General features: G+C 43.7%; 4 protein-coding genes across 5 annotated transcripts in view; 2 read left to right on the top strand and 2 right to left on the bottom strand.

Annotated features, from left to right (window-relative positions):
* LOC311234290 (heterogeneous nuclear ribonucleoprotein L-like) overlaps positions 1 to 16,148 on the top strand; it is a gene marked incomplete at its 5' end in the record, with an annotated part of 108,602 nt that extends 92,454 nt beyond the window's left edge. Inside the window, 7 exons of the mRNA XM_084321426.1 lie at positions 991 to 1,062; positions 8,023 to 8,237; positions 8,594 to 8,715; positions 9,231 to 9,432; positions 10,511 to 10,568; positions 13,251 to 13,349; positions 14,896 to 16,148. Of these exons, the coding sequence (XP_084177552.1) occupies positions 991 to 1,062; positions 8,023 to 8,237; positions 8,594 to 8,715; positions 9,231 to 9,432; positions 10,511 to 10,568; positions 13,251 to 13,349; positions 14,896 to 14,951 (824 nt within the window). The 3' untranslated portion in view covers positions 14,952 to 16,148. The remainder of the gene's footprint in view (positions 1 to 990; positions 1,063 to 8,022; positions 8,238 to 8,593; positions 8,716 to 9,230; positions 9,433 to 10,510; positions 10,569 to 13,250; positions 13,350 to 14,895) is intronic.
* A 13,831-nt stretch (positions 16,149 to 29,979) lies between these two features.
* On the bottom strand, positions 29,980 to 92,856 carry LOC311234967 (ubiquitin thioesterase ZRANB1-like). Its single transcript, XM_084322271.1, has 10 exons — positions 92,571 to 92,856; positions 89,661 to 90,704; positions 51,859 to 52,046; positions 48,239 to 48,392; positions 41,097 to 41,168; positions 38,524 to 38,722; positions 37,695 to 37,815; positions 37,132 to 37,261; positions 32,849 to 33,078; positions 29,980 to 31,835 (listed from the first exon to the last, which is right to left on the bottom strand). Exons 2-10 carry the CDS (start codon positions 90,604 to 90,606, stop codon positions 31,617 to 31,619), a joined length of 2,259 nt encoding a protein of 752 aa, XP_084178397.1. The 5' UTR covers positions 90,607 to 90,704; positions 92,571 to 92,856; the 3' UTR covers positions 29,980 to 31,616.
* Positions 92,857 to 97,567: 4,711 nt separating this feature from the next.
* On the bottom strand, positions 97,568 to 119,909 carry abraxas2 (abraxas 2, BRISC complex subunit). 2 transcript variants are annotated; one of them, XM_084321161.1, is made up of 9 exons: positions 119,796 to 119,909; positions 118,829 to 118,919; positions 113,145 to 113,181; positions 112,777 to 112,843; positions 106,857 to 107,047; positions 102,181 to 102,303; positions 101,427 to 101,511; positions 101,176 to 101,293; positions 97,568 to 100,874 (listed from the first exon to the last, which is right to left on the bottom strand). In XM_084321161.1, exons 1-9 carry the CDS (start codon positions 119,865 to 119,867, stop codon positions 100,327 to 100,329), a joined length of 1,332 nt encoding a protein of 443 aa, XP_084177287.1. In that variant the 5' UTR covers positions 119,868 to 119,909; the 3' UTR covers positions 97,568 to 100,326. The 2 variants fall into 2 exon arrangements, with proteins under 2 accessions (XP_084177287.1, XP_084177288.1); XM_084321162.1 differs by having other exon boundaries at positions 102,181 to 102,300.
* Positions 119,910 to 132,931: 13,022 nt separating this feature from the next.
* Positions 132,932 to 144,179, top strand: part of LOC311234196 (EEF1A lysine methyltransferase 2-like) — a 12,008-nt gene continuing 760 nt past the window's right edge. The window contains exons 1-5 of the mRNA XM_084321319.1: positions 132,932 to 133,054; positions 133,272 to 133,337; positions 139,750 to 139,864; positions 139,961 to 140,068; positions 143,902 to 144,118. Coding sequence (XP_084177445.1) covers positions 132,942 to 133,054; positions 133,272 to 133,337; positions 139,750 to 139,864; positions 139,961 to 140,068; positions 143,902 to 144,118 — 619 coding nt within the window. The 5' untranslated portion in view covers positions 132,932 to 132,941. The remainder of the gene's footprint in view (positions 133,055 to 133,271; positions 133,338 to 139,749; positions 139,865 to 139,960; positions 140,069 to 143,901; positions 144,119 to 144,179) is intronic.

The following is a 144,179-nucleotide window of genomic DNA, read 5'->3' as shown; positions in this document are numbered from 1 at the left end:
TTAGTTTTTCCCCAGAAAGGTTTCTCTATTGTGCCTTAAAAGTAAAAGGAATTCTTCCTCAGATACTGTATTGTATCACAATCAGAAAACAAGTGACACATAAGATGTTAGCATTTTCAGATACACTGGAAGCCAATGGTAGTGGTAAATTGGCTACCATTATTTGTCAGTAACAGTAAAAAATGTATTTGTCATTTCTATGTAATTTAAAAGTTTTTTTGTAACATGTTTGTATCAAGGCAAGAATTATTTGGAAATCACATGTCAAAAAGACTGGTATATATAAATATGCTCTGTACATAGCTTTACTTACCAATTCCATTTATGTTGATTCCACAGACATAATAAGCCTAGTCCTACACTAAACACCTTTACGAAACCCACGAATTAAAGGTGCTATAGATAACATTCAGCCACTAGTTGTTGCACTAGAGCACCAGAATTTCATTTATCCAATCAGGTGCATTCCATGTGGGGAAATGGGAAGTAGGGGGGATACATACCTGCAAAACAACAACATTAATTTTGGACCCGCCAAAGTTCTTTTAAATGATAAATGAATGAATGAATCATTTCTAAAAGCTCTGTGGATGTATTATAATAATTTTTTTTTAAAGATTACTCTACATGAACAGTTTATCTATAGCACCTTTAACATCACTCTCTGAAATGCATTTTAGTTGCTCAATGATGAAATACATCATTTAATTTAGCCAAACATTTCAAATCTTGATATAATCTACACTCGATCAATGGCTGTGAAACCAGCCCATAAAGTAGTTGAAGAAATGCACATGTACCTGGACACAGTCTAACAATGTTTCTGTGTATGTTTTTGTGTGTGTGTGTGTGTGTGTGTGTTTGTGTGTGTGTGTGTACATGCATGTGCGTATGCGCATGTGTTTGTGTGTCTGCATGTTTGTGTGTGCGTGTGTGTGTGTGTGTGTGTGTGCGTGTGTGTGTGTGTGTGTGTGTGTGTGTGCCTTTTAGAGCGTGGGAGAGGCAGGCAGAGACAGGCCATCTTAGGAGAACACCCGTCATCGTACAGTGATAATGGCTACGGTAAGAAAACACACACGCGCCAGTACACACCATCACTTAAACTGGTAACCATACCCGCTAACTCACACAAGACTGCTACTTAATCTATACTGCCTATACCTACCAGGTGAAACATGAACCTCAACACACACTCACACACACACACACACACACACACACACACACACACACACACACACACACACACACACACACACACACACACACACACACACACACACACACACACACGCATGCACACATACACACACGCACGCACAAACTACCAGGATTGGGTTTTCCAAAAGCACCCCAAGAGTAAGATCATTATAAGTGATTAATCAGTGTTGTGTGGAAGACGATATACCCTGGTATGGAGAGAAATATATTGATGAGTTTAGTTCACAAATTAAATATGAATAGTTTTAAACATTAAAGGTGAATGTCACCCATTTTAAGAATTCACATATGTTCTTCCTGTGCCCCAGGACAGTTCAGTCAGTATTTGTGAACACACACCACTCTCTCCTGAAGCTAGAAACCAAACAGAACCCTCCAATCTGTGTGAGGTCACTGGGATGTCTAATCTGGGGCTGCTCCATAGACAATTAATGGGACTTTGTGAGACCATAACACACACACACACACACACATTTAGAATCTTTATTTATGTCCACATAAAGACAATGTTTAAAGGACACAAATATTATCAGTGCACTTGTACATTGTGGGTTATTCTGATACAGTCGTGCCCAAATTGACAATGGCAACCAAAGTTACGCACACACATGGATGATGAACCTGACAATCAACACACAGCTCATGGGTACAGATAGCAGCGTCTTCTCCAAATTGCCCGGCTGCCAATAATTGCTGACACTGAGCAATATCTTGCTAATTGTTTGGCTCTTCTCTTCGGAAGACCGGCCATCTGAAGGCCTCTAACACCCAACTTATGGACATGACCCAGGCTTCCAAATATGAAGACTGAAAGTTTACAGTTGTAGCCGAGTTGTGATATGGTATGGTCTAACAGTTGATATTTTAACATTTTGGTTGTAAAGGCTTCCTCTAGACTGTAGTCAAACGTGCAGCCAACTTCTAGGATGAGAACCTCTCTGTTATTCTCATTAACAATAACAACATCTGCAGTGTTTGCTGAAATATCAGAGAACAATGAATTGTCCCTACACAGATTGAGCATATATGGCTTCACACTGGTGTGCTTATACAGCTTATATGTTGCAGGTGACCCGAGTGTGGAACTGACACTGTCTGCAATCAGATCCACGATCCTATCATGCCTACAAATGTAGAGCCCTTTGTATGTATGACAGCCATTGAGTATGTGAGACAATTCTGTTGTCTGTTCGTGACCATGGTGTATGCAGTATGGGCTATGACTGCCAGGGAACCAGATGGAAAGGTTGAGCATTGATGGTAAAACCTGTAGCCTAGCTTTTAAAATAAAAATGATGATGCTCTCATCTATAGCTAAATTTTTTAAAACTGCGTGCGAGACAGAGTGGTCAGCGGCAGGGAGACAGGCAAGCTTCCCTTGCAGTTTAAGCTCAGTCCAGTGTTGACGTTGGCGTTGTTGTTGTGCCGACATGAGATGGCCACGGGCATTGGTAAGTGGCAGTTCCTGCCACGTTCCACAGATGTCAATGGTTGCCTTCACAGAGATGGTAGGGTCAGAGATGATCTCCTCAGAAACATTAACAGCGTCTGAGTCCGGCCCCACCCATTCCAGGGCCACGTTGGACCAGCCGCATAGGTCATTCAGGTCTGGCCAGTCAGACCAGACCCCAAATCCGGGGGCGCGGCTGTCCAGCTTTCCACTTGCTTTCTTCTTGTAACCCAGGAAGTTTGGATCCGACCCACACGCCAGGGGGACCTTGCGTCTCTGCAGGTCTAAGAACAGAGAGGCTCTGGCCTGCTCTCTGACGTGCTGGTCGTCACTGTTCAGCATGTTGAGAAGATGAGTCTCGTGGCAATGTACGTCCATTCAAAGTTGGGAACACCCAGGCCGCCCCTCCGCATGGTATGGAATATGATGTCCCGTGTTGAGTGAGTGTTCAGTCCAGTCCATTGTCTCACCATCTGTACGGTTTTATTGTTCATCTCACAAAGGAATTTGCGAGGAATATGTACATTTGAGAATAGGTGCTGAACTTTGACCAGGGCTATCTGTCTGACTGCTTCAAGCTTCATGATGAGTGGCAGGGGCGATGAATCAATTAAATCTAATCTGGTTGAGTAATCAGAGATAATTTCACTCACTTGTTGTTCCCATTCACCTGCCACATAAAATGTATGACCCAGATAGGTATATGTTTCATGACGTGCGTAGACTCTCAGTGGCTTGTTATCAACTGTAAATTGACACACACACACACACACACACACACACACACACACACACACACACACACACACGCACTGATGTAAGGTGTAGATTCCCTGCCACTCCACTGTATCCTGAAGCCTGTCAGTCAACACTTGGCCCTATTCCTTACTCCTCAGTGAGAGTTGTAAATGTAGACCTTACTCTTCTATTCACCGCATCAAATGGGCGCTGGGCTAAAAGAGGCCAACGCTGTGGTTTGACGTCAGTCGGACCCCACTGTGCAATATGGCACCCAGCACTCCTGCTTCACTTCTCTGTTATATCTGGCAGTGAACACTAGCTAAAGTTGCCATACAGATACACATTTAATTGGAGCTCTTTAGTACAAGCTTTATGGACTGTTTGAAATGCCCCTTTAACTTTGGGGAAAACATGGGCATTGGCAGCACACACATAACACACACAAATCAAATGTATTTGTAAAGCCCGAAATCACAATAACAATTGCCCCCAAAAGTGGTAATTTTAGTTTTAGTTTTTGAGGACTGCATAGCTTTTTTGCAAACCAAGATATTATACTTTATACTTATAGCACATGCATGAGCCTGGTCTCGTTTGAAAGATGACATTCTGAAGTTTATAATACAATAAAGAAGATTCACTTTTAGTGCTAATGAAATAGAGTAAAATAGGTCTGAACTTGAGTTGTAGAAAAACCTGTTACTTGTGTTTTTCTGTAGTAGTTAGTAGTCCAGAAGTAGTATTTCCCCATAAATTGGTATGGCTGCACTCTGGGTCCATAGCCTGAAGTCTTGTGTAGTACATGTCCAAATTTCAGAAATGAATGATTAGAAGCGATTTTGGTAAACTGTGTAGCGTTCCTGGTTTCCTTTTCCTCATAGACTTCAATTTATTCAGCGTTTTTTTCTCTTCCTGTTTTGGCTCGTGACATTTCACCTAGATCCCTGATTTGTACATCCCCACGTGGCGTATCATTGGAAAGCCACACTCATTGGCTACAACTCTGTCCAAAAAATTTCGAGATCACCAAATGATTGACGGAGCTAGAGCCCCGGGAGTCGGGAGTGGTATTTCACATATTGGCTTGTAAAAAATCCGCTGAACGGATTTTGTCACCTGAAATGGCTATCGACAGGCAACAAACAGGGCTTTAATACGATATATATATTGTATTAAAGACTATGCACACCCGAGTCACTAGAGGTCGCCAAAGTGCCAGTGGGGAAATCGTCCTCAAGAGGGCCCATATGTGGGCCGTTGCAGGTTAAGAGGATTTATTTTAATGTCCCCATGGGCCTGACAAGTCTTCTTTAAACAAGTCAAGAAGAAACATCACAACAAATCAAGAACAAAAAATCACCATGAAATCCAAAATAAATCTAAAATAAATAAATGCAACACTCCCAGACATACCCCAGCGAAGATAAGGAAAAACTCACTAAAAACCTAGCATTAGGGAAAAAAGCACCACAGGCAATGTGGAGGAGAGAAACCTTTCTATTGAACATGCCAAACATTACCCTGCTGGGTACAGAAGGGCACCCTTCATTCCTATTTAATTAGAATTAAAACAACTCAATTACCTCTCAGAAGAGATGACTGTAGACTGATGGTTGTCTATTGCATGGACGCAAACAGCACACAAAACAATCCATAGCAATGGAACAACAGAATGATAAAACCACTGAGATATTCTTCTTGTTGTGTCCACAAGACAGTCAATTACAAGTCTTGGCTAGATGTGGTTCAACCACAGCTGAACACATTGCTGTCCCTTCTCATTGAACTCTGCCAAGAATAGAATAAAATATACAGTAAATAAATACAGTAAAAATATACTGAAGTCTACAGTAGGTGTAATATTGCAGTGTTGTTTCAAAAGTAAGAGTCCAGGAAGATGGTAACTGTCACTCTGTGCTCAGTGATGCAGTGAGGCACAGTGATGCATTGTATAGTCTGATGGCTGTCGGAATGAAGGACTTCCTGTGCCATTCATTGCTGCATTTAGGTAGTGTAAGCCTAGCACTGAACATGCTCCTCCTGTCAGCCAAGTCTGTGTATAGTGGGTGGGAGGGGTTTTCCCTGTGGCCTGGAGCTTAGCAAGGCTCCTCCTCTCCGCCACCCTCGCTAGAGAGTCCAGCTCCACCCCAACCACGCTACTGGCCTTCCTGACCAGCTTATCCAGCCTGTTTGTGTCCCCTGCTCTCAGTCCGCTGCCCCAGCAGGTCACAGCGTACAAGAAGGCGCCCGCCACCACCGACTCATAGAACATCCTCAACATCCTTGTACAGACATTGAAGGATCTCAGCCTTCTGAGGAAGTAGAGTCGGCTCTGGCCCTTCTTGTACAGTGCCTCTGCGTGTTTTGACCCGTTCAATTTGTTGTCGATGTGCACACCGAGGTATTTGTACTCTTCAACCATGTCCACATCGACTCCCCTGATGGAAACGGGGGTCACAGGTGCACTCCTCCTCCTCCCCAGCTCCACCACCAGTTCCCTGGTCTTCGCCACATTTAGCTGCAGGTGGTTTTTATCGCACCATGTGACGAAGTCCACTACCAGTTCCCGGTATTCCCTCTCATCACCGTCCTTTATACATCCCACTATCGCAGAGTCATCAGAAAACTTCTGAAAGTTGCAGGACTCTGTTCGATAGTGGAAGTCGTTGGTGTAGACGGTGAAGAGGAAGGGAGAGAGGACTGGTCCTGCGGGGCCCCGGTGTTGCTGACCAGTCTGTCTGACACACAGCTCCGTAGGCGCATGTACTGTGGTCTTCCCGTCAGATAGTCAACAACCCAGGACACCAGGGGGGCCTCTACCTGCATCGCCTCCAACTTCTCACCAAGCAGCCCAGGCCTTATGGTATCAAAAGCACTGTAGAAGTCAAAGAACATGACTCTCACAGTGCTCCCCGGCTTGTCTAGGTGAGTGTAGGCTCGGTTCAGCAGGTAGATGACAGCATCCACTGGAGTGGGCCTAGGTGGGGTTTTATCACCGGGCGGAGTTGCTCCAGGACTAACCTCTCCATGGTCTTTATTATATGAGAGGTTAGAGCCACCGGGAGGGGGTTGCTCGAGTTGAAGGGCTGAGAGGTGTGGGGGTGGGCAGGGCAACTGGAGTAGTGTGGTGGGGGGGGGGGGGGGGGGGCAGACTAGCCGGGGCTGCCGTATAGTACGACCACCCCTAGGCATGGTCTAATTCTCACAACCCACTCCTGCGCGTGATGTAATGCTTTAATAGACTGCTGTTGGCGCTCTTTCTTGCTTGCTGCATTTCGTCGTATCTCTGGTGGGGCTATGTGAGATGGATATACTGTGAGATGGAACATCCTCATCTTCACTTCTAGCTGGTATGAACCATTTAGAAATGATCGAAGCTCTGCAAGAACTCACTTCCACATTGTTGTTTTGAAGCTCCAGGGCACCTGTGTGAAATACTATATTATGGCGCCACCTAGTGGATAGAGAGAGAGAGAATCTCTGTAAACAATAGTGTGTGTGTGTGTGTGTGTGTGTGTGTGTGTGTGTGTGTGTGTGTGTGTGTGTGTGTGTGTGTGTGTGTGTGTGTGTGTGTGTGTGTGTGTGTGTGTGTGTGTGTGTGTGTGTGTGTGTGTGTGTGTGTGTGTGTGTGTGTGTGTGTGTGTGTGTGTGTGTGTGTGTGTGTGTGTGTGTGTGTGTGTGTCTGTGTGTGAGTGAGTGAGTGAGAGTATGAGAGAGAGAGAGCGAGAGAGAGAGACTACGGAAACTTAATGATGTCAGTGTTTCATAGAAATATCCAAAGGTATTATGCAGGAACAAAAACTAGAAAGCTCAGAATAGTTTTGAGTTCATGTATTAAAGATGACATCACACACAATCTCCCTCTCTCTTTCTCACTCACTCTTGTTTATATATCTTGTTTATATATATATGATGGAAACGAGGGGATAGTTAGACATGCAACATCTGGCAATAGAACAGGTAACAAAAAATGGTTATTGTTCCATAGAATGTTGCAGACTGATGTTTTACCGCTAAACTAGGCCAGCATTTCTCAAACCGGAGACCAGTGATTCCCTGAGTGGTCCCAGTGAAGGTTATGTAGCACCTCTGCCACTAGTTTGAATGTAGGTCCAATGTAGGTCCTGAGGATGGTTGCGCCGTTATTTAGTGGTTCCAGAAATAAACAGGACAACGATTAATCTGCACAACAACAACTGTCCTGTCACCCTGATACGTTCATTCATTCATTCAATCTTTATTTATACTCGATAAATACACAGAGTAGTTAAACTCATTTACAGTACCGTCGAGATGTTACATTCACAAGTGTCACAGTGCGTTCATAATATATAAAGACATCAGACAATCATACATGCATATTGTTATCTCCCAAGAAAAACTAAAGAGTTAGAGAAACGCTGACCTTGAGTGTCCTGGTGGCTCAGCAGCTCAGTACAGCCTGTGTGCTTGGGCCAGTGTGCTCACTCCACGTCATGTCTCCTGCTGCTCCCCCTCTTCATATCTCTCTGTCCTCTCCATGCTGTCAAATAAAGAAGAAATGCCGTTAGAATACAGACAAGGACACGTCGTGACCGTGACCGAGGCCTCTGTCTCTCTATCTCCCCCAGGCTCTCCCTGCCCTCTGCTTCCTCTGCCCGGCAACAGCAGGTATAAACAGAGCTCATTGGACGTCCCAGAGGTGGTGTCTTACCCGCTGCCCCAATCATCTTCCTACGGCAGCCACGCCCCCAGTTCTGTGGCTATGGCCAGCGGACTGCACCCGTCCAAGATGAACTGCGCACGCATCTTTAACCTCTTCTGCCTCTATGGCAACATCCAGAAGGTCAGTGGCAGGGGGCTCGTAGCGTGGTTGAAGGTACACCAGTATGGTGGGCCAGCATACGTAAGTGTGTGTGTGTGTGTGTGTGTGTGTGTGTGTGTGTGTGTGTGTGTGTGTGTGCATGTGCGTGTGTGTGTGTGTGAGTGTGTGTGCATGCGTGTGTGTGTGCGTGTGTGTGTAAGTCATCGCTGCTCTGTGTGTGCTCTCTGTATACGTGTGATCTACCGGTGTGTGTGCATCTGTTTGATCTGTGTCGTGTGTGTGTGTGTGTGTGTGTGTGTGTGTGTGTGTGTGTGTGTGTGTGTGTGTGTGTGTGTGTGTGTGTGTGTGTGTGTGTGTGTGTGTGTGTGTTATTCCAGGTGAAGTTCATGAAGAGTGTTCCCGGCACAGCGTTGGTGGAGATGGGAGATGAGTACGCTGTAGACAGAGCGATCACACACCTCAACAGCATCAAACTGTTCGGCAAGAGACTCAACGTTTGGTGAGCAATAAACACGCACACACACACACACACACACACACACACACACACACACATCATACATACCTGCATCTGCACACACATCAAATTATTTAGATACACTATCTACATAAGAAACAAGGGTTCTGGTTGATTTTGGCCTACAGCTGCACAAGTATCATACATGCACACATGTACAGTAGTACTTATTCAGTGACATTGAGAGATATAATGATCGATGTTGTGGAAACATGATTTAAAAAGAATCTCTTCCTCTATCTCACCCACCTCACAACACACGCACACACTCCTTCACGTCTCATTAGGCTGATAACAATGACTCCATTGTGATAACATGAATACAAAAATCGTGAATTGTGATTGTATAATAATTAATAACACCAATTGTGATTGTAAGTAACCCAATACAACACGTCTCCAGTTCTGCCCTTGATTAATAATTCAATCTACTATGAATGGGGCTGCTGGTGGTCAATAACGCAGACTGTGGTCGACTCCCTTCCTTCGGCCCACAGTGTCTCTAAGCAGCACGCAGTGATTCCCAGCCAGGTGTTTGAGTTGGAGGACGGCAGCAGCAGCTACAAGGACTTCGCCATGACCAGGAACAACCGCTTCAGCAGCGCGGGACAGGCGTCCAAGAACATCATCCAGCCGCCCTCCGCCGTGCTCCACTACTACAACGTGCCGCCCTGCGTCTCCCAGGATCACCTGCTCAAGGTAGAGCTCGCTCCTCTCCTCTCGTGCCCCGCCGGCCCTCCGCTCCGCTCTCTATTGACCGTATTCACACACGGCAGCCGTTATGCTCTTATGGATATATATTAGGGATGCTCGATATTGGCTTTTTTACCGATACCGATATTCCGATATTGTCCAACTCTTAATTTCCGATACCGATATCAACCGATACCGATATATGCAGGGTTTCCCCGTCCAAAAAACGGAATAATTTCAGGTAACTAATAATTTCACTGGATATATATATAACAAATATTGTTATTGTTTTTTTTTGTTTTTAAACCGATACAGATATTTTCCGATATCACATTTTACTGCCGATATCGGCCGATAATATCGGTCGGCCGATAATATCGGACATCCCTAATATATATATATATATCCATGATCCAGACCTGAGCACGACTGTGTAAAAAGAACACTTAAGGTGTGGCTGGGTAGCGCAGAGACTCTGGGATCCAATCCAGCTGACAGCGGTGCCTCTGGCTTGGTCAGTCGTCCCTACTAACACAATTGGCAGTGTTAGCGGGTGGGAAGCCGGTGAGGTGTGTGTGTCCTGGTCGTTGTAGACTGCAACTCCTACTGGTCGGTCGGGGCGCCTGTTCGACAGGGAGGGGATCTGGGGGGTAATAGCGTGAACCTCCGCACGCGTTACGTTCCCCCAGTGAAACTCCTCGCTGTCAGGTGAAAAGAAGCGGCTGGCTGACTCCACATGTATCGGAGGAGACATGTGGTCGTTTTACACCCTCCCCAGGCCGACAATGGGGCAATGTGCGCAACGACTAGGAAGGGAATTGGCATAACGACTAAATTGGGATGGGTGAAAAACACAGAAAAGCCCCAAAAAAATATATATACAGGTGCAGCTCGATGAATTAGAATATCGTGAAAAAGTTATTTTATTTCAGTAATTCAATTCAAAAAGCGAAACTCTCGTAGATTATAGATTCATTACTTTCTGACTACAACTAAAACACAGATAGTAAGCAGCACCACTATTGTCCTATTAAAACGCAGCTCTGGTTTGTTTCATTAACCATCTCCTGTGTGTATCTCACAGCTGTGCACGGAGCATGATGTGCCTGGCTTTGTCAAGTTCAAGGTGTTCGATGCAAAGCGTAAGTTTGGTGTACATTTTCTTCTTGTTGAGTTACACCTGATGGGGGGGGGCTTAATTAATTGTATCTTGTTTAAAATGAATTGTCTACTTTTGAGAAAAATCAAGTGGATTTCAACTCGTTCAATTGTTTGAAATTGCAATTGTCCATTTTTTGGTCAGAATCTTTTTTTCTTGAAGTTTAGTATAAGATACTTTCTAAAGCAGTGTTGTCGCCCCCTGCCTGTAGCATGAAATACCACATCTCAAGTTTCAAGTTCAAGTTTGTTTATTAGTTGTCACAATAAAATAGTACATGTACTTTACGGTGAAATGCTTGGTTCTGTATGAGCCCCTGAGAGTGTGCGTCATACAAAGTAAGTAAAAAAGTAAGTAAAAGAGGAATATACAATATACAATACAATATACAATCTAAAGTACAGCCTAAGTACAATCTAAGTACAGTGAGTAAAAATTAGTAAACAGTGAGGTACAAATGCAGACAATGAGGTACAAAACTTTAAGGTAAGGTGCCAATGCAAATGAGGTATGAATGTAGTGCAAATCTCTTTAATAAATAGGTACATATAATGTAGTGTTAAAGTGTCTAAGTGAGTGTTAATAAGGTGACTGTTTGTTTAAAAGTGAGTGTGTGCTGATGCTGATGGATGGATGTGTGCAATGAGTGTAGATGATGGGTTGTTACATAGAGTCATTGAGCATCCTGATGGTCTGGGGATAGAAGCTCCTTCTGAGTCTCTCTGTACTGGCCATGAGACTCCGGTAGCGCTTGCCTGACCACAGCAGTGTGAAGAGGCAGTTGTTTGGGTGACTAGAGTCTTTGGTTATTCTCTTAGCCGTGGCCCTGCAACGCTTGTTATAAATGTCCTGGAGAGTGGGAAGCCCAGCTCCAATTGTGCGTTCGGCTGAACGTGCCACTCTCTGTAGTCTGCTGCGGTCGTGTGTGGTGCTATTCCCAAACCAGGAGGTGATGTTACCAGTCAGGATGCTCTCTATTGTGCATGAGTAGAAGTTCTTAAGGATCTTCTGACTCACTTTGAACTTCCTTAGGCGCCTAAGGAAGTAGAGGCGTTGCCGTGCCTTCTTCACTACACTGTCAATGTGTGTGGTCCATGTCAAGTCCTCGGATATGTGGACTCCGAGGTACTTAAAACTGTTCACTCTCTCGACCGGTGCCCCGTCGATGCTGAGGGGGCTGTAGTCCCTGAACCCCGACCTCCTGAAGTCCACGATCATCTCTTTCGTTTTGCTGACGTTCAGGGAGAACAGCATCTCCTTCTGTCTTCCTTGGTGTGATGGCAGAAGTCCGAGTTTCTGTCACAGGTCGAGGCAACCGACTTGGACGGACAATAGTAGGTTCCCAGACAGAATTAAACAGTGAAAGCAGGACATTTAATTTTTTTTGCGGCTGGGTGAGAGCAGTCAATCGTCTGCCTCGCTGGATAGGAGGTGTCGGGGGCCCTCTGGCGGATAGGCCGGCAGTAGTGCGAGGGAAAGGGGCAACATCCTGGCTTACCTAGCAAATCACGCTCACTACTTGGGCAGCGTTTACACCAGCCAGAACGTCACAAGGCGGAACACTGAAAACACTCACCATTCTGCTCGGCACACAGTAGGTCACACTTGTACAAGGTTAAGGCTCATCAGAGAGCTAGTTCTGATGCCACACAGCGAACTAGGCTTGCAACACCCAATTACTCCATATGTTCACCGTTCAAACATGCAAAAAAGAATAGTACATACTACACACTTAGTAAGCTGCCTGGGGTTAGGGGAATTACCGCCATGGCCAGGAGGACTCCCCTAAACCAACCATTAGCTTAAAAACAACAAATTTGGGGGGAAAGGAAAGGTTTAGCCCCAGTTAGCCCAGCAAAACGTGTCATCACTACGGAACTGAGGGGTGTGCAACAACAAAAAGCCACCGAAGGAAATCTTGTTTGGATATAGTTGGGATTTCAGTCCACTTATCAAAGCCAATACCAACATATAAGCAGGACAAAATGCTACTTAGCTTGAGAGGGATGTAATAGAGTGGGTACCAAGTTAAGGCATCGCTGGTTCTGCTGTAGCATAGTTGCGTCATTGCCGTGAGACGCCCTCGTGGGACCAGTCAGCCCATATCTCTTTCCTGATTTTAAACCCCAGGTGTCATGATGTCATCATGAGGTTCCCATGATGTCATCTTAATCCTATAGGGAAGCTCAAAGGACAGCCAAGGGAGGGTAGAGAGGCCGGCACAAGAACACACAAACCAATGTGGAAACATACAGTGGGAGTTCCCACTCTTGCTGTCCCATGTTAACATAATCACAGTCAATGTCAATGTTTTCTCTGGGCCTGCGCACAACCTGGGGCAAAAGGAGGTCACAAAAACAACAGTCAATAGCAGGAAGGTCCTGTCAACCTGTGACATTTACACCCACGGTCTAATCAGGCCCATTTCATAGATTTGTATCTAACCTCTCTCTCTCTCTCTTTCCCCCCCCCCGTTCTCTTCCTTGCTCATGATCATTTGATCTTTTCCCCTTATCTTCTCTCTCTCCCTGCCTCCTCTCTCCCTCCATCATCTCTCTGTCTCTCTGTCTCTCTGTCTCTCTCTCTCTCTCTCTCTCTCTCTCTCTCTCTCTCTCTCTCTCTCTCTCTCTCTCTCTCTCTCTCTCTCTCTCTCTCTCTCTCTCAGCCTCCTCTAAGACTATCTCTGGTTTGCTAGAGTTTGACAGTAAGACTCAGGCTGTCGAGGTGCTCACCGTCCTCAACCACTACCAGATCAGAATACCAAGTAAGCGTGCATGTGTGCATGTAAATGTGTATACGCTTGCGTGTATTTATGTGCCTTGTCTGCCCTGTGTGTGTGTGTGTGTGTGTGTGTGTGTGTGTGTGTGTGTGTGTGTGTGTGTGTGTGTGTGTGTGTGTGTGTGTGTGTGTGTGTGTGTGTGTGTGTGTGCATGCGTGCGTGCGTGTGACAAAAAACGGAAAGACCTGAATAAATGAGTGATGAATGATGCAATTAAGCATCCACTTGTTCCTTAGAGGGAAGTACGAGCCTCTTCCAGGATGACAACACGTCCACCCACAGGGCACTAACCATAACCCTAATCCATCACTGAATGGTTTGATGAGTATGAAAAGGATGTGAATCATAATGTGAATTTTAAATTCTCCCCTGCTTCAACTCTAGATCCCATCACTTGCAATCAAACGTCCTCCTTCCTATTCAGACTCCGCCTTTCCCCTGTGTAATAGGAAGGAAATCGCTTGCCTTTGGGATCTTTTTCAAAACAATACTTTTTCTACCTTTGAGTCCCTATCGAGCAAACATGATCTATTGCATTCAACTTTACTATAGTCACTAATCGTCAGGTATGGAATTTTGTAAGGACTCAGTTTTCTCCATTCCCTTCGCCATCAGCTTTACTGCCATGGGAGGAACTGTTCAAACTTAAAGCTGATCGGAAGTCACTCACCTCTCAGATCTATCGTTCCCTCGTGTTAATGATACGGTTTCTCATAAAGCTAGTTCTACTTGCAAGGAGGAAATGGGTGTTGAATGTTCAGATGACTGATACGATCAGCTCGACTACTTCATGTGCAAGATTGGGTCTCATACAATTTAAGGTACTACATAGGCTCCATTATTCCAAAGCCAGGCTAGCGGAGATTTACACCAATGTAAAGAACAGATGTGATCTCTGTAGCCACACCCCTACCAATCTTAGTCATTATGTTTTATTTCTGTCCCAAACTGATCATTCCCCCCCCCATCCGACATCCTGGAATCAGATCTGCAACCATGTCCCCTGACGGCGGCCATCTTTGGAGTTCCTGAAATCGTTCAGAATTTTGCGCTCTAGCGCCAATTGAATTTTATTGCATTTTCCTCTCTCATAACACGGAGGATCCTTTCACTTGGAAATGACCTGGTCCTCCATCTCCATCTTCTTTAGTTGGAAGACGTGATGTTCTTTATTAAGTTAAGAGAAGATCAGGTTCACACGCAGAGAAGTTCCCTGCCAGATGGTAGCCCTGCCCTTCATCACTCCTTTATCTTGGGGTTGGTGTGGGAGGGTGTTGGGGTTGTACTGCTGTTGTTTGTGATGCGTTGTTGTATGTTATATGTTTATCTGTTGGGTTATACAGTAACTGAAAATAAAAGTATATATTTGCAAAGACTTGTAGAATATTATGCTGAGGCGCATTGAAGCTGTTCTGGTGCTCATGGTGGCCCAACACCTTACTAAGGCACTATGGTTTTTTTTTGTTACCCGTCTGTATATTCAGTACATCCTGTGCCTAAATGTATGTTTGTGTTGTCTCCTGTTCTCCAGACGGCTCCAATCCCTACACCCTGAAGCTCTGTTTCTCCACCTCCTCCCACCTCTAAAACCCCTCTGGAGCTCACGATACTACCAGAGGACTGGACCGTGGACTGAAGAGAGAGAGGGAGAGAGGGGGGGGGGGGGGGGGGGAGCGAGGGAAGAGGGGAGAAGGGAGAGAAACTGATCAAGCGTGATAGAGAGGAATTGGGGTGATAAAGAAATAGAGAAGAACAAGAAAATGAAGGAGAAGAAGACGAAGATCATTTGAGAAGATTAGGAATTAAGATACAGAGTGAAAAAATAGAACAGGGAGTGAAAGAGAGGGAGAGATAGGATTGGAAGAGGATGCAAACTATAAGCATTGACAAAGAAAGGGAAGAGGACCATCACCCACTTCATCATATTGTAGAGCAAAAAAGAAACACTGAAAACCAACATGTGTCAAACACTGGATAACTTTTTTTCTGTTTGTTTTGTTATTTGTGATTCTGAGCACCAATCCCGAAGGGTTTAAGAGATCTGAGAGCCAATCAGAATCACGGACATAAACACCTTCTCCCTTACCGACATCCAAGGATATCACCGCGTCATAGACATGTGACTCTTGTAGAAAAGCCTTTTATTGGACAGAAATGTGTCTGTATTTATGTGTTTTGTGGTGAATAGTAGTCTGGATCACCAGTGGACGCTCAAAATGACGGCACCGATAATGTGTACGTCCAAAATGTGTACTGCAGTAATGTCCTGCCTGACCACTTGGGGGCGCCAAGGACTTAGATAGCACTTGAGATGGACAACAACTATGTAAGTAAGATGTAAATGTGTATAGAAGTTGAGATAGAATTTTGCTGGGGGGGGCGGGGGTAATTTGAGCAGGAACAGAATGGTTTCTGTTCTGCGGATTTTTTGGCTAAATTATTTTGTTGACAGGGTCAGACCTTGTATTATGTAACACAAATATAATGTTAATGCATCTCCTTTGTTAGATACAGATTATTTTAGGGGTAAAGTCAAAGGAAATTCTCCACCACGCTCCTTAATACTGTAGTTGCCATTGTAGAAGTCTCCCAACCCTGCATCAATGCCGCAGCATGGTCTGAACAGTTCCTCTCAGAGGGGGACAACAGTGAAGCAGCAATAGGGAGGTGTAGTGGTTACGTCATTTTCATTTTTTCCTGTTCCACCCTCTGTTCCACTGAATGTATTTCCCCATTGCCCATTTCTAAAACGGTTCGTTTAAAACAAATAAAGCATGGACATTGGCATGGTGTACCTTTCTGTGCGTATTCATCCACAATCTATAGCTCAACATGAAAATATTCGCAATTAATCGTAAAGGTAGCAAAATAACAACGTTTATGTTTTCGTTCGCTGGGAAACTACACTGCTATTTGGCGCTGCTGACTGACGTCACCACAGCGTAGACGCCTGGCTTTAGTCACAGACCTAGGATCAGATTTTCCTTACATTTGATAAGCTTAACAATTTGTACAATGGGAAAATAACTGACCCTGAATCTGTTGCTAGTATCTGTTTCACCCAACACCAGTTTATAGCCATCCACCATTTTTTTAGATATATTTGTATTTATCATTTAAATCGTATAACGTTATTTCGCTGCATATTAAATCACTAAATATTAATGTAAATCATTGTACATTGTGTATAGTTTATAACATTTATAAACTTTCGTTTATAACGTTATTGTTTTTTACATAACGTTAGTAGCTAGCTTGCTAGCCATTCCCGAAACTCCTCCACATGCCCCGATTTAAAATGGTTCTCTCCTCACAAACAGTATTCTGCCAGGGAACTTATGGACACGACAGTAGTAGTTATAAGGTTTTTGAGCTTGTAACGTTAACGTTAGTTAGCTATCGTGGTATCAGCAGGTTGTGACGTGTAGCTAACTAGCTTGCTAGCCGGCATGATGCGTGTGCAGTGCTTGCCCCACAGGTCTGAGAAGAGGACCTGCACATTTTACTCGTTCCCGAAACTCCTCTACATGCCCCAATTTAAAATGGTTCACGACAGTAGACATTGCTAATGTCTAGTACGTTTAGCGGGGTAACATTAACGTTAGCTAGCTTGTTAGCTAGCTTGTTTACGACAAATTAAAAACATTATACTACCTTTATTTCAACCAAAAATGCTTAAACAGTAATGTTAGTGGTAGAAGGGAACTCATTTTGTGCAAAAATGGAAGCTTGTCGATTTCCATGCGGCAGAATTGTTACAATAGCCGATAATCCATTTTCCCAATGATGAATCCCTATATGGGTGGAACAACCAATGACGTCAGACTACACCTCCCTATAAAGCAAATGTGTAAAAAATTAATCAACAAATAAAAGTGTCTTCTACGATGGCAACATCTGTGCTTGATAAATATGAACAAATTGCCCACCGCTGAGCTAGTGTATATGGCAGGTAGGATAAAGTCATGAATATAGCTTACAACTTGGTCATTTACCATGCTGTGCTGCCATGACAACGGTAGATGTTTACACATGACGAGTCAGGGGGTGTGTGTGTGTTTGCGTGCGTGCATTTTGTGGTACATTGTATTTGTGTGTTCGTTCTGGGTAAAGTCATGTGGTAATTAAGTCTCTGTAAAGTGACAGCTACAGAAAGTGTAGCTCATGTCAACCACTGAGCTGGGTCGGAAGAAACGCGTCTGGTGTCGTTCACTTCGCTTTGGCCTCAGATTTGAACTTTCAAGGGTGCGTTCACGAGAGCACATGTTTTAACAGTGAATGGACCATACAAAACAAAACATTGCACCCATAAACAGTGCAAGTCTCTTCATACACTGCTATTGTACAGACAGTGACATGGCCTGTTTACTATGTTTAAATGCAGCCTCAAATTCTGTTAATTGCAATAAAATACTCTTGTTCTAAATTACCTTGTGTCACATACCTAGTATCTTAAAGGGGAACTATCTTATAAATGGCCTTTTTCAGTGTTTAGCATTGTTTCCTAGATATGTGGACTTATATTAATAGGATCTATGTCTCTAATTCTCATATTGGCGCATTCTTCCAATTCTCCTCTCACAATATTCACCCTCACTGAACTGAGTCATCTGAAAATGTGCATCTGTGATGTCAGAGATTTCTCAGCTGCATAATAATGTGGCAGTTAGTGTGGCAGTTGCCACCAGGCCACACAGTGGTTGGAGCCCAGCCTCAAAACGGCTTAAGATCTTGAGGTAGAAAAAGGCTATTTTTGAGTACTTGATTAGAAATACAAAACAATGAATTTCTTTGGAAAAAAAACCTTACAGAGGTGTTCCATAGACTCACAGGAATTGTGTAAAAGTGCCCAAATTGTGAAAGAAATAGTAAAATAGTTCCCCTTTAACTGGAGCTGGAGCAGAATAGCTTATGAGGCCTCTATTTTAAACTGAAACTTCAACATGCCTATGGTTTTCTTTATGCATTGAAGTCCCAGTACAGTTTGTTAACTTTTTAGTCTGGTTGGGTATTGGTAATATTATAATCATTATCACGGCTTTAGGGCACTTCCCATGTGTTCTGTATAGTTGTTTTAGGATGCATCTCAATAATACAGAGTTGCTTCCTTTGCTCACCACTACTGTCGGGCCATGTCAAGTCAAATGTATTTGTAGAGCTTAAAATCCCATTACATGTCTCATCAGGCTTCACAAGCCAACAGTGGAACAACACCCCCTGACTTTAACTCCCAATGAAGATCAGGAAAAACTCCCACAAAAACGTAATCGGAAAAAATGGAAGAAACCTCAGAAGGGCAATTCAATGAGAGATGCCTCCAACAAGGAGGAGGGTCAGGCATGTGGTAGGGGTTGAGGTGGGCAATAATGTATTAAAGGAAAGGAATAATTATAATAATAATCATAATACAAGGAATATCATAGATGCATAAGCAGAGGCAACAGGGTATAACCTACATCCAGAGATGGCATCGTGTACATCTTTGCCATCTAAGGCACCGCGATACGCATGACTGGTAGTGGTACCTGGGCAACTTTTTGAGACAACGATGGGCAATGTGTGTGTTCATCAGATATGAAATAAAGTAGGCTCATCAACACTCAAAGTGGTGCCAATATTGATGAAAGTCCTGCATCTCCACAAGTCAGTTTTCTAGAGGATAAAAATAGCAACCTTGTTTTTTCTGACTATAATGACCATTCTTTTTATTTATTTTATTCCAGAATGAGTCGCTTGAGGGCGTGAAAGTTTCAAGCAAAGGACCATGAATATACTTCAAGCTAAAAGCAAAAAGAAAAAAAATCAACCATGTTTTCAGGGGACGGCAGTCCTATGTATCATCATTTAGGTTACATTATTAATTTAACTGTAAACAATAGGTCGTAATTAACTTGTTCTAGTGTCTTGATTTACTGTCTGAAAGTGCATTAAGTTGATCATGTCTGGATAAATACATTCTAAAATAAAGACCCATTTATAGTGGCAGTTCCTTTTTCCATTCTGTGGTAAGAAATCACATGCTTTGGTGTCTATGTGCTTGTCTAGCCAATGTGTTTGTGAATTTATTTTCTTAAATACATTCCAATATATTTTCTCAAATGTATGAAATTATAAAGATAAATTAAATTGTATTTATTATCAACATGGCTTTATTGACTTCCAAATGTCTGCTACAGTGAAGAGCAGTATTCAGGGCTGGACTGGGACCAAAAATCGGCCCTGGCATTTTTGGCCCAGACCGGCCCACCATAATTGGTCGGACACCACCCACCAGTACACCATCCTTGCGGCCCCCTTAAATATGCGTACCTACTGTACTATTCCCCCAAACCACTACAAAGCTGGGTAGTAAATGCCATGGACAAGTGTACCAGTGCAAGTGGGTGTACTCACTCACTCTTGGCTGAATCTTGTTTTGGGTGGTGATGTAAAAACATCTGCATCATAGCAGGCTCAGGATGGGCAAAGTAGTCTACAGCCTGTTCATCCCTGTCTCTCTCCTCCACAACCTGGCTTGACTAGACATAAGGAGAGAGATGATTACAATTAACTGGTAGATTCAGGTCCAGAATTGTTGGAATTCCCTGACAAAGATGTGCAAAAAGCTGTACAATTTAAACAATACCATACTGGTAATGAGCAAATAGTTGTTTATTTAATGAATGCATGGAGCTGTTCCATCTTATTTCATTTGATACTAACTACTCAGTTCATACAGATTTCAAGTATTCAAATATCAATGATGAATATTGCACAAGGTTTACACAGTTAATAGATCACCTTCTTGTTTTATATTCATGTTCAGAGAGGAGTAATAGTTAGATCTTTGTATGTGATTGATATGGCAATTAAATCAATGGTGTGCTTGTTTGTTTGGGGAGTTTGACCTACAGTTAATGTGCCTACCACGTGAAGGTGCATGCTCAATGGACAGCACAAAAACAATTTGTGTAGGGGGAGACTAGAGCTACCACAGATAGTAATAAGTTATAAAAGTAAGTAATCCATACCATATATATCCTAATAGTTACCTTGGCCCAGATATGGGCCCAGATCGACACTAGAAGCTACACAGAGTTTTGTGTGAGATTAACAGTAATGTGGGATTTCATAATGGATGACAAGCTGTTTATTGACCGGCTGAGCGGACCAGAGAACTGGGCAACTGGAAGTTTCAGATGGAGAACTTGCTAAAAGCTAAAGGACTATGGGGTATGCTAATGGAGACAGATACATTAGCTGCAGATGCTAATGCTCAAGCACGGGCTGAGTTTGATAAATGGAGAGATATATACAATATACAGTAAATAAATACAGTAAAAAAGTTCTACAGTAGGTGTAATATTGCACAGTGCTGTTTCAAAACTAAGAGTCCAGGAAGATGGTAACTGTCACTCTATGCTCAGTGATGCAGTGAGGCACAGTGATGCATTGTATAGTCTGATGGCTGTTGGAATGAAGGACTTCCTGTGCCGTTCAGTGCTGCATTTGGGTAGTGTGAGCCTGGCACTGAACATGCTCCTCCTGTCAGCCAAGTCTGTGTATGTGGGTGGAAGGGGTTTTCCCTGGAGCTTAGCAAGGCTCCTCCTCTCCACCACCCTCGCTAGGGAGTCCAGCTCCACCCCAACCACGCTACTGGCCTTCCTGACCAGCTTATCCAGCCTGTTTGTGTCCCCTGCTCTGTAACTAACCAGCATTATGCATTATTATTAATTTGAGGCATATATACATATCTTCTGTATATTGCTATACAGGCATGTATAGCAACCTATAATTGACTCTTTGATGTCCGGCTCTGACCTTTTTTGATTGATTGATTGAAAACTTTATTAACAGATTGCAGAATGAGTACAATACAGTACGGCTCAATACACACAATTGTTAAGGGGATGCAGACCAGAGAAAGACTTTCGTCTTGTTTACATCAGGGTCCCCCATTTTCAATTCATAATGACATTTATGACATACACGACAACATACAGATATATATCATGACATTTATGACATACGTCTACATGACATAGATATACAATACTGTTACATTTGTGACATACAAGATATGCAAATATACAGTACTGTTAAATAGAGATCCTAACAGAAAATATATACATATGAGGGGGAGGAAACTGTACATTAATTCGGAGGGGGGGTTTAGACATTTACGGGGGCCAGGTGCTCTTTGTCTTTCTTTGAGAGCAGTTTTGAAGGTGGGATTACATTTTTGGGATGGGTTAAGCGCAGAGACTAATCGCATCGGCGATCCTACAAAGACAATGCATGCGTGTGTGTTCCAGTGTGTGTGTGCTAACCGTGTGTGCTAATTGCTAACCGCTAAAACATTGAGGATAATTGCATGCCAATTAAAGACCTCTGAACAGGTCCTGCATTATTATTATTATTATTATTATTATTATTATTATTATTTAGCTGACGCTTTTATCCAAAGCGACAAGTCATCAGGAAGGGCACAACTCTATCAGCTGAGTAACAATGTTCATCAAAGTGTTGAGTGCTACAGTGTAGGTTAGTATATTAGGACAAGTGCATGATGACAGTAAGGTTATAGGGTTATATTCTTTTATAATTTATTTAAAAAAAAAAAAAAAAAAAAAAGGGGTGGCACCTCAGGGGCACCTGAGATTTCAGGGGGGGCACGTGCCCCTGGTGCCCCAGTGGTAAAATCGCCACTGCTCCCCAGCATCTTCCTGGCCAACGTGTTTCACTGAATCCTGGTTTAAACACTTCAACATAGGAAACTATAATGGACTGATTATGTTACTAGTTCTGTCCACAAGAGGGCAGTCTGCTGCAAGGTTTCAGCTTAGGTCAGCTGAGGTGCCTTATCAGAGAGTATGCCAAACCCATGAGCCATTTAATTGTGTGCCAATTAGCACTAAGAGGTGTTACCTTTCCCCCAGGCTTGGACCTCTCTTTTGGCCGATGGACAAGCATAGGTTGGTCCATCTCGTTGATGGTGATCCTGTAATTGTTGCTGCTCAGATAGTAAGCCAATTTTCAGTGGAAAAAGATCTTAGAAATGTGGGAACATAGGGCTGTGGGACCATTGGGCTGTGGGAACATAGGCATGCTAGTGTAACAGAGGTCCGTGAGTATATCCACAGTCATGATGGACTTCATGTGTTGTGAAGTGACTGTGGCACATAGCGATACTGCAAATAAACTCACTCCCCTTAAAAAGGCATCCAGACCCATTACTTAGAAGTGAATACTCTTGGTATTCTCGAAGTCAACTTCCTGTCTGTTGTTGCTAGGCATTAGGCAACTGCAGCGTGGGGGGAAACTGCCCCGCCTGGTACATTGTGTACGGTTCGCCTGTAACTGTTCCGCAACAGTAAGTGACTTCCGGGGTAGGCCTGATTGGCCCCGACAGGCACGTGACGCGGCAAACTCAGGACGCGCAACGAGGCTGCTGAGAGCTGTCGTGCGGAAATAGGCTGTCTATTGCCATTCTCTAACACAAACTCTAACCTTAACCAGCTCCTTAACGTACGGCCTATTTAGTGCAGAAACTGATCGTTAAAGCGTCAAATTAAAGTCTATCAAGCGGAATTTTCTTCAGTCCTTCACAATGCCAAAGAGCTGCTGTGTTACGCGTTGTACTAATGACAAAAACAGAAATCCAAATCGCAAGTTTTATACCATCACAGAGGAAAAAGTGGCTGGTGGCTAACGTTCGGCTAACTCGCTCTGTGTTGTGGTCGTGGTAGCTACATGCTAAGCTAACGTTAATCACATCATATCGAACCGATAGGAGCTTATCTTATCTAATCTTACGTGGATGTTTGATCGGGTAGTGGCACACGTGGTACCACCACGTAAGATTATATAAGATAAGCTCCTATCGGTTCGATATTATATTAACGTTAGCTTAGCATGTAGCTACCACGACCACAACACCAGAGCTAGTTAGCCGAACGTTAGCCGCCAGCCACTTTTTGATGGTATAAAACTTGCGATTTGGATTTCTGTGTTTGTTTTGTTATTAGTACAAAACGTAACATAGCAGCTTCAATTTGGGTATTCGAGAGATGGCCATGTCAAGTCAATCAGGGGGAGATCTTTGACTCATATCTCGCCTTAGAATCACCAGAAAGGCTTTCGAAATAGTGAAATGCCATGTTGGCCTCAATATTTTCAAAACAAATCGTATGAAAATGTTATGAAATGAACAAGAATGTGATAAAACATGTAATAAAAACGGACCTCAACACATGCATTTGATGGTAGAAATCCGTATGGTCCCCCTATACCAAGATGGCGGCGGTCTCGTGACATCAGAGTGTCTTCGAGATCGACCGCGGTGCGCGAGACCGGGGTTCGACTCCCACTCAGGGCATGTCAAATGAGACCGGTTTCACTCCCGCTATCCCAACATTTTCAAAATGGAGTTATATGGTTCTTCAGTGAAAGGATTCAATTATACAGGACGGTCTCTTTTAGTAGATTGTTTATTAACACATTGACCGCCAGCAGCGGGGGCGCTGATCCCCCTTCAGCACCAGGTCTTTATTCAATGGATATAGTTTTAGAATGGCAAACTTGCGAGTCCTAAAACTATATTTTATATTATAGCTATGGATCTAATAACGCTGTCGACTGTCAGTGAGTTGCTTCTGGTCAACATGCAAGAAACAGATTGTTTTTTCATCGGTACATTTCCGTTTTATACCATTTTGAATACGAGAATGGTTTGGGTGATTCTGAGTAATTCCAGGAAAAGACGAGAAAAAGGCATTTTAGTGTAATCCAGTCATCACGTTGTAATTTTTCGGCTGATTATCTAATCATCCTGAAATCAACGCTAGATTATCATTATTATATCTCCTCGTGCATACATGAAATGGCCCTCGTAGCGCGGCCCCCCCCACCGCAGCCAACGGTAATAAGCACATACACATACACACAGATAGCTTTGATCGCGGTAGAAAGAAATATCAGATCAACGCAAGATTTTATATATAGAGTCCTTACCTGGTCTCTGATGTAATGCAAAAAAAAATCCTGTCCTGTCCGATCCTGTCCCCGGACTCCCCGACATTACCGAGCGTTACACATGAATGGGCGGGCGGGGTAAAGGCCTGGCTCGCCTGAGTATTTAAACCCCCACGGCTCAGATCGGCTCAGAAAACACACCAGACCATTTCCACTTGAGTGCAATAGCTCCGCAAGGCAGTAGAGGGTGGTGTTGACCGTCTGCCAGCTCAGACAGGGTCTGAAGGGTCTGCAGAGGCTGCAGACATGAATTATGAATAGATATAGCGAATAAATGAAATAACGATCCCAAAAATGAGTTAACTCGTTGTTGGCGATGAACGCATGGCGGGCAATAACGAGTTAACTCGTTCTTGGCGCAGATTGTGTTAAAGACCAAAGCATATTTATTAGGGATGCACGATATATCGTATCATCTAACAGTGATTTTTTTCATATATCGGTATTGGTCCGATGAGCAAAATTGGGTCAACTGATTATGTCTCTGTCTAGCTGCCATTGTGTGTGTGTGTGTTTTTTTTTTTTTGGCTATGCAGAGTTTGTTTGGGTACCGTTATTTGCATGCAACAATGACACAGTACAGGAATGTGTGCTAACATTGTTTCACTGTGTACAAATTTCGATTATCATAGAATTTGTGTTTATTATACAGATCATATTGACAATGGTAACATTGTGATGCCAGAGATGTGTTTATCACTTTATAATTCATTATTCATTCAGCATCAACTGGACCACAACAATCGTTTAGCCGACTAAGAGGTCTGCTCGATCACTTCCCAGATGAGCTGGACATGCTTCTAAGCTCCTTACCGGAAGATGGTACCCCAATCCTTCTATTGGGCGACTTCAACCTGCCTGACTCATCTCAGTCAGCCACAGTGGTCTCCCTCCTACAATCCTTTGACCTGACTCCCACTGCCATGCCTCCCACCCCACAGAGCTGGCTATACCTGTAGTAGTCTACACTGAATGTGAGGCCCCACAGAGCTGGGCTACCTGTAGTAGTCTACACTGATAGGTGTTTGACCCCGGAGGGAGAGAGGAAGACCAAGAACCACCCGGAGAAGAATCACAGAAGAGGAGATGAAGGCAAAATAGCTATCATGGCAACAACTGGATCAGAGTGCACAGGACTGGAGAGGATGGAGGGATGGAGGGATTTCATCAATTTTATTGCACTGTAAAAAATGTGATTTTATATGTCTGCACTTTATGTGCTCATTTTATGTCTATTCTATTCTACTACTTATATTTTGCACTATTGCACTATCTTATTCTTTTTATTATTGTCTATTTTAAAAACTTAATCAAACCATAAACAAAGTGGCCAGTTGGGCTGTTGTTGAAAAATGTGAAAAACTGTGATTTTATATGTCTGCACTTTATGTGCTCATTTTATGCCTGTCTTTTTTCTGTTGTGAAGCACTTTGCGCAGCAATTTCTGTATGAAAGGTGCTATACAAATAAAGTTTATTATTATTATTATTATTATTATTATTATTAATGGCCTATGTTCATTATAGGAAATTCAAAGGCCTAAGTAAAGTAAGTAAGTGTTTCACTCCCATGCAATTTGACAATTTATAATATTGAATTTTTTTTGATCCACTTTTTCTCCCATTTTTCTATATTTTTTCTCCCATCCCAATTTCGTATCATCCAATTCAACCCTCCCCTGTCACGAACGCTGTTTCTTGCCTCCCACAAGCCGGCTGCAATGTGGACTAAGTCATACATAGCACAAGTCCCCTCCGGTACTTGAGGTAACAGCAGTCGCATCTTTTCACCTGCGCAGCTCGATCTCTCAGTGGCGAGGAGTAACGCGTGGGAGGCTCACGCTGCCCCCGACACTTCCTGATTCTACTGCGCAGGCGCACCAACCGACCTGTAGGAGTCGCTGTCCACAACGCCCGATCCCCACCCATCAGTTTCCCACCCCCTAATACGGCCAATGTGTATTAGTATGAACGACCAGCTAAACTGAAAGCAATGTGGAGCGCTGGGCTCGAACAGGCGAGCCCAGCGTCTCCGCATTCGTGGCGAGCGCCTTGCCCACTACGCCACGTAGCCGCCCTAATATTGAATATTTTTATTGCACCTGGAATTCAATCGGGCTGCCGTAATACGATTAATGTAATGTATCATGCGTATTTCTTTGAGTTTCAACATCTGTTTGACAAAATATTCTCAACATTCAGATCGTATGAGGGGTTGATTGATTGATCGATTGAAAACGTGGGGTTGGGTAGGCGGGGTGGGGGAAACTGTACAACTGTACAAGCAAAACTGTACATTGGAATATCGACGACACCTTACTTGGTCCCAAGAAGAGGGTCTCGTGTATTATTGGGTTAGGACATTTACTGTACATTTACAGGGGCCAGTTTCGAATTGCAGTAACCCACTTTGAGAGTGGTTTTGAAAGTGGGTAGTGATTCACATTCCTTTACAGCTTTGGGTAGTGCGTTCCACATTGATGTGGCATAATTGCGAAACATGTTTAGTCCCTTGTTTGAGCCGAATCTGGGTTTAACATGATTTGTGGAACTCCCTCTGGTGTTGTGGTCGTGGACTTCACTGACCTTTGGGAAGTATTTTGACATGTACATGGGTACTTTGTGTGTGTTTATGTGCTTAACCCGTGCGTACGACCATTTATAAGCAAAGTGTGGGATTTATCAATTTGAATGTGGACTTGACTTTGTGCTTATATCTACGCACAGCTCGGAGCATGCGTAGCTGACGCCCCGTGGTAGAATATCGTTACTGCATACAGACGGCATATGCGCTCCTCAGTTCATGCATCAGTTTCAACGCGTAAATAAGCTTTTGTGCATTACTCCCGACACTGGCGCGTGTTCTGTATGAACCGTAATTCATTATAGTTCATTGTGAAATAGCGACAGTAGTGTAATTATAACGGGCTCATGCGCGAACAAGAGGTTGGCTTGCTTGTTTGGCACGGGGGGGCAGACGCAGAACACCCACCTCCAAACGCGATTAAATATTGTTTCAAATAAAAAGCGACATACTATTATTTTGTGTCATGTTTCCAAATAAGATTGGCCACAACGAAATGCTTTCTACTAGCAGGGCTGAGTCGTCCGCGAACAAGAACAAGTTGCAGTCACAAGCTGATGACATGTTATTTGCATAAATTAGGAACAGTAGCGGTCCTAGTATGCTTCCTTGTGGAACACCACAGCTCACTGTGAGGGGGGGGGGGGGGGATAGGGTACCGTTTACCTCCACCATCTGTTCTCTCCCCTCAAGGTAGGATTGCATCCAGCTCACTGATAGACTATCAAAACCAATTGCTTTTAGCTTGTCAATCAGAATGGAGTGATTGACAGTGTCGAAGGCCTTTTGTAGGTCCAGCATGACCATGCCGCAGTATTTGCCCGCGTCCACCTCTTGTTTGATGTGGTCGTTCAAATAGAGAAGGCATGTGTCAGTGGAGTGGGATGTTCTGAAGCCAGATTGGAATTCGTAGATTAGGTTTTTCTCCGTTAGGTACTTTTCGACCTGTTCGTAGACTATTTTTTCCATGACTTTCGAGATGGAGGTAAGAATAGAAACAGGGCGGTAGTTGCCTGGGTATAATTTGCTGCCCTTTTTGTGCAGGGGGTCACTCTCATAATTTTGAAGTCCTTGGGGACGTGTCCCTGTTTTATAGAGAGGTTTATTATGTGTGTGATGACTGGGGTGATGGCGGAATTTGAGGAATTTGGAGGGGATGTTGTCATGGCCAGTGGCCTTGTTAGGTTGGAGGGCGCTCAGTTTTGAGTACCTCATCTGTTGTTACCATTTCCAGTTTGAAGTCGTCTTTGCGGACCCCTAGGTTTTGTAGTATGCTACTATGTGTTCTACCCCATAATGCCCTGAGTGGGAGGGTAGTTTATTAACCAGTGTTGTGGCTATGTTTGTAAAGAATATGTTTAGGTATTTGGCCACATCTAGTTTGTCTGTGATGAGTGTTTTCTGTCTTTATGTTTATGTTTGTAAATCTGGTTTTTAGTTTTTTGCTGCAGCCTAGTTGGTTGTTGAGTAATTTCCAAAGTTTGCGGGGTTTGTTTTTGTTTTCCTCAGTTTTGTCATTGATGACATTTTTTGCGGTTTTGATCATGGTGTTTACATCATTTCTTTTTTGTTTTGATAGGGCTTGGCTATAAACCAAATAATGCACTATTACCAACATAATGAATCTCTTATCGACCTAATTTTATAACAATATGTTGAGTAAATGCATATGACGTTTCATTTTGTGCCCATTGGACTGCATTTATATAGTGCTTTTATCCAAAGCGTTTTACAATTTATGTTCACCCATTCACACACTGACGGCAGAGGCAACCATGCCAGGCCCCTTTCATTCAGCTGAATGTACAAGTGCCAATCACATGTTGAAAGAGGACCAAGACCGTGGAGAATGTGGTATTTTTTCACTTGTGTTCGATTATTAAATGTAATTGCTTCATTATCCGTTACAGAGGTAGATGTGATAATGTGCCGTGATATGGATTGCAGCAGGTGGTATTGCCCAGCCCTAGATTTTGAGTCATGTGTTTGACAGGTTGAGTCATGTGGTGTAAGTGAACCGAAGGTTTATGGTGAGCAGCTGACGTTTTATGGTTCTTCACACAGAGGTTGTTGCACAATGTAATATTTTCATCTAAAGTCTACTGTACACACAGCACCTCTACCACCACTCTGATAATGACTGGGTAATCTGTACGATGTACGGGCATCGTTATTGGCAGAAATTGCGCCCTTGTGAGTGCCTGCCTTGTGTACACGTCCTGTAAGTCTGGTAAGGACATTTTAGTAGTAGCAATATATCACAATATTTTGCATGCCGATATATTGATATAAACACTAATATTATACGATTTTTTAAAAAATTTTGGCGTTTTATCGCTTTATTTCTACTGGGCAGTCCAGTAGAGAGAGACAGAGGAGGTATGGGAGACAGAGTGGGGGGAAGACATTCGGCAAATAACGACGGGTTCGGGAGTCGAACCCGGGTCGGCCGTGTCGCGGCTGAGCGCGCTATGTGGTTCGCCACTGGGGCGCCCCAAACACTAATATTATAAATATAAAAAAAATTAAATTAGCTTAAGAATCCCATTTTACTGCAATAAAAATGATTAGATTGAGGTGAACATACTGATGTTATCTTATTAGATAAAACATGATGTGTATATATTTTTATTGCAGATGTTAACATTTTCTGTTGGGGATATTTGCAGTTGGAAAAAGGTAATATATAACGCAATATTGTGACTCTAGAATAGTGATATCATGGGGCCTATGGTGATTCCCACCCCTAATGGACAGTCTATATAAGTGTAACCTGACACAACAATGATGTGGTTAGGCCGATTTCACAGGTAACAATCCAACTGACCACTGCCATAGAGAATGGGTGCACTGTATAGGGTCTATCATCCTAAACATATGAAACTAACTACACTGTTGTTTCCAAGGAGAAGCAGAAGCGAGACTACATAGCTGGACATTCAAAAAGGTTTTCCTTTATTTTTTTCCTTATTTCGCCTGTCCTTGCAATACACTTTGTATAGTGAGGTCAGGCCTAAATCCACAAACCATCATAGTTACAGCTGCAACTATTGCATAAATACAAAGCAACATACAGGTGATGCTCGAAATTGTGTGTACAACTAGAATGAAATACACACACACAAAAAAAGGTTACAGTACTCAATGGCAAAGGAAAAACCAATGAAAACATCATTCACTGCAAATAAGTATCGACAACTTGTGTTTTTCTTTTTCCAACTTTGGTTTTATATGTTGCAGTCTCTCACAAGGACCTTAAATCAAAACTCAAAAGATGGTTTCACGTTAAGGACAAGAAACAGGCATTGCAGAGGAAGAGAACAGACACACGTGTACCATGATGAGGCTGAACTGGACAACATAGGAATAACAGGACAATGATGAGGCTGAACTGGACAACATAGGAATAACAGGACAGAGGAGCCAGAGATTAACGGCAAAAGAGACAAAGTGTGATACTGGTTTGTGTTGTGTCGACAAAGAATGTGTCTCACTCTCACTCTCCTCCTCCCAAAGAAAGCACCAGATTTTAAACATCCAAATGAGGTACTATTATCACACGTAAAGTAAATAAGTAAACTTTGACCCGATGGTCGCGGTAGTCACAGCAAAGAATGTTACTGTGCAACATAAAATGTCTTCATCATGATTGAAAGGATAAATGAGACACACAAAAAAAGAGATTCAAAGCTCTCGTCAGCTCAAATAAGTTCCCAAACTAAATAAATATGTAGAAGAAGTTTGGAGAAGGAGGAAAAAACACACGCACAACCTTCTCATTTCAGCCAGTCTGGAAAAGGGTAAACTAAAGATCACACGAATGATCTGTATGCTAAACCTTAGTGACTCTAGCTTTTGACTTGAGAAGGGACAGACTCCCTTTTCAAGAGCTTCATAAATGACCTTTATTCAAGCAGTTATATTTATATATAAATTTTGTTTTTCAATAAATGTGCAGTGCTTAGTATTAAGAATTTTATTCATATTTATTACACAATCTCTCTGGTTTTCCAATGGGTCTTCTGACCCAAATATATGATATTGGCTTTATCCCTGCCCATTAAAAACAAAAAAACAAAACAAGCCAACTCTATAACAACTGGAGAAACACCAAAAAAGGACAGTAATTTGGAAGTGTGCTTTTGCCAGTGCCCATAATAAACCAATATAAAGTGTTGATTTCAATTGATGCTGGTATATTTCCTTCCTTTTTTTGTGTTAACAACCACATGCATTTACGGATAAAGATTATTTTCTCTTTTTTTTCTTACATTTCAAAAACCAAAAATCAATAAAGATCAATAGCATTCGTAAACTATTGATCCTCTATTTTCCATCATCTCCAGGTCTGTTTTTGCAGCAGTGGAGTTACTTCGTCCGTCTCGGGTTTGTCCAGGTAATTGAGTGTGTGTGTGTGTGTGTGTGTGTGTGTGTGTGTGTGTGTGTGTGTGTGTGTGTGTGTGTGTGTCAACGTGTCAGCAATGTCTTCTGCCAGGAAGTGGGGATGGGGCGTGGTTCCCTGCCCTCTCTTGAAGGCGTTTCACAGTTTGTCCGTGTCAGGAAAAAAACAACTAAAAAGAAGAAAGAGTTAAACTAAGGTGGGAGAGGGGGAAGAGTCCCGCCCCCCTGCGGACTACCTCCCCCGCTCCAGTGTTGTCACTGGTCGTCCTCGTCCTCGTCCTCCTCCCCGTCGGAGAGGGAGGCGCAGGGTCGGATCTGCCGGTAGCCGTCCAGCCACTTCTCCACCATCTGGGTGACCAGCGGGTGGTTGCGGCGGCGCGAGCTCTTCTGGAGCGCCACCAGGACCCCGCCCTCCGTCACGCAGCAGTCCAGCCACTCCCTCAACAGCTTCTCCTGCTGCTCCTCGTTCCCCATCTGAAGGAGAGAGAGAGAGAGAGAGAGAGGGAGAGAGAAATACAGATGGGAGAAAAAGATAAGAGGGTTAAAGGAACCGCTTAAATCTCTTAGATATGACCGCCAGCAGAGAAAGCAATATCACTAGTCTCTGCAACTGTTGAGCAACTCCCAAAACAAGTAGATTCTACATTATTACATTAACAAATCCTACCTCGACATTTGCTGGTTCCCGATTGAAGAGACTCTTTCCGTTTACTGGGTGCTGCTGAATCGAAAGAGACTTTTTGCGTTCTAAATCAGACTCTCTAAAATGTTGAGAAGCTGGACCATTTAAAAAAACTTTGGGGTAAGTGTTCGACAAGTACGTAGCCTGGATTGTATGCTTAGGTGATATAAAATCAAATAAAATCACATGACGTATCGTTGCCCGGGAGATCTAAAGTTAATTTCAGTTGAATTATTTCTGTTAAATTGCCCGGCTGTGATATGAAGCAAGCAAGGCGTAGATTTACAATCACAGGCGTTGATTTAGGATTTGACAGACATGTTTATTTTGAGCCGACAATCCATCATCGATTCCTACAATCTTGTCTCGGTGCAAATGGCTCTGGCCGAGAAAATAAACCACTTGGTCAAGAAGTCCAGACTTGCATGAATGACATTGGTGCTACATTTTCTTTCCTTTTACTTCAATGACAAAAAACAATAAACTATGGCTTCACAGGTGGGGAAAAAACAACACAAATAACCTTAGTGACCCCGCTAATAACCTTAACTACACTTCAATTCAAAGTATTCGATCGCAGACATCTTGGTCGCACCAACAATAGATGACTATAATCAAATAGCAGGTGATTATCATTAAAGGACAACCACAGCTGTAGCATTGCAGCATGCCGGTTGGCAAACCACGTCACGATGAGAACACTGGGAGTAGTGAAGCCAGGAGGGAGAGAACTAGACAGTGAGAAGATTTTCACAGTGCACAGAGAAAGCCTGACAATCGCCAGAGAGACGGCAGGGTTCCTTACTTCCTGTGCCGAAAGGAAGTGGATGTGGAGCAGCTTCCTCTCGCTGTCGACCAGCGGCAGGAAGGTGACGGTGACGTCGTCGTCCGTGTTGAGGTTGGCGCCCGCGCCGCGATTGTCGAAGCCGTCGTTCTCCATGGCCACCAGCGCAGAGAAGTGTCCCCGCGTGTAACCCAGGGCGATGGGGCTCTTCCAGCAAAAACTCTGCTCCCACAACAGGGGCAGGTACACACCTAGAGAGAGAGAGAGAGAGAGAGAGAGAGAGAGAGAGAGAGAGAGAGAGAGAGAGAGAGAGAGAGAGAGAGAGAGAGACAAAGGAGGGAGAAAATAAGACTGAGGAGGGAAAGAGAACGTTGTGCAGAAATGACGGGTGAGGGTGATGGGAATCATGGGATCATGAAAAATGTCAAGAACAGGTCAACAAGCCTAAAATGAGAACATTGACAATGTTCAAAACAATGTGCCAAACACAAACAGTTTGGCCTCTTTCTTAAGCTTCATGATTCCCAAAACAAACCAAAATGAGGGCCCAACTTCACCTCATGACTACCATTGTAATTGAAACCACATCTGGGCGGTGTCTACCACAGCTACTCTCCTTTCCGGTCTCTCACTCTCTCTCTCTCTCTCTCGTAACAGTCTACCATTGTGTGTGTTTTTACTGGGTTCGCCTGGCGTCCATTTGACTAAGCGCTCTCTCTCCCCTCCTTCCATAGGACCGCGTATGCACGTCTTCCTCTCTGCAGCCCCTGGCAAGACAAACACTAAATCATTCTTCCATCAGGCCAGCGTTACCGAGAGCACCCGGCCCTTTTACAGAGCGCTTTCATCATCCCCTACACACAGGCCCGCTCGGCCGGCAAATTAAAGCCAGACTGTTTTTACTACAGGCCACGGAGGTGGGCCCCGCCCCTCTGTCCTTATTGGATTGGATGACAGCTCCCCCCGCCCCCCACTAACTTACTCTCTCTGCTTGTGATGGGTTACATATGTTCAGACGTGTGTATGTGTGTATGTGGGGAACATGGTCCTGCATCACAATGAACTGCGAGATATGCTCATGCGTACAGGGGGTGGGGGAGGGGGGTTGTCTAGCGGTGTTGTTTGGCTGTTTTTAGGCAACTGTCGCGATACGATGAAGTCCCTGGACTGATTCATGTTGATGCAATTACTGCCTGATCAGCTTCAGTAAGAATGAGGGAGACAAGTTATGTGAGCTATGTGAGCTATGCAGCTATTTCACAATGGTAGTCAAGTATTCCTAGGCACCGCGGACTTGCAGAAGCTGTAGCTAACGTCGGTGCAGATAGTTACTGTAGCCAACCTCAGACACACACAGTGAACAACGTTTGACGATAAGCAAATTAGGCTCAACGACCCCACTACAAAAATAAGTGTCAAAATAAATAAACATGTCTCCAGATCATAGAACTTGAATTTACAGAATAGCCATTCCCCATTCAAATCTAGATTCATGGAAGTCATTTGGCAGGTACACCTTAAAGTGGCTATCATTGACCATATTCACACGGCAGCCATTTTACGCTTATGTCATGCTCAGGTTGGGATTCCTTTCCACTCTGTTCCCACCTTGGATGGAAAGGAATCCCAACCTGAATGAAAATGTGAAAATGTGAATATGGTCAATGTTTGAGAATGTTGTCATGGAGGTTAGGGATGGTCTGGTGCATGATGGCGGGATACCATGGCAAAAGCTTGGATGAACCTTCCAGTGGCTGAACATTGCAACTTGTAAGACGTCCCTAAGAACACAAAACCGGTGGGGGATTAGTCCTAGTCGTTGCAACAGTGACTCCTACTGGCCGGTTGGGGCACCTGTTCAGCAGGGAGGGGATCTGGGGGAGATAGCGTAAACCTCTGTTCGCATTACACTCTCCCAGAGAAACTCCTCACAGTCAGGTGAAAAGAAGCGGCTGGTGACTCCACATGTATCGGAGGAGGCGTGTGGTCGTCTACAACCTCCCCAGACTAACAGTAGGGCGGCTCAATGACCAGGAAGGGAATTGGCATAATGACATACAATTGGGAGATGGGAGAAAAGAAAAACCTATGGCAACTTTAACCTGCAACTTGGGTCCGTGCAACTGAGTTGCATCTGAATTGCATGGTATAAAACACCTCATGCAACTGACAAGCTCTGTAACTTGAGAAAACAAACTAAATGGCATGTGTAGTAGCATGTCTAGTTGTCTGTGTCATGTCCTCTAAGGCAACTATCTCAGGTTGTTTGTACCCAAGGAGATCACCATGATGCATGCCGTCATGGGCAGAACACATTGATACCATAGTGAAGAAGATGGGGAGTGGTATCTCCATGGTGAGGAAATGTCTTTCTTATGTCCCTATACATACATTGTGGGACAGGTGGCGAAATCTTAAATTTTAGGTCACCTGGATTATTGTGCACCAGTATGGTCCTCTGCATCCAAAGGTCAACTAAAGAAATTGCAAAGTGCCCAGAACAGAGCTGCAAGGTTAGTCTTACATTGTTCCATGAGAACAAACACTATCAGTATGCACCGGCAACTCTCATGGTTAACGGTAGAGAATAGGCTGGTTTTCAACACGGTTACCTTTTTCAGGAACACTGTCTTTTCGTCTCAACCTGTTTTCTTATACAAACAAATTGTCAGATGCAGTCAGGTTCATTCTTATTTGACTAGGTCAGCCGATGATGGACAGATTATGTTACCACGTCCAAAATCAAATGCTTTAAAGAGGACGGTTGTTTATCGTGCCATCAATCATTGGAATAACTGCCCACTGGACATAAGTAAATTGAATAGCAAAGTGTGTTTCAAGTACCACCTAAGAATGCACTACTTAAATATGTGAGCAAATACTGTTCATGTTTGGGAGTGGAAATACCCACTGTAGGAATGTAATAAATTAATGAAATATTTACACATGAATGTAATAAACTTTTCTGAAAATATTCATGTCAAACCATGAATGTAATAACCTTTTCTGAAAATATTCTGATGGTTATAAAGATGTCTACAATGTTTTACCGTTTTTAGATTATCATTGTTAATTAAGTGAATTGTGATTGTCATAGTGATGCCACAGATTACTTGTAAAAAATTATCTGATTACTGATTACTCCTTTAAAAAGTAATCTAGTTACTTTACTGATTACTTGATTATCAAAGTAACTTAGTTACTTTGAAAGTAACTAGGTTACGAAGTCCCCCCCCCCCCCTGCTGCTGCCACAACATAAGAATGACAACAGGTTTTTTTTTTTTTTTGCTTTATTGAAAGTGCATAATGTCATAAATCATGATTGGCTGCTCAGACAGGTCATCATGAGACGTCATCAGCCATCAGGCCATATAAGGTCACAGCTGTCCACTGCTCAGGCACTCTAGGACAGTGGTTCCTAAACTAAATAAAATAGAAAATGTATATAATATAATTTTCATTAAAAATAAAATTGTAAAACCGTTGTGTAAATAATATATATGTCCCATCTCCGGTCTAGTTGACTGTACCCCTGGCTCTCTTATCATCAGCATTATGAGATAGTAACTAAATAGTAACGCACAGCCACTTGGAAAAGCTTGTAAAAAGTAACAAGTTAGATTACTATTTACTGAAAAAAGTAATCAGATTAGAGTAACTAGTTACTGGCATCACTCATATGTATCTCATGTATTGTTATGTTTTGTGTCGTCTTTCTGTGTGGACCCCAGGAAGACTAGCTCGCCACTTAGGTGGCAGCTAATGGGGATCCTTTTAAACAATAAACAATACAGCGGGAAGGGGCGGCTAGGTGGTGTAGTGGGCAAGGCACTCGCCACCAGTGTGGAGACGCTAGGATTCGCGTGTTCGAATCCAGCTCTCCACATTGTTTTCAGTTTAGCTGGTCGTCCGCAGTAATACACATTGGCCGTATTACGGGGAGGGAAACTGAAGGGTGGGGATCGGGCGTTGTGAACAAGCGACTCCTACAAGTCGGTTGGTGCGCCTGCGCAGAAGTGTCGGGGGCAGCGTGAGCCTCCCACGCGTTACTCCTCGACACTGAGAGATCGAGCTGCGCAGGTGAAAAGATGCGACTGCTGTTACCTCAAGTACCGGAGGGGACTTGTGCTATGTATGACTTAGTCCACATTGCAGCCGGCTTGTGGGAGGCAAGAAACAGCGTTCGTGACAGGGGAGGGTTGAATTGGATGATACGAAATTGGGATGGGAGAAAATATAGAAAAATGGGAGAAAAAGTGGATAAAAAAAAAAACAATACAGCGGGAAGGGCCTCTGCGCTCACCTTGAAAGCGGGTGTACCCCAGTGTTTCTCCACGGAAACTCTTGTAATACTTCACTCCGTAGACTATGATTGGCCTACGAAGTATGTGTGCAAGAACAAAAATGTGGGTCTGCTCCAAGCTGGCCCCCGGCTGCAAGAGAAGATACAGAGAGAACAGGCACGGTTAGAAACCCACCCAACGGTCGGTGAGAAGCACAAAGAGAGTAATTAGACAAGATGCTTAAACACTGTGTATTCCTTCTGCAAGGCCACAACAAGAGACAAACCACATACTATGTCTTTGAAGCCGCACAAGGCTTGAAATTAGTCCATTATGTTACCAGTAGGTGTGGTGATTGACTGTGAGAGTTGGAAGTGCTGTTGGAAGTGCTGATGATAGACAGGAAGCTTACATGCACTTTCAAAAGGGAATTACTGTCTTTTCCTACAGCAGAGTGGCTTATTGCATTATTTACGTGTCATTAGTGCATCACATTCTAACATGTTACATTGGTTCTGGCTGCCCTACCAGAGTGGCTTGAGGGAGTGTGTATGCATGCATGCGTGTGTGTGTGTGCGTGTACCTGACTGGCCAGAGAAAGGATAAATGCCCAGTCTTCCTGCCACTGCTCCTCTCTCAGTGAGAAGTGCAGGCCGAAACTCTGGGAATACCATGACTCCCACTCCTTCCAGCGTGTGTAGAACCTGCAGATGACAGACACAAACACAGACACACAGTCAGTGACATTATGTGGTCTCTCAATACTCACCCTGGGTTAAGGTGCATGAGCAATTATCCAAGGAATCAAAACTGTAATTTGCTTACTTAAACACCAGTCTCCTGAGACCAGACTAGAGTCAGACTAGGCCATCACTTATGTAATTAACCTCAGGGCTTTATGCTGTGTGGGTGCTTCCAACTTCAAACTGGAATAGGAGTTTGTGTAAATCCACTCTGAACCCTGTCTTCTTAAACCAGCCTAATGCCCCAGTCTGAGCCTCCCACCCAGTCAGTCTACAGTAAGCCTGCTGCTCCGACGTAGTCAGGCGACCGTAAGCCTGCTGCTCCGACGTAGTCGGGCGACTCCAAACGAAAGCTAAAGACGAGTTGAAACTCTGTCGTGTCAAACCTGGTTTATAAAGGAATAAACAAGGAGGACAATTTGGTCCCTAGAGTCTGAACCGTGTGTCTAAGATTTGCGTTGTACCGCCAGCTCAGGCTCTCATGTGTCTCAATGAGAGCATGGCACCATCACTCTGCCAGGGCTAGGAGTCCCACCTCCTAGCCATGATGAAAATGTATGCACTCATGGTACCATACAGCACTTTGGACAGAAGTGTCCACCGAGGAGCGGTCTTCTTCAGTGCACTACCAATATCACACCCATCCCGGGCCCAAGCTGGTGGTCTCACCAGTGGGAGCAGTCGTGCAGGCTGTCGTGGAGGGTCTTGCGGAGCACCGAGTCCTTATCGTAAATGCCCCAGGTGGCCTGCAGCACGGAGTCCAGCAGGCAATCCCCAGCCGTGCGGTTCCACAGAGCGTACAGCCGGCTATCTAACCTCGTCCCCAGCTCCAGAGACCAGTTGATGATGGGAGATTCCTCTTCAAGTTCTGAGAGAAAGAGAGAAAGAAAGAAAGAGGAGGGGGATTGTGACTAGGGTTGGCGATTTTGGCACCAGAATGGAAAAACTGGTTCATGCAAGGTCACCGGCTGCATCGGTAATGCCAGCAGAAATGGACTGAACTGTTTGAGGGAAGTGGATGAAAGGTCAGTGTTTAGTTATGTCACTACTAGACATGGGACGGCCGTATCCACACCTATCCAAACGGCTCCACTGGTAACAGAATAGCTATGAAGGGGACTTAAGGTCACACCTATCCCTCCTTATCACAACATTACCTGCTTAATCTTGCCCTGCAGCAAACCTTCAGAAGGTGAGGGGGAAACATTTAAAAAAGATCAGAAGACAAAAACCACTGAGAAAGTGTCTCAATGTGGTATGGAAAAACACCAGCATCTTAACTCATTCCGCGCCAGACCCGATGATAGTCGGGCTAACTCGCCGAACGTTCAGCGCCAGACCCGAGTATAGTCAGGTTTTGGCAGTTTTTTCTTTTATTCGATATTTCCATTCATTATCCATCCAGGGAGCCTGGTGTTATCATAGGGAATGAGTCTGAGATCCCAAAAGTGTAATACTGGCCGCATCGAGCACCCTTTGAAACTGTCTTGGGCTGTGCATTGATTATATTGGTCCGGGCAGACTTTTCCATGTCGGGCAAGGGGAGCGGTTGTCCCGATCGGCTTGAGGAGCATCAAATGCTCCAGATGGATGATGTATGGCGGATTATGTTGGCGACGCGATCGACACCAATACTGGGACTCGCGATTAGATAATTGGAATATTCTTATTGGGGCACATCCTAGTCAAGGTAAGGGCTATATGATATCAATCTTGCGTTGATCAAAGCATGCTTTCATTGCGATCCGAGCGTATGTGTGTAACGCTAGTCCATGATGTATTCCGTTAGTGACGATCAAAGCATAACCCCCCCCCCCCCTTTCATGCATTCATGATGGAACAGAATACATATGCATTTGATTTTTTTATTGTAGCGTGTGTAAGGGCGGAACGCCAATTCATTCAGTATAATACACGTTGGGGGCTATTACCAGCCTCCCATGAATTACCCTAGACCGCTCTAAAACCATACTTATATTCACCACGGTATAAAACGGGAATGTATGGATGAAAAAATTATTTCTTTTTCACATATTGAACGATAGACACTCGATGTCAAATAGGCAATAGTATTGTATCCATAGCTATAATATATAATATAGCCCTGCAAACACCGCCACGTATTCCTATACTTTAGAACGCTGGCCTTTTAACCACACATTACACAGCACCCTCTGGCGCTGATCGAGTTAATTTGTGCTTATGTTTGTGTGGGTGTGTGGGTGTGTGTGTGTGTGTGTGTGTGTGTGTGTGTGTGTGTGTGTGTGTGTGTGTGTGTGTGTGAAGGGAAGTGCAGTGCAGTCATTCAGCAGAGAGGATCAGAGAAATCCTAAAACTCAATTAGCCTGATTAGCGTTGGGCGCAAGAGACACACATGATAAGGACAGACTGGCAGAGTGACGAGAGGGCAGGCGGAGAGCACCGTGTTGGCCAAGGAGAGACAGAGCGGTAACACAACACTGCCTGCGCGTCGGGCAGCCTTTCCCATTACAGTGCGCGTGAGGCGGGAAACCATCTGACTGCCAAACCGGCAGACCACTGTTGTGGCCTCGCATAGGGGACTGGTTTCCTTATATCTGAGGACAGCGTCACAGTAGTTGATGCATCGGCCTGAAGAGATATCATACAAGACTATTTTGTTTGCTTACCATCTTTTATTCATTGTGTTACAATTACTGGTACATTCTGGACACATTTTATTCCTAATAATACGATCTGATCTTAAAGAATGTTTGTAGTAGTAGTAGTAATTTTTTGTAGTCAACGGTCTTTGATTTTGGCTGTGACTGAAAAGGTACAGGCTGAAGCATAATGATTTTATATAAGCCTGTCCTATATTCTTATCAGATTAAATAAAACAAAAACAAAAAAATATGCTTAAATATATTAAATATATATTTATCTGGATATTGCCATTAATGTGCAATTGTTGAAGTAGTGTTCAGTTATGTTAGCACTGCTCTTTGCTGGTACACTACAGGGGTGTTTGACTCTGGACAGGTGCGTTTTTAATTGTGCTGTGCCACAAACACAGGATCTTCTTTCTAGCTGGCTGGCTTGTTTTCAGACGTGGAGTGATACCGAATTGTGCAAAGGAATTAAGATGCCATAGCCGTGGTATGTGAACCAATCAGATCGCTTGATTTGAGCTACCCGTTTTATAACGAGGGTCGTCTTATATTCGAGGGGTCGTCTTATATTCGAGCCAATACGGTGTGTTGAGAAATATAGAAGTATTTCACCTTTCTGTACATCTCGGTCCAGCACTTCGTCAAACAGTTTTTCTTGAACTGTTGGGGGCAAGTCCTCGATGTCTGCAAATAACAGAATAAAAACATGTATGATTGACTGGAAGAGGTACAGGACACAACAGAGCTCCACGCGGCCAGAGAGGTCCTCCAGACAATTAAATCATCCCGAGTCCATGACCTCTTGGTCTGCACACACACACCATGCCAGGCTGAAGTGATTAGGTTTATGGTCGCAGTGCTCTCTACGTTTTACTGCCGGTAAGAGTAGCTATAGAGGGCCTACATGGCTAACTAGGAAGTAGGAACAGCTTCTGTCCCCGGTCGACGTCGACTCAAGGCGCTCCGTTTTGTTTTGTTCTTTTCACAATAGCTACAGGCCTACTCTGTGTGGTTGACAACAGTAGCGTATTCTTTAGCTAAAATAAATGAATGCATTGACTTTGTGGAACTGAATAGAAAGGTTTTCTATGGTGGCCGGAAGCCAAGGTCCGCATTGTCCAGAATACTCTGCAACAACAGAAACCCCTCTGCTGCTTAGCTACCACCAACACCACAATAGCTACTCCTTACAGTGAGATTCAACAGGAATAGCGCTGTACAAACATACACAATATCTCTCATTTCGAAGGGAGATCAAATGAAAAATTTCATATAGCTTTGGGGCGAGAGGCAGGCTGGTATACGGCGTATGCAACAACAATAGCCAAACAAGGAGCCAAAGACGGCCTCCAGCTCCTGACAGATGGGAACAAACAACTGCACCATTATGTCTCTTCGACGTCCCGTCCCCCACCCCAAGTAATTTCATACCCAAGAAGTAAACAAAACGAGCATTCTACTACCACACACTTCACATCACAATGGAACCAGAGCGGCTCGTTCTGTACAGCAGACAGATAAGCAACAGTGATGCAACTTGGAGAAACTAGACTTGAAAACAAGACGAATTGGCCGTTGATAACATGGCATGATGACAGTGATGTTCCAGAGTCAAGCTGCCTGGGAGTCAAAGCCGGTTTGCTTCACATGTTATAACTTCATTATATAAATACCTCTTCATAAAGCAAAATAATAAAAAACAATAGGCAGAACACGTTATTACAAACCCAGGACCCCCCCCCCCCCCCCGACTGTGGTTTTGTGATAGATTTCAAATCATTGTTGTTGCCGCTGTTATCATTGTTTTTGTTTAATAGGCTTCACGCCTAATACGCTGCTCGTGACATGCCGTCATGACCAATAATCTAAATATTCACCTGCATGTCAAGAGTCGCGTGGTTTTAGCTACCAAAATTATTTCCACTCGTCATCTTAACACTTTGATCGCCATGGGTTAAATTCATAATTTACCATCCCTCGCCAGCTCTATTTGTCTATGGAGAAGTTCCCCTTCTTTGCAGGGCTATAACTTTTTAAATTCTATTGCTACATTGCCATTATTATGGCCCATTCAATGTCCTATATGTATTGTTCAGGGTGTAGCAACGTTAAACTTTTTCATTCACATATTCATACTAAAATATGGTATAAAGTATACCGGTAAGTATGTTTTTATCGTTTTCTGCAGCTTTCTTCAGAACGTGATTTATAGCCCTAAATGCATTATATTGATGATGAAATACAGTTTGGTAGCGACCGGCGCGAGATGAAAAATTTCAACTGGACGTACTTCTAGAATGATCTACGTATGATCTGATGATGACCGGATGGGCGGGGGATCGTTTATAATTCCGTGGGCAACGTTAGATGATTCATCCAGAGTGGGTCATATGTTCATCATAGCAGTTTATATTGAACATGTTAGAATATAACGCTGAATCTTACCGTATGTTCCTCGCGCCGTTGGACGATCAGCGTGGAGTAGACCGTTTTCGATTATGGGATGTAGAAATGCCCGATCCATTTCCAGGTTGTATAATAGTATATACGTCCAAGTAACGTTGTTTATTGAGTTAGGGCGAGCTATCTATTATCCAGTGTTTCAAGATGGAGTCGCGGGAGCTATAGAGAGTGGCCGGACCACATTTGCATGAGTACTACTGGTTCAAAGGTTAATATCCGGTTGGCGATCTGCCGATCGGCCACCAGATGGTGCTCTTGAACAGCTAGAGAGTTGAGAGGAGATCACACTTGTGTCTCAGGGCCCCGGAAAGGAAATATGATTTCGATGACAGATTTTTGAAATATTGACATCAAAGACGAGTTAAGGCGTCCTCGGCGGAATGAGCATGGCGGGGAATGACGTTTTCGGCGGTTAAAGTGTTAATCATTTTGATACTCGTTTATGTTTGAATTGAGTTCTTCGGATTCACAACCTAGGAGTGAACGTTATTCTCAAGAGCACTTCTTGATGCGCCCACCCCGGTGTTTTTGTTACTTAGGGCGGCGGCAGGTGAATAAGTCGGATTGTTTTATTTTTTCCAGTTGATGCCAGAGGAGGTTCATCTGATGATAAGATCGTATGATGCATCACATGACACCAGGACCTCCTAGGTAACGTCTCAGGGGGGGCTTTCTTCTTAGTGGCCTCTTTTGTTACAGCTCACACAAAAAAATTATTAAACGAGAAGGGCGAGCGTGCCTTGCTTTTGTTTTTTGTGTGGAAAAGGTCGGGCAGAGAGAGATCCAAGACAATTATCTAGGACTGACTGTGTTGATATAAAGCCTGAAACTCACATGTAATATCTTCAGTGGTAATGGTAGACCCATGCAGGTCTTTATTTTTATCCTCTTTTTCTCCACCTGATTTTTCTATTTTTCTCCCCATCCCAATTTGAGTCGTTATGCCAATTCCCCCCCTCCCCTACCTGGTTGTTGTGCGCATGTTCCTCCTACTGGTCGGTACAAGGGAACCCTGAAGTCTACCACATGCTTCCTCCGACACATTTTCACCTGGCAGCGAGGACTCTCATTGGTGAAGCCTAACGCGTGGGAGGTCACGCTGCCTTCACCATTTCCTGCCTTTCGCTGAGCAGGCGCCCAGACCACCACCCACAACTTCCCACCCCCTAACTCAGCCAAACGAGTTAGTATGACGACCGGCCCAAGCCGCAGGGCAATGCTGACTCCCCATGCAGGTCTTTAAAGGCAGACACGGATATTGATGAATTGAAACTGCCAAGAGTGACAATTTTCAATACCTTTACATTTGAAAAATTAGGATACATTACTGCCTTTAAATTAATAATTCATTTAGCTTTTGATTTATTTAACAAGAAAATAAAGGAAATGTAAATTATACATTTATAATATATATTGGTCAATTCAATGAATATACTTGCTACATTGTGGTACAATATTTAACCGCTTTCCCGGTAAGCTTGCATGGCATGGTTGGTATTTGTGACTTGGTATCTATCGCCTAAATGTTTTGTATCACTCAGCAATTAGGTTTGCTACAAATAGCCCTATTCAACACAGCATTGTGACTTATACACATCTGTAAATTGGCCGTGGTTACACTCTCAACGAGAAATTCATTGGCTTACACTAATTTACAAAACCCTCCTTGGTCTGACTCCTCCTTATTTAATACACCTGTTAAAAGTGTCATCTACTCCCTATAACACCAGAGCTGCTCACCATATCTCGCTAGATGTTCCCTGTGTTAACACTTCCTTTGGTCAATACTCCTTCCAATTTGCTGCTCCCAGCAGTTGGAACGAGATGCAAAGGACATGACCAGATGGACAAATTGATCTCGCTCACTACTTTTAAAGACTCTTATCGCAGAGTCGTTTACACACACCTGCAACTGTGACCCAGCCTTTTAAGACATTGTCTGCCACGCAGTTGCCCATCTTATACCACTCTCTGCCAGTGCTGTAACCCTATAGAGTCGCTCACCTTCTTTGCAGGGCTATAACTTTTTAAATATTATAGCTATATCGACATTACTATGGCCCATTCAACATCGGGTATCTATCGTTCCGGATGTGGGAACGTTATATTTTTCCATTCATACATTGTCGTGTTAGTAGCGTTGTGAATATAAGTATGTTTTTAGAGTGTAGAGCAGTAATTCCTAGAACGCGAGTTATAGGCCCCGACACATATTATACATAATCGATTGGCGTATCGTTCCTACACGCTATATTAAAAAATTCAAATGCATATGCTCGGTATACATTATGCTCCATCATGCGTGAAGGAAAGGGGGGGGGGGGGGGGGGGGTCGTTTAGTATGACATCATACGTTGATCAGTTGGATTGCAATGAAATAAATGGACAATCGAGCTGGAATTAACGTTAGATTCCTCTTACCTGTGGCCGATGAGTCTGGAGAAAAAAGATTCCAATTATTTGATTTCGATCTGCTAGATGCATTTTCCGTTTGTATGGCGCAATAAACGCCGAAAGAATATTGATTCTTGTGTCTCGAAAGCGATCCAATGCACTTGAGTGTTTGTCTTGATCAACATAACAAGATAGCTCTGCCGGAGCTTTTTCCCCGATGCACAGAGCGCCACATCCGGTTTAGAGTGCAGTGCAACTCGCCCGAAATCCACCAGGCGGCGGTATTGAGGTGTTGAAATATCAGACAGGGTCCAGCTGGCTCCCGGAGCCTTCCTGGATGAATTATGAATGCCAATAGCGAATAAAGGAAATAACAATCATAAAAACTAGTAAACTCGTTGTTGGCGTTATTAGATTGGCGGGCAATAACGAGTAAACTCGTTTTTTGGCACAGGATGTGTTAACCGACAGGTACATTTTCTCTTCCATTTCATGTATAACATACCTTGTAACTTTATTTGGTTGTTTTGTTTGGTGTGTGTTTTAATAATTCCCCTTACCTCTGTGATGTATGTATCGTCTGTGTTAAATAGTCTTTTTGGTTTATTTATTTTAAATTAATAAATACATTTTCTATTTCTTTTAGTCTGCTTTTCCCCATTACCCTTCGAGAGGTTCATATGTCCTCCCGCCAGGCCATCATTGTAAATAAGAATTTGTTCTTAACCCATCTTTCACCAATGACGGATTCAGACGTCATTCCTCGCCATGCTTAATCTGCCAATGACGGATTACGACGTCATCGAGATCAATATTTCAAAAATCTGTCATGGCATTCATATTTCACCGACGGATCATCTTTGACGGGTGCTGGGGATCTCCACTCAACTCTCCAACGGTTCAATATCGCAACCTGGTGGCCGATCGCCAAACCGGAAGTGGGGAAGTGGGGCCGGAAGTGCTTGGTGTCCCCCCTATTCCGTCCGCCGCTCGCGGGACTCCATCTTGACACACTGGATAATCGATCGGTTGCCATAACTCAATAAACAACGTTATTTGGATGTATACATTATTATACAACCCGGAAATGGTTCGTCTAGATCAACATCCCATAATAGCGATCTCTCTGCTCCACGCTGATCACCCAAAGGTCAGAGGAAGCTGCGGTGAGTTTCAGCGTGTTTGATTATTATTATCCATACAAACTGCTATGATCAACATATCACCCATACTACATGATTAATTTAACGTCGGTCATTGCATTATAAACGACCCCCCCCCCCCCTCCGGTCACCAGCAGATGATGAGTCATGACGTTTAGGACCTTGTACAATTGAAATTTTTAATCTGACGTCAATCGCTAGCAAACTGCATTTGATGATGTAATATATGCATAAATAGCTATATCTCACGTTCTATGAATTACTGCAGAAAACGATAAAAACATATTTATACTCTAGACAGTATTTTTATATGAATGTGTGAATGAAAAAGTAAAACGTTCCTACACCCTGAACAACAGCTAATCGATGTTGAATGGGCCATAGTAATGTCAATTTAGCAATACAATTTAAAAAGTTATAGCCCTGCAAAGTAGGTGAACATATCCATAGACAAATAGAGCTGGCAGAGAAGGGATTAGGACGAATCAAAGTGGTGGCGGAGAATGGGTTAACACTTTGAGTGCCAGCGACGTGTTATGTCGTTTTTTCATGCCCCCCGTTGAGTGCAGATGACGCAAATTGTCGTTTGATTTTTTTATTAGCGATCTGAATTCATATTTCATCAACCGTTGGTACAGCAGCCCCTCTAGGAGCTCCGATGGGAAAATACCACCCCCTATCGTCTATCCCTGTGTAACTGCAGGCCATTCGATTATACTGGTGGATCTGTGGAGGGGGAGCCTCCTCGCTCCACTATGCTGGCGAGGGATCTGATGAACAGGAAAGTGATTGCGAGATGGAAAGCAGCGTGGAATATATATTTACAGCAGCCAATAATCAATCAATAAATGCAATCGATATTTGGAATGGCGATCAGGAATTAGAATGATCTTTTTGGAGAACATCTGATCTAAGGTAAGGAGTCTATGTTACCAGTTTTAGGATAATCAGAGCTGTATTCACTGAGATAACAGCGTGTCCCTTATGTGTATATGTGTGTGTGCTGTTGAGGAAATGAGAGAATCGATTTCTCAGCTCGCTTCTATAGCGTGCATAAGTACACATATACTATCGATAATCTAGCGTTTATTTGAAAACTATTCATAAATAGGCCGACAAACGACAACGTGTCTAGTGTATTCGAGAATATTCCAATAAATGCCGTTTATGAGGGAATCTTTCTATTTTCCGGAAATTTTCTAGGAAACGATAGCTTTTCGAAATGCTATAAAAAGGATGTGAACCGATTAGAAAACAATCCGTTTCGACAATGTTGACTGCAAACAAGTCATTGATACGTGACGGGGCAGATTAGACACATAGCCATAATTTAAAACATAGATTATGCATTTTTAACACTATCATTGAAGTGAATGATGGCACTCAAGGACATTAATCAACGTTATGGCTGGCACTGAAAGTGTTAATTGACCTGCCTAGTTAAATAAAGGTTAAATAAAATAAATACAAATAATATGACTTAAATTGGGATCTCTAGTTTCATATGCCACAGCTATTTCACTAGTGTTAAAGCCTGCTAGAGCCTGTGAAAGATGGCAATGTGGGCAGGCCAATATTCTGATTTTGTTTACTTTTACATAAAAAGGCCAATATCAGCCAGCCCAATAAAAACGATATATGAGCAAAGCGATGCATCGGTCATCCACTATTCCGTACTCTACATTCTGCTAGGAGAGCTTCCTTTCCTTCAGGAGGCGGTTGAGGGAGGCTGACCTGCGGGCAGGGTGAAGGTGACCAGGTCAGTGAGGAAATAGCAGGTGAAGTCGCCTTTGCGTTGGTGCAGAGAGGCAGCCACCTCCCGACGGATCTGCTCCGTCAGCTCTGGACAGACCATGGCTGGGATGCACTTGGCTGCCTGCTGGGACACCTGAGAGAGAGAGCGAGAGAGAGAGAGAGAGAGAGAGAGAGAGAGAGAGAAAGAGAGAGGGGGGATGGGATGGAGAGAGGAAAAAGGGAAATAAATAGAATGAATAGGGCAGGGAGGGGGTGCTCGGCTTGTGTACGTTTGTTGTTATTGTTGTTGTGGTGAGATCAAGCTGATGTGTCCTACGTATATCAATATCAACCCAACCCAAGGCATCAGATAGTATAACACTGGTACAAATAAAGACATGCCGTCCGTTAAAGAATATACAGTAGGTTCATAATAGATCCACAGGTTCTGCATCTGCTTATGAAAATATATTCTACATGTTTAAAGGGGAACTATTTTACTATTTCTTTCACTATTTGAGCACTTAGACACAATTCCTATGAGTCTATGGAAGGTTTGTAAGGTTTGGAAGGTCTGTAAGGTCTGTAAGGTTTTTTTTTCAAAAAAAAAAATCATGGTTTTGTATTTCTAATCAAGTACTCAAAAACAGCATTTTTCTACCTCAAGATCTTAAGCCGTTTTTTTTTTTTTTATTATTTGTCTTTTTCCCCCTCCATTTTCCTCCGATTTTCTCCCCATCCCAATGTTAGTCGTATGCCAATTCCCAGTCCCTTCCTGGTCGCTGCGCTTTACCCCCTACAGTCAGATCATATGGGAGAGTGGAGGCTACCACGTGCTTCCTCCGACACACGTCCAGCCAATCACCGCTTCTTTTCACCTGGCAGCGCGGATTCTCACTGAGAGGGCGTAGCGTGTGGGAGGACCACACTATCCCCCTCACGTCCCGACCGAACTGTAGGAGTCGCTGTTTACAACGACCCGGACCCACCCCGCCAGCTTCTCCCACCCTCTGATACAGCCAATCGTATCAGTGCAGACGGCCAGCCAAGCTGGTGACAACCCCGGAGCTGTGAGCTGGATTCGAACAGGCAAATCCAACTCAGCTCCGGGGCTGGTGACGAACGCAATCTCCGCTCGACCACCTAACCGCGATCTTAAGCCGTTTTGAGGCTGGGCTCCAACCACTGTGTGGCCTGGTGCCAACTGCCACATCAACTGCCACATTATTATGCAGCTGAGAAATCTCTGACATCACAGCACGGTGATGTAGTGGTCAAACACTATCGCCTCACAGCAAGAAGGTCCAGACTTTCTCTGTGGATTGTGGACAAACCCATGAGTGTAAGTCTGAAAATTTGCAGACTTATTGAAAGTCTTCATAGAGGGCTGGAAAAGGCCACATGAAGACAGCCGTGGACTCGCTGACTTTTCCAGCAGAGGACAACCCTGTCGGACTTAAGGAGAACGAGCCTGGCAGTTCAGGAGTCTGTGAGTCCTGACATTGGGATTCAGTCACAGTCTTCCCTGACCCAGGGGTACAGCAGAGTGAGAGAGTGAGAGACGTCGGCAACCAGATAATCTGGGATCATAGCGCTGGGATCACAGTGCTGAGGGCAGATAGAGCTGCTATCGACCTCAGCGGACCTGTCTGCTTACTGACCCACGTGCATGCAACATGCACGCACGCACCCTAAACCTCACGGAGTCCTCTCACTAGGGCAGAATGGTGCGCCAGAGTGGTAAAACTGAAATACATTTTGAAATCAGTGACCTAAATAAAAATAAAGTGTCCATTTGTCTGAAATGAGACTTGGAGGTGAAAACACACTATACTGGGCTTCCTTAGCACTGGCCTCTTGTAAGCCAGACAAACAAAAGAAGTGCACGGAGATGAGCGGGTGGCCCAGTTCCAATCCCTTTCTGACATTCTATCCCTCTGCCCTTGGTGACTCGTGTCCCTGTTCGTCTCATAGGGTTGAGTGTGTCAACAAGCTGAAGCTGCAGCTAGCAGCTACTAAACCAGCACTACGGGCATCATACCTCCCCTCAACCTGTCAAGGGCAGTAATGGAGGTTTAGTAATGGAGGCAAAGGATGGGCTTGTGGTTCATGCCACAACATCTGGGCCAAACCCACACTGTCATCTGGGGCAGAGAGGAGGGAAGAAGGAAACACTGCAGAGGTAGGAGAGATAAAAATCCTTCTCAGGTTACAGCGGTGAATAAAATGTAGCTTGGAGCCCCGTCTTGACAGAGCCATTGACCCGACATGTCAAAGATACTGCGTTAGGATAGGGAGGAGGGTCAACTTAAATTATGGCTTAAGGTCCACACTGGAAGCGCTCTGTGCAACACATTTATTCACCAAGAATGGACTGCTCTTCCACGTAGGGCTGTACCGAATGTACTTTTTTCTTTTTTTTTTTTTTTTTTTTTTACATTCGAAGCTTCTATTGAAGTTTTCGAATGATGCTTCGAATGTCTGACGTAATCATACTAATTTTTTTGTTATATATATATAATATATCCTCCAACTAAATCCTCAATTTGAATAAAGTGATTAATCTGATTAAATTAGTCTTTTTCTTTAATTAAATCAACTTTCTTTAATGAATATAACTTGTCAGTTTCATCAACATAAATAATCCAATAAGGGCACGGTTGGTACAAAAGTGAGGGTGACGTCTTGATGGAGTGCCAAGCGGATGCAGATGGGCTACATCATTTATGATAAATGTTTTATTAAAATGTGTATGACGAGTCATATACTATAATATTAGTGTAGCCTAATCTTTATCTGCAATTGTGAAGAAAAACCCCCATTGGTTTAAACAGAATGAATAGACACATAAAAAGAAAATTATAATAATTTGAATGTTGATTTAGAATTCGAATGTCAACGTTATGAATGAAACTTCGAAGCTTCGAACTATTCGGTACAGCCCTACTTCCACGGAGGACGTGCGTGCCGCCTTGAAACCCAGTAAGGCACAGAGCACACAACACCTCTGGTTTGAAAGCGCGGTAACTGGAAACCAGCAGCTTATCTCCTGCAGTATAAGATCTTTGGCAACTACTACAGCCTTGATCAAAGCACAGTTGGCTCAAATTTGACGAAGAAGACTTTTTTTTTTTTTTTTTTTTTAATAACTCGTGCCATCGAAGGTCTAGCGGGTGTTTCAAGATTCAAGGTTGTATATTTCGCAGTGGAAAGGAGGAGAAGTAGGGGCTCTTCTCACACTGCAACATGATGAAACGGTGATGACCATTTACTCTGAAAGTTTCATTCTTACCCAATAGCGTTGAGATTTCGACCTGCCTCCATGAAATACATAAGTGAAGACGCATCAGCGTTGTTTCATCCTTTTTAGAGTGCAATAGTTCCCACTTTTCACATTGGATTTTCTTACTATGCACAATCAATAGCCTGGAACACAGTTTGGATAGATTACAGATTGACAATGTTTTTGCCATCTTTTGTCTTGACGAAAATCAAAGTAATGGATTAACAAGTAATTTTTTTCATGGGTAACTAATATACTCTCAGTCAGTCATTGTACATTTCAGGGAAACCATGTAAGAGAAGAGCAAAGATAAAAAAGAGTTGGCTGCTACCCTGACCTCGGTGAGCAGCACAGCCAGCATGTCCTGTCTCTGGAAGCGGATGGCCAGGTGCACCAGGGTGAAGCCGTCGTCGAACGCAGAGGGCCGGTTCAGCAGGCGCACCTCGTCCGACGTCAACTGCCGCGCGATGTCCCCGCCCGACGATTTGTAGGCCTCCACGGCTGCCAGGTCGCCCTCCACCACGCCTGGAGAGAGAGAGTGGTGGTAAAATTAATATGCAACTAAAACAAACAGCACGTGTAGAGACAGGAGACACGTGTTTGACTAAACAATTCCCAAGTACAAAACACACACGACCGCAGTAGCATTCAGGTCTGTACGCTCTAGGGCTGTCTTAAATACTTCGAAGCTTCGTTCGATGGCACGAGCTTCGAACATAAAAAAAAAATCGAAGTTTTTGCCTCCAAAATCTTGCGCCTCCATTCCAATGAAACGAAAGTAAGCGGCGCCTTCCCGCCTCCATTCCAATGAAACGAAAGTAAGCAGCGCCTCGACTCCACCTCTCTACAACAAGCACGTGGAGATTATCTGTGTTGAAAACAACAAGGACATGTGCAGCAGACATGTCGACGAAGTCATCAGACGTGTGGTTACACTTTCAAATATGCAAAGACAATGCCCAAAAAGCCGAGTGCCAGATATGCCAGAAGAAAATGGCATAGAACAACTCTACAACAACTTTGTCAAATCACCTAAAAAACATAAGTATCGTTGTACACGACGGTGACGCCACACAAAACATTAATAAGGCTATGCCTATGCTGCTATGACTAATGTGTTACCAAGTTGGCTAATTTAATTGTAATCATCTGCTTTTGTAGGTGCATTGTCTGATATAATTATAAATTATAAATTAAATATAATATAATTGTTTGCTTGATAGACGAAGGTTGCAACATAATTATGTAATGTCATGTCGTTGGCTGTGAGAGCAGCCCCACTGCACCCAGGCAGCGCAGCTGCGTCACAGTCACGAAAGGGGCTACTTAATTAATTAATCCAATCCATTTTATTTATAGAGCACATTTAAAAACAACAAAGTTTACCAAAGTGCTGTACAAGTCCCACAACATAAGATACAAAAAAAAGATGCATGCACAGAGAAGAAAATGGTATGTATATGCTTGTTTAACTCCAGGGTAGATGGCAAATAAGCAAATTTCCCAAAAAGTTGACATGTTCCTTTAAGCCCTTTTTTCCTGGTAAACTAGCATGACATGGTTTAAATAGGCTACTGCTGTTACAATATTGCTAAACGGTTGGAGCAATATTTTCCTCCAGGTAGGCTAGAGGGTGAGCATGACATAGCTGGTATTCATGGATTTCTTACTATTCATGGATTTCTTACCATCTCTATCTAGCATGTAAAAGATGGTCATGTCGACAGGCTGATCACATTTTTATATCGACCAATACAGCTTTTCATATTGGATATATTGGATGTCGGCCCCTGTAGTTGGCATAGGCTGTGCCTTGGAAGTATTTTCTCTATATACAATTAGACACACTGTATAGGCTACAGACAGGTTTGTGGAATTACATCGCTAGGAAACAGCTTGGACTGCAGTTGATTTCCTATTGCAGTGTTTGCTAATATAAACAATTGACAGGAAATCAAATGTAGTCCATTTAGAATGTTTATGTTGACAAGTTGAAACCATCTATAGGTTCTTTAAATGAAGTATATAGATGACTGCGTCTGCCAATATAAATGAGTCGACTGTTCAGGACCATGTGTGGGGTATGCACTTGCAGATTATGCTAAAAAAGTAGGGCTGGGACGATACGCTTATCTCCCGATTCTATATCATAACCATACTTGGGTTAAATAGGTACCTGGTTATCTATATTTATCCCAAAACAAACAGAATACCGGCACTCACAGATCCATAGTCTTCTATTTATTGTGGGCAAAAACCTACAAATAAATAAATACACATTTTAAGCCAGCATGGTGATAACAAAATCGCCCCCAAAAGAATTATGATACTTCAGGTAACTTGATCATTTCATTTCATTTTAATATCCCATAAACAATGAGCCTAACACCTAGGGCTAGATTGTGGACTATTGGGGAAAGAACAAACTTCTACCCGTTTCTCCCAAAACTCAATTTCTGGCACATCAGTGTCTGTGTGGTAGTCTCTGGTACGTTACACAACATCACTCCCTGCTGAGCCATTGTTCTAAAGTCAAAGGACCGCACAATGCTTAGCAACATAATCTATGTGTGTGTGAGAGAGAGAGAGGACTGTGTAGCCTAGGTGTTTCAGTAAAAGGCTGAAATATATATATAGGAGAGAGAAAGAGAGAGATAGAGAGAGAGAGAGAGAGTAGCCTCTTTGAAATACAGAGAAAGAAACAAAGGAGAATGAGAGGGTGGCAGAGAGAGTGGCAGAGAGAGTGGGTGCCACTGCCATGTCAGTATAGTGAGAGATGCAAGAGAGAGCTGCAACATAGCAGCCCAGTCAGTGTGACAGGAAGGGTTCCTTCCCAACCACTTTACACAAAACACTATTAGTGTGGGTGTGCCTGGTTGCCTGCAGTCAGTAGTGTACTCGCAGATCCTTCAGAGGATACAAAAGCACAAATACACACTCGGGCGCACACTTCAAAGACAGAGCCGAGAGTGAACATATTAGGCAAAGCCACAGTGTTAAGCGATACTTTATCTTCTTTTCTTTTTACCCCAAAAGAAATTCCTAGAAATCTCAAAGGGGCACTTCACCTGAATAATAATTGCGATTTATTCAGCACATAATCTCACACATACCCTAAACTGTTTTGCACACATTAATTTAGTTTCCCAGTTATTGAGCGGTAGGGATGGGTACCTTTCACATTTGAACCGATACGGTACCGGTACCTGTGAATATATACCGGTACCCAACGGTACCTTTTTTTCGGTACTTTAGTCTCTAAAAATTGTATCTACCTACCTCAGTCGTAAAAAAAAAATCCAAACTTCAAATGACTACACTTTCGACCGTTTTCGGCTTGCCATTGCCCAGACTGCTTTGTTGTTGAATCAAGTAAATTCCTAGGTAAGCGTATATTGTGCGTGTGAACGTTGACATGAAAAGAAAAGGTTAAAAAAGAAAAGAAAATGAGTGTTAAAATAATAAAAAAATAAAAAAATATTTTTTTTGTATCTCACGTGAATCGATACTCGGTCGGTAGTACCGACGTGTTTCGGTAAGTACCTTTAAAAGTACCGAATTCTGTACCCATCCCTATTGAGCGGTAATGAGTTTGAATATCTCCTTCCGTGATGTTATCAGAGGACACTGAATCCTTGTGTTGCGTTATTTACAGCTCAATGACATGAACAGCTCAATGACATGATGTAGATAAAAGAATAGAGAAAGGATTGCAATAGGGATCTTTTCATCTACATAATTTCATGAAGGTGTAATTAACACGACACAAGGATTCCGTGTCCTCCGATGACATGACATTCAAACTCATTAATTCTCAATAACTGTCAACTAAATGAATGTGTGCAAAACAGTTCAGAGCCTTGGGATATTATGTGCAAAATAAATTGTCGTTTTTCTGTGAAGTGCCCCTTTAACAAATTTTGTGCCAAAAACATAATATCTCGTTTTTAGATCCTTTGATCTTTTTCCTTTGATCCCCGTTCTATACGGTCAGCCGGAGCCCTCTAGGGCTACGTTTAGACGAGCGTTTTGTGAACAGAAACCGCAAAAGTCGTCTTGCGGTTTCACTTTTAATTTTGCGTTTAGACGAGCGTTTTGGGGTGGAATTCTCTGTGCAGACGAGGCTGTAACGACGGAGCACCGCTGTCACACGATTGGCGCATATGTCACATGACGTGCTGTGAAGACCCGCCCTACTCTGCCTCTGATTCGCAGACTGTGGATGGGGAATGTGATTGGACCAAAGCAGAGTCACTCACAGACAGTGGGTCCACTCACGCCGCGGGACAGATTCTTGTGTATTTAACCCTTTCACTGCCACACGACAGCCGGTTGTGTGATAGTAAAGGGTTAACCTTCTGTCGTGTGGCAGTGAAAGGGTTAAAAGTACTGCTATAACGCTACGTTCAGAACACAGAACGGCGCGGGCCAGTCGAGGCACCTGCTGGCCCTGTAATTGGAATGAGTACACTTTAAATCCTTTAACGAGGATCCATTGGAGGGCAAGTCTGGTGCCAGCAGCCGCGGTAATTCCAGCTCCAATAGCGTATCTTAAAACTGGACTGATTCTTGTGTCTTTAAAAGTACTGCCAATGTAGCCTTCAAGTGATCTCCGTTGATATAGTCAGACATACTTGCTTTGTTTACGTCTCGGCTACTGGCGCTTACCTGCTACCTGTGACGTAAGCAGTACGCGCGACCAGAGCCGTGACAACCCTTTCATCATCGTTTTAACAGATTTATACGGGTTGATAGTTTAGACGAGAGCGCAAAGGTTTTGCGTTTCTAGGAATTCCACCCTGGAAGGTAGTCTCACTTTTTTGCGGTTTCACCCCGTAAAAACGCAGTTTCCGTATAAACGAAAGGCACATCCGTAAAAATATTTTTGCGGATTCACCTGCTAGCGTTTCCGTCTAAACGGGGCCTAGGTCTCCCTGGCTCATCTGCCTACGTTGGAATTGCAATGACGATCGAATCTCACCAGGTGGCAGTGTCGCCTACCTTTTGAACTGGAATGGCTTTGTTTTTGCTCCTCTTCCTCGTTGACAGAGCGACACAGCGATCACCTCGAGATTTTTTTGCCTGAAGCCTATTTCCCGTATACACGAGTATAGACATATACACGGGTAATCGCGATGGCGATGCAATCACTGGGAATTATTCTTTTTGGAATACCTTCTGGCTAAGGTAAGGTATATTCTTTTTAATTTTTTTTTATTGATCTTTTTCCCCCTCCTTTTTCCTCCGATTTTCTCCCATCCCAATGTTAGTCGTTATGCCAATTCCCAATCCCCTTCCTGGTCGCTGCGCACTTACCCCCCACAGTCGGTCTGGGAGAGTGGAGGCTACCACGTACCACGTGCTTCCTCCGACACACGTCTAGCCAATCAACCGCTTCTTTTCACCTGGCAGCGCGGATTCTCACAGAGGGCGTAGCGTGTGGAAGGATCACACTATCCCACTTAGATCCTATCCGCGCTTAGCAGGCGCCCCGACCAAACTGTAGGAGTCGCTGTTTACAACGACCCGGACCCACCCCGCCAGCTTCTTCCACCCTCTAATACTGCCAATTGTATTAGTGTGAACGGCCAGCCAAGCTGGTGACAACCCCGGAGCTGTGAGCTGGATTCGAACAGGCAAATCCAGCCGCTCCGGGGTTGATGACGAACGCAATCTCCGTTACGCCACCTGACCGCCCCAGGTAAGGTATATTCTATGTCTATTTTACCGAACCTGAAACATGTTTTTGTAACGATCACAGTGTCGTGTTTTACCGGACGTAAAACATGCTCGACAAACACGATCGCAGTTTCTAGTTGAAACGATCCCCCCCCCCCCCCGATGATTTTGTGAAGGCACATATGTACATGGTATATACCTTTGATTTGGGAGTATTTGGGGTTTCAGGCGATCAACCAGAACGGTTTGGGCTTATTGCATATAACGCGTCATATCTTGTGATCTATGGAAAAAGACTGGATTAATTTGGAAATGGGCGATGTTTAGCGTGTAATGGCGCATAAACTACAGTCACAGTGTGTAGAAATGAACTGATTAGTCAGTAACGCTGGCGCCAGGCGGTACAGATTGGGAAAGTGTGTGGCGCCCAAAGAGTTAAGGGCTCTTATTTACAAACTCAGACACACATCAGGGTGCAGTGTGTTCTTCCTCTGGCAACATACTTAAAATTGTGGGGCAAAAGCAGACAAACAGAAAACAAAACATTGGCACTCCTCTGGGACGCTCCCCATCCAGGCCAGTTTGATGCAGATGCAAGTAGGGGTGTAACGGTACACAAAAACCACGGTTCGGTACGTACCTCGGTTTTGAAGTCACGGTTCGGTACGGGTTTTCGGTACAGTGGGGGAAAGTTTGGCTTTCCATGTTCCACTCAGGGGTGATGTAGTGTGCAGTAACTAATTGTACTTGTAGGGCTGTCAACGAATATTCTATATTGAAATTAACACTTTTTGTCGTTCGTTCATGCCGCCAGTTGAATGCCAGAAACGCTATATAGCGTTTGTTTGTCGTATTTTTATTTATTAGCGATTTGAATTCATATTTCATCAATCGAGCCTCGCGCTAGTGCTGCAGACTCTCTCTGAGCTCCATTGGGAAAATACCGCCCCCTATCGTCTCTCCCTGTGTAACTGCACCCCATTGGATTAGACTGATGGGGGGGGTCAGCCTCCTCATTTAACTTTTCCGGCAGGACATCTGAAGAGACCCAAGTGATCGCCGAGCCGGAAAACACGTGGAATACATATTTACAGTACCCAACGCTGAATCAATAAACGCGATCGATATTTGGAATGGCGATCAGGAATTGGAATAATCTTTTTGGAGAACATCTGATCTGAGGTAAGCAATTTATTTGACCAGTCTTGGGGTAATCGGATCTGTTTTGACCTATATATCAGCGTGTGCCCCGTGTGTGTGTGTGTGTGCTGATCAGGAAATGAGAATATATTTTTCAGATCGCTTCTATAGCATGCATAAGTACACATATACTATCGATAATCTAGCGTTTATTTGAAAACGATTCATAAATAGGCTGAAAAATGAAAAAACAAGGGCTTTTCAAAATGCTATAAAACGGAAATGAACCGATTAAAAAACAATCCGTTTCGACAATGTTGACTGCAAACAAGGAATTGATAAACGACGGGCAGATTAGACACATAGCCATAATTTAAGACAGATTATGCGTTCACAACGCTATCATTGAAGTGGGTGCTGGCATTCAACCACGCTTTACCATGTTAACAAGTGGCTACCAAAGTGTTAATAATCGACTTGTAAAGAAAAAATAATAATAATAATAATTATTATATTAGATTTTATGTTAGTGGTTACCATACCGTTGTATTCGTTCACAGCCGTTCGGTACGGTACGGTACACACTGAAACGGTTCGGTACGGATACCTTTACACTAGCGCCATATAGGGATGGGTACCGAATTCGATACTTTTGAGGTACCGAACCGAAACACGTCGGTACTACAGAGTATCGAATCAAGTGAGATACCGGAGAAAAAAATAAAAAAAAATCGTTTTTATTTTTTTTTACTTTTTTCTTTTCATGTCAACGTTCACACGCACAATATATGCTTACCTAGGATTTGACTTGATTCAACAACAAAGCAGTCGGAGCAATGACAAGCCGAAAACTGTCGAAATTGTAGTTATTTGAATTTTGGATTTTTTCTTTTTACGACTGAGGTAGGTAAATTAAATTTCTTGAGACTAAAGTACAGAAAAAGGTACCGTTGGGTACCGGTATCGATTCACAGGTACCGGTACCGGTATCGGTTCAAATGTGAAAAGGTACCCATCCCTAGCGCCATATGAAATCCGCGTTCACGGAATCACGGACGGAATCACGGAATTGACCAATAAAAATGGAATCGACTGCAAATCGTGGAATATTGCAGAATTTGGCCTAAGAAATTCTGTTTTTGGGTGGAACGTTTGGTGCAAAGCAAACATGACCGGGGACCGCTGCGTGTTACACACAACACAGCAGTGTCCAAGTGTCTTCCGTCTGGCTGCTTCGGTGTTAAATTCCGCAATAAGCCCTAAATTCAGAGCAGAGCAGTATCCTAATGACTTTTATGCCTCCGGCGATAAGGTGTTTTGCTAATTCTGTCAACGTTCCGTAGACTGGACCCGCAAAAACATGTGCGACACTATTGTGATTAAATAGCTAACATTACAGTACATAGGACTATAGATGGAAATGATAGCTTCTTGCTAAATCTGGTGCACCCATCCATTTGTTTAATGCAAACGATTGTCATTACACAGTACTGTCCTCTATAAACTAAATAAACTTAAATAGCTATGTAACGTTACAGTACATAGGACTATAGATGGAAATGATAGCTTCTAGCTAAATCTGGTGCACCCATCCATTTGTTTAACACATTGACTGCCATAAACGGCGTACGACGGGTTTGCTGGTCATGCGAATTCTGCCAAACCACGGCGTACAACGTTATTGAGATCATATTTCATTTTTTCGCCATGGTATTCATAATTCCGCCACCGAGCCTCTGCTGAGACAGTGGGACTCTGCACAACAGTGCAACGCTTCAATACCGCCGCCTGGTGGATGATCGGGCGAGTTACAACCGGAAATGGATCTGGTGATCTCGGTGCATCTGGGAAATCCGTCCGGTAGTCACATATCGTTGCGGGACTCTAGACACACATCCGTGTATCAGTGCATGTGAGCGGATCGGAGCGTGAGCGGCGCGGGGCGCGGAGCGGCCGGTTTTGACGTGAGCGAGGAGTGGGTTTTAAAATGAGTCGGCGCGACGTCCGGAGCGAGAGTTCTCCTCCGCTCCAATCCACTCCAGGCCGCTCACAGTGGTTTAACACTGATGTAATATATACATGCAGTACAATGCCAAAGCAACAGATGGCGATGTACAAACATGAAGGCCATTTTCAACCAATGAGAAGGGTGAACCTGTGATAGGCTGTTCGTTCAGGCTTTGTCACTGTAGAGACGCCCACACTCAGTCCAGTTAGAAAAAGTATCGACGCCATTGTTGTTGACGTTAGCTTACATGCTAACGTTAATGGCAGCGACCATAGCATTGTGGCTCGGCTAGCCTATCATCGCTTAATAGAGATAGTGAATGGATAAACAACGTTATTTAACATTGCAGAATGGCTACAATTACAATGCGGCTCAATACAAACAATTGTTAAGGGGCCCAGGGGGTGTAGACTGTTGTAGTTTGAGCTCATTTACACCATGCTCCAAAAAAAGAAGAAAAAAAACTGCCGAGCGATCTGGCGCGGGGAGCGGGGAGCGCTCGATTCAAGGTGAGCGGGGAGCGAGCGGAGAGCGACTTGGGGGCGGGGTCAACATGAGTGATTAGCGGAGCGGACCAAGCTTTAAAGAGCGAAGAACGGATTTCTCGGCCGCGCCGATCCGCTCACGTGGTCTGCCGTGTATATGGATCGCTGCCATAACTCAATAATCGATATGATTTAGGCGTTTATTGCGCCATACAAACCGGAAATGGATCTAGTCGATCGACGTCAAATAAGTGGGATCTTTTTCCTCCAGTCTCATCGGCGAACGGTAAGAGGACAGTAACGTTATTTTCAAGGCGATTGTACATTTCTTTATTTACAAACCATCTGATCAATAAATCAACCCATACTACATAAAGCATTTACTGACGATCACGGAATTATAAACGACCCCCCCCCCGCGCATGATGAGTCATAACGTTTAGGATCGTATACAGTTTGATTTTTTTAATATAGCGGGTATCACAAATAAACGGCAATCGATAATCTATATATGCGTTTAGGCCTATAACTAGCGTTCTAGGAATTACTGCAGAAAACGATAAAAACATACTTATATTCTAGACGGTATTTTCGTATGAATGTTTGAATGAAAAAGTATAACGTTCCTATATCCTGAACGATAGATAATCGATGTTGAATGGGCCATAGTAATGTCAATTTAGCAATACAATTTAAAAAGTTATAGCCCTGCAAAGAAGGTGAACATCTCCATAGGCTTAGAGTGGTGGCAGAGATGGGCATGAGAGGGGCAAACTGCATGGTAGTTAATGTGTTAATGCAAATTAGGGATGCACCGATATTGCCACCGATACCGATACTTCAACTAACACAATCGGCCGATACCGATATTTGTGGCAAATTTTTTTTTTTTTGTAATTGTGTCTGTATATTTGTGTTACAAATTGTGCTCACCGATATGAACATAGGCCTCTTTACTTACCTAAAAAAGGAAACATCAAGAAATAGCATTATCTCTCTCCCAGTATGGTCTGCCGGGCTGCAGCTAGATACTAGTTCTCCCAGTATGGTCTGCCGGGCTGCAGCTGGATACTATTGTCTCAACCAGAGCTCTCAACCAATGACATTTTGATTGACAGTCGATTCTGCCAATTACGTCACACACCGCTTGCACCCGCCTCTGCTGTTACCACCAATCGGCAAGCGCGTATAAATTTTTTACTTCCGCTTTTGTCCGCCATTGATTTTGACAAGAGCTCTACAACAACAACGTTAGATCCCCGCGGCGGCGCGGCCGACGTTTAGCTTTTAGCTCCGCAGGATGACTAAACGAGGCATAATGATTTTACTGCAACGAATGTTATAATAAAACAAAGTTTTTCTATACATGTGTCTGATTGAAAACTTTATTAACAGATTGCAGAATGGGTACAACTCAGGGCTCTATGAGCAACGGAAGGAACTGAGCTAGTATGAACGAGTAATGCTTGCTACTTGCTATGTCCGGGTAAATAATATGCTGATGTTATTGAACATGTAACACTAACTATATAACGTTAATGCCACAAAACGAATGCATTTGTTAATCATAAGTAGTAACTTTGATGCAGTAGCTTGTGTGTGTGTGGGCCGGGGGCGGCGTTGTGCAGGTCGCGATGCGACTGAACTTTTTTTTGCCTTTTGACGCGACACAAATTGATGGATATTTATCGGCTACTGCCATCGGCACATTCGAGCTTATCGGCCAATAGGCCGATTGCAGTCAACAAGGCACTTATCGGTCGATACCGATACCCGACCGATACATCGGTGCACCCCTAATGCAAATGATTGTCAGTACACACTGTCCTTTATAAACGAAATAAACTAAAGGTGCCTAAATTATGCATTACTATATTTCATCACAATATAATAGATATAGCTAGGCTACTGACATTGTCATTGTGATAATGTCAGTAGTAGCTAGCTGTATCCAGGGGAGGAAATTAGGCCACTTTACTGGCCAAATGCTGGTATTTTTTACGTTTTTGGTTTACGGTTTTTACGGTAAGCCAAAAAGTTAGTTTCCTCCCCTGCTGGCGAGTATACAAAAAAATAAAACATTCTGCAATCACTGCACTGGCAAACGGTGCGCGTCTTCTGAGTGTTCGCTTTAGTTGACAGTGCCACGACGAGAGCACTGCACAAGACCACCCGCGGACATATAATGTTTAATAAACGTTTGCGCAGTACTGGCCAACCCGCGGACATATAATAATAAAAGTCCCGCGGTACTAGGCTAGCCATCAGGAGCACTCGCAAACAGATAACGTTAAACACAGCAGAAGATGGAAAACAGACAGACTGACCAACGGGGAACTGCATCCAACCCTAGTACAACCCTCGAGTATAAGTTACTAAGGACACATTTAAATCACAGAGGTGTAATGTTAGTCTACTGGAACTGTATACAGTGGTTAGCTTCTAGTTAGCGTTTTAGCTATAGCTGCTTGCTAGCTAACGTTAGCCCCGTGTGCTCAAAGCAGCCCGCTAGGTGTATCTGTTATGACTATAATGTTTCCAAAAAAGCACCGGACTACGACGTAAGGTTAGACATTTTATTTCATGCTCAAAAGCCCCTGGCTTGCACATCGCAGTCACGAAAGGGGCTAGCTCAACCAGTGCACTGTGCACAACAGCACACCAACCCAACTGACGTTACCACAACACTTGACGGTACTTCACAGCACTGTCGTAAGACCACCGTGCTGTCTTAAAGGCACAGTGTGCCTACCCAGATGCATACACAACATTGACACGGCTTGACATACAAAGAAGTAATTATCACAATTAGCGATTTTCTTTGTCTGGTAAAAAATCTGTTTGGCTGGTAAAAAAAATCAGATACTCGCCAGTTGGCTGGTAAGCCAAAAAGTTAGTTTCCTCCCCTGGCTGTATCTATTGTTTACACTTGAAATGTGTATTTTTATTTTGTGTGCATTTTTATTTTGTCACAATATTATTTTAAAAATATTGTGTAAAAATGAACTGTATTTCTGAGTTGCAGCAACATTAAATGGACTGTTATATCTTATTCAATTGTGGACATTTATTCATTCCCACTTATTAGACACTATTTCTGATGGTAAAATGAGCATAAAAAGCTAAATACAGAATTCTGAAATATTAAAACAAAAAGATATACGGAATTTGGGAAAGATTGAATGGAATTTGGAAAATAATAAAACGGATTCCATATGGCTCTAAACTTTACACCCCTAAGAGGCAGTGGAGGCTTCCATAAGTAAAGCAATTTTTACCCAATCCCCCACCTTCACGAGGACAAATCAATGGAATGGGGAAAACTATAGATGGCTGGCTGTCCACCGGGCCTGTCTAGCTGCCGATTGATCCCATCGTTAGGAGGAGGCTAGCAGAAAGCTGGAGAGAGAAAACCCCTCCTTCAAAGGGGCTGTCGGTGGCGATAAAGAAAGGGGATGGTGGCCTGGGCCCTCCTGGCACAGACGGACAGTCGGCAACTCTGCCTTCCTGACAAGGGGATATACGCCTTGTTACGGCAGCTTCCCATTGTTTTGACAGACTTCCAGCCCGAGAGGCTTGGCACTCTCTCTCCCAGATTGTATCCACAACAGTTAGTAGGAACCTGTGTGACAACCGGCGAGACATGAGAGGGCAGCGCTCACATTAACTGCCACGGAGTTTGCCCCTCTCATACCACTCTCTGCCACCACTCCAAGCCTATGGAGATGTTTACCTTCTTTGCAGGGCTATAACTTTTTAAATTGTATTGCTAAATTGACATTACTATGGCCCATTCAACATCGATTATCGATCGTTCAGGATGTAGGAACGTTATACTTTTTCATTCATAGATTCATACGAAAATATCGTCTAGAATATAAATATGTTTTGATCGTTTTCTGCAGTAATTCCTAGAACGCTAGTTATAGGCCTAAACGCATAATATAGATTATCGATTGCAGTTTATTCGTGATACACGCTATATTAAAAAATCCAACTGAATACGATCCTAAACGTTATGACTCATCATGCGCGGATGAACGGGGGGGGGGTTGTTTATAATTCCGTGATCGTCAGTAAATGCTTTATGTAGTATGGGTGATATATTGATCAGAGCAGTTTGCATTAATAATAATAAACAATCACGCTGAAAATGACGTCAGCGTCCTCTTACCGTTCGCCAATGAGACTGGAGGAAAAAGATCCCACTTATTTGACGTGGATCGACTAGATCCATTTCCGGTTTGTATAATAATAATAAACGCCCAAATCATATCGATTATTGAGTTATGGCAGCGATCCATATACACAGATGTGTGTCTAGAGTCCCGCAACAATATGTTCACAGATGCACGGAGATTATCAGAGATCCATTTCTGCTTGTAACTCACCCGATCATCCACCAGGCGGCAGTATTGAAGCGTTGCAGAGTTGTGCAGGCTCCCACTGTATCAGCCGAGGCTGGGTGAGGGAATTATGAATACCATGGCGAAAAAATGAAAATGATCTCAATAACGTCGTATGCCGTGGATTGGCGGAATTCGCATGACCTTGAAACCCGTCGTACAACGTGATTGGCGGTCAATGTGTTAAGAGCGGAGTGAGAGGAGAAGGCTGAAGGCCAACGAACACAGTGATGGATTAAAATGGAGTGCCCCCCTCCTCTCTCTCTCTCAGTTTTGTCAGCTTAGTAGGCTAAAAGTTAATTGGAGATGATGCAATCAGCAACGGACAAAATAACCAAGAGCAAACAGTGTGGCCAGGACTTCCCTGGTTTTAAAATGGCAGATGACGTAGACATGCACCTGCAAAGGGGTTCTTCTAAAAGATACTTGAATCTAGAAATAATTTCTTCATTATCTGGGACGGAGTTTCTTAAACTGAGGCTTGGGAGCCAAAAAGGGTCATGGGCCTGTTTCCGGAGGGTCCCCACATGACAATGTATGTATGTTTTAATGAGCCTGGGTCCCTGAATGTACTCGGGTGCGACGGGCATAAAGACACTGCATGTAATTTAGGGGTGGGGGAAAAAAATCAATACATAGTAGTATCGCGATACTTTGCATGCAGGGGAGGAAATTAGGCCACTTTACTCGCCAAATGCGAGTATTTTTTACGTTTGGCGAGTGATTCATGAAGACCACTCGCCAGTCTGGCGAGTATACAAAAAAATAAAACATTCTGCAATCACTGCACTGGCAAACGGTGCACGTCTTCTGAGTGTTCGCTTTAGTTGACAGTGCCACGAGGGCACTGCACAAGACCACCCGCGGACATATAATGTTTAATAAACGTTTGCGCAGTACTGGCCAACCCGCGGACATATAATAATAAAAGTCCCGCGGTACTACTAGGCTAGCCATCAGGAGCACTCGCAAACAGATAACGTTAAACACAGCAGAATATGGAAAACAGACAGACTGACCAACGGGGAACTGCATCCAACCCTAGTACAACCATCGAGTATAAGTTACTAAGGACACATTTAAATCACAGAGGTGTAATGTTGTCTACTGGAACTGTATACAGTGGTTAGCTTCTAGTTAGCGTTTTAGCTAACGTTAGCCCCGTGTGCTCAAAGCAGCCAGCTAGGTGTATATCTGTTATGACTATAATGTTTCCAAAAAAGCACCGGACTACGACGTAAGGTTAGACATTTTATTTCATGCTCAAAAGCCCCTGGCTTGCACATCGCAGTCACGAAAGGGGCTAGCTCAACCAGTGCACTGTGCACAACGTCAACAGCACACCAACCCAACTGACGTTACCACAACACTTGACGGTACAGTACTTCACAGCACTGTCGTAAGACCACCGTGCTGTCTTAAAGGCACAGTGTGCCTACCCAGATGCATACACAACATTGACGCGGCTTGACATACAAAGAAGTAATTATCACAATTAGCCAGGCCTGTACATTGCGACATATATGTCGCACGTGCGACACTGACGTCAGTCTGTGCGATGAATGAATTGACTTCAGTAGCACTGGTGCGATGGCCCGTGGAGCAAGCAAAAAAAAATAAAGTGTGACGGTAAATTGAATGGACCACAGCGCCACGCTATCCACTTGGTACTTGTAGTCTCGTGCGATTAAAAACAATGTCCCGTCTCGCGTAGAGTCCATAATCAAACACCAAATCCCATAATCCCTAGCGAACAATATCCCCGCGACTAAGTTGCGAGCTCAATGTACACTGACTGGGTGACTTCGACAAGATGAAGCGCTTTTTTAAGGTATTAAATCCAACAAAAGAAGTACAAGATCAAAACCCCAAACGAGCCCGAGAGGGACCACCGTTAATAGAAACGAGACAAAAGGAGAAGATTAACAAGATGTACAGATATAACGCAGAGTGGGAAAATGATTTTCCGTGGATATTTTTTAATGAGGAAGCACAGCTATTATTATTCTGTCACTGGTGCCGGGAGACTCCGGAAAAGATCCGATCAGAGAATCCCTTGACTCGCGGGTAACAATATCCTAAATAGGGATAACATTAATAAACACAATACGTCCCATCGACACATTCTTGCCCGGGATGCCTTCAACGCTAAACAAACTCCTGAGCGCGGGCCGGTGTTCTGCAAAATCCTACTCCCGCACCCTCTTGCACTCGCTGAGTAAACAGACGACCAGAGCGGATGATGCTGATCTCCGTGAGGTAAAGTTTAAGATGAATGTGGCATATTGCATCGCCAAGGAAGAAATGCTGTTCACTAAATTTAAGCCGCTAATTTTACTCTGTAAAAAGAACTCCATCGTATGGCTACTTAAATTCCCCTCCGGGATCAATAAAGTATTAATTATCTATCAATCAATCTATCTATCTATCTAATAACGAGACAATATGCAAATAAGGTAATAATAATAATAATTCATTTTATTTATAAAGCCCTTTTCATTCATGCAGAGTTCCTTGTACTTAGTTCTGATTAATGCAATAGTGTGTGTGTGTGTGTGTGTGTGTGTGTGTGTGTGTGTGTGTGTGTGTGTGGATCTGAAAAAGTGGCCAGCAGACATGATGCTGGAACTGTGACACGTGTGCAGTGCACACACACACACACACACGCACGCATGCACACACACACACACACGAATAATTATAATAATAATAATAATAATAATAATAATAATAATAATAATAATAATAATAATAATAATAATAATAATACATTTATTTATTTGGTTCCACAAATATGTACAGGTGTTTGTATGCATTATATCTATTTGTTATGTTGGTTTCTAGGTGTTTCTAGGTTGGTTTCTAGCTTTCCCTGTAATCTGAGTCCACACCAGCGCTGCCTGGTCTCGGACTGCTTCATATCGGTTATATGGTTATGTCCTTGTTCTTTTTGTTTTACATTATGGGCAAATAAAGAAAGAATTTGTCTAAAAGCATTTCTTGTTAAAGTTTGGATTTTGTGTGCCCTGTATGCAAGATTCATGTCCCTTGCCAGTCACATACCTATTTAAGTAATGAACTGCACTACTTGTGGTTGTTTTTAGAGATTTTAGAGACGTTTTATACTCGTGCTACAAGATTTTGGCCTGTGCTACAAAACTATCAACCTCTGTAGCACCAGTGCTATGTGCAAAAAAAGTTAACGTACAGCCCTGCAATTAGCGATTTTTTTTTCTGGTAAAAAATCTGTTTGGCTGGTAAAAAAAATCAGATACTCACCAGTTGGCTGGTAAGCCAAAAAGTTAGTTTCCTCCCCTGTTTGAATGGCGATACTGTATCGATACAGGGACGCCAAGTATCGATATTTAATTATTCATAAAAAGATTAAAACATCTTTTTGTATTTTTGGTATTTTTTGTATAAGTTGTTGCATTGTTCATTTCAATACCTGTAATAGTACAGTAGTCGACACACACATGTGCATTCAGTTAAGTTGGAATATGACTGTAATACAAACAGTTCAGTTTGTCAGGTACATGCAACATAGATTACAGTGTTTACATCTGTCTACTTGAGAAAATACCATGTTCTGCAATAAAAATTATTGAAGTGAGATGAACAGACTGAAATATTAGATAAAACATGTCGACAGTTTTACTTTGCAGTTGAAAAAAGGTAATAAATCGGTGGCTAAGGGGCGCAGTGGGTAAGGCGCTCGCCACTAACACAGGAGATGCTGGGTTCGAGCCCAGCTCTCGGCGTTGCTTCCGGCTTGGCTGGTCGTTCATATTAATACAATTGGCAGTATTAGGGGGTGGGAAAGCCAGTGGGTGGGGATCGGACGTTGTGGACAGCGACTCCTACAGGTCGGTTGGTGCGCCTGTACAGCAGAATCAGGAAGTATCGGGGGCAGCGTGAGCCTCCCACGCGTTACTCCTCGCCACTGAGAGATCGCGCTGTGCAGGTGAAAAGATGCGACGGCTGCCTCCTCGTGTACCGGAGGGGACACGTGATGCAAGGCTTCGTCCACATTGCAGCCGACCAGTGGGAGGCATGGTCTAACAACGTTCGAGACAGGGGAAGGTAGAATTGGATAATATGAAATTGGGATGGGAGAAAAATAGAAAATGGGGAGAAAAAGTAGAAAAAAAAAAGAAAAAAAGGTAATACATCGCAATATTAATATCGCAATACTCAGCATATCGCAATATATTTAGTATCGCAGTACTATCGTATCGTGAGGCCTCTGGTGATTCCCACCCCTAATGTAATTAGCCTCAATTAACTGCACATTGAGTAGGTCGGTCGGGTGGCGTAGCGGAGATTGCACTCGTCACCAATGCAAGAGGAGTCAGCATTGCCCTGCGGCTTGGGCCGGTCGTCATACTAATCTGTTTAAACCAATGGGGGTTTTAATTTCTACAGTTGCAGTTAAAGATTAGACTACACTAATATTATAATATTATACTATAAGACGTCACCATCACTTTCATACCAACCGTGCCCTTATTGGATTATTTATGTTTACGAAACTGATGAGTTATATTCATTAAAGAAAGTTGATTTAATAAAAGAAAAAGACTCATTTAATCAGATTAATCACTTTATTCAAATAGAGGATTTAGTTTAAAAAAAAAAAAAAAAAACGTTTTTAAGTAATTTTTTTTTTTTATAGACATTCAAAGCTTCGTTCGAATACTTCAATCGAAGCTTCAAATGTTAAAAAATGACATTCGGTACAGCCCTATTTCCAACTATCACAAGGCTAACGTTACCCAGCAGCAAGCCACCGTTTCTTATTTAGCAGGCTAACTAACCTAGTTATAAAACGTGTTCTCACTTCATGCTGTCAGTAGGCAGGGTGTAGGTAACGTTAAACTGGTAGCATGAGCGTTCGATACATTTAATGTGACTCATTAATCACCAACAAAACAACAACTTAATTTGTTTATTATAACGTGTCCTTTCTATCCATCTATCCTCGATGCTTTCAAATATTGAGGCAAAAAGCGTGACATAAAAACTATACAAGAATGCTCCTTATTGGGGGCGCTCCAGTAGCACACCACATAGTCATGAAGCGGTCGTCCCGGGTTCGTTTCCCAGACCCGGTGACCATATTATGCTGCATGTCTTCCCTTCTTCTCCTCCCGTTTCTCCCTCTCTCCTCTGTCGGTCCTGCGTGGCCAAGATAAAGCTGTCGGTCCTGCGCGACCAGAAAAAGCCAATAAATATAATTAAAAAAGAATGTTCCTTATTGGGTATTTTTGGTTCTCATTTAAATGACAAGTCATCGTCACAATTAGGGATGCACGATAATTATCGGGTCGAAAGATATATTTTTTTTACACTTTTTTTTTAAACTTTTTTCTTTTCATGTCAACGTTCACACGCACAATATATGCTTACTTAGGATTTGACTTTATTCAACAACAAAGCAGTCGGGGCAATGGCAAGCCGAAAACGGTCGAAAATGTGGTTATTTGAAGTTTGGATATTTTTTTTTTACAGATTTTTTAGAGACTAAAGTACAGAAAAAAGGTACCGTTGGGTACCGGTATCGATTCACAGGTACCGGTACCGTATCGGTTCAAATGGGAACGGTACCCATCTCTACTGACAAAGCACAATACCTGTTGGTTTTTAGTTCACTCATTGTTCAGGGAAACACATTGTTAATGACATTGACGGATTGTGAATTTTGTGATTGACTCGAATTATATTTATTTGGACAAATAAATATAGTCACTTTATTTGAAGAGTCAAAACTGTTCTCTTGGCTTTGTTTTGTTCATAGTAGTAACGCTCATGTCATGATAAATCTGGTTAGGTCAAAACTACAGGAATAATTATACATAAAAAAATAATTATTATAATACAATAAATATATATACGGTTATCGGTATCGACATTGAGGAGCAGAAAGTTATCGGTATCGATATCGGGGTCAAAAAAATCAATATCGTGCACCCCTAGTGTAACTGAGGGGTTACAAAACCCTGACTGTATTAAAGATTGTGATAGATTAAACCACTGCTAGTTATGTACTTTAATTACTGGCCAGACAGTACATCAAATATAGATGGTGAACACTCACAAGAACACGGCATTGACACAGAAATACTATTGGAGGGTAATTTATTATTATTAGGCAACGTTAGGTTACAGAATGAGAATTAGGGTCGCGCTTGTATGGCGAAGAATATACGTAAAGTCAGTCAAGAGCATAAGTCACTAAGAATAGCAGGAATCCTACGATGGGTCTAAGCTGACGCCACCTGTTGTATAGTAGCAATTATATAGGGCAACACTGGTACCAACTGGAGACAATGGGTTCCCTCCTGGGTGTAAGGCCTGGAGGGTAGAGGAATGTTCGGGTACTCCGTCTGAGTCAACGAGGAATAAAGAGACTCCAGGTACAGGAGTCGGTGCTTGTAAACTCCCTTGATCAGCAGCAAAAGCAATAGTTGTAATCCAAAATGCTCGACAGCATTGATGACAGCTAGCCAGCCCCGTCCATGAGGCAGACCCGAGTGGTAATCCTCACGAGGTTAAATCCCAAACGATAGTGGAAATCAACGATGCTCTTCTCCGGTAGTCACGTCCCAAATCAATATAATCCAACCAGGAATGGTTCTGCAACCGCAGGCGCCGATTCTCCTGTGTACATGTCCAACGGTTCTCCGCCTAGGACTCCTCGGGTGTGGGCGACGTATTTAGGCCACACAGCCTGGTTAAGTGCACTAGCTAAAGACACGACGAACCGATGGGTAATGCTACACACGGAAGAACTGTGGCCGCACGATATACAATAAATTATCGACTATTTACTTCACATTAGATTAAGTCGAACTCAACGTTACTTCATTAAACTCTGACACTTTAACATTCTATTCGCACGCGGTTCTCAATGCTCTATTTAGACGCAAGGTTGCTCACTTCACTGTATCACCGAACTTGATGAAACAGCTACTTAGACGACTGATGAACTACTGCTGTTTACACCTGCGCCAATATATATACCGGTACTTAAGTGAATATCTAGTCCCAACCTCAGTCCTTGTCTCGTATTACTACGCTGACTCTGGGCATGTTCTGACATGCCTGCAGTTGTCTTTGAACTTGCCGTTGGGGGCTTGCGCGCTGGCGCCTGGGGGCGCTGTCCAATAGGAGAGCGAATATTACTCTGGTCTGAACGCAGGTAAAGGGATATTCCGTGTATATATATAAATAATATACAAAGTATATCAAACGATACATATATATATTCAGTTTAATCTGGCCCTTCACAACACCTAGTCACAATGATTGTGAACACTAGAAAATAGAGCCGGCTATTCTTCCACTGTATTTGCGTGCATGCAGCCATGCACTGCCTGTAAAGTTTGCTATTGCCTTACTGCACGACACAGGATGGAAAGGAAATGCAGGAGATTAAGAAGTCTTTTCAAGTCCTCCATTAATGATGTAAGGAAGATGCCTACCAACCACAGGCCTAGCTAACACAATGGTAGGTTCTTTCTCATTCCCGTCTTCTTTATTAACATGGAGTGCGGTGGTTAAACTATGCTGCGCTGTCTCTTTCTGTCTCGCCCACTACCCTGCTCCAGTCACACACAAAGCCAAGCGAATAGCTTCTCCTCTACCCCATCAGCCTCGCTGTAGACAGAAAGGGACAATCAAATGTCCCTCTCCTCACCTGCTCTAGGTCACGCATACCTTCCTAGTATTATGGACAGGGAGCGAAATTAACTTTTTGACTCACCGGCCAGTGGCGGGTAGATGGGAAGAGTCTACCCGCCAAGCATATTTCTTACCTGCCAATATATATTTTATATATACAATTTTTTTTTAAATAAAATATATATTATATAATCATACTTGTAGTTGTATTATCTGCGAGACATCGCCACCACGCAATAAGTCAAAATGCTTGCTATCTGCAAACAGCTCCACTGTCTGTTTTGGCTGTGTTGCTCTTCTAGAAAAATAATCCTTTCAGGGTTGCCTATTGAAATACTGTACACTTTCCTACTGTACACTTTCCTGATTAATTGAAATGGGGGACCCTGATGTAAACAAGACGAAAGTCTTTCTCTGGTCTGCATCCCCTTAACAATTGTGTGTATTGAGCTGTACTGTATTGTACCCATTCTGCAATCTGTTAATAAAGTTTTCAATCAATCAATCAATCACACCTCCAGTACAGAAACATTGTTTGAGTTTGCGTGTCAGGTAGACCATTGATTGACAGTCGAGTCTGCCAATTACATCACATCGCTTGCACTCCGGTGCTGCAGCTGGACCCATTGCCCACCTCTGCTGTTGATAACGCTAGCCAAGTTATTATACACACAGATACACAGTGGGCCAGTGACTTTGGTGTAGGGGTGTAACAATGCATCGATCCTAAGGGGGAAATTCAACTGCATCGATTTGAAAATGTTAGAATAGATTATCGCAATTTTAATGTGTACACGTTATGTTATTATTGTCATGTCCGTTACAGCCAACACACCGACATACGCTACTGCATCAACGTTATGATTAACAAAGCAAGGCATTCGTTTTGTTGCATTAACGTTATATTACTATTGCTATCGATAAATCTAGGTGTTCTAAAATCTATTGCTATTGGTAAGAGAGACTATAATAAGTTGGTGTCTCGGAAAACGAGAGCCCTGATCGCGGAGTTTCAGGAAGTAAACAAGAAAAATGAGGGCTTCCGATTGGTCATTTGCTTTATTTCCCATGAAACCAGTCACTTCACTCTACTGTGATTGGACCGTTGGCTTGAGTGCAATGTGGGACTTGTAGTTTTTTAACGATCTCGCAGCGGAGAAAAAAAAAGACGAGAGGCTATAATCTGTATTCGCACAGCGTGCGCGTAATTGATGTTTACCGTTCGCATACAAATATTTTTAGGGGCCTGCTTATGAACTACACGTCTACACGCCACACGGCGGGCAGCCCTCTAAGTGTCATGCGCCAAAGGTAAAAACAGACCGCCCCTGGCGGGCGGCGGGCTTTAGTTTCGGTCCCTGATTATGGATACATTATTTTACAAATCATATTAGCCTCGACAGAGCCTTTCATTATGAATTGAAAATGAGGGACCCTGATGTAAAAAAGATGAAAGTCTTTCTCTGGTCTGCATCCTCTTAACAATTGTGTGTATTGAGCTGTACTGTACCCATTCTGCAATCTGTTAATTAAAGATATCAATCAATCAACAGCTACTACTAGTCACACTATCTCTCCCTCACACACACACACACATATCCCCATCCCCCACAAGCACACATTAAAACTGGCAATTTAAAAATGTTTTGTGACAAGCTATTTGAATTAAATTAAACTTCCACGACATAGAATGGTTTCACCTACTCTCTCTTAAAGGGGAACTATCTTATAAATGGCCTTTTTGAGTGTTTAGCATTGTTTCCTAGCTATGTGAACTTATATTAATATGATCTATGTCTCAAAATTCTCATATTGGTGCATTCTTCCAATTCTCCTCTCACAATATTCACCCTCACTGAACTGAGTCGTTTGAAAATGTGCCTATATGTGATGTCATATAGTCACTGCTGCATGTTAATGTTCAGGCGAACACGACGCTCAGCAGGCCCGGCGCAGTGGTTTAGGAGCCCAGGCTCAAAACAGCTCGAAATCTTGAGGTAGAAAAATGCTGTTTTTGAGGACTTGATTAGAAATACAAAACAATGAATAAAAAAAATATATATATTACAGAGGTGTTCCATAGACTCACAGGAATTGTGTAAAAGTGCCCAAATAGTGAAAGAAATAGTAAAATAGTTCCCCTTTAACACATTCGGGGCCAACCACGTATATAAGTGTTTTCGGATCCAACGCTTGAGGGCCATACGTGGTAAGGTTGTTTTTAGGGGTGCACCGATATATCGGTCGGGTATCGGTATCGGCCGATAAGTGCCTTGTTGACTGCTATCGGCCTATCGGCCGATAAGCTCAAATGTGCCGATAGCAGTCGCCGATAAATACCCATCAATTTGTGTAGCGTCAAAAGGCAAAAAAAAAAAAGTTCACTCGCGACCTACCTGCACAACGCCCGCCGTCCCCCACACACAAGCTACTGCATCAAAGTTACTATTTATGATTAACAAGGCATTCGTTTTGTGGCATTAACGTTATATAGTTAGTGTTACACGGACAATAACATCAGCATATTATTATTACCCATAGCAGCAAGGCATTACTCCGAGTCCGTTCATTAGCTACCGGGAGATGCAAGACTAACGTTACTGGTGAAAATGTGATTTGCGTTGGAATACTCCTTTGCCAACTTGCTGTACTTTGCTTGCAGGTCTGCAGCCATTATTGCTGCATTATGAATAGCCCCAACTTTAGCCAAGGTAACGTTATGGCTAAACCTTTAACAATAGTTAACGTTAGCTTTCGGTTAGCTGTTCAATGCTATTAATAACACAACTCCCCGTCAACACCCTCTCTCGGGAAGATGGCATTTAAGAAAGTATCTGCTGTTAAAATGACACAAACATTCGTTTTGTGGCATTAACGTTAGTGTTACACGTTCAATAACAAGCATATTATTTACCCGAAGATAGCAGTAAACAAGGCATTACTCCGTTAGTCCGTTCATAGCTCGGTTCCATTCCGTTGCTCATTCCGTACCCAACTACACATTCTGCAATCTGTTAATAAAGTTTTCAACCAGACAAATGTATAGAAAGGCTTTGTTTTATTATAACATTTGTTGCAGTAAAATCATTATGTCTCATTTGGTCCGGCGCTCCATGCTGTGGAGCGCCGGTCGGCGGGCCGGGCAGCTAACGTAGCTACGTTAAGTGTGTTCAGCTCTCGCAAACAGAACAATGGCGGCATGCCCGAAAGTAGAAAAATTAATAAACGCTTGCCGATTGGTGGTAAGGACAGCAGGAGGTGGGTGCTAGCGGTGTGGCGTAATTGGCCGAATCGACTGTCAATCAAAATGGTTCCATTGCATTGGTTGAAAGCTCTGGTTGAGAGAATAGTATCCCGCTGCAGGCCGCAAGAATGGTTCCATTGCATTGGTTGAAAGCTCTGGTTGAGAAAATAGTATCCCTCTGCAGGCCGCAAGACGATACTGGGAGAGAGATAGTGATACCATAAACATATTTCTTGATGTTTCCTTTTTTTAAGTAAGTAAAGAGGCCTACAAATACAAACATACACATACAAATATACAGTAGTTTCATTAAAAAATAATAAAAAATAAAAAATTAAATTAAATAAAAAATTAAAAATAAAATACAAATACTTATATACAAATATACAAATATCGGTATCGGTATCGGCCGATAGTGTTAGTTGAACAATCGGTATCGGTATCGGCGGCCAATTTTCATATCGGTGCATCCCTAGTTGTTTTGGCTTTTATTCCATTGTAATATCCTACTCAATGTCACCGAGTGGCACTGCAGATTTACCCTACTCTTGGAATTCGGAAAAGTGCATTACCGGCCAGATCCTCGTATGGGCACTGTCTCGATGATGCAGTGTTCCCCGTTTTTTTTTTTTTTTTTTTTTAATGGAGCCAATGTACATATGGATCTACCAGATGGCGATCGATAACTGGGAAATCCTTTTTGCAGTCCAACCGGCCACAGGTAAGAGCGATTTGACGTCAATTTCAGCTTGGTCGGGCCTTGCTTTGATAGCCATCCACCCGGTCAGCGAATGAGGCTACTGAGGCTAATGCCGTTATTGGTAATCAATAATCAGAAACGATGTCCCCCCCCCCCCTTTTATGCATTCATGGTGGACCATGATACAGAGTTGTCTATAGCCGAAACGCCATTCGATTTAACGTTATTAGCTTAGCGCTTTGTAACTCACCTTCCAGGAAATACACCAGAACATTCTGCTATAACGTTCATATTCAAGACGCTATAAAATGCTAACGTATTGATGAAAAATGTTTTTATTTAAGGCATATTGAAGGGACGGTTTATAGTGTCAATTTACAATGACAATGGACAGATAGCAATAATAAAAAGTATAGATTTAGCTCTACAAACACCCTCCCGCATAGTTAAACCATGTTATGATAAGATGGCCTTATAGAGTGGGCCCGTCTAATCCCAGTGGCCGTCAATGTGTTAATGCTTAGACATGTTGAACAGCACACTGTGATTGCAAAATTATATCCTCAAGTTCAATCTTGAAGGTCAAAACAGGCCCAAGTAACATTCATTGGTCATTTCAAGACTTAAATGTTTTTTTAGTGCTGCCAGGCGATTAAAAAAATGTATCTAATTAATTACAGGATTTGTAATTAATTGGGGCGGCTAGGTGGCGCAGTGGGCAAGGCGCTCGCCACCAACGCAGGAGATGCTGGGTTCGAACCCAGCTCTCGGCGTTGCTACCAGCTTGGCTGGTCGTTCATACTAATACAATTTGCAGTATTAGGGGGTGGGAAGGTGGTGGGTGGGGATCGGACGTTGTGGACAGCGACTCCTACAGGTCGGTTTGTGCGCCTGCGCAGTAGAATCAGGAAGCGACGAGGGCGGCGTGTCCCCCCCACGCAGACCCTCGCCGCTGAGAGATCGTGCTGTGCAGGTCAGGGTTTCCGTTAGCCGGTAATTACCGGTATTTGACCGGCAAAATCTGTTGAAGTCAGACATATTTAATCTCTCCGGTCATAATGTCCGGTGAAAATAATTCCCTCTAAGCACAATTTGATTATTTGAATTGTATTCAAATAGGCTAAAATTAAATAGCATATGCGATGAACGAAACAATCATTACATTTGTTTCATCGTTGCTTCACCAAGCAGGTATAATAATGAAAACGCTGTGTCAGCGAGAGCTTGCTGCTAGATTTGCGAAAAGCATGCAGCTGCAGACCCACAGAACCCACCAGCTTTGCCGGCACAGTGCAGTACTCCAATTCAGCCATTGGCAATTCAGCTGTTGGGTGGGGGGCGCTGCTGAGCGGTCCCCAGACCGGACCTGAAAACACTGCTGCTCTGCGGGTCTGCAGCTGCATGCTTTTCGCAAATCTAGCAGCAAGCTCTCGCTGACACCGCGTTTTCATTATTATACCTGCTTGGTGAAGCAACGATGAAACAAATGTAATGATTGTTTCGTTCATCGCATAGGCTATTTAATTTTAGCCTATTTGAATACAATTCAAATAATCAAATTGTGCTTAGAGGGAATTATTTTCACCGAACATTATGACCAGCACCAAGTCGTTGGGAGGTGGAGATATACATCACGCAAACCCACGATAATGTTGCCGTCTCTCTCTGCCAAATTTCTCAGTTATTCGCTTGATATAATTAATACAAATGTCCAATATAACGGAATTCGTTAGCTCATAAAAATGTGATTATAACAGACTGCTGTTTATTAATGTCGGGCAGACTGCCCACCGACACCTCAAGTCGGCAGCAGCACGAAGTCTCAAGGGACTTATTTTATTTGGAATATATTAATGACTGTATATACGCAAAAGTAGCCTAGTTTTAAGTTAAAATATTATAAATGCCTTGAGGATGTCATTCTTTATATAGGCCTATCAATTGTTTTTAAGCTCAATAAACTCTGACCGGAATTGATCCCATTTGTCCGGTAGATTGAAATCTACCGGACACTCAGACCTGCAAAAGAAAATTCTAACGGAAACCCTGGTGCAGGTGAAAAGATGCGACGGCTGCCTCCTCGAGTACCGGAGGGGACACGTGATGCAAGGCTTCGTCCACATTGCAGCCGGCTTGTGGGAGGCATGGCCTAACAGCGTTCGAGACAGGGGAGGGTAGAATTGGACAATACGAAATTGGGGACGGGAGAAAAATTGAAAAATGGGGAGAAAAAGTAGATAAAAGTAGATTGTAATTAATTAATCTAATTAATCGCATAACCATTTTAGGCCTGATCTTTTATATTCTATAATCATATTTCAAATTGCATGTGTCCGGATGGCAGAATTCAGTACTGCATCTACAAAACCTTCTGTTTAATCATCTTCCCTTTATTAATTTGCTTAGATTTTTCAGGTCTGGTCAATTTTAACATAGTGTTATTCACAGCAAAAAGAAAAATTTAATTGATATTCTCATTTGGTTCTAGGTCACGCATACCTTCCTAGTATTATGGATACATTATTTTACAAATCACATATTAGCCTTGACAGAGCCTTTCATTATGAATTGAAAATGGGGGACCCTGATGTAAACAAGACAAAAGTCTTTCTCTGGTCTGCATCTGTTAATTAAAGTTTTCAATCAATCAATCAATCAACAGCTAAGTCACACCACTGGTGTAGAGGTTAACACTGTCGCCTCACAGCAAGGTCCAGGGTTCAATTGATAAGATAAACCCAATGGAAAAACATGCACAACAACAGATCGCTAACGCTGTGGCGTCCTTGACGAAGACGGACAGGAGCACTTGGATTGGTCCCCGGGGCGCGGCTCACGTTGACGCCCTATCTGCTCCCGGCTGCCCATGGGGGGGGGAAGGACGACGGGATGGGTTAAACGCAGAGCTCAATCGCATCGGCGACCCTGAGAAAGACAATGCATGTGTGTGTGTGTGTGCCACTGTGCCACCCATTGCATGTCCCATGTCGTTGCATGCCGAATAAAGACGTCTCTAAAGAGGTCCTGCATTATTATTAAAGGGCCCTACATTAATACTGTCTGTCGCCAGGCATCCCCTAAAAAGACACGTGCCACCGTCCAGGCCGAACTATTTTTCTGGGGGAAAACCTGCTCTTTACTTAGCATCAATTTGACCCACCTCAAAACCGCCCTCTTTTCTTGATCCTCCAATCGCCAATTGTGTATGATTGGAGGATGAAGAAAAGAGGGGGCAGGGCTTGAGATAGGTAAATTCTCCTGAGCAACCCCCCCCCCCCCCCATCTAGTAAAACATGAAGAACTGTGCTAATAAAAAGGAAAACTGGCACAAGCAAATGGGCTGTTAAAGAGAGTAAGAGCCCCAGAGTCCCCCCCCCCCCATGTCTCTCCAGTCACAGCTTTAAGAGAATAAAATGCTTTTCACCAACCATACAAATCTCCAGTCCCAGGCTTGAAAGGGAAACTAAAGCTGGCGAATACAGGCTTGAAGTGGATCACGGCAACTTCACATGAAAACGGCTTTTTACATAATGCCGATTTTTTTCGCAGTGGGTGGCTGATATTCAGGCCTTATGCCTACAGTATGCTAATGTTTGCATTCTTAAAGCGACCAGATGAAAGCCCTTCCTCAGAAAAGTGTCACAAATCTGCATAATCCAGCGGGTAGGAATGTGATGTATTGGGCCATTAGGTTAAAAAGAAAACTACCTACACGAATAACATGTAAAGTGACACTAGTTGAGCATTCATAACAGGGCTACGGTCATGCACACTGCGGGGGCGAAGGTCAGCGCTGATGTGAAGGCTTGTTTATTTTTGACTTGTGCTGCACCAGTAAAGTTATTTTTAGCACAGTGGGTCCTCCTTTGGACTGCTAGACCGCCCGAACGCTGGGACCACTGTTTACAAGCCGTGTGTGTCAATGCAGGGGAAACCTCCCTGGTAACAGCTTCACTCGCTTCTCTCTGCTGCATAACTAGGCTATGTCCCTCTTTCTCATAGACTAGATCCGCCGTGACTGGGTCTCCTTTGCTATGGGGGACGGGTGGCGAAGAGAAGGCCATCTCTCCAGTCAGATAAACAAAGCTATGCCTCCGCCCTCCACTGTGCTAAAAAGGAATCCTCTTCACCGACATTCTGTGCAGAGTCATGACCGGCCCGGAAGGGACAGCAGGCCACGTAAGACACAGGAATCCACAGACTCACACGCAATAGAGGGCGGCTTGCATCACGATGGGACAAGGAGCTTACCGACTACAGGGAGCATTCTCTCACCAGCTGACCCGACGGGCCTTCTGCTTCAGAGGGCAGCAGAAGAAGAAGAGAAACGTAGGAGTAGCACACATAACTACCTACCACGTGTATCACACCTATCACACCCAGAGTTTTTAATATGCAGCACTCAAGCTAAAAAAAAACATTTTGCCCCTCAGTCTGGATGTGCAGACTCCTAAGCGGTCCCTTGCATGAATGCCACAAAGTAAAATATGAACTTGCACTTTCCATTAGGAACGGGTGCTCCGCTCCGTCCTCGCTCCGTCTTTGAGTGCGAACTCCCCCCCTCCCTCTCACCCCTCTGGTTTGTGTACACACTGCAGTCTTGGTTCGCTGCAGGTTTTGTTTGCGGTTTGCGTTTTGAGCGTGTAAGCTGCCGTAGGCGATGATGATGTCACACTCGAACGTCAACTATTGGATAACTTAGCAGCTAACATTAGCCCATTGCTCGCGTCAATTATATTGCATGTCTGTGTCTAATGAAATTACAATTGCATGTCATTGAAGGTCCACGCTGGTCTGTGTCTATAATGAAATGAGAGGAAAGCTCTGCGCTAAAGCAAGTCTCATCTCAGCCGCGACGTGACAACATACTCGATGTTATATAAAAATAATCTCGCGGTCTACTTGAAAATCAGCCTGCAATCTACCGGTCGGTCACGGCCGACTGGTTGGGCACCACTGGTCTATAGAAATAAATGCATTCGAACAAGAAACCAATGTATAGACATAGCAATGGCAAAAAAATTGCCAGGCCTAATGCGAGCCAGGGAAGTCTTGGGCTTGTGTAACGTGGCTTCATCTCAAAGTTTTCATCCACTGAGCCGTGAGGCTCAACATGCTTGTTTGGTTGAGGTCTGAACTCGCCAAATTGCCCATAAATATCGTTTTTGAGGGTATTGTCCAGTTGTTGCTGTATGTTTTTATTAGGGATGCACCGATCCAACTTTTCCAGTCCCGATACAGATACCGATACCTGGGTTTGGGTATCGGCCAATACCGATACCGATCCGCATGTCAATTTGTTTTCTCCAAAAAAGTCACAAAAGTTTTTTTATCCACGTTTTTTATTTATTTTTATATTTTAAATATATTTTGTTTTTAAGAATTGTAAAGGATCACAAGTGTGTTTTTGATTTGTTGTAAACAAAGACAGAAAATAAACTTCATTCATTCAATTAATAAACTGTATGCCTCACTGTCACTTAGGGGTGGAAATCACCAGTTTCATCACGATACAATATCGATTCTTTGGACAACGATACGATATTTTCCGATATCACAAAGTCTGCCACGATACGATACGATTTGATTCAGGTGCCTGCGATCGATATGAGACGATATTATATGCCCATTTAACACAATCAGTAACATTTAAATCAACAACAAAAAAGGCAATGGAAATATCATTTGACATTTTTTTGAGCTATTCCAGACATTTAAATTAAAAACAATCTATTGTTTTTAATACAAATAGACCTCCTGTTCACTGTTTTTGGTTCGTTTTTCTTTTTTTCTCTCTTGATATTAATATCCTATTCACTGGTTACGGTTACATGGTGACTTTTAATTCCGAATTATAACTTCGGAATCAAATCATTCGGATGTAAAAAAAAATCATGCGAGTTTACATGTCAAATCTTAATTCCGACAAGGTGTTTACATGAAAGTCACTGTCTAATCGGGAGTTTTCGAGTCATCGTAAGGTTTGGGGCTGGGAAGGCTTCTGATTGGGTAAACGTAAACAGGATGTTAACGTCATTACGTTTACCGGAAGTAAACAAACAGCTGCGACCGGTATTCTCAGCTACTGTGCTAGCGTACCAAACAACATTAACCAGACTCTCTGTGTGTCTATTCTGCTAACGTTAAAGGCCTATACATGCTACAGCAACTTCAAAGCAACTGCACCACAACATCGACAAAGCAAAGGTGTTGCAGACACTCTGCCTTTATGCTTCTGCAACATCGACGCACAGCCTATGTAACATTGTACCCCGTATGTAGCAACCCATTGATAACAAGCAGACAAATAAGCATAATTTTTCCTTCCGGGCGGAGGGTTTCAAAATAAAAGAGCGACGTCTAAAAGCACCGTAAATACGTTTATTCTTTACAATATCTAACGTTACACGAACCTAAACTAATCTAAAGTTAGTTTAGGTTCGTGTTAACGTTAGATAATGTACAAAATAAACGTATTTACGGTGCTTTTAGACGTCGCTCTTTTATTTTGAAATCCCCCGACGGAAGTATTATAGTGTCTGTTGCTAGCAGCTTAACTTTTGCCGGCCGGTTCTGTGCTTTTTCTAGCTAACGTATCATCATTAGTTTCCAAAGGAGAGGAGAGAAAGACCGCGGCTCACATGCAGCTCAAACTACCTGTTGGAATAAATTAATTGATTGATGTTTAACTTGTACCTGTGTGTGTCCAGTCATTTCGACTAGCAAATGTTGTATTTAACGTTACCTCAGGATACCATTGTATTTAGTTGGTTAGCTATGTAGCTAATGTGGATAGAATTTTGTATAGCATCAATACTAGCTGGCTGGCTACAGCTTTATTTACTAAATTATGGAGGCTTTTTAATCGTCAAGGTAAGAGAGGATTTGTCATGATCAACTGAAGGCCTATGCTATGGAACAATATGTGCCCCTGTTCGCGATCATCTATGTGTACTGTAGCCTATGCGCGATCATGCGCAGAAATACCGGGGGGAACTAATTCCGAAAAATGCGTGAAAAGCGTTTACATGGACAGAAAAAGCTTTAATTCGGAATGATAAACGGAATAAACCGGCCACTTACATCGGAATGGATTTTATTTCGGAATGGCCATTTTCATTCGGAATTAAGTATTTTCAGATGTTTACATGATAACTTTAAATAGGATTTAACGTTAATTCCGAATGAAAAGGGGAATAAACTGTCCATGTAAACGCAGCCACTGTCAGAGCTGTATTTTGGCTGGAAAAGGCATATTGGGAGTCCGAAGGTGCAGCACCGGCCAGATCCTGGTAGTGGGGCTATCTCGAGAATGCAGTAATCCCCCTCCGTCCCAGTCCCTAGTGGACCTCTGCTGTTCTCTCTATATGGCTCTGATCAGCTTAGCTTAGTTAGCTTACGCTAACGCAACGTTAATTTCGGTATTTAACGCGACGTGGTCATAAAGGAATGGCGAGGATGCAAAGCATGTTAGATGCATTTTACCCGTTGTGGGGGAAAAAACAACAGGCACTTATTTCGGGTTGCAAAATAGGCGGACTCTGAAGTAGGGCTGGGCGATATGGCCTAAATATGATATCACGATATTTTCTGACCTTTCGGCGATACACGATACGCATCATGATGTTTTTCTTTTTTTCCCCAAACAATTCATTATGAGGCTTACCAAGACAGTATTTGAGTTTGCAAGCTAACATTAAAGACAAAATAAAATACCCATGCATTTAGCATTTTTATATTATATATTAGATTTCGATTATTGGATTATTAGATTATATATTGCATATATTTAGCAATGAGATATTATATGATTTAGATATGAAATATGATGAATTGAAAATAGGGGACCCTGATGTAAACAAGACGAAAGTCTTTCTCTGGTCTGCATCCTCCAGTCCACTGTTGACTGTTGTTGTATTGAGCTGTACTGTATTGTACCCATGCTGCAATCTGTTAATAACGTTCTCATTCATTCAGTCGGCAAACAGAATCATTTTGATTGACAGTCGCGTCTGCCAATTACGTCACATCGCTTGCACCCGCCCTGCTGTTCTTAGCACCAATCGGCAAGCGCATATTCATTTTTTACTTCCGCCATTGGAGAGCTCATGACAATAACAATGGCAGCGGTAGCTCGCCGCGGCCGACGTTTAGCTTTTAGCTCCGCAGAAGGACTAAACGACTGGAGGCATAATGATTTTACTGCAACGGATGTTATAATAAAAGCCTTTCCATACATCTGTCTGATTGAAAACTTTATTAACAGACCGCAGAATGGGCACAACTGAGTCAGCACGGGCTGAGATATGAACGACTAACGCTTGCTATATCTAGGTCGACCTCGGTCGTTGCTATGTAAATACGCTGATGTTATTGAAAGTGTAACTATATAACGTTAATGCCACAAAACGAATGCCTTTGTTATCATAAGTAGTAACTTTTGATGCAGTAGTGTGTGTGTGGGGCGGCGCTGTTCAAAAGTGTCAACGTGTGGACCAGATTGACGCGACACAAGCCTCTTGGTCAAAACATCACGATATCCACGATACGTTTAAAAAGTGTATCGTTAATGAACTGTACCCGATATTTATATAATATCGTCATATCGCCCAGCCCTACTCTGAAGCAATGCTGTCTAACGTTAACACACGCTGCTACTGAGCTACTGTTGTGGAGGCCGGGCGGATATGCATTGCTCACCAGGGGATTTTCAAAATAAGAGTATCGCAATTGAATAGATCTTTTTACGTTGCATCGATCCTATTTGATAATTGATAATAGAACGATATATCGTCCCACCCCTACTGTCACTGTGTGGAAGAGACTGGGATCATTCTTTTGTGCAAGGCAACATCAGGCTTGACTTAAAACATTACTTTCCTAACCTAGTGAAACTAAATGTAACAAATTAACACAGATATAAATGTACTGAATGGTTATTTCTTATTTTATTTATTATTAATAAATTATTTTTTAATAAATAAATTAAATATCCGATATATATTTTTTTACCGATACCCGATCCAGCTATTTTACTGATATCGGCGGCCGATACCGATATCGGATCGGTGCATCCCTAGTTTTTATCTGCCCAAAATTCAAGCAAGCATGAAAGCATTACAGTAAGCTTGCACACCAAGTCCTTGACGAAGACGGACAGGAGCACTTGCATTGGTCCCCGGGGCACGGCTCACGTTGACGCCCTATCTGCTCCCGGCTGCCCATGGGGGGGGAAGGACAACGGGATGGGAAAAGTGCAGAGAGACATTTCATCTGCGACTTAGTGCATGTGGTGTGTGTGTTCCTGTGGGTCGCCCATCTCACGCGTGTGTGTTAAACTGCATGACAACAAATAAAGACTTCTAGTCTAACGCCCTGCTCCGTCATCGGGGACGCTGGTTCGCACCCGAGACCACCTATTCCAGCGGTCCAGGTTTGGAGCGAATCAGCGTCCCCAGGGATGCGGGGGAGCGTTCTCATCACACCCTATTTTGGTGCGACCGCACACCGATTTGACCCCGAATGGCTAGTGTGAAAGCCTAAGCCTTTGGGGGAAACCCTGACACTTACATCGCACTATAAACAATAACTACCTACACGCGCCTATAGTTTCTAAAACATAAACAGTAATGTTTGGCTGTGTTTATAGTTACCATTGTGGTGGGAACCAGGGAGCGAAATTAACTTTTTGACTCACCGGCCAGTGGCGGGTAGATGGGAAGAGTCTACCCGCCAAGCATATTTCTTACCTGCCAAAATTTTTTTGATTAAAAAAATATATATATATATTTTATATAATTTTTTTTTTTAATAAAATATATATTATATAATCATACTTGTAGTTGTATTATCTGCGAGACATCGCCACCACGCAATAAGTCAAAATGCTTGCTATCTGCAAACAGCTCCACTGTCTGTGTGTATACTTGAGTAGCCTCCAGCTCCAGCAAGGATTCTCCGGCCCTGCAGCTAGACCCTATATTCAGCTAGACCCTACATTCAGCATGCAAGGATTCTCCGGCGATGCAGCTGGAACCTATTTATAACGTTATGGTCCTTTTGTCAAATCACATTCAACATGCCCTCAGCTAGAATACGCATTCAATCAATGTTATAAGACATTGATATCAGGAGCTATCTGTAGCTACTGCTAGCCCGGTAGATAACGTTAAGACAATTTAGTTTACTGGGACAGATCGATCATCTAACGTGAGCTAGCTAACGCGAGCTAACGAGGGAACGGAGGTATTTATGCACTCGAGTCGACTATTGCTGGAGCATTTGTTGATATCAGCAGCTATCAGTAGCTAGCCAGCTAGATACCGTTAGACAATGCCTCGTCATGTATTAAACTAAAAGTGAATAGTTGACTGGGTCATAGTTTAAACAGTAACGGTAGCTCGTGGAGGTCCGCTCTTCTAGAGCAGACTGCCTGTGTTGACATGAGCACTGCGAGCAGAAGCCCTTAGCCAATAGTATCCCGCTGCAGGGCTGGGCGGATATGACTCGTTGCCACGGTTACACGCCACACGGCGTGCAGCCCTCTAAGTGTCAAGCGCCAAAGGTAAAAACTGAGCGCCCCTGGCGGGCGGCGGGCTTTAGTTTCGGTCCCTGGTGGGAACACAGACAAAATACTATACAATAAAAAAAGAAAATTATAGTTATCTCTATCTGGGTTTTTTTGGGGGGGGGGGCTTTAAATCACCACACCGGCTAATCTGGGCCACCAATTCAACAGTAGCCATGGGGATAGATATATACTATAGCCGTCAAATGTCACAGTAATATGTCATGGATATAGAAAGGGTGGGTGGTGGTGATGCTGGGAGGACTGAAGGCTGAGTTTTAACAATCTAAGTGTGCAGAGGAAGGCAGGATGATGGTGAGTCGTGTGCATGAGAGGGAAGTATCTGCATTGGGCTCTTGCCAGCAGTTCCCAAACTAGTCATCCATCCCTCCCACTCCCTCTTCCACCAGTGCAGTGGGCGGCTGGACGCTTGCAGCTCACTCTGGGGCAGGGCTGTATACTGCGATGATATCGTCGCGAATTGCCCCTTTAATTGGCCGTTGCGATTGGTAAATATTATCTGGGGGCGGGCTTGCGAGTAGTGCTTTCAAGCCTTGGATTCGCATTTCACTCCTAAATTATCCAAGGCGTGTGATGACGCGATGACGTCACTCACGCGAGCTGAGCAGTGAGCACTCAGCAGGTATGATCAGCGGGAACAATCGACTGAGCACTCACTCTGATAGACTGGCTGACTGTCTGATTTAGCTATGAAGAAAAGTAAAGTTAGTATTGCTTCATATTTTCGACGCGTTGTTCGACCTCTTATAGTGAGCCGAACTGAACTGAACTCAGACACACGGAGAGAGCTGCGGCGTCTGCTCCTCCTCCAGCCCTCTCGCACCCGTGGCTGTTGTAAACACTGGGACCTCGGTGAGCCTGCCAGCCGGCTAGCTACTGATAGCTATCAACAAATGCTCCAGTAAGTCTAGTAGTGCATGCAGGGACCGAAACTAGAGAGCGCCACCCGCCATTTGCGCTCAGTTTTTACGTTTGGCGCCTCCCACTGAGACGTCTGAGCGCCGTGTGGCGCTCAATCAAATAGTCATGTGAAAATCGAAAATCATGATCCAATTCTTTAGCGGAGTTCTCACTCGCTGTCTCAGCACACATGAAGCGCGCACCGCGCACTGCTGCTGCTGCTGCTACCCCCTCCCCACCTGTTGCATGTAAACAGAGGCTATTGCCTCACCGTGACGTTAGTCTAGTCAGTGTGGGACCTTCGTGAGATAACGTTAGCTACCGTTACAAAATGACCCAGTCAACTATTCACTTAGTTTAATACATGACTTTGAGGCATTGTGTAACGTTATCCAGCCGGCTAGCTTCGGATAGCTCCCGACATCAACAAATCCATCAGCAATAGTCCAGTGCATAATACCTCCGTTGGCTAGGTAACTAGTCACTACGAAATGTCGCAGTAAACTAAATAGTTCACTGAGGCGTTGTCCCAACGCCATCCAGCAGTAGCTACAGAAAGCTCCTGGCATCAATGTGGCTACAACAACAACATGCGTATTCGAGTCCCTGGTTTACATCGCATGAGTGAGGGCAGGGTCCAGGTGCAGCGCCGGAGAATTCTTTTGCATGCTGAATGTAGCGTTTAGGGTCCAGCTGCACCCCCGGAGAATCCTTGCTGGAGAGTATACACACAGACAGTGGAGCTGTTTGCAGACAGCGAGGTGGCGATGTCTCGCAGATAACACAATCACAAGTATGATTATATAATATATATATATTATTAAAAAAAAATTATATAAAATAATTTTTTTTCTTTTTTTTTTATCAAAAACAATCGATATAAATAATGGTAAAATTGTTATTTAAAAATTTGCCCCTAAAAAATATTTTTTGCCCCTAAATTTCTCATTTAGGGGCAAGTGTGCCCCTAGTAAAAAAGCTTAGCGTACAGCCCTGTGGGGTGGTTTTCACTAGCTGGCTACAGAATCATTCTAGGTCTCCCATCAGCATCAGTATGAGACAAACCAGTGACATCCAGAGACTGGGCTATAACTGGATTGCAGCTAATAACCCAACAGATGCCACACAGCCATAATATTCACTCACACCGACTAAATCCTATTTCAGTCACACTGGACTGGCCTGTTTCTCGTCTATTTGGGTGACTCGGGTCGGCGCCCACCTTCAGCCACAGACAATATGCAAGGGGTGGAGAGACGGAATATATTATTTTTACATGTTGATATCATCCAGTGTTGCCACTCACCAGCACAGGCATTGAGGAACAACCAGTCAGTCCTTCTCATCCTGTTCTTAATCTGCTTCAGCTTTTTAAAATCCACCACCTCCAGCTCCTCTCTGCTCCCGATCCCGGCCCCCGACGCAACCTCGATCCTCTGAAAGTCCATGTTCACCTCCGACTCCCGTGTCGGGGTCGGCGGGGACCTCCTCCGGCTGCTACTGCAGCCCCCCATCCCACCCACGACTCCTCCTCCACCACCAACACCCACCCCAACAACCGCCCTCCTGTTGTCCCTGCCCAGTTTGTTCAGTATGGAGGGAGGCTGTTGGCTCTCGGGCTCCGACGCCAGTTCGATGGGTTCCGCCAGCAGGCTGTTCGGCCTGGGGTGGTCGCACACCACGCACTTGCACGCTTTGGGAAAGTTCGCGTAAGTGCAGACGGTGCACGTCCAGTGCTGTGCGTGGGTGTTGAGCCTGTTGCGGTCGTTATATTCCTCACAGGGATCTGTGGTTATCGTCGCCGGGGCCGCGGAGCGGCGGCATCCAGAACCGGAGGTCTGGGGCGACTCCGTGGGGCTGCGGGGCTGCTGGGCGTGATGCCCGCGATGCTGCCTCTGGCACAGGCACTGGGTGCAGCGGATAGCACGGGGCCAGTTCATGTAGGTGCACGTGTGGCAGGACCACTTGCTGGTGGTGGTCTCCGGGACGTCGGCAATGCGGACGCGGGGCCGGGCGCTGGAGTCCGGGCAGATGAGGAGGCTGGAGCCCCCCTGCGGCGGGCTGTTACTGTGGCTCGGGGAGTCCCACTGGTGCCGACTGGCATCCAGGCTGGGGCTCATCTTGAAGGGCTCCTCGGTAATGATGGCACCCCCACTGGGCTTCTGGGCGCGGCACATGGTGCATTTGATGGCCGACGGCCAGTTCTCGTACGTGCAGTACTCGCAGGGCCACTTGGCACCCAGCTCGCTCATCGTCGCGCCGCCGCTAGGGGAGGCTTGCCGCCGCTCGGAGGGGCTCTCAGCTTGCCGGTTCCACTCTCAAAGGGGCGGCACGCGGGGCAAGAGGGATGCTGCGAAGGCAAGAGAAACCATCATGATGTCATGGGTAAACGTCAAAATCAAACCAATATAATACTGATACTAATACTAATACTGATCCACAGAGAAGGTTTGAGTACTTTCTTAATAATGGAAGAATGGGTTAAGATAACAAACTAAATCATACACTTTGTGTGAAACATTCACATTCAAAACAGACAAAATAATAGGAACAGTTTTCATTTGGGAAGGTTCTACAATAATAATCCAAAAGTAGGAAGCTTGCTCCAGTATCCACCACTACCTCTGTTGTTCAACATCTGGCTCATTCGGCAAGCTAAGCAAAGGAAACACAGACAGACGTATATGTGGCACTTGCATTATATCAATCCTGCTCAAACAGCTACAGTGCTGTGTGCTCTTGACCCGGCACTAATTTGTGGCACAGTTCAAATCCTGTGAGAGGAAATGTCTTTCTCGGTGCAGCTAAGGACAATCAAGGTGCCAGGGGGGGGGGTCCTAGCTAGCCTGCAGCAATATTGTGTCCCATTGTAAAAACTGACACTGGCTGTATACACATATACACAGAGCTAAATGTGCCCTACAACCGAGTTGGGTAACCAAACACAAGGACAGATGAAACCAGACACCTAGAAGCAACACTCAAGCACATGACTGGTAAAGACCCTAAGTACACTGAGAGCTGGGAGTTCTAGTACAGATGAGCAAATAATGCATGCAATCCCTCCCTACTATATTGTACACTATCGAAAACTTGCCATCTCACAAAAATGTGGTGCAGATTGTGTGACTGACCTCAACTGCGAAACAGGTGACTTCTGTGTTCACTTCTCTAACGTTAACGAGCTTGTTGTTGTTGCTGCTGCTGCAACTGTTTGATTGATTGATTGACAACTTTATTAACAGATTGCAGAATGGGTACAGACTTACAGTACAGCTCAATACATACAATTGTTAAGGGGATGCAGACCAGAGAAAGACTTTCGTCTTGTTTACATCAGGGTCCCCTGTTCGCACCACGCCTCCAAGTGTATCAACATGTCCTGCGAAATGCAACATATTCGTGAAAGACAACAAGCGTCTAGTCGTCAGTGACAACGGGGAAACCTCGCTGGTACCAACAACACACGGCCTGAATACTTGTAACTCGAACCCACGCCACGACATGTTTGAATTACAATGTGAGAGACGCTAAAGTTAGCTAGTGGGGGACTGCTTCATGTGACACGCTAGGTAGGTAGGTAGGTAGGTATTTATTTAGACAACAAAACATATACAGATCATATTTACATCACATCATTTGCTTTAGTCAAGGAGAGGAACGAAAAAGCCAATGACTTATTTACATCGTTGTCCCTGGAAGTCAAGGATGCTGCTTGACACATACAACTCATTACAGAAAACCATTCACAATTATTACATTTGATAGCAATAATGGCACAATCATTAATTAATACAAACATGCGCATTTGTTGAGACATGTTAAACTAGCCTTGAGTCTCTCTGTGTCTCAGCTCTGTTGCATTTATTTGTATACGAGTTCACACAATGTCAACCTAACGTATATCGAACGTCGGCTACAAGCAAAGAGTCAAAGTTAACGGTGTGATTATTATTAACTAACATCATTCGTCGTCAAAGTTCAACAATTCCGTATAGCTAACGTTAACGACAAATTATATAGCTAGCAGATCCAGCAGAATAATAAAGCCACAGAGCGCAGTAAACTGTGTCCCCCAGCAGGAGAGTTACCTGCAGCGAGCTGCTCGCCAGCCAACAGTGTTGTTGTTGCCGAGGGGCCCCGATCAACGCGACTCAAAACAACAACATGGTCAGCTATGATGATGATGTGTATAATAAGTGGTGGCCTTACTTACCCTCTGCACTCCCGTGTTTACAACACACTCCTCCCGGGTCCGAGCAGCGCGACCACAACAACAAACAGCGAGTCGTCCCCTAAAGAAACCCCACCGCGGTCCCAAAGTCCGGCTTCGTTTATTTGGTCAACAACAGCCGCATATTTACGTTTTTTTTTTTTTTTTTTAGACTCCGTTCATATGGGGCTTCTTCGAGGTCCATACAATAGAGCAACACAATCCCCCCCGTCCCTCTGTCTGTCGTGTATTCGGGGCATTAAATCATTTGAATCCCCCCGTTTCCTAAACGCGGAGTTGACTGTGTTTAATGGCGGCTCGGGGAGGGGGGGTGCGAGGAGCTCTCTCTCCAGTCCAATAGGGGATATCTGCAGAGCCGCAAGCCCAACGTCTGGGCGGGGCTTCGGGGCTTGTACTCGGTTTGAGGCGACCATGCGTGCTATTCTCATTGACCGTCTTCACCAGGCACTGGGCACAGTGGCGGCTCTGCCACTAGGGGCGCACGGGCGCCGACCCACCTGCTGTTAAATCAGAGAAGAAGAAAATAAAACTTTTTAGTTTTTTGTTTTATAGCCCTATAAATAATATAAACATGTTTAAAATGAATAATATTTACTCATTTTAAGTATGTTTGTATTTCCAATGCACAATATAACGTTATTATCTAAAATAAAAAACACTCGTATTTCTCGCCCGGGCTAGACGCGATAGCGCTCTGAGTGCGCGTCACAGTTTGATCGCTGTATCCGTCACAGCCAATCAGTGCATAACGCGTTGTGCGTTGAAATATGACTATTATGTTGGAATCCGGGCGCGATTTGAAGCGGTCTAGCCAGTAGCGTCAAGAATTTCTGTAGCCGCATTTCGCGGAGACGCTCTCTGATTGGCCGACGCCAGTATTTTTTTCCGTAGCAGAATTTCACAGAGACGATCTCTGATTGGCCGAATCCAATTTCTAATGTTCCAAATTTCTAGCTTATTCCTAGGTTGGTCCGTTGGTGAGAGATAGTTGTGTTGTTGTGTTGTTGTGAGATGCAGGCAGCAGAGCGTGCCGTGACTGCAAGTTCTTTAGACTGTTAAGCTTAGGCACTCTTTCAAAGTTGGTTAAGGTTAGAGTTTGTCTTAGAGCATGGCGATAGAACGCCAGGTAGTTTGCAGGCTGTTCGAGGCGGAAATGGACAAAGACACAGCTCTTCACTCACACAGTACTTGTTGGCTAACAACAAGCTATATGGATGCGGAGGGACAACAATGGATGGACATCAACACAGGCTGGATGGACAATGCCATGGAGTGGATATACTTTATCAACAAGCCAACAACAAGGTAGATTAGCGATCTTAACTCTAGTTTAATACATGATACGTTGTCTACTGATGCCGCATAACGTTGTAACGTTACAGCTTTCAGCTAACGTTAGCTACTGCTAGCTGTTAGCTCCGTTATCTTAGCTGGCCACTTTTATAATTACTGCATGGAAACGGAGTAACGTTAACGTTTAAACGTTATGTCGAGGTCATACAATACTACAGTCGACATAAGGTTAACGTTACCCCGTTTCCATGAAGTGTTTAAATAGCAGCAATCTTGTTGAAAATGTAACTTTACTAAAATGCTGTCTCTCTCTCTCTCTCTCTCTCTCTCGCTCTCTCTCTCTCTCTAATTTTGCCGCATGTGGGGCATAACCACTCAGACAATGAATGGTAACTTGTTTAAAATGACGAGCTTTACAAATGTGTTTATTATTGAATGGATCTGACATCATCTGAGAGAGAGAGAGAGAGAGAGAGAGAGAGAGAGAGCGAGAGAGCGAGAGAGAGAGAGAGAGAGAGAGCTGTGCGTGTTTGTGTTGGGCTATTGGAAACGTGGTTGCATTTGACTGACTGATCATATATTGATCGATGGCAATGGTGATAATATTCGCCAATGCGTGCCTTGTACATGTTTGCAAAATGTTTGGTATAGCGCCCCTAGTGGCGAAGCATCCACGGGCCGCCACTGACTGGGCAGTTGGTGTCAGTGGCACTGGCACAGCCCTATCATGGTTCACCTCCTACCTCAGTGATAGAAGCTTCTCCGTTAATATCGGAAACTGCTCCTCCCCCTCTGCCTCTCTCTTGCGGGGTTCCACAAGGCTCCATCCTTGGCCCTATCCTATTCTCCCTATACATGCTGCCAGTGGTGCAGTCGTGGTCACACGCGGTTACACGGCGTGTTACCAGATCACTGAGGCAGAAGTACGCGCGATCGCGCACGGATGTGTACTCGCGTGTACGCGCAACCATTTGTTGTGCGCTAAGTACCCGGCCACCCATAACAAAAGCGCGTCTTCAACCACGCCCCCGCCCGCAAATACAAACAGATATAAACAGATCATTTGACAACAGTATCATGTTACCTGAACCAACGATGCCACCGCCGCTCCCCAAGAGAACCTCCAACGCCCGCGCCCCCCACAACAGAGACAGCTGCCACTCCACAACAAGGCAAGTAACCGCATTTAAAACAGCTTTTCTTTTTTTCTAGTCTATAGGCCCTAATGTATTTGTCCAGATTGACTAAGGTAGGCTATTTGCCTGTTTGTTTCTCTTGAAATAAATAATCGTGGCACTGGAAATAATCATGTTTTAATTCAATGTGATCACTGATTAATCTTGTACTGACAAAATGCAGATATATTCTTACAAAGAAATGTATTTGCCACGCAATCACATTGGAAGAATAATAATACAATCATTCAGTAATGAAAAAAATCTGTTCTGTGCGCATGCACGTACCCGCGCGTGCACACGCATGCGCGGCGTGTTACCAGTTCCCATATTACCACTGCACCACTGCATGCTGCCCCTTGGTCTGATCATTAAAAAACACAACATCTCCTTCCATTTTTATGCTGACGACACTCAGGTCTATCTCCCCATGAAACCCAACAATATAAACAAGTTGACAGTCTTCGTTCCTGCCTAGACGACATCAAATGCTGGATGGCACACAATTTTCTACAGCTCAATCAGTCAAAGTGTGAAATCCTCCTTTTCGGCCCTCCAAACCAAACCAGTGTCATTGCCAGCAGCAATGAGCTCTTTGTTAAAAACCTGGGCGTGCTCTTTGACCCAGAGTTTTCTTTCAATAGGCAGGGGTGCTTTTTCCAGCTCCGGTCCATAGCCAAGATCAAGGCCATTCTCTCCCCCTCAGACCTGGAAAGAGTAATTCACGCCTTCATATCCTCATGCTTAGACTATACTGTAACTCCCTGTACCTGGGGCTAAATAAATCCACCATAGCCCGTCTACAACTCCCCCAAAACGCTGCCGCTAGACTGCTCACAGGTACCCGGAAGAGAGCTCACATCACCCCTGTACTTGCCTCCCTCCACTGGCTCCCGGTGCGCTTTAGAATAGACTTCAAGGTCCTTTTATTGGTTTACAAAGCCGTAAATGGTAAGGCCCCTGCTTACCTAGCAGACCTCCTCACCCCCTATACCAGGGGTGCCCAACCGTTTTTGAACCAAGATCTACTTTTTAATTTACCACCTAGCCGAGAGCTACCAGCCAAAATTTTATATTGTAAGCCGTCATTTGAGGCTTTATAAAAGCAGCATAATGAACACAAATCTGTCAGTGCCGAGTCCGACCTCATCTTAAATAACAAACAGCATTGCTTGTTTTAGTTAACAAGGAGGCAGAGTTGATTTAATAATTATAATCTAATTTTATTAATTGAGATCTACTTGAAATCAGCCCGCGATCTACCTGTCGATCGCGATCGACTGGTTGGGCACCACTGCCCTATACCAACGCCAGGGCCCTCAGATCGGCTGATAAGGGTCTCCTAACCACCCGTAGGTCTAACTTCAAGTCTAGGGGGGACGTGCTTTTGCGGTCGCAGGCCCTGACCTCTGGAACAGCATCCCCATGTCCATTAAATCTGCCCCCTCCATTGAGTCTTTTAAATCAAAACTCAAAACCCACCTATATCGCCTGGCCTTCCCTGACTCACTTTGACTCTTGCCGTACTTGTTGACGTGTTGTTCTGTTTTTCCTTTGTCTATCCGTTGATTTTATTTTTCAGTTGATTTTATACTTTTCTTTGTACTTAGCTTAGCTATGTGAAGCACTTTGGTTGACAAGCGTCATGTTTAAAGGTGCTATATAAATAAATTTGATTGATTGATTTCAAACAGAGTACAAGCCCCGAAGCCCCGCCCAGACGGTGGGCTTGCGGCTCTGCAGATATACCCTATTGCTCCAGTCAGAGGAGGCGTTACCACCTGGAGCTGCCGGAGCAGCTGATTGGTTACTCTCCCAGGATCCCGCCCCCCACACTGACCTATCGGAGTGTAACGTGTTTCATTACTAATCGTTACAATCCTTTATTATCAAAGCAGCTCCGATATCATGTCCAAATAGTATAAAACTGCATTTCGCTTTAGGGACGTTTGTCTTCAAATTCGGGAGCAAACGAGACTTCCAATCATCATCGTTTTCCCCGTCGCGTCATGATTTGTTGCACTTTAGTTGCAAGCAACCTCACAACAGGGATGAAAGGATGATGTCATCGTAAAAATACTGCAGCAGCAGTTCTTCTGCAGAAATGCATGGCAGCTTGAGCAGCAGTTGTTGCGATGTTGAAAAAATATTTCCGTACATAATATATCACATCACGATGTTACATAAATACCAACGATTTTATCATAAAACACTGTCAATTTCTGCAAAGCCGGCGACTTTATTTGTTTACATTAATGTCCGTCCCACTTCTACATGACGTCATCAAAACAACCCACTCTGCTTGCCTCGTTGCTTTGGCTGCAAGGTTAGAAATACAATGATAACATGTACAAGTATGCTTTCAAGTGTGCACGTTGAATAACAGCTGTAAACATAAAATATGATTCTGAGTGCCTTCCACACGCATAGCATCTACATTCCAATATTAAATTGATCTGAATAATAAGGAAGACACAACAAGTCACATATAAGCATCGTCTTATTTATTATTCCCCAGTTCTAGAACCATATTCTCTGTGTGGGGATAACAACTTGTTGTGAGTAAACAAATAACCTTGGTCTGCTCTTGTCCAGTACAGACATATCCAGATAAGAACCAAGAAGTGTGGCAGGACTTTGTGCTTCAGGGAGAAGACAGAAGATGCTCTTGTTACGGCCTCTCCTGAAAGGAAGGGTTGCCTCCTAGCTCAGAGGCTGTGCCGGTAAGTCTGTTACGCTATATGGATGAAAAACTGTGCCTCCTCTGCCAACCCCTCCCGCCTTCCCTCCCCGACTGAGACAGGTTCATAAATAAGTTCTGCTTAAATGCTACCCACTCCCTTATCTACTGTACATTCATTATTGATTTCCACTTTATATATATTCCAGTGCTCAAAAGGGAACCCTACTTGTCTAACTCACCGATTTGCCATTCAAAGGCATCTTGCGATTGTGTGTCTCTCCCGAGTGATTATTACGTCAGTAAAAGTTCAAGTGCCAGTCCCGGATTGGTAATGCATTGATATTATACATCAGAGCAACAGATGAAAGCAAGATGACCCTAAGGCAAAAAAAGCACAACATACAACTGGGCTGTGAAAATGAGGCGCAACTAGTTCACAAGGCAAAGCGTCTCCTTACAGTTCATCTCCACAATGCATTTTCTTTCATTTCCAAATTGAGTGCAACCTGCTCAAAGCATCACCCCAAATGGCTTTCAGTTGCAGTGCAAAATGAACACGATGTAGAACACAATGTCAAGGGAGTCTCTGCCATTCAGCACCCAATCAGTCCATTTCTCTCGTGACAGTCATCTCTTTAAAATCCCTGGCCCTGATAAAAAAAAAGTATTTGCTGGTCCCTCTTTGGAACACTTTGCGGGGTCTGAACAGTCCTCGAACAGGGAGTCACTACAGCTGTACAGTATATGAACATACAGTATTATTATTCCAGTTTCAAATAATAAAAACGAGCGAGAGGTTTTGCTGAGCGCGGAGGCAAGCATGGCATGTTGGGTCTGCATAAAAGCAACTACTGCATGGACAGAGCAAAAAAAAATATATAAAAAAAAAAGTCAAATCAAGGGTGTTTGTAGGGATGCAGTGTAATGGTGTTAGGCAGGCAAGAGCACATCACGTCACACATGAGAAGGCATATACCTTAACTGCAGGACTAAGAAAGGTGGACAGTAAGTCTCGCCAACGACATGGTTTTGATACGCTTACCCCCAGAGAGACGTCCAAGCGTGTTCTTGTGTGCAGCGGGGAGGGGGGCTGTTCTGTCCCAAGTGGAAGGCACTGTATATACTGAATGGAGGTCATGCCGTTTTGTCACATTATCAATGTCCATACACGCACACACAAACAACTTAGTTTGAACCAATCAGCTCTGAGTGCATGAGGTCTATTGTCAACTGTGCCAAGACAGGAAGGTGATCTGTCTCTCTGCCTTGTTCCCAAGGTTACTTACGACACACACACAGCAGGGGGTATTAGTATTAAAGCCTACCATCGGGAGTTTAATAAGAGAACGGAGTCTTGCGAGCAGAGAAGTGATCATATGGTCACCGTCAGTAGTAATTGAGACAGCCAGCAGTGCAAGGACAAAAGGTGGAAAGAGACAAGGTGTTTATATGTAGAGGGACAGACACACAGCTTCTTGTTTTAGCGGTTTCTCTGTGTCGCAGCAGCGGTGGAAGGTATCTGGTTAGTAAAGCTACAGTACGCTGCGTTTGCCCTGTGAACCCCATACAATTAGACAAAAGCAGAGGCAGTTCTACTCTGCGCAGTCCAAGAGAACTACTCAAGTGACATGACATGGCAGCATTGGTAAAGCATGAGAATAAAGGAATCCGCAAAATGTTTGTTAAGTGCAGCTGCAGCAAAGCCTGTACAATTTCAGTGTTATCCAAGAAGAATGAGACAGTGCGATCTTTGTCAATCAAGAGAGATTAATTACGGTTACTCTGACCAAAAAAAAGTATAATATAAGCACCCATACAGTAGTGGCAGAGTAAACTTTTTGATCAAAATCTATTCTTTGTCATCTAAATAGGCAACTGTATGATTCATTAAAGACATAATTGCTTACATGGAAATGAGAACATGACGACGGTCCAAAATCAAATGTCACAACTGTGCATGTTAAAGAAATTATAGTTTACATTTATATATATATATATTTATCTTTCTTTGTAAAAAAAAAAAAAAGAAAAAAAAAAAAGACAACCACTCACCTACCTCACTAGAAAGTAAATGTTTGAAGGCCGCAGAACATTTCCCTTTGCTTTACTTAAATAAATGGTTTAAAAGAAGGCAAACATAGTGCAAGAGGTAATGGTACTCTGGGTGCTCAGACTTGGTGATGCAGATGTGACACAGCATGATCCAGAGAAGAGTGGAGTAGGGTCCGTCTGTACGGAGAGGGCTGGCCAAACGCCGGGCATTTATAATCCATCATGACATCCACCTCCAGCATTGGAACCAGACACATCCACGAGGGAGTGACCAGATTTATAAAAAAAACAAAACAAAAAATTCACCCCACTTATTAAGCCTGCGACAACGTTTCCCCTTAAAATGGAGATGGAACTAAGACGAACAGAAACACACAGCGGAGCACCACCTGCGCATGCCTTGTATTTTCAGGACTGGCACTTCCTCTGTAATATAAGAGATGTCTATCTTTGATTGGTTGAGATGCCCACCTCTCCCGGTGTGTCACCTATATGTCACCCCCCGTCCCCTCTCCCCGGGGCACGTGGTACACATCTATGAAGTCTGTGAGCCACGGGCGTCCCCATCAGGGCTGAGGGCGGCGGGGCGGCCTTGAGCTAAAATACTGGCAGAAACCGCCGGCAACTGAGAGGCTTCGCTCACTAAGTTCTCATATTCGCTACTATCCTCATCTTCATCGTCGTCTTCGTCGTCGTCGTCCTCCTGCCCGGCAGCTTGTCTGTCCAGGGAGTCCGAGCTGGACCCATCCCCGTTGCCCAGGTACGGGGTGCTGTGGCTCGGACCAGGATTAGAGCTGGCCCCGAGGCCCAAGCCGAGCCCCAGTCCCGTGCCCACGCCCAAGAGGCCGGGGCTGGGGTGGCCGGGGGAGCCCACGGCCTGCGGCCGGGGCAGCAGAGCAGCACTGGTGGGCGGGGGTGACAACGACGAGAGGACAGCGTAGGCGGTGGGGGTGGGAGAGGTGCCGGGTCTCTCGGGGGCAGAGAGGCTGTGGAAGGCCACCCTGGACGGCAGGGGCGTCTCCGAGGGCTCCGTGTGCTCCTCCGCGGCTGGACGACACTCTGCGTTCTGGGCGTCCCGGAGCCCTGAGGGACACGGAGGCAAACAGGTTAGTGAGGAAATCACTGGCGACGAGGAACAGTGAAAGAACGACAGGACGACTGTGTCGAGTTTTACTGCTCGGTTGGATTTGATTCAACCTCACCTCTGTGGAGGGGGATCACAAACTCACTGTAATTCATCCTTTTACTACAGGCAAAGGTTATGCTTAGCTTAGATAAAAATGGCCTTTGTCAGCCTGAAATCAATACCAAGGCAGAATACGTTGGTAATAACAGTCATATGTCACATCGTCGCTACATCATAAATTCCCAAGCGGTGACGTACTTCTTTCCTCTTCTGCCGTCTTCCGTTTCCTGAGAGCGATTTGTTGTTTGAGTTTGTTCACGTCCTCTTGGGCCTTCTCCTTCACTCGTTCACTCTGCTCCACTTCTCCACATACAGCCTCAAACGAGAAGAGAGGGGAAGAAAATAAATAAATATTGACTAATGTTCTAAATGACACTCGACAATGCAAACTTATTTAATTCAGTGTGCATCATCGAAGTCCAATATATGTGCCCACTATAAGTGCTCACCTGCACTTTATCCTGTAGCGCACTGTAGACTTGGAATATTGTTCGGATATCCTTCATCACACCGTCTTTGTCAAAGAATTCGGCCCTGGAAAGATTTAGGGACAGTCAACATTTCAGTTTGAAAATTCAGGGACATCCGATATATACACACGCCCTCTCATATTCAGTATTCAGGGGCAGGTTTACAGTAAAGATTAGCCTATATATTAAAATGAAGCTTGACACAGTTACACTGGCTTAACAATAGCGCTTTTCCTAAATCACAGGACGCAAATCCCATCCCTCATCTGTCAAAGATACAGTAGATGTCATTAGTTGGTGTGAACATAGAGGTGAGTGATGTCAGCTGGATGCTGCTCGCTGGACAGGCCTCGCTAAGACCTAAGAGGACATTGACCTCAGAGAAAAACACAGCCATGCTAACTTTATATACAAAGACACAGAAAAACACCAACGTGGGCATGTGTAGCTTGATACAGGCTTACACGTACTTAGCAGGTAAATGTATTTGCAGAATACGGGCTACCACTCAAAAAAATATAAAACTTGCAGGGAGGAAATGTAGATTCAAAAGGTAAGACTAGACCTTAAAAATATTGCACGTTATATTGCACGTTATATCACACACACACACTCACACACACACTTCATCTATGGACCCCAGGAAGAGTAATTGTTACAACGGTAACAGCTGGGATCTGAATAAAATAAACATAATACACATCCACACACACAGAGTTCCAGGCAGCCTCACCCGTGCTCTTTGATGACCTTGGCGTAGTTGAGTGAGGTGTTGGGTACCGAGGACACTTTGTATTCCTGCTGGCTGGTGTTGCCCAGGTTGGGGATGGAGAGAGTGATCTTCTGGTTGTACCTGCTGGGTGACAGACAGAGGGTTAGCTGGGGGAGGCTGTGGAGAGCGTTGCGCCAACATGTTTGTTAAAAATAGTTAAAAATCATGTCAGGTGAGTACTAGTAGACTGACTGATTCACTGATGCATTGAGTACTAGTAGACGGACTGATTCATCGAGTACTAGTAGACGGACTGATTAATTGTGGTGCTGTGTAAGGCGATTGTATTTGGCCAATGTAAAAATAAAAATAAAATCGGCAGGATGCTTATTATGTTTCTTTTGTCAGTGCATCGAGTTGTGTAAAGTAATTATCTTCCAACACTAACCACCAGGGATGAGCGATATGGCCAAAATATATCACAAATGTTTCTTAGTTTTGATGGTATAACCATCGTAGGGGTGGGACGATACATCGATCCAGATCGATATATCGATCTATTATCAATTATCAAATAGGATCGATGCAACGTAAAAAGATAGATTCATATTGCGATACTCTTATTTTGAAAATCCCCTGGTGAGCATATCCACCCGGCCGCAACAACAACAATATCTCCGTGTGTAGACGTTAGACAGCATTGCTTCAGAGTCCACCTATTTTGCGACCCGAAATAAGTGCCTGTTTTTTCCCCCCCACAACAGGTCAAATGCATCCAACATGCTTTGCATCCTCGCCATTCCTTTATGCCCACGTCGCGTTAAATACAGAAATTAACTAACCAGACACACGCTTCACAAACAGTTTTTTCCCCATAGCAGTCCGAACACTGAACACCCTGGCCCACCCCCCTTTGCACAGACGGGCAAGCATCCGTCACTGACTGACACTGTTACCGTGACTGTCCTATATGTATTTATGTATATATGTATTTATTGTGGGATTGGGAGGTGGGAGGGGGGCGTTTTTGATGTCCGTTTCATGTTGATAATAATAATAATAATGCAGGTCCTGTTGCAGAGATGTAACCAGTGTTTAACAATCTGTACCGAAAACAATTACCACCAACCATTGTTGTGTGGCATTAAAGTATCTTGTATCTTGTATCTTATAACGTTGCGTTAGTGTGATCTAACTAAGCTAAGCTGATCAGAGCCATTGAAAGAACAGCAGAGGTCCATTAGGGACTGGGGAAGGGGGGGCATTCTCTGTGTGTGTGCGTTTGGAAAGAGGGGTTTTAGGTTGCGTGTTGTGAGTTCCAAAAATGTTTGCTTAAAGTTTAAAGCTCAATTTATCAAAACGTGGCACTTTACAGTGAACAGGAAGTCTATTTGTATTAAAAACAATAAATTGTTTTTCATTTAAATGTCTGGAAGAGCTCAAAAATAAAAATGTCAAAATGATATTTCCGTTGCCTTTTTTTAGTTGATCTAAATGTTACTGAATGGGCATATAATAGCGTCTCATATCAATCGCAGGCACCTGAATCGTATCGTATCGTGGCAGACTGTGTGATATCGGCAAATATCGTATCGTTGTCCAAATAATCAATATCGTATCGTGATGAAACTGGTGATTCGCACCACTAGAACGGTATATGACTTTTATCTCTTTATCTTGTAATACAGTTGTCATGGTGTTATTTCATACAAAATTCAATTTATTTTACTTATTTTATTAAAATTCTTTAACTCATTGACCGCCACGCTCTTTTCCCATCTTTACTCAATGGCGCCAGCGTTATTGACCATTTTAGCGATGTTTGCAGACCCATCGTGTGTTCTGTATTATAGCTAGGGAGACAATAGTATGGCTCATTTGACAGGCATTGTTCATAGTCCATCACTGACTAACCAGTTAATTTCTACATACTGTAGTTTGTGCACGCTAAACATCGCCCCTTTCCAAAATAATCCAGTATTTTTTCATAGATCGCAAGATATGACGCGTTATATGCAATATGCCTAAATCGTTCGGGTTGCTCGCTTGAAACCCCAAATACTTCCAAATCAAAAGGTATATACCATGTACATATGTGTCTTCACAAAATCATCAAGGGGGTCGTTTTAACTCAAAACTGTGATCGTTACCAAAAGCACGTTTTAGGTCCGGTAAAATACGACACTGATCGGTACAAAAACATGTTTCAGGTTTGGTAAAATAGACATAGAATAGACCTTACCTTAGCCAGAAGGTACTCCAAAAAGAATAATCCCCAGTGATCCCATCACCATCGCAATTACTTGTGTATATGTGTATACGGGAAATAGGTTTGAGGCGATAAAATCTCAGAATGATCACTCTGTCCTCTGAGGGGGAGGAGTTCTTGCAGACGAAAAAATTAAAAGTGTCCCCACACTAAACTATCCCAGTTCAAAAGGTAGGCGATACTGCCACCTGGCAGGATTCGATCGACATTGCAATTTTATCATAGGCAGCGGTGCAAGGGAGATACAGGGAGGTCTGCGCGAGTGGTTAGAATGGGGATCAGAGGAAAAATTTCAAAGGATCAAAACCCAAGTATACGGCGCTCAACGGTTGGCGACGAAACCAGATTATACTCGGGTTTGGCGCAGAAAGAGTTAATATTGATAAAATAAAAAAAGAAAGGGTTACGTATAGTAAAAATCCATAACTTTGCATGGATCCATGATGGTATACCATTTAATTCAGTATGCCTTCCAGTCCGATTGGCCACCACCACTGGCCTGACTGACATTTGATAAATGTTCAGGCACGCCAGTTCAGTTTTCCCCTATGGTCTCAGGGCTCGAAATTAAAAATTACTTGGTAGCACTGGTGCTCCCAACTTCAAAAAGTTGGGAGCACCAGCAAAAATGTAGGAGCACCCACCAAAATGTAAGGAGCACCAACAATATATAATGTAATATATTTTTTTTATTGATAAAAAAAACTACTATAACAGTTAGGGATGGGTATCGTTAGGATTTTATCGATACTACTACTCTTATCGATACTGCTTAACGGTTCGGTACTTTATCGATACTCTTATCGGTTCCTTTAGATTATTATTTAAAAAAAAAATTATACATTTATTATTTGAACGGCTTAAGGCTATATCTGTACTTGATGTTTGTTTGTTGTGTTGCATATTTGAAATAAACTTCAATAAAATCAAACTCCCCCTCTTAAAAACAAAAACCTGTGTTTAACCTAGCCATCTATAAAACATCATGCTAAAACTGTGAAACAAATGTCCTACTCCCCGAAAGAAAGAAATACATAGCAAACATGACTCAGTTATGCAATAGTGCTGCTGCTTTTTATTGGGTTAAAATCTTTTAGTTAATAAGACTAAAAGACTACAATATGACAACGATTTCATGGCGGCTTGCTGTCCTCGCATGACGGCTTCCTGTCCATGCAATGCACAGAGCATTAACGTTAAATTTTCAACAACAGATTGCTGCTAATTAAACACTTCATGGAAACGGAGTAACGTTAACGTTATGTCGAGTTCATACGTGTAGTGTAGTATGAACTCGACATAACGTTAACGTTACTCCGTTTCCATGAAGTGTTTAATTAAGTCCGTCGCAGATGGATACACTGGTAGCTAGCTAACGTTAGCCACAGTTGAAAAAACAAATTTCAATGATGTTATGAGCCATCAGTAGCTAGCCAGCTAGATAACATTAGATAAGTGAATAGTTTACTGGGCCATTGTTTAATGCTTCAGTGATGTTAAAAGAGGACCTGCACGCTTGCTATCTTCGGTGCTAATGAGACTGGTCTGTGACAAGACGGGTCTGTGAGGGGGAGGGGCCATGAGGGCACTGCGTCAACTGAACCAATCTAAAATCAGCATTCCATGTAAGAACATCAAGCTCACGTTTGATTGGTTAGAATGGTCACCGTCAACTCACTGGCACATACTGAGTGACAGACAAACTAGCGAATGTACAGAGAAAGGGACGTTGGGGGGGGGGGGCACTCGCACGAATGCTCCCAGTTATATTTTGAGGTCGCACAGATACAATTTCGGTCGCATATGCAACCAATTCGGTCGCAATTTCGAGCCCTGGGTCTTCCCCCGTTCCCCATTTCCCTACCTGGACATTTAATATTACGCTTGTGCATTTCAGAGTGACCCAACACTAAGAAGCGATTGCTGTTTCTGTAAGTGTTGGCAGGTGAAGCCTGTAGGGTCCAACAGTATGATGATGACAGGAGCCTTACACAGAATGAACTGTACAAGTTGAGTAACAGTGCAGGGATTCATCCAAAGAGGTCATAGGTGAACAGTCAACACAGGGCCTCATTAAACAGTATCACCATTTGCTCAGAATGCTGAAAGACGATACACTGTTTACATTCTCACATTCTTATATTCAGAGTTAATTATATTGTTTACACTGTTTTTTATTTATTTTATATTTACTATAATATATTGCCTATATTTATTTATGTCTTTCTACTATTACCATGCCCATACCTGACGCGCGCATTTCCCCAAGAGGATCAATAAAGGAATATCTTATCTTGTCTTTTTGAAATACTGGGCCAAAACAAATTGAAAATGCTTTCCATACATATTTTTGCCAAATTAGGCTTACAATGTGTGTGTGTCTGCTCATCATGGTGTAACATCATACATGTGTGCATGAAGCCTCTACCTGCGGTTAGGTCTGAAGAGCACATACTCCAGGGCGTGTGTGGAGCTGTTGGCTGTGGAAATGAAACTGAAGAGGAGGAAGATGAGGTCGGGGACGCCCAGCAGCTGGGTCAGCTGCTTGTGGATGACCTGCTCCCTGAACGACATCTGCTGCAGCGTGTTCCTCCGGAACCGGTACCAGCCAATGACATTCTATACAAAGGTCACAAGCAGGGACGTTTAGACAAACTGATACACTACACTAGAATATCTCCCGTCCAAAACCACATGCGAATGGGGAAGTAATTACAAGTTGGGGAAGTTAAAACTCTTCAACACACACACACACATACACATAAGACACGTGCACTGCACCTTAAAAGACGCACATACTTTTACGCAAGATACTGTCTGTAGAAATTTACTATTTTATTTGACCTCATTTTGATATTTTATTTTATTCATCGTACTACTACTAATTGTTTTTTTTTGTCCACTTTTTCTCCCATTTTCTATATATTTTCTCCCATCCCAATTTCGTATCATCCAATTCAACCCTCCCCTGTCACGAACGCCGTTTCTTGCCTCCCACAAGCCGGCTGCAATGTGGACTAAGTCATACATAGCACAAGTCCCCTCCGGTACTTGAGGTAACAGCAGTCGCATCTTTTCACCTGCGCAGCTCGATCTCTCAGTGGCGAGGAGTAACGCGTGGGAGGCTCATGCTGCCCCCGACACTTCCTGATTCTACTGCGCAGGCGCACCAACCGACCTGTAGGAGTCGCTGTCCACAACGCCCGATTCCCACCCATCAGTTTCCCACCCCCTAATACGGCCAATGTGTATTAGTATGAACGACCAGCTAAACTGAAAGCAATGTGGAGCGCTGGGCTCGAACAGGCAAGCCCAGCGTCTCAGTCATTTGTGGTGAGCGCCTTGCCCACTACGCCACGTAGCCGCCCCTGTACTACTACTAATTGTTATTGGACACATACATCCTGCACCTTACCATGCACATACACTACACTTTCTGTAAATAACTGTTTTTTTTATTTTTATTATCTTACCTCATTTTATATTTAATTTTGATATTACTACTTTGTTACCATTCTTGTATTCATTGATGTTTTCATTACCTGCAATGCCCCCTGTATTGTTGTGTATTTGACAAATAAAGAACTTGAACTTGACCACATTCAGATGAACGGACTACAAAGAAATACTGAGCCAAAATGTATTCAAATAAATATGCAACATATATTCTAAGCCACAATGTATGGGCTAATTTCCACTGGAAATATTTTGGTGCGACAGGAAAGTGCAAATCAATCGGGCAAAATCATTCGAAAATTATCTTGGCTGCATATTTTGTTTGTAAACCAGTCACATTGGAAGTCTGATGCTCAGACCAAAATGAGGATCAACTGTATTCATACTTCCTGATTAATACATTAGTCTACAATCTACATATTTACTTCAGAGGAATCGACACATCAAATGACGATGATAGCTTGGCAAGTACAATGAAGGGCTTTAACACTTTGAGTGCTGGCCTCCGTGTCCTATTTACCCCGTTGAATGCCACCACCCACTTCAATGACAGAGTTCTCATATTTGCGAACGCATAAACTACCGGTATATCTTAAATTATGGCTATGTGTCTAATATGGCCGTCACTTATCAATGACTTGTTTGCAGTCAACATTGTCGAAACGCTTTTTTTTTAATAATCGGTTCATTTCCGTTTTATACCGCTCGCTTTTTTGAAAGTTTCAGAAAAAAAAAATCTGTTATAGACGCCCTTTACTGGAATACACAAAATACGTTGTAATTTTTCAGCCTATTTATGAATAGTTTTCAAATAAACGCTAGATTATCAATAGTATATGTGTATTTATGCACGCTATAGAAGCGGGCTGAAAAATCAATTATCTTATTTCCTGATCGCACACACACACACACACATACGGCACACGCTGATATATAGGTGAAAATAGCTCCGATTATCCCAAGACTGGAAATAGATTCCTTACCTCAGATCAGATGTTCTCCAAAAAGATTATTCCAATTCCTGATCGCCATTCCAAATATCGATCGCGTTTATTGATCGAACGCTGGGTACTGGAAACACACATTCTCCGCTGTTCTGCGGCTCTGCAATGACTTCGATCGTCTCCGGTTACTTGTCTGACAAGTAAAATGTGGAAGCAGGACTTTTTTTCTCCATGCGTTTCATTCAATCCAATGGGGTGCAGTACCATCCGGAGAGACGATAGCAGCGTTTCCGTTAGCCGGTAATAACCGGTATTTGTCCGGCAAAATCTCCTGAAGTCCGACATATTTAATTTCTCCGGTCTTAATGTCCGGTGAAAATAATTCCCTGAGTCTAAGCACAATTTGATTATTTGAATTGTATTAAAATAGGCTAAAATTAAATAGCCTATGCGATGAACGAAACGATCATTACATTTGTTTCCTCGTTGCTTCTAATAATGACAACGACGTTGTCAGCGAGAGCTTTAAAAACGTAGGTCTCGGTTCGCTTCATCGGACCAAACGCGAACCAAATATAGGAAGTGATTATTATTACCACTGCTCGCAGCACTCACTGCAAAACAAGCACACTGCATCTAATCTCTCTATCTATCTATCTATCTATCTATCTATCTATCTCTCTCTCTCTCTCTATGTCTGTGCATCTTGGGAAGAAGGAAGAAAAAATGCGGCTTATTATTATTACCGAGGCGCGCGGCTTATTATATTATTAAAACGGCTACTTGTGGGCACTCATAAAAACACCGTGGTCTACAAGTTGTTTAGCGAGAGGATGGTGGTAGGTAATGTGCTTCAATAGAACAATGGATCAATGCCATGTCAAAACTCGGCTCCGCTGATCTGGGCTCCGCAGTACACTACACACACAGACACACACACACGCGCGCGCGCACACACAGGATCGCAGCCACACACACATTTCCACTGTCCAATAGACAAGCGCCCTTTTCGACCGCGTGACATTGAGGTGGAGAGAGTAGTCACGCAAACCACGATAATGTTGCAGTCTCTCTGCTTTCTCAGTTCTTCGCTTGATATAATTAATACAAATGTCCAATATAACGGAATTCGTTAGCTCATAAAAATGTGATTATAACAGACTGCTGTTCAGTGTCGGACCGACTGCCACATACGCGGTCTATTTTATTTCAAGTCAGCAGCAGCACGGAGACGGAGTATCGAGGCCCTCGATACTCCGTCTCCGTGCTGCTGCTGACTTGAAATAAAATCGATTCGAGGGACTTATTTTATTTGGAATATATTAATGACTGTATACGCAAAAGTAGCCTAGTTTTAAGTAATAATATTATAAATCTACATGCCTTGAGGATGACATGAGCCTGCCTATCAATTGTTTTAAAGCTCAATAAACTATGACCGGAATTAATCTCATTTGTCCGGTAGTTGAAATCTTGCAGGTCACGGAGACCGGCAACAATTTTTTCTAACGGAAACCCTGGACGATAGGGGGCGGTATTTTCCCTGTTCGAGTTCAGACAGATCCCCACTGGTAACGTGAGGCTAGATTGATGAAATATGAATGGAAATCGCTAATAAAAAAAATAACGATTAGGGCGGCTACGTGGCAAGGCGCTCGCCACGAAATGCTGGAGACGCTGGGCTCGTCAGTTCGAGCCCAGCGCTCCACATTTGCTTTCAGTTTAGCTGGTCGTCCGTACTAATACACATTGGCCGTATTAGGGGGTGGGAAACTGATGGGTGGGGATCGGGCGTTGTGGACAGCGACTCCTACAGGTCGGTTGGTGCGCGTGCGCAGTAGAATCAGGAAGTGTCGGGGGCAGCGTGAGCCTCCCACGCGTTACTCCTCGCCACTGAGAGATTGAGCTGCGCAGGTGAAAAGATGCGACTGCTGTTACCTGAAGTACCGGAGGGGACTTGTGCTATGTATGACTTAGTCCACATTGCAGCCGGCTTGTGGGAGGCAAGAAACAGCGTCCGTGACAGGGGAGGGTTGAATTGGATGATACGAAATTGGGATGGGAGAAAATATAGAAAATGGGAGAAAAAGTGGACAAAAAAAAATAAAAATAACGATTAAAAAACGGCATATCTCGTTCCTGGCATTGAACGGTTGGCATGAAATAACAAATTATGCCGTGGCTGGCACTGAAAGTGTTAATAAGTCTAGCAATGGTCAGAATGTAACTAGAAGACCTCATTAACTCTTTAATTGCCAGACCCGCGATATCTCGGGTTTTGGTCATTTTTTTCTTTTATTCGATTTTAATATCCTATTCAATGTCACAGACCTGTATGTTGCCGTTAAAAGGCATACTGGGACCCCGAGGGTGCAGTACCGGCCAGATCCTCTCAGGTGACCGTATCGAGAGTGCAGTAAACCCTGTTCCAGACCGCGTGTTACGTTTACACCATTCCGGGTGCAGTTTTTTAGTACAGGGAAGCCTAGAGGTTCACTCGTCGCATCGAAACGTCTACGGGACACTCTGTGCATGTGTTGTGCTGTATTATGTCGTGGAACAGATGGACATCAGATGGACCAGATGGCGATCAAACAATTGGAATATTCTTTTTGGAATACCCCCGATCAGAGGTAAGGACTATCTGACGTCAATACCAGCTTGATCGTGCAATGTTTTCATAACAATCCAGCTGATTTTTTATTAGTGTTCAATACGAATGCCGTTATTGGCAATCAAAGCATCAGAAATGACCCCCCACCCCCCCCTTTCATGCATTCATGATGAAACATATACCTTTTATAGACATTTGATTTGGAAATGGTAGCGTGTCCAGGCAATAAACGCCAACGCTTATAGTAGAATTCACATAGCGCCCTATAACTCAGCCTTTCGGGAATTATCCCGGATCACTCTGAAATTATACTTATATTCACCACGGGATAACGCGCGAACGTATGCATGAAAAAATCTTGGACGGAAGAAAGTCACTGTCAAATGACCATAGTATTGTCCCCATAGCTATAATATAGATATAGCTCTCCAAACATACGACGCACAGTGAAAATATGTAATGGAAACCTGGCACGTTAGCTACAAGGCCAAGACTAATAGCTGGCACTGAATGAGTTAAAGATGCCAGACTTTATTTATTTTTTTATTTTTTATTATGTTTTTGGTTGATATTTTATTGTTTTTTTCCGGGCAGTCCGGTAGAGAGAGAGAGAGGAAGTATGGGCGGATAGACGGGGGAAGACATTCGGCAAAGGTCGCCGGGTCCAGGAGTCGAACCCGGGACGGCCGCGTTGCACCGCAGTGCTGTACGTGGAGCGCCACCCTGGCGCCCTAGTTTGTTTTTCTATGTTTTTCAATCTCATTGCATTTCTTTACAGAAGGCATGTTGATGTAACAATACACAAAATGCTATTGTTGTTTTGAAATGTATGACTAAAGCCCTTTGATGTCAATCCCACTGGATATCAACTAAATCAAGCCTTTTCAGATATCCATTTTATCCATCAGTCACATCTAGCAGAGTGGCGTAACCTTGTCCTGTATCCATGCATCAAACGTCTATATAGTGTCTAGTGAACAGAAGACCACACCCCTTCAGCCTACTGAGAGTTGGCTGTGCTCAGAGAGGCTGACCTAAAACACTTACCGGTATATCAAAACAAATGATACATCTGAAGCTGAAGAAAATTATACTTATGACTTAACGATGGAAATAAGGCACTGCGCCTTTTTGTTCCCATCCTTGACAAAAGTGTAAATGGAGTAAAATCTGTATATGTTTTGTGTCAAAATAAAAACCTAAACATTCCACAATAAGCAATTTTACGACTGAATCATAAACTGTACATCATTGTACTGTATCTTTAAGATGCAACTGGTCATACAGCGAACAATAAAACAAGGACTCTTAAAAATAGAATTGTCCATACTCACTTTCCGCCTATCTTTAAGAATTCTGTTAAGACTTTCCTCTTTGATTTTACCTGCATAGTCGTAAAAGCTGGAGAGGAAACACAAGGGAATCACAAATGATTTACGCTGTGAAGTATTGATTCTCCTGTAACTCTCTACTCAACCGTAGGTTGACATGTCATGCAATCTGGTGGAATGGGGCCATCTACTGACCACTTACAATTAAATCACTCATTTCTTAAAATAGATTGTAGACAAATAAGAAAAGGCCATTTCAATTGGCGGTAAATACAACACCATAATGAATACTTTCAACTAAATGCTAGAACTGGGGGAAATTTGTGAATTAGGATTAGAATCAGCAGGGTTTAAAGAGGCTCATATCTTACCTAAATAACTGTGCACAAGGTTCGTGGTTATGGATTTCTGTTGTGGGAAAAATACAAATAGGTTTTTGAATTATACAAGTTAATATAAACAAACATAACAAGGTGATATGAAGAAGTGCGTTTTAATTGTGACAAATAATAGCAGCAGATACAACGTTTTGACCCTTCTGGTCTTTTTCAAGTATGTACACAACACAAAATTACATACAGGAAATGAAATGAATAGATAATCTATCAGCCCCACCTGGTCATCAGGGGCGGTACCAAGACTTTCATGATTTCTTTTATACATTTTAGACATGATTTAGTAACAATTTATTTTTTACATTTGAAATTTTTTAGAAGGAGATTTTTTTGAGAAATATATATATATTAAACACAGTATTAGACATAATTTAAAGATAGGCAGCAGTGTGTAAGGTACTTTCTTTGGACCCGGTCCAGGTCCTAGCCACTGAAAACACAAAAAGGAAAAAACAAAGTCTCTATCTATAGACTGTTAGTGTCTCCCTCTATTAGTTTAATTTACAAGTAAGGTCTAATGTCAAAGTGCGAGCCCCGCTTTGATTCATGTACTACTGTTTTTACAGTTTGGCTCAGCACCAAGGAACGGAGGATGTGCGTTATTAATTTTTTCTGATATGAAGAAGCGATACCACTGGCAAATCAGTCTTACGCTAAACAGATAATGAAAACGTAATTTTGTATACATCTGCACACTTTTGTAAAGGACTAAACTGATGCAGAGGGAAACGTTCAACACAAATATAGTTGTTTATCGACAGCATACGGTGGCCAATGCCAGTTTTCAATTCCCCCAGTCAGTCTTCAAACTCCAAATCAAAACACACTTCAGATGAGAACATTGTTAAGGGCTGGACTCATCAGTCTGATCCTAAGAGCTGTTCATGTTCAACTGTGCTTGACAGTAGGGCTGCAACTAACGATTATTTTGGTAATCGACTAATCTGTCGATTATTTTTCCGATTAGTCGACTAATCTAACTTCGATTAGTCGACTAATCTAACGATTATTTTTGTCACACCCTCAATCTCTGCTTCCTGTGGGCATGGCTCCTTCTCCAATGCATGTTTTACCTCACATGCTCAAGTCTGCACACCTGTGAATGTCACCCTGTTGTCCAGTCCCTCTGCCTTAACAGTTAACTTAACATAACATGATGATCCCATAGCAAATTAAAATAATGACTCATGAATCATTTGAATTTGGATCTTAAGCAACTTTAAATCAAAATGTATTTGAACAATACAACAATCACTCATAACGAGATAAATAAATTAAATAATACAAATTAAAGTGGAAGTGTTTAAATAACAAAAAAAATATATAGCAGACTTCTTAGCTTAACATCCCAGGGAACTAATGGGATAACTGGGGATGTTGTTTGCTCCTGACAAGAGTCTCAAAGTCTGGGGTGATGGTAGACAAAGCAACTCTGAGGTCATGCTCAATGTCCAATCTGTTCCTCTGCTTTGTCTTCAGCTGGACCAGAGCTGAGAAGCCACTTTCACAAAGATAGGTAGTGCAAAAAAGAAATATATATATATATTATATAAAAAAAAATAAAGTTTAAAAATTAAATTCTGCGTCGACGAGTTTTTATGATCGACGTCGTCGATTATGTCGACTAATCGCTGCAGCCCTACTTGACAGCACAAGGTCGGCAGCAGGACACAATAATAATTAATTTCATACACACTTGTGCATGCTGTACTGTAGAAGATGTGTGGCTGTACTGTAAAATGTGACTGTATTGTAGATGTGTGACTGTACTGTAGAAGGTGAGAAGATGTGAGTACTGTAGAAGTGTGACTGTACTGTAGAAGGTGAGAAGATGTGACTGCACTGTACTGTAGAATATGTGACTATATTAGATGTGTGACTGTACTGACTGTAGAAGGTCAGAAGATGTGACTGTACTAGGACTGAGCCAGAATGTTCGAACCTTTGTAACCTTTAGCATTTTTACAGATTTTATTGGCCACGCAGGACCGACAGAGGAGAGGGCGAACGGGAGGAGAGGTGGGGAGGACATGCGACAAATAACGACGGGAGCTGGGATCGAACCCGGGTCGGCCACGTAGGTGCGCAAGGCACTATGGTATGCGCCACGAGGGCGCCCCCAAATTTTTTATTTTTAATAAAACATTATTATTTATTTTTGTAATATATCTTTTTTGTATGCGTCTAATCTATTCATTCTGTTTAAACCAATGGGGTTTTTCTTCACGGGTGCAGATAAAGATTAGGCTACACTAATATTATAGTATATGACTAGTCATACACATTTTTATAAAACATTTATCATAAATCCATCACTTTCGTACCAACCATGCCCTTATTGGATTATTTATGTTGATGAGTTATATTCATTAAAGAAAGTTTATAAAAAAAAATGTAAGACTCATTTAAAAGGGGACATGCATTGCTATTCCTTTCACTATTTGGGCAACTTTACACAATTCCTGTTATTCTATGGAACACATCTGTAAAGTTTTTTTTCCAAAAATTCATTGTTTTATATTTTTAATCAAGTACTCAAAAGCATCATTTTTCGACCTCAAGATTGCAGGCTGATTTGGCTGGGCTCCGCCCATAAGCACTTTGAGTGACAGTCACCCACACAGCGTGATACATGCGAGAGAGAGCAAGAGAGAGAACGAGAGAGAGGGAGAGAGACAGAGACAGAGACAGAGACAGACAGACAGACAGAGAGGAGAGATGCGTCCCGAAAACACACACACAGTTGGGTTTGGGTGTAAATGGCTCCGAGATGAGTGACAGAGAGAGAGGAGAGATGCGATGTGTCCCAAAAACACACACAGTTGGGTTTGTGTGTAAATGCTCCCGTTGCTCCGTATCCCTCTCTCCCTCTCGGCACACGCGCAAGCCGTTTGAGGAAGTAATCCACTGCTCTGTTGTTGAGCAAATTGTGGGTGGTGACTACAACCACAGAGCCAATCAGATCACGATCAGCTCAATCAGCTCCTTGCTACGTCGCATTGCGAGTCAAATCAGAACAGCTTAGTTGAGTGAGGGAAGATCTTGTGAACTCGAGACTAGACTGAAGTTCGAAGCCCAAAAACAGCCTTCGGGGACAGCTCTAGACTGTACTGTAGAAGATGTGACTATATTGTAGATGTGTGACTGTACTGTAGAAAGTGAGAATATGTACTGTACTGTAGAAGATGCGACTGTATTGTAGATGTGTGACTGTACTGTAGAAAGTGAGAATATGTACTGTAGAAGATGCGACTGTACTGTAGAAAATGTAACTACTGTAGAAGATGTGGTCAAGAAGTGTCTCTAGTGTTAATATTATGATGTCATATGCTCATGCATCCAGCCATTCACATTTATACTTTTATGGTATTGATCAAAATACTACTAATAAATAATACTATACCAAATTTGGTATTGAATCATTCAATACCAAATCTCAATACCTAAAGTAGTTAATCTCATCAGTGTCAGTGAGCCAATAAGCATGTTTGTTACAAGGTACAGTATAACATTTATTCTGTTCAACCACAATCCAAAATCATTCTAAATGTAACAAAGCCTCAGATTGGCTTACACAGCACACTCTACGCACATAACTCAGAAAAGTAAGGTATAAGAAAAAGCATTGTTTTGGTATTAGTATCAAATCCCAGGTATCGCGATTGGCACCTGTATTGAAAACTTTCAAACGATACCCATCAGTACATCAGTGCGTCTATCTACTCATGGCACAGTTGGTAGTTGCATATAAAATGAATTAGCATATAAAATGAATAGACACTTGTATTCTAAGCTGCCCCTGCATGGGCATTGGGCAGTCACATGTTTATCCAAGCTGCATGCCAGAACTCATCATGTTCTGCTAATAAACCTATCCCTGACCTTAACCTCAGGGGAGATCTCACCTCCCACCCCAAAGTAAAACAGAGATGAAAATCTTTTTGATATTTCGAAGATATAGCAATTTTGTACTTTGCAGCTTGCCTGTTTAGTGACAGTCCCCTGCATACCAATGCTCCTACTGTGTGGCTCCCTGCCTTGGATCAAACGCCATGTCAAATCTGAGACAATCAAGTCGCTGTCTTGTTTTTTTGGGCTTCAAAGCTTCAGTAGTAATCATCAGCAAATAATCTCATTATTTGCATTCTTCCTGCATGCAATGTTTCAGTGCAGAGAGATATGGGGTAAATAGGCTTCTGATGATCATTGTCATGACTAAATGAAAATAACTGATTTTTAAAAATGAATGTTGGATTATTATTTATATACCAGTAAGTAAACTGTTTCTCATACTGAGGTAGGCACATTTTTGGAGTGGTTTATATATATATATATATATATATATATATATATATATACAAAAAAAAAGACAAATCAGTCAAATCTTGATTTTGGATTACCATGACAACGATTAAAGCTTTGAAGAATTCGGGTCAGCCCATGACTAAATGTCAAAAATCAATGTTTTTGGAGTGGTAAAAAAAAACATCCAAAAACAAACAAATAAAGCAGTTCAATCTTGATAGAACTGCATCAATTACCATGGCATCAATTGAATAATTGAAGTGAAAAACCATATAACCCCGTTTTGACAGCCCATGTATTTGCAATTCTGAAGTCAATCCAAATAACTTTGGAATGTGAAAGTGACATATCACAAGACGGTTCTCAACCTCTTCTCTCTTTAACTATGAATTAACACAACACTCTAACTTACAATCTTTAAATAATAAAGTTTGAAAACATTGTTCCTCTGAAAATGCTAAACAGAATTATATGGTTCTTCCTCTGAGGTACTTGTTGAAACATTTGGGTCAGCCCCATCGTTTAACAAAACAAACTTTCCTATGTACCCTATTTCTGGCAAGTGCTACATTAGTAGCTCAATCTAAATTAATGTCATCATGAATCAAGCCATCGCTTGTGATGAAATCTGATTAAGTTCCCCCCTCTACATGGCTGTGATCATGCCTAGCTGGTATACCCAACCTCTACTATGCTCACCAATTGGGCACGACATAATGTAAAGACGTGAAATTCCTTTGTTGGTTTTGTTATTACACTACCTTGGAAGTTGCAATATTCAGTAAATTGTTTGTAAAGTGCAATGTTTATAATCCCAGCACTGTTTGCGTATGGGTGGCTTTTCCTCAAACGGAGCTATGCAATCTGACATGTGATTGCATTTGCAGGTGACTGGTCATGCACAAACCAAGTGACCAGCAGGTAACAGGTTAAATTAGCTAGCTTAATTTTGGCATGGCAGATCACCTGAAACTGCAATCACATGTTTGAGGAAAAGCTTGTAAACATTCAACTTCACAAATGATCTACTGAATATTGCACATTTGCACCATCAGCACAATCAAACAATGTAATAACAAAGCCAACAAAGTAATTTCACGTCTTTACATTATTACATCATGCCCAATTGGCGAGCATTTGTTTTCTGGCCTATGGTATTTTCACGAAACCTCATACCATGCGGTTGAGCATACTATTACAGTTACTACAGGTTGGGTATACCAGTTAGATCATGCCATGATCATGGCTGTGAATAAAATTTACTTTCGTGTGCAACCTGTCAATCTAGTTTGACAGAATTTCCCAGGGACTTCAAAAGGCTGGTGTGACAAATCTATTGGGGGTACATTCCTTACCTACTACTTCGAGCAATTCTGCACTGCTGATCTGTGTGTCGCTGATGCTGACAGTCTCCTCTTGCCTGACTTCTCCTAACAGGAAGCCCTCCTTTGTAAACAAAGTTTGGAGAAAAAGGTTGAAAACGAGGGAGTGACATTATCTGGGATGAGAATAGATACATACATACAGAATCAAGACATATCAGATGGAGTATGATGATGATTATAATACAAAAGATGTGTTCAAAGTACACAGTGATTCAAAGCTAAAATAAATACAATAATGCATTAGAGTACACACAAGTTCAACCAAATAAAGTATTCACTGAGAAGTGACAGCAACTGGTCTAGCTATTAGAAGGTATCTTGGTCGTAAACAACGATGGGTGTCTTGTTCTTTCTTGCTATGTAAGGAATGCAGTCAAGCTTACAGGCTTACAGTATAAGTAACTACTTCCCACCTGCCTGACCCAACATGCTAGCCTGTGTGACTGAGAAAAAGCCAACTAGCTAGACTTCCAATCCAAAATATACAATAATTATATGCAGGTTAAAAGTCCAACACTTCCTTTGTTGCAACCTCAATGACAGTTAACTTGTAAACATTTAAAATATTGTGTAAAGTCCCAGGCGCTTAGTAAGCAACACTAGCCGGCTAACTAACTAGCTACTGTAGTCAGCTAGCCCTGAACGGAAGCGATTTAAACATTTAGCCAGTTTGTTATCCGTGATAGCTGCTCTTATTTTAATGGTGCATCGGGAAGAAGAGAACATTAGCTTTAGTCTGTAGTATCTACTAGATAGTATCTAACTATGTAGCAGCAGTCAATAGACGGCCCCAGTAGCAGCTAGCTAGCCTGCAACAGGATGATGATGATGACAGTGGAAACAAACACAAACTAGCGACGAGCAGGCGAGCCACGCACACAACACAACACAACACACCGCATCTGGGTTTATTATTAGCTGGAGTTTCGGCACTTACATGATCGGAGTTGCTATTGGCGCTGTGATAACACACAGAACTAAAAGTATAACCCGAAATGGATGCCGCCATGATGGAAACATCCCCATCTATCCCAGCAGCCAGTCCCCCCTGCGGTCGCAGTCGCACCCGCTCCTCCTCAAGACGCAGCTTGTTGTGGGAACTGTAGTCATTTAGTATCCAGCTGCAGAGTCGCTCAGGTCCTCAGGTACGCACACACCGGCTCTGAGGAGCGTTATTTCTAAACCTAGCCGCATTTCTGGCAAGACGCTCTCTGATTGGCCGACGCCTGTTTCTACACTGGTTAAGCAGCTTAGGCACTTTTTCGAAGTTGGTTGATTGATTGATTGATTGATTGATTGATTGATTGATTGATTGATTGATTGATTGATTGATTGATTGATTGATTGAAAACTTTATTAACAGATTGCAGAATGGGTACAATACAGTACAGCTCAATACACACAATTGTTAAGGGGATGCAGACCAGAGAAAGACTTTCGTCTTGTTTACATCAGGGTCCCCCATTTTCAATTCATCAGGACATAATGACATACATGCAGGGGTGTAGCTCCAGATTCTGGGCCCCATGAAAGAATGTATTTGTAGGCCCCCAGTGAATGCGAGCGCGCGTAAGCGCGCAAGTGGAAACTTTTTTGGCCATTTTTTTATTGATGAAAACGCATAATATGGTTTTTACCTATACATTCGGATCAGCAGTTCAGCACCTGCACTGTTGGTGGGTGAGCCTAGTAAAGGATGTCGCATTGCGTTCATCTTCAATGAATGGACCAATGCAATAGTCTACCAAAGCCCCCCCTCTCTCTATATATATCTCACACACACACACACACACACACACACACACACACACACACACACACACACACACACACACACACACACACACACACACACACACACACACACACACACACACACACACACACACACACACACACACACACACACACACTTCAGAAACAAACATAGTATCAATGAGAGCATCAATAATACACCTGAGTGATGTCTAGTAAAAAAGGGGGCCCCTTTTTTACTAGACATCACTCAGGTGTATTATTGTGCTGGGCCCTTGGAATCATCCTAAGCTACCCCCCCCCCCCCCCCCGAGCTACGCCCCTGCATACATGACATACAGATAGACAGTACTGCTACATCTATACATTTATGACATACCAGTTTTTCAAATACAGTACTGTTTGTGATACAAAAAGAGTCCAGAAAAGAGAGTATATACATTTGACGTAAAAACTGTACATTGGAGGAGGTTGGGTATATGGGGGGGGGGGGGGGGGGGGGGGGGGTTCGGACTGTACATTGGAATATTGACAAAACCATACTTGGCCATTTACTGTACATTGGAGGGGGTTGGGTTAGGACATTTACAGGGACCAGTTTCGAATTGCAATCTCCCGTAGGTGTTCTTTGAGAGTGGTTTTGAAAGTGGGTAGTGATTCACATTCCTTTACAGCTTTGGGTAGGGCGTTCCACATTGATGTGGCATAATTGCGAAACATGTTTAGTCCCTTGTTTGAGCCGAATCTGGGTTTAACATGATTTGTGGAGCTCCCTCTGGTGTTGTGATCGTGGTATTCACTGACCTTTGGGAAGTATTTTGACATGTACATGGGTACTGTAAGGGCCATATGAGTGTTTTTGTTATGGATTATTATTATTATTATTACTATTATTATTATTATCATTATTATTATTATTATTATTATTATTATTATTATTATTATTATTATTATTATTATTATTATTATTATTATTATTATTATTATCATTATCATTATTATTATTATTATTATTATTATTATTATTATTATTATTATTATTATTATTATTATTATTATTATTATTATTATTATTATTATTATTATTATTATTATTATTATTATTATTATTATTATTATTATTATTACCAATAGAAGGATTTTTTTTTGATCCACTTTTTCTCCCATTTTTCTATATTTTCTCCCATCCCAATTTCATATCATCCAATTCAACCCTCCCCTGTCACGAACGCTGTTTCTTGCCTCCCACAAGCCGGCTGCAATGTGGACTAAGTCATACATAGCACAAGTCCCCTCCGGTACTTGAGGTAACAGCAGTCGCATCTTTTCACCTGCGCAGCTCGATCTCTCAGTGGCGAGGAGTAACGCGTGGGAGGCTCACGCTGCCCCCGACACTTCCTGATTCTACTGCGCAGGCGCACCAACCGACCTGTAGGAGTCGCTGTCCACAGCGCCCGATCCCCACCCATCAGTTTCCCACCCCCTAATACGGCCAATGTGTATTAGTACGGACGGCCAGCTAAACTGAAAGCAATGTGGAGCGCTGGGCTCGAACAGGCAAGCCCAGCGTCTCCGTCATTCGTGGCAAGCGCCTTGCCCACTACGCCACGTAGCTGCCCTATTACCAATAGAAGGATATGATTTATGGGAATGTTATGATTATCTGTGTAACCAATTGAATGGACTCTGTTGTACTGTGGGTGGATCACCTGTCAGGCGGATCAGCCACAGCGCGGCGGAGATCATAAATGGGTGATAGGAATCAGCTGGGGTGTGTAGCCACGGGAAAGCATAATATTTTCTGACCGCTTCGGAAACGCTTCGGAAACGCTTCTGATCGCTTCTGATCGCTTTAGAACGTTTTAGATAGTCTTTGAACCATTATAGGAAAATAGGATCGCTTTGATCACCTCTCCCATGTAACCCATACATATTCTAAATAAATCGGATATCTGTGGTATCTGATAATGGAACTCAAGGTGTGGAGACTATTATTTGGATGGAGCACGTACGGAATCACTCCCCAACTACCACTAGAAGCGGACCCAGGCAGAGGCCTCTACAGGTACCTTGGTCGTGTAGTGTATCTTGTAGACCAGGCCCATTGCAAGTTGCTGTACTCTGTCGTCTACTCTAAGCCATCCTAGGTTGTCAAAGTGGGCAGGGGTGAGGTGGGTTCTAGGAGTAAGGTCAAGCAATCGTTACAAGAATCGAGTTTGTTGGTTGACTTTTTTTATTACATTGGATGCCATTTTGTCACAGGAAAGATTAGCCTCTAGGATGGAACCCAGATAGGTAATTTCATCTTTCCTTGTGACAATATTGTCACCTGCACTGTAACTGAGAAGCCGTCGGTCTTGCTGAGTTTGTTATTTGAACCGAAGAGAATGGACTCTGTTTTGCCCATGTGTATGATAGTTTGTTATCAGCGAGCCATATGCAGATTTTGCTTAGTTCCGAGCTGAGTTTTTTTTTTTTTTTTTTACCAAATCTTTTTATTTTCATTTTTCAAACAAGAAACAACACAGCACAATAATGACAATAATACATAACAGACATCCAAGAACACAAACTAACACAACAATGACTAGACAATAAATTAGACCTATATATATTGGATACACAACCAGTCAAAACAAGTTGTCACAGAGAAAAAGGATAACAAAATAAAATCTTTACTATAAAAAAGTGCTCACCGAGCCCCCTCCACCTCCAGGTCCGGCAACCGCAAGCCACAGTCCCGGAGGACCCACAGCCCGGCCCCCCCGCGAGCCAAAGCACCACGCCTCTTTAGTGCCCCCCCCCCCCCCCCCCCCCCAGCCAGAGCCCACGATCACCAGATCCAGATCAGAAGGGGGTCAGAAAATATACATCAATATTGAATGCAAAATAATAAACAAAACAAAAATACAAAAACCACCATAACCATCAACATACATGAATATTTGCTCGTTCTCCCCCCCCCCACCCCCCTCTCGCCCCAGGACCCCAACGTGAGACATCAATATAATACCTTATTCAGTACTCAATTTCCAGAGTCATATGCGTTCTTTTAGTTTTTCCACCACAGCCCACCAGACAGCGATACTGGCCTCATTAACACCTATAACACGTGCAGTGGAAATCTCCAAATAAATAACATCAAGATAATTGAGAATCCATACCTTCGGACATAACTTATCTGGTTGTATCCAGCGTGAGGCAATCAGCTTTTTGGCAGCAGTCAGCCAAAATGAGCCTCTTTACTTGTAAATATCTTCAATATATCAAATGCAAAGTAGTTTTTATGGGGGGGATTTTTTTTGTAATGTCAAATTGAAAAGAAATACTCACTCTTACCATTAGGGAACTAATTGTCCTCTTCAAAAACGCCATAAAAATATGATATGCTTTTTCTTTCATACATCTTTTATTCAACTTCAGCCCTGATCATAACCACCACGTATTCAATACATTTTCGAATTATAACCCTTTAAATGCCAGTGTGTGTGATGGCATCACAAATTATTGTTAAAAAAACACAAACATTTTAATATTTTCAATATATCAAATGCAATGTAGATTTTTCTGGGGGGAATTATTACAGGCTAGCATGTGTCAATGATTAGCAACAACACTGTTATGGTTTGACACCGACCCCAAACGCAAACGGCACAGAGAGAGTTGTTTCAGAGTTAGCCAAAATCAAGGGCTTGTTTATTTACTGGGTAAACAGAAAGAATTTGGTGGAGAACAGAACAAATTGTGAAACAGGCATGTGAGGAATGTTTGCTGCTCTGCAGCTTCTCCCGGGGGGTTACGTTTGTGGAATCTGTCCGTGACGTCTGAGCCGCTCTGCAGAATCCTCCCAGCATATACTCCGGGGTGGTGGCGGATAGGGAGAGAGAGAGTCCGAGTTAGCTCAGTGCACAATTGGAAACTGACAGGTGACAGGTGAAGTGACTTGTCCAAACAGATAAATCCAAGTGACAGAATCTTCGGTGTGAAACACACAGTGAGCAATGTCCAAACAATAAATCCAAGTGACAGAATCTTCGGTGTGAAACACACAGTGAGCAATGTCCAAACAATAATAAATCCAAAGTGAATATCCAAACAGGCAAAAAGGGTGAGAACAGTCTGAACGAAAAACAGGATCTCTTCAGTGCTTTAACACACACAAAAAACGATTGAATCCAAAGACTGTCTTGCAAAAACTCACCAGAGCGCTGTGCGTGAAGCGAGCGGATCAAACAGGGCGAGCGCTTCGTAACGGGGAAGCAGGTTCTCCAAACGGAATACTCCTCGAGAGTCCTGGGAGGCAAAGCACAGGGAAAGCAGCGACGGAAGGAAACGGCAAATGCAGAGAATATTTCAGAACGATCCAACATCAATAAATGGGGAATCAGGGTATATAAAGCCAAGGGATGCTTAATGACAAGCTGTGACAGCTGCGGGATGAGATTGACCATTGCTCCAGAAGCGTGTGGTTGGGGGAGCACCAATCAAACGGCATCTACAGGAAGAAGCGTGTGGAGAGGAGAATGCAATTAATTAACCGAAATATCTTAAAGGAACAGAGCGAGTGGGTGAGCAGCGGACAAAAACCTCACAGTACCCCCCCCTCCACGGGAGCCACCCGGCGACCAGGCCGACCCGGCTCGTCCGGATGGGCACGATGGAAGTCCGTGATCAGGCCGGGATCCACGATGAGCTGTCGGGAGACCCAGCTCCGTTCCTCCGGGCCGTAACCCTCCCAGTCCACCAGGTACTGGAACCCCCGACCTCGCCGTCGAACGCCCATCAACCGGCGGACCTGCCACTGGGGGTGACCGTCCACCATCTCGGGAGGTGGTGGATCAGGAGCTGGAGGCATCAGGGGACTGCGGGAGACAGGCTTAACCCGGGACACATGGAAAACGGGGTGAATGTGCATGGACGCAGGAAGTTTAAGACGCAGAGCCGCCGGACTGAGTACCTTCAGAACCTCGAAAGGTCCGACGAACCGGGGGTTAAGTTTCTTGGCCGAGGACCGAAGCGGGAGGTCCCTCACGGAAAGCCACACCCTCTGCCCAGGGTGGTACGTCGGCGCAGGAACCCGCCGCCGGTCAGCCCCACGACAGGCGCGCTCAGATGTCCGGAGCAGCGCGGTCCTGGTGATCTCCCAGACCCGTCGGCAGCGGTCGAGGTGGTCCTGCACGGAGGGAACTGCCACCTCCGTCTCCTGTGCAGGGAAAAGAGGGGGTTGGTAGCCCAGGGATACCTCAAAAGGTGAGAGGCCGGTGGCGGAACTGACCATGGAGTTGATGGAGTACTCGACCCAGGGAAGGAAACGGCTCCAAGAAGCTGGTCTCTCGGCTGCCACACACCGAAGAGCAGACTCCACGCTCTGGTTCATCCTCTCCGTTTGTCCGTTAGTCTGGGGATGATAACCAGAGGAAAGACTGACCGTCGCCCCCAATCCCTTGCAAAAAGCCCGCCATACCTGGGAGGTGAACTGGGGCCCCCGGTCCGAGACGATGTCCTGGGGAAAACCATGGAGGCGAAACACGTGGTGTGTCAGGAGGTCCGCCGTCTCGGCCGCCGAGGGAAGCTTGGAAAGGGCCACGAGGTGAACCCCCTTGCTGAACCGATCCACCACGGTCAGAAGGCAAGTGTTCCCCTGGGAGGAGGGAAGACCTGTGACGAAGTCCAGCGCCACATGTGACCAAGGACGGCTCGGAACGGGAAGTGGCTGTAACAGCCCGGAGGGTGCCTGGTGGGAGGCCTTGCTGCGGGCGCAGACCGTGCAGGCCAATACGAACTCCTTGACGTCGTTCCTCATGGTGGGCCACCAGAATCGATGAGCCAGGAAGGAGAACGTGCGATGAACGCCCGGGTGGCAGGCGAACCGGCTGGTATGGCCCCACTGGAGGACCCGGGACCGGACTGAGTCGGGGACGAAGAGACGATGAATCGGTACGTTGCTTGGAGCGCGATGGAAGCGTAGGGCACGCCTTACCACCCCCTCGATGCCCAAGGTGACGGCTCCTATCACCCTGGCCTCCGGGAGGATGGGAGTCGGGTCCTCAGTGGGTGGAGCCCCCTTGGAGTGTAACCGGGACAGGGAGTCGGCCTTCGTGTTGCGGGAACCAGGACGAAACGTCAGCGAGAAGTCGAACCGACTGAGGAAGCTGGCCCATCTTGCCTGCCGACCGTTGAGGCGCTTGGAAGCACGGATGTACGTCAGGTTCTTGTGGTCCGTCCAGATGGTAAACGGCTCCTCGGCCCCCTCAAGCCAATGACGCCACTCCTCCAAAGCAGCCACGACCGCCAGCAGCTCCCGATTGCCGATGTCGTAGTTCCTCTCGGCAGGGAGGAACCGACGCGAGTAGAAGGCGCACGGATGTACCTCCTGGTCCGTTGCCGAACGCTGGGATAAGACAGCTCCCAGTCCAGTATCCGAGGCGTCCACCTCAACGATGAACTGTCTCTTGGGGTCTGGGTGGAGCAAGATCGGGGCGGAAGTGAACCTCTTCTTGAGGGAGCGGAACGCAGCACACGCCGCTGGGGACCAGTCGAACGGCAGGGCGGGAGAGGTCAGTCTGGTAAGCGGTTCCGCCACTTGACTGTAGTTCCGGATGAACCTTCGGTAGAAGTTGGCGAACCCGAGGAAACTCTGTAACTCCTTCCGAGAGGTGGGTTCAGGCCATTCCTCCACTGCTTGGATCTTGCGAGGATCAGCTCGGGTCAAGCCCTTCTCCACGATGAAGCCCAGGTAATCGACGGAGTCGGAGTGGAATCGGCACTTCTCCGCCTTAACGAAGAGCCGATTGTGGAGGAGGCGCTCCAGCACACGGCGGACATGCTGGATGTGCTCCTCGAGGGTCTTGGAGAAGATGAGGATGTCGTCCAGGTACACTACCACAAACTCCTCCAGCATGTCACGAAGGACGTCGTTCATGAGCGCCTGGAATACCGCCGGAGCGTTGGTGAGGCCGAACGGCATCACCAGGTACTCGTAGTGGCCCCTGGGAGTCTTGAAGGCGGTCTTCCATTCATCGCCCTCACGGATACGGACTAGATGGTAGGCACTCCGGAGGTCCAGCTTGGTAAAGACGGTAGCCTGGGTGAGAGGCTCGAAGGTGGAGTTCATGAGAGGTAGAGGGTATTTGTTCTTAATGGTGATCTCGTTGAGCTGGCGATAGTCGATGCAGGGTCGAAGGTCCCCGTCCTTCTTCCCAACAAAAAAGAAACCGGCCGCCACCGGGGAGGAGGAAGGCCGAATGAGTCCTGCTTCCAAGGACTCAGAGATGTATTGATCCATCGCCGCCTTCTCCGGAACGGTCAGACTGTAGAGGCGGCTGCCGGGAAGGGGAGCCCCTTGGCGGAGGTCGATGGCACAGTCGTACGGACGGTGGGGTGGAAGGGCCTGAGCCCTGGACTTACTGAAAACCTCCATGAGGTCGTGGTACTCGGGGGGTATGGTCGAAACGTCTGGAGGCGGCTCACCAACGGACCTCCGGGGCGGGGGACAGGACGCCGCCTGTAGACACTGGGCATGACAGGAGGAGCTCCAGCCCTTGATGGTACCGGAGGACCAGGCGATGTGGGGCTCGTGCAGCGCGAGCCAGGGCCGACCCAGGACTACTGGGACAAGAGGGGATCTGGTGATAAGGAACTGGAGTCTCTCAACGTGGTTTCCAGCAATGGTCAGCATGACAGGGCAGGTGCGTTGAGAGATGTCGGCCAGGCGGTGTTGGTCCAATGCGAATATCTCCAAAGGCCTCACTAGGTCCTCAAGTGGAATGTTGGCCCGGGTAGCAAACTCGAAGTCGAGGAAACTCTCGTCTGCCCCCGAGTCAATGAGTGCCTCCACCGTGGCCCGTTGGTCCGCCCAGGCCAGGGTGACGCTCATCAGATGGCCAGGTGGTGCACGGCTCTGGGAATGAGAAAAACGGCTCACCAGGATCTCCCGGGGTCCCGGCGAGCCTGGTCTTTTGGCCGGGTGGGGCAGTTGGCGATTCGGTGTCCCTCCCGACCGCAGTAGAGGCAGAGACCGGACCTGAACCTCGCCTCCCATTCAGCTTGGCTCAGATGAGAACGTCCCAGCTGCATGGGTTCCTCCTCGGGTACCGAACGGGAGGGGAAAAAACCACCAGTCGTGTTGGGGGCAGGGCGACCAGCAGTACCGTCACGAGTACGGGGGGTTCGGAGTACCTCAGGAGGTCCCTGTCGGGTTCTCTCACGTCTTCTCTCCTGGAGGCGTCCGTCGATGCGAATGGCGAGGCTGAACAGGTCCTCGAGGGACTCAGGTTCCTCCCGGGTCGCGAGCTGGTCCCTGACTGCGTCGCTGAGCCCCCTCATGAAGGTAAGACGAAGTGCTTGGTCGTTCCAACCGCTCTCCACCGCCGCCAGTCTGAACTCCAGCACGTAGTCGGTAACCCCCGCCGCTGCCCTGCCGGAAGGTACCCAACCGGGCTCCAGGGTCCAGACCACGGGCTGGATGGTGGAACACCCTGCGGAGCTCAGCCACGAAGTCTGGATAGGAGAAACAGAAGTCTGCCTCCATTGCCCAGGAGGAAGTGACCCACTGGGCTGCCCGGCCTGAGAGCAAGTTAGTCATATAGGCCACTTGGGCTCCTCTTGAAGTGAAACGACTGGGTTGATGACGAAAAACCAACTCACATTGCATGATGAATGTGGCACAATCCTCGAAGTTGCCGTCGAACAGCCGTGGTTCGGAGAGACGGGGCTCCCGAGGTGCGGGATCGGGAAGCGCGGGGCCTGCCAGGGCTGCGGGGGATGCTCCAGCCAATGTTCCTGAAGGAAGTGGGGGTACAAGCAAGGCGTTAACGGTGTCACTCAGCGTGTGTAGATGGAGGAGAATACTTGATTGCTGGCCTGCCAGAGCGGCCAGGGACCCCTGAATAGGCTGGACCTGCTCCCTGAGTTCCTGTACAGCAGCCGCAGCCCTGTCTAGTTGGTGACTGTGATCCTTGGTTAACTCGATCTGGCCAGCTAGTGCTGTTCTGACTCTCTCTGTGTCGGCTGGGGTCGTCATATTGGTTGGATCGTAATGTTATGGTTTGACACCGACCCCAAACGCAAACGGCACAGAGAGAGTTGTTTCAGAGTTAGCCAAAATCAAGGGCTTGTTTATTTACTGGGTAAACAGAAAGAATTTGGTGGAGAACAGAACAAATTGGGAAACAGGCATGTGAGGAATGTTTGCTGCTCTGCAGCTTCTCCCGGGGGGTTACGTTTGTGGAATCTGTCCGTGACGTCTGAGCCGCTCTGCAGAATCCTCCCAGCATATACTCCGGGGTGGTGGCGGATAGGGAGAGAGAGAGTCCGAGTTAGCTCAGTGCACAATTGGAAACTGACAGGTGACAGGTGAAGTGACTTGTCCAAACAGATAAATCCAAGTGACAGAATCTTCGGTGTGAAACACACAGTGAGCAATGTCCAAACAATAAATCCAAGTGACAGAATCTTCGGTGTGAAACACACAGTGAGCAATGTCCAAACAATAATAAATCCAAAGTGAATATCCAAACAGGCAAAAAGGGTGAGAACAGTCTGAACGAAAAACAGGATCTCTTCAGTGCTTTAACACACACAAAAAACGATTGAATCCAAAGACTGTCTTGCAAAAACTCACCAGAGCGCTGTGCGTGAAGCGAGCGGATCAAACAGGGCGAGCGCTTCGTAACGGGGAAGCAGGTTCTCCAAACGGAATACTCCTCGAGAGTCCTGGGAGGCAAAGCACAGGGAAAGCAGCGACGGAAGGAAACGGCAAATGCAGAGAATATTTCAGAACGATCCAACATCAATAAATGGGGAATCAGGGTATATAAAGCCAAGGGGTGCTTAATGACAAGCTGTGACAGCTGCGGGATGAGATTGACCATTGCTCCAGAAGCGTGTGGTTGGGGGAGCACCAATCAAACGGCATCTACAGGAAGAAGCGTGTGGAGAGGAGAATGCAATTAATTAACCGAAATATCTTAAAGGAACAGAGCGAGTGGGTGAGCAGCGGACAAAAACCTCACAAACACTGATTTTGATGGATTTTTAGTTTTTTGTAATGTCAGATTTAACAACAACTCTTTTCAGAAAAGTGGGAGTATTTCATTTTTAATCTGACATTACAAAAAACCAAACATCTAAAAATAAAAATGGTTATGATCAGGACTGAAGTTTAATAAAAGATGTATGACTGTTTAGACTGTGTTACTCTCTGTCTGTTTACTCTCTGTATACTCTCCGTCTGTTTTTAATATTTTGGGACTTAGCACTTTTCTTTTTTTTGCTATGCGACTTACTGTGAAGCACTTTGGTTGACGTGTGTGTCATGTGTCATGTGTCATGTGTCAGGTGTAAATGTGCTATACAATTAAATTAGATTGATTGATTGTCACAGTGATCTCCTGGTTGTTGTTCCCCACTATCTAACTATCGCGTCGCTGCAACTAGAAACACTGGCCTAGCCTGCTTCTAAGTTATGTGGCCTGAATTTTTAATTTTTTTTATATTATTATTATATATATATATATATATATATATATATATATAATTATATATCTTTTTTCATCAGCACAGGCCAGGCCAGGCCAGAAAACTCCCGGTGCTCCTGATGGCCAGTTCAGGCCTGCATACTGCCATCAATAAAAGCACTTGCAGTGTACATACATTAGTATTTAGTAATGCATAATTGGTAAAACAAATTCAATCTTTGCAACGTCAAAGAAAGCTTGCTGTGTTACCTACCTCACACACAGTAGGGTGCAGGGTTACAGCTCAGACTGCATTAAGCCCTCTGGCATCTGAACATTCAAGAGGGGACGTGTCTAAAACTGACAACTTAAATGGATGGAATATTGTAGTGACGGGGCTGCTCAGAGTTGTGCCTCAAGTTCCCAGCATGCTTGGACTTTGTGCCTCAGTTAAACTAACTTACTCTAACCTAACCTAAAGGATACATTGGGGGGAAAATAGGGACAGTGCAGATCGAGAAACATCTAAATGTTAGCTAGATATTAGCCCATTGGTTCCTTGCAAAAAAAATATTTGCTAATGGCCATATAATGTGTTTAGAATATAAGCAGGGTTTAACTATTTTGCAACACCCCTAGACTGTCTTCATCATGGCACCCACTTTGGGCAAGCCTGCCCTAGTAACCTGCATCACATTTTATCCACTAACAGAGCAGTCATTAAGACACGTTATTAAATTTTCTTGCTATGTTTTCACCACTCAATAGGGCACTTTAGCATGACATTATTTAACCGTGGGGCACATGGTCAAGTTTAGACCATTGGAAGAGCACTAATAGGGCACACCCTCTCATTTTCCGCCACTCAAAAGGGCACTTTAGCGTGCATTTTTCAACCGTGGGGGCACCAGGGGGGGGCGATCGCCCCCCTTGCCCTCCCCTGAGTCCGCCAGTGATCTGTAGTGTATAGCATAGCAAAAGTATACCGTTACCTGGCCCATGGGGACATTAACGTGTGTTGTCGGGCCTTACAAATAAAATTTATTTTGATTTGATTATCAATAAGGTAGGATATCTGGAACACACAAACACACTATTTTTTAAATCACATGCCATGAAACTCGGGGACCTGGCTGAATTTAAGACTGCACAAATCATGTTTAAAGCAAGACACAAATTCACTCCCGGGTAACATCCAAAAATTCTGTTATAGGGGGGGGGGGGGGGGGGGGTTACAATTTAGAGGAGAGTCTAACTTCAAGAAACAGGCTGTTCATTCAACAATGTAGGCCCTATGTATATGTCAGTTTGTGGAGTGAATATGAGTTGCATAAGATAATAGAGTGTGAAGGTATACTGAATACTGTCTATCTGTATGTCATGTATGTCATATATGTTATGATGAATTGAAAATGGGGGACCCTGATGTAAACAAGGCGAAAGTCTTTCTCTGGTCTGCACAGTGCAATACTCCAATTCAGCCATTGGGTGGGTGGCGCTGCTGATTGATTGATTGATTGAAAAAAAGTTTAACAGATTGCAGAATGGGTACAGTACAGTACAGCTCAATACATACAATTGTTAAGAGGATGCAGACCTGAGAAAGACGTTCGTCTTGTTTCCATCATTCAGGGTCCTCCATTTTCCATTCATGCTGAGCGGTCCTCAGAGCCTATTACACAATACATATACACACACCACATTTATCGTTGTCTCTTAGTCTTTGCATATCGTATAACGTTTAACGTGGGGGCAGTAAGATTTCGGCAGGCAGTCCTTTCTCGGCACCGGTCCTGAGGACCTGAGAGCGCCGCTCTGCGGCTCTGCAGCTGCATGCTTCTCACTGTAGTAGCGACGCCATCACATCCAGCATGGAGGACGCCGCGGAGCGCAGCATGCCTGGCTGTCAACACAGTTCGGAAACCGAGGACGACAGGGGCTCAGAAGATGATTTTGCACCTTCAAACCTCGGGACAAAGGAATAGTACGTGTTGTGTTGACGACAAATGCCATAAAAAAGGAGCAGCACGTTTTTATGGATCTGTTTTTGTAGCATGTTATGGTCAGGCCGCAACAGCTAACAGCAAGCAGTTTGTAACATTGTTGCAACTTGCACTGTTGTTGTGACAAACATGGCTAAGCTAATTCACTGAAGCATTTTATTTACCGGTATGTTCTGTTCTCACTGGCCTCTTTTTCAGCTGGGACGATGCATATCAAAGGGAACTGGAGACATTTAAAGACATCGGTGACGTGGGTGAGATATGGTAAGGAGTACAGCCTCTATATATCGTATATAATAAAATACATATAAAATGTGTTGTCGTCGTACAGCACAAGTACAGTACAACGAAAATAAGTTGGCATCTAACCATAGTGCATGTTACCAGTGAATAATATTATACAGGACAGCTGGACAGGTGTGTAATATACAGTGTACATACAGTAATATACAGTCAGTGTAACAATTGATTAAATGGAATATATATATAACATAGCTACTGAGTAAATGTGTTATAGTACAGTGTCAGGATCATTATGTACAGTAATATAAATATACTATGTTAGTAAGCCATACTGGCCAGCGGTATAACTAAACTAATACAAGTAGGTATGGGATATATATATATATATATATATATATATATATATATATATATATATATATATATATATATATATATATATATATATATATATATATACAGCATGTACAGTGCACATAATGGATATGTAAACAGGAATATATGCAGATATGTTCATATGGTTATAGATAAATAATATACATATATATTTGGTATACAGTGTTATTGTACATGGCTGCCTATCATACAGTCTTATATCAGTATCTACATTTTCTGATACCTTACTGTGCTCCGTTATGTGTGTCGCGTGTGCTTTGTGAGCCAATTGGAGGCTTTGTTTAATTTTGGATGCTTTTGGATTGTGGTTCAACAGAAGAAATATTTTGGAACTATAGGGTTGAGGTAGGTAGTAAGATTACAGTATTAGGCAGTGAAGCCAGTAGATGGGACGGGTATAAATTTAGTATAGGCTTCAGAGTTCACAGTTTGAACAGTGTGGGCAACAGAGTATAGGCAATGGAGTTCAGAGTTTGTACGATATGGAGTTTCAAGTTCAAGTTTTGTTTTATTTGTCACATATAAGGTACATTGTAGTGAAATGCTTGGTTCTGTACAGACCCTCCTGAGATTGTGCTTCATAAAAAAGAGAGAGATGGGGAGAGAGAGAGAGAGAGATGGGGGCTGTCGGCGTGGTACAGAGTTCAGTGAGATGACAGCTGAGGGGAAGAAGCTGTTCCCAGAGGGAAGGAGAGCAAATAGTCTGTCTTTGGGGTGACAGGCAATCTAGCCGCAGACTCGGAGAACGGTCTCAGGGCCGGGCTGTGAGGGCAGTACCACCCACTCAGTGGCTGAATTGGAGTATTGCGACTTATTATTATTATTATTATTATTATAATAATAATTCTTCTTCTTCTTATTGTTATTATAATATTGAAACATAGCAGCAAATAACTCAGTATACTGATGGCATCCTCTCATGTTCCCATTAGACTTCATAGCAATAGGGTTTAGCTTAGTCAACAACACAGGGCAGTTCTACAAACAGGCCAGAGGATGTACATACTGTATGAGTAAATTAACTATACTTCATACAATTTATTTTTCTTAAATTTTTTGCTCACACAATATCTTAACAATATAAAACTCAAAAGTAGCCACTGCAGCCATTATCACGAGCTCTGCTCTTCTGTGTCCACATAACTTTCCCAAAACTGACTTGTAATCTAAGGACGGAACGGGTTTATTTGTTTATATATTTTTTTATTGACAACCCAGCTAGGAAGGAGGTAGGGAAGAATGGAGAGGGATGGATGGAGGGCGGACGAGGGCCCTGGAGGAACATCTGGGGGACTGGTATGCGGTGCTCAGGTACTCAGCTGGACTCCTTCCCCTGCAAGAGAGAGAGGCAGGCAGCGAGCGCGATACAAGACTGTGATATGCTTTCTATGGCCCACCGGTAGAAGTTCACCAGAATCTGAGGAGACAGGTGGGCTTTCCTCAATCTCCTCAGGAAGAAGAGATGCTGGGGAGCTTTTTTGAGCAGTGTCAAGGTGTTGAGGGTCCAAGAGAGGTCAGAGATGTGAACACCCAGGAATTTGAAGTTTGAGACATGCTCAACCTCTTTTCCATTGATATGGATCGGGGCGTGCATGCCACCTCTGGTCTTCCTGAAGTCCACGATAAGCTCCTTGGTGTTGAGGGCCAGGTTGTTGTTGGCGCACCACACCGCTAGGTGCTGGATCTCCTCCCCTTAGGGCCCTTTCTCACTCACCATTCGGGGTCGAATCAGCGCCGGATCGCACCAGAAAAGGGTGTGTCATTCATTCATTCATTCTACTGAGAACGTTCCCCCCGTCCCCCGGGACGCTGACTCGCTCCAAACCTGGACCGCTGAAATAGGTGGTCTCGGGTGCGCGCTAGTGGGAGCGGGGGGCGTGACACACACAACGTCGTTACTGTAATGCTTTCATGCTTGCTTGAATTTTGGGCAGATAAAAACACACAGCAACAACTGGACAATACCCACAAAAACGATATTTATGGGCAATTTGCGAGTTCAGACCTCAACCAAACAAGCATGTGGAGCCTCACAGCTCAGTGGATGAAAACATGAAGCCACGTTACAAAGCACAACACTTCCCTGGCTCGCATTAGGCCTGGCAATTTTGTTTGCCATTGCTATGTCTATACATTGGTTTCTTGTTCGAATGCATTTATTTCTATTAGACCAGTGGTGCCCAACCAGTCGGCCGTGGTCGACCGGTAGATCAATGACATGCGAGCGATGGGCTAATGTTAGCTGCTGAACAGCTGCTGAACAGGCTAAGCTAACTAGCGTTAGCGTAAGCTAACTAGCGTTAACCCTGGGAAACGCTCAAAGCGGAATCCACGACACCAGTTCCATCAACTGACATGCAATATAATTGCCGCGAGTGATGGGCTAATGTTAGCTGCTAACTAGTAGATAGGTCTAGTAGACTAGATAGACTAGTAATAGGCTAAGCTAACTAGCGTTAGCTTAGCGTTAGCTTAGCGTTAACCCTTGGAAAACACTCAAGCGGACTGCACGTCACCAGTTCCATTTGTGAGAAGGGGGGTGGGTTATATTGACAAGGCTTGACAACAGAGGTTCAAATATAACTTCATATTTATTGGTTATTTGTTTCTTTTATATCAGCATCCAGTCTCCACCGCCGTGTTAACACTCTTCCTGTGTTTACATTTTCGAGCGTGACATCATCGCCTACGGCAAGCTTACACGCTCAAAACGCAAACCGTAAACAAAACCCAGAGCGCACCAAGACTGAGTGTGTACGCAAACTAGAGAGGGGAGAGGGAGGGGGGAAGTTCGCACCCAAGGACGGAATGAGGACGGAACGGACTGGAACGGACCCGAATGGTGAGTGAGAAAGCACCCTTAGGCAGACTCATCGTTGTTTTGAGACCCACCACTGTGTCATCTGCAAACTTGATGGTGTTGGTGCCATGTACAGGAGTGCAGCCGTGGGTGAAGATGGAGTAGAGGAGAGGGCTCAGCACACAGCCCTGTGGGAATGCCTGTGGGTGGAGATTGTCTAACTTAACATACTGGGGTCTGTTGGTTAGGAAGTCCAGTATCCAGTTGCAGACGGAGGGTTGATGTTGAGGTCCATGGTTTCCACGATGTCACCACGTTTGGAGATGAGTTTTGAGGGGATGATGGTGTTGAATGCTGAACTGAAAGTCGATGAACGGCATTCTCACATGGGTGTTGCTGTCATCCAGGTGGGAGAGGGCAGAATGTAGCGCAGAGGAGAGAGAACACAGCCCTGGGGGGCTCCGGTGTTCAAGGTCCGACTCCTGGATCTATTACCTATTTTGATCCTAATGTGAAACACTGTGATTTACCTCTCTATCTTTTTCATGCTCGCTTAATTATGCCTGTATTCTTTTACTGTTGTGAAGCACTTTGAACTGCAACTTCTGTATGAAAAGTGCTATACAAATAAAGTTATTATTTTAACCACTTGTTCTCTATCTGAGAGAAAATCTAGAATAAAATAGCACAGTCATCGATTCCTAGCAATTTAAGTTTTTCAAATAGTTTAAAAGGCACAATCATGTTAACACTGAGTGCCAATGACGAGATTAGTCTTGCTAACTCGCCATGCGTTGAGTGCCAATCGTTTTTTTTTCGTTTTCGCTTTTATTAGCAATATCCATTCATTTTTCATCCATCCAGCCTGACGTTATCATTGGGAATGGGTCTGAGCGCGAAAAGGGCAAATACCGCCGCCTATCGTCTCCCGGATGGTATTGCACATCATTGGATTGGATTGGGTGGGCATGTGCATCAGAAAAAAAGTCTGGTCTGGGGTTTTCCCTTCTCTGGCAAGCAGTATCTGTTACCACATTCACTGGGGAGGCTGGGAGCAGCTTTCGATTATGTGTTTTGGACTATAACGTTGGATCAATAAACATGATCAATATTTGGAATGCCGATCAGGAATTGGATTAATATTTTTGCAGAACATCTGATGTGAGGTAAGGACTCTTATTTTACCAGTATTGGGTTAATCAGATGTTTTTTTCTCGGCCATCGCAGCGTGTCTGTGTGTGTGTGTATGACGTTAGCGCTGACCAGGTCATGGATAATAGATTTTTCAGCCCGCTTCTCTAGCGTGATAAGTACACATATACTATCGATAATCTAGCGTTTATTTGAAAACGATTCATAAATCAGCCGAAAAATTACGTGTTTTGTGTATTCCACTAAAGAGCTATTATCGCGGAATTTCTCTGGAATTACTAGAACTCTCCAAAACCAAAACTATACTCGTATTCAAAACAGTATAAAACGGAAATGTACCAATGAAAAAACAATCCGTTTCATACATGTTGACTGCAAGCAAGTCATCGATGATAAGCGAGGGGTGTTTTAGACCCATAGCCATAATTTAAGATATAGTTTAAGCCTTCGCAAATTTCCCCGACCTCCCATTGACTTCCTTATTCGCACTCTAGCCCATATATGGTCAAAGGGGCGTGGCACTCAATGTGTTAAACGCTGAACTGAAATAATAAACAAAATGTGTACATAAGTGGCGGAGGGCTCCAGTGGCACTCAATGTGTTAAACGCTGAACTGAAATAATAAACAAAATGCGTACATAAGTGGCGGAGGGCTCCAGGTGCTGCAGGATGGTGTGTAAACACATAGATACAGCATCCTCTATAGCAGTGGTTCCCAAAGTGGGGGTCGTGAACCCTAAGGGGGTCGCGGGGGGGTCGCCAGATGATTAAAAAAATTATAATAAATAAATAAAATATCGCATTTTTTTTTTTAAACTTAAAAAAAAAATTGTTTAACCAGGAAGTCCCATTGAGATACAAGATCGGTTTGGGAGAGGGAGGTAAGGGGTTTTAGATTGTGTGTTGTGAAGTTTAGACTTCAGAGAGGGAGAGTAAAATACAGAAAAAAAGGTACCGTTGGGTACCGGTATCGATTCCCAGGTAAAAAGAAACATTTTCAGGCTCTGTGTCCCGAAAAGCCCCACGCGTAGGCCAGATGCAAGCCGCATTTTACAATAAACCTCTGTGGGGCTGCTTAATTTAAAAAAAATTATAATCGCAAATTTAATCGCAATCGCAATATCTGTCAGAAAAATCGCAATTAGATTATTTCCCAAAATCGTGCAGCCCTAATTGTGTCAGTAAATTCATCCAAATCATCACATGCTTCACTAAAAACAGACCAGTCAAAGTAAGCTCCAGACAATCGCTGAGCATATCAGCAGCCTCAGGTGACCACTGCCTCACAGGCCGGACAGTCCTTTTAATAGCCCTGCCACATGCGTCGGGGGTTGTTGAAGTGCACTTAAATTCTTTTTTTTTTGATCAAATTTTTTTATTGACATTCTCACAAAACAAGACAACACAACACATTAACCACAAAAGTGCACTTAAATTCTTAGCTTGTTTCTGTGCTTGGCCTGCTTGATTCCCCATTTCAGGTTCACGCATCACCAGATCTAAAAGTAGTGTTGTGTGCCTTTAGCAGTAGACTAAAGTAGATGGTCACATTCTAATCTTGTTTGAAGGAGATGCATGCCCTTCTTTATTAATAATAACGATAATACTAATAATACATTTTTATTTATTTATTATTATTTGTTTTATATAGTCCTTTTCTAGAACTCAGTCCCTTTACAATAAGGGGCTATGGTAGTGATTCAGACACCATACAGATGTAACACAGTTGGTGAAGGGCTTTGTAGGTGAGGACCAGAATTTTGTAAATAATCCAGAGAGACGGGGACCATACATTCGATTTATTTGTGGTGGCTTACCACAATATCAAACAGACCCAACACAAATACAACTCCCAACCCAATACAGTAACACAATCAATTAGGCCTTGTCTTGCACGCACACAGTCCTTTCCACGGCCCGAATGTGCACTGAACATAGTTTGCGGCATCATAAATAACCATCATAAGACACTGTGTATCAGTAGAGCCGGCATGGCCACACGGTCCCAACAAGCAAACCACTGCGATTCCCCAGCAAGTAACCATGACTCATAACCTACCGAATTTCCATTACTATCTTGCAAGGTTTGGTGAGGAAAGCATGGGGCGTGTGCTCCGATGGATGGACAAAACTAAGATCCCGAAAGATGCAGCCATACTGGATATCGGCACCGGGAATGGAGTACTGTTAGTTGAACTGGTAGGAATGGAGTACAAATAAATCCAACAAATTGCCATTTCTTTGAAAAGTGAATTTTGCTATATGATTCTCTGTCTCCTTTTTCTTTATGTCAAGGCTAAACACGGATATAGGAATCTTCTGGGAATAGATTATTCTGCAGCATCTATAGAACTGGCCCGAAGTGTCCTGCAGACCGAAGGCTTGACCCATGTGACCATAAAGGTGGGTTCACGGCACATTCCAGCCAATATTGATACATTTTGTGCAAAGAAATTATAATATTATTATGCAATTACTTCAATAATAGTGAAGCAGTTTTTGTTTGTTTTGTGTTTGAATTTTATACAGCACTGTTAACACATTCGGGGCCATTGGGATTAGACTATGAGGCCAGCTTGAGGCCAGCTTTTCATTACAAGTTTTCACTGTGCGTGAGGTTGTTTGTAGAGCTAAATCTATATTTTATATTATTGCTATGTGTCCATTGTCATTGTCAATTGACAGTAAACCTTCCCTTCAATATGCTATAAAGAAATAATTTTTTCATCAATACGTTCCCGTTTTATAGTGTCGTGAATATGAACTATATACCGTAATGGTTAGGGGTCATTCCTGCAAAGCTAGTTATAGGGCGCTAAGCTAATAACGTTAAATCGATTGGCGTTTCGGCCCTACACAAGCTAGAGTTAAAAATCTAAATGCATATGATCAGTATCATGTTTGTTCCACCATGGATGCATGAAAGGGGGCGGGGGAAGTCGTTTCTGATTATTGATTATGATTACCAATAACGGCATTCGTTATTGCAACATCATATGCTGACCGGGTGGATGGGTATGAGAACAAGGCCCGATCAGACTGAAATTGACGTCAAATCGCTCTTACCTGTGGCCGGTTGGATTCCAAAAAGAATTTCCCAGTTATTTGAACGCCATCTGGTAGATCGATATGTCCATTGGCTGATGCTATATTCCTTTACTGCATACTGAATTCGGCGTCGCAAAAAGTATTCCAGGCGATCTGGTGAAGCCATAGCTTTAGGCTAACAGAAAAGCTAACCCGGAGCGAAAAAAAAGTGACACCAGGTCTGCAACAGGGGAAACTGCATTCTCGAGACAGCGCCAATACCAGGATCTGGCCGGTACTGCACTTTCGGAGTCCCAATATGCCTTTTCCAGCCAAAATACAGCTCTGTGACAACATCCGGGATATTAAAATGGAATAAAAACAAAAACAAGCTTATCACGTTATATACGTGGTTGGCCGCGAATCGGTTAACGATAACAATGACCACCATATTTTGATCAAAATAGTTTCTTATGATACTTGTTTGTACAAGAAGTGGCTGAACATGTGTCAGGTACAGTATATGCCACAGGGCCATATGTGAAGTGACGATACCTGCACAATACCTGCATTGTTTGAACGGTTTGTTTGGTTCGTGCAAAGTTAAGTCAAGGCAATTACTTTCCAACACTGGCCACCATTGAGCGTTCACACCATTGTGAAAAGTTATGTTTGATCTGTTTTCAGGCATGTCTATTTCCCTGCAGGATATTTCCTCATTTCCCTACCTGGACATTTTAATATTATGCTAATGAATCTCCAAGTGACCTAAAACTAAGACCTAATAACTATTTCTGGGCAACAACGGTCTTCAGTGTTATTTATATCCATGTGTCTTGTCATAAAGTTGTAGTTTGTGAGCAAATACCATCTAATCCCAGTCTATTTCCCTGAGTTTTCCCGCAAAAGGGGGGTGTGGCACGACCAAAATAGAGATGTGTTGCCGGTCTGATGTATATAAAGTGGTACAAAATTTATTTTTCCACCAGTGACTTGAAAGTCATGTGGATTGTGTGTGGGGGTGATGGCCTTGGGACCATGATGAAAGCAGCACAGCACAGCTGACAGATGGTGGTGCTATAGGGCCGTTCAAGATGTGTTAACAGATTATGAAGGACCATGTGGTAAGTCACCCGCTGAGTCTCGGGCAGAAAACGATTAATAATATGATTGATTGATGAGGGAGGATAATAATATCTCTGTTTAGTTAAGAAACATTGGTTGCACTTCTCACATGAACTCGTACTGTAGCGCTGCATATCAGCATTTCCCACAGTTATATCCCATGTCCCTACACTGTATATCCCAGACCGTGGACAAATCACCCATTGATGAGGAGCTCTGCAGTAATTCCCTCCATCCTCTAAATGCTGGTGATACAATCTTGCTTTCAGCGGCTAGCAGGCATAACCTGGCCTGCAGCTGTAGTGATGAGGGGGGGGGGGGGGGCAGACTCTACTGTGTTTATCCCACGGGGTGGTGGTGGACCGATGAAATGGCTGGAACCGTGCCCAGTATTTAGAGTTGACCACCTCAAGCCTTGAGTGAGTTGACAGGACTTTACCACATCTGCTGAAACATGCGTGCAAGAAAAACAGGCTTAAATGCCCCTCAGGTGTACATGAAGTATGGTGGAGGATGAGTGAGCTTTCCTCTTTCCCGCGTGGCGCTCGTACAGCGGCGTATAGGCTATAAGTGATGTACACACATACTGACTGTACAGCTTCTGTAGGCGGGTGCCTGGCTTAGGGAGAGGGCTTGATGTCGAAGTCAATATTGACCTTAGTTTGGCAGTGGCTGTAGCGTGGGTAGGGGGGGTGTTTGTGTGTGTGTGTGTCAGATGGTATGTTGGCATCTCACTCCATATCTTCGGAGCAGCAGAACACTAGAATACTTTATGTGTGTGTGTGTTTGTGCACAAGTGCAGCTTTCAATGGAATCTTTGGGAATGCAAGGAGTTTTTCAACCACAGGCACAGGATGAGAGCGCGACCACAGGAGGTCTTCCTCTCCAGAGTCGCTCCACGGCTTATTCCAGCTCCGTCTCTCCATTTCCACCAGCTATTTGTGCCATTGTTTTGACACATTACCCACCCCTATATATATATATGTATCACAGATGGAGCAAGATAGGGATTTTATTTTAAATTAATTTTATTAATACAAAAATCTATTTGTGTGAATGAGAAGCACCAGAAACTCAAGCTCAGAAATACTGTAGATATGAGGAGGTTGGTTTATTAGTGGTCATACCAATGGGAGATATTTGACTTTAAAACCTATGTTGCAAGTTCTACTGCAATGATATTTCAACATGACATTTTCGTACCACAACTGTCGTGGTTCTCATGATAACCATCCTGCAACATCTTACCACACTTTGGTTTTATCGCCACCAAATCGACCTCACTCGTTCCAACTACCGTATGCATGGAGCTCTTGAGTGAAATTGCAGCCTCACCACTCTGTTGTACGTAGTGAAGTCCACGTTTTGTCATGTGGCTTTAATGTTTCAGGGTATGAGGTTTTTACACAAATTGGCTTGTGTGATGCGGAAAAGCTTCTTGCGTTGGTTAGCTTCTGTTACCATGTAGGCCACGGTACATCTAAAGAGGCAGATGGAATAAAAAGCCTTGTATGTATATTTACAATAAAGGTGCCGTGGTATTTATAAGTAGTCTACATCTACATGTTGAAATAATGGCTCTACATTCCGACAGGCGACAGCCATCATCATAGAGTGTCTACTCTAGTCAGTAACATGGGTCTCCCAGTCCCTCCTCTCTGCAGTCAACATAAAATACACTTTATCCAATCAGGAGAGAGAACTCCACACGGTCTGATAAAAATAAGAAATAAAAACTAGTTTTAAACTATTATTATGTGCTTTAAACAGGTAAAATAATCTGCCAGTGCAGTAAGCAAATCTGGCTTGGCAAGATTTCTTGAAATAAGTAGAAATATCTAGGGTTCTCTCTCCTGATTGGATAAAGTGGAATGGGATACCAGAAAAAAAGGAAATGTCCGTTTACTGCAGAGCTGAGGGACTGGGAGACCCATGTTACTGACCAGACACTCTATATCAGTGATGGCTATCGGACTGTAGAGCTATTTAACACTTATTTGAACAAAGAAATACCACTTACAGCACCTTCAACAGACAAATTATCACCTGTGCTCTCAATCACTTCCACTTTCTCTTAATTTCAGGAGGTGGATTTCTTGAGCTCCTCCGAGGAGCTGAGGGGTTTTGATGTTTGCATAGACAAGGGAACATTTGATGCCATAAGCCTGAACCCAAACAACACGGAGGAGGGCAAGGCACGATATGTCGAAGCCCTGAGAGATGCGCTGAAGGAGGAAGGCTTCTTCGTTGTGACGTCGTGCAACTGGACCAAGGAGCAGCTGCTGCAGAGGTTCGGTGAAGGTGAGGTCTGGAACACGACATCTCTGTGGCGTGACGATGAGACGACTATACTGCTAGCGTG

Source organism: Notolepis coatsorum (genome assembly GCF_963971535.1).
Source record: "Notolepis coatsorum genome assembly, chromosome: 9".
Lineage (NCBI taxonomy): Eukaryota > Metazoa > Chordata > Actinopteri > Aulopiformes > Paralepididae > Notolepis > Notolepis coatsorum.
This window is presented reverse-complemented; position numbering and strand designations above follow the sequence as displayed.

Bases quoted from the DNA above. Each gene is read 5' to 3' on its own strand.
- LOC311234967 (XM_084322271.1), bottom strand. From the start codon at position 90,606: ATGAGCGAGCTGGGTGCCAAGTGGCCCTGCGAGTACTGCACGTACGAG. The intron at 41,169-48,238 runs GTCAGCCTCCCT...TGTTATTTGCAG, and splicing joins CACCTTCACCCTGCCCGCAG to ACATCGAGGACTTGCCCCCA. The intron at 38,723-41,096 runs GTGAAATACTTC...TCTTTCTCTCAG, and splicing joins GGACCGAGATGTACAGAAAG to AACTTGAAGAGGAATCTCCC.
- abraxas2 (XM_084321161.1), bottom strand. From the start codon at position 119,867: ATGGCGGCATCCATTTCGGGTTATACTTTTAGTTCTGTGTGTTATCAC. The intron at 101,512-102,180 runs GTGAGGCTGCCT...AAATCTTTCCAG, and splicing joins AAGGTCATCAAAGAGCACGG to GGCCGAATTCTTTGACAAAG. The intron at 100,875-101,175 runs GTACGTCACCGC...CGTGTCCCTCAG, and splicing joins GACGGCAGAAGAGGAAAGAA to GGCTCCGGGACGCCCAGAAC.